This window comes from Arachis hypogaea, chromosome 6 (assembly GCF_003086295.3).
Source record: "Arachis hypogaea cultivar Tifrunner chromosome 6, arahy.Tifrunner.gnm2.J5K5, whole genome shotgun sequence".
NCBI lineage: Eukaryota > Viridiplantae > Streptophyta > Magnoliopsida > Fabales > Fabaceae > Arachis > Arachis hypogaea.
The window spans coordinates 116,971,339-117,099,893 of NC_092041.1; the positions used below are offsets into that span (position 1 = coordinate 116,971,339).

Below are 128,555 nucleotides of genomic sequence, written 5' to 3' on the forward strand. Positions count from 1 at the left end.
GCCTCTATCACTGAAGTTTACCAACAGATAGCAGAAAAGGGGATACTGTCGAAGCCCCGACCACTGAAGGACAGGACAGGAGGAAACAAGAACCTCTACTGCGAGTACCACAAGGGTTACGGGCACAAGACCCAAGACTGCTTTGACCTAAAGGACGCCCTCGAGCAAGCTATCAGGGAAGGCAAACTCGCCGACTTCTCCCACCTTATAAGGGAACCAAGGAGACGCAACCGGGACAACGACAACGAGGACAGATCCCGACCAATAAGACGATGACAGGAGCCAGAGGGTGACGACCACGGTCTCACGGTGGTAACCGTGGTGACGGCCAGGAATACCGCCCCGAGGTCGAAATCGGCGCAGAAGAAAGATGCCAAGGTCTTAGCGATCTCCGCGCCACCTAGTAGAGGTCTTAAGGGTCTCCCACCTATCTCTTTCGGCCCGGAGGACCAATGGTTCGACGAAGCGCCGGAAAGTCCGCCCATGGTCATTACGGCTAGGGTCGGAACCGGCCTCGTCAAACGAATCCTGGTAGACACGGGGGCAGACTCAAACATCATGTTCCGAAACGTTTTCGATGCCCTGGGATTGAGAGATTCCGACCTGACGACCCACCAGCACGGTGTGGTAGGGTTAGGAGACCACTTCATAAAGCCAGATGGGATCATCACACTCCCGACCTCTGTGGGACAAGGGCAAAGACGAAGGACAATCATGGCTGACTTTGTAATATTACGAGATTCAACGGCCTATAACATCATCCTGGGGAGAAAGACCATTAACGACCTGGGGGCAGCCATCAGTACGAAACTACTGGTGATGAAGTTCATCACCGATGACGGATCCGTGGGATCCCTCCGGGGCGACTTGGAAACGGCAGTCGCTTGCGACCATGCCAGCCTTTCTCTCAGGAAAAAATCAAAGGAAGCGTCAGGAGTTTTCCTGGCCGACCTGGACGCCAGGGTAGACGACAAACCCAGACCAGAGCCAGAAGGAGACTTGGAGAAGATCAGAGTCGGCGAGGAGCACGATAAGTTCACATTCATAAACAAGAATCTCCCGCACGAAATAAAGGAGCCTTTGATGGAAATGATCAGGGCTAACGCCGACTTCTTTGCCTGGACGCCTGCCGACATGCCAGGAATAGACCCCCAGCTCATGTCACACCACCTGGCCGTAAAGGCAGGAGCCAAACCAGTGGCCCAGCGAAGAAGGAAAATGTCGCAGGAAAGGGCAGACGAGGTAGCCAAGCAAACGGCCAGCCTCTTAGAAGCGGGATTCATCCGGGAACTGGATTACTCGACTTGGTTGTCGAATGTGGTTCTGGTTAAAAAACACAACGGGAGGTGGAGAATGTGCGTAGACTACTCTGACCTCAACAAGGCTTGTCCCAAGGACTGCTACCCCCTACCTAATATTGATACGCTCGTTGACGCAGCGGCAGGGTACAGATATCTGAGTTTCATGGACGCCTATTCAGGGTATAATCAGATACCGATGCACCGACCTGATGAGGAAAAAACGGCGTTCATAACGCCAGGAGGCATCTATTGTTACAAGGTCATGCCATTTGGCCTAAAAAACGCAGGAGCCACATACCAAAGGTTGATGAATAAGATATTCAGCGAACTCCTGGGCAAAACAGTGGAAGTTTACGTAGATGACATACTCGCAAAAACCGCCCGACCTGACGATCTCCTGAGTGACCTTAACGATGTCTTCTCGTCCCTACGACAGCACGGCATGAGGCTTAATCCACTCAAATGCGCGTTCGCCATGGAGGCCGGAAAGTTCCTAGGCTTCATGATCACTCAAAGAGGAGTGGAAGCCAATCCCGAAAAATGCCAGGCTATCCTTCAGATGAAGAGTCCGGGTTGCATCAAAGACGTCCAAAGACTCGCTGGGAGATTGACAGCTTTGTCCCGTTTCCTCGGCGCATCGGCGACAAAGGCCATACCTTTCTTCAACTTAATGAGAAAGGGAATGACGTTCGAATGGACACCAGCGTGCGAAGAAGCATTCAACCATTTCAAGCAAATCTTGGCGGCACCACCAGTCCTCGGGAAACCCAGAGCCGGAGAACCACTCTACCTCTATCTATCAGTAACCGAGGAAGCGCTTGCCGCGGTCCTCGTCACAGAAGAAGCGAGGACACAACAGCCCGTCTACTTCGTGAGCAGGGCACTCCAGGGACCAGAGCTGAGGTACAACAAACTGGAAAGACTGGCGCTGGCGCTCCTAGTATCCTCCCGAAGGTTAAGACAATACTTCCAGAGTCACCGAATAGTTGTGAGGACAGATCAGGCGATTCGGCAAATACTGCAAAAACCTGACTTGGCTGGAAGGATGATGACCTGGGCCATCGAGCTCTCACAATATGACCTACAGTATGAACCTCGACATGCAATCAAGGCACAGGCAATGGCCGACTTCTTGGTGGAAGTAACGGGCGATCCTCCCGAGGAAACGGGCACACGGTGGAGGCTTCATGTGGACGGAGCCTCCAACCAAACGTCCGGAGGAGCAGGGGTCATCTTGGAAAGCCCAGCAGGGGTCATCTATGAGCAATCGACCAAGTTCGAGTTCCCAGTGTCAAACAACCAAGCTGAATATGAGGCTCTCCTAGGCGGTCTAGTTCTGGCTCAGGAAGTCGGTGCGACGAGGGTCGAAGTATGCAGCGACTCCCAAGTCGTCACCTCGCAGGTAAACGGAAGCTACCAAGCCCGGGACCCCCTCCTCCAAAAGTACTTGGAAAAGGTTAAGCAAATGATGAGCCAGTTCCAGGAGGTCATTATCCAGCACGTTCCAAGAGAAAAGAACACACGAGCAGACCTTTTGTCGAAGCTAGCGAGCACAAAGCCAGGATCGGGTAACCGGTCGCTCATCCAGGGCATGGTGAAGGAACCAACGGTCGCCCTCCACCTGACGGGGGCGAGCCCCTCATGGCTAGATCCCATTACCACCTTCTTGGAACTCGGCAAGTTACCCGAAGATGAGAAGGCGGCCAAAGCTTTAAGAAGGGAGGCGGCCAGATACGCAATCATACAAGGACAACTATTCAAAAAGGGACTCAGCCAGCCCCTATTGAAGTGTTTGCACCCCGACCAAACGGACTATGTGCTTAGAGAAGTCCACGAAGGGTGCTGCGGACATCACATCGGGGGCAAAGCCCTAGCAAGGAAGCTCGTCCGAGCAGGATACTACTGGCCAACAATGATGAAGGACTCGAAGGAATTTGTCACAAAATGCACAAAGTGTCAACAAAACGCCAACTTTCACAAAGCACCAGTCTCCGAGCTAAGCTCGCTAACGACCACACGTCCTTTTTCACAATGGGGAGTCGACCTCCTGGGACCCTTCCCGGTCGGCCCAGGACAAGTCAAATACCTCATTGTAGCTATTGACTACTACACCAAATGGGTAGAGGCTGAACCACTAGCCACCATATCGTCCTCCAACTGCCGGAAGTTCATGTGGAGGCAGGTGATAACCCGTTTCGGCATCCCAGAGGTCGTTATCTCGGACAATGGAACCCAGTTCACCGACAAAAAGTTCATGGAATTCCTCTCTGGCCTGGGGATAAAGCAAAAGTTCTCCTCAGTAGAACACCCCCAAACAAACGGGCAGGTAGAGGCCGCTAACAAAGTCATCCTTCTTGGGCTAAAGAAGCGCCTAGACAGTAAGAAGGGAAACTGGGCCGACGAACTCCCCTCAGTCTTATGGTCTTACCGGACAACCGAGCAAAGCGCCACGGGGGAAACCCCCTTTCGCCTAACCTATGGGGTCGACGCGGTAATACCGGTCGAAATCGGCGAACCAAGCCCCCGACTACTCCTCGCGGGCATGAGCGAAGCGGTTGAGAAAGACCTGATCGAAGAAACAAGGGAGATGGCTCACCTAACAGAAACGGCACTGAAACAAAGAATAGCCCTGCGTTACAACGCACGAGTCCTCAAACAAGACTTCGAAGAAGGGGACCTCGTCCTACGACGCAACGACATCGGCGTCCCGACCCCAGGAGAAGGCAAGCTGGCGGTAAATTGGGAAGGCCCCTACAGGGTAAGGGAGGTACTCGGCAAGGGCGCTTACAAACTCGAAAAACTAGACGGCAAGGAAATACCCAGAACATGGAACGCGAGCAACCTAAAGAGGTTCTACTCCTGACCCACCGGCTCAACGACCAGAGAGCCTAGCCAGAGAGTTAGTATTCGCCCCGTCCACATGTTATTTCAACTTGTTTACTTACCTTGTCAAATACTTACCCAACTGTCGAGTAATTTTTACTTGTTCAAATTTTTTTTGTTTAAACTCTCTTACTTGATATCTGTCCCTCGTGACCAAAATCTAAAACGCACCACGGGACTGATCACCCCGGGAGCCAGACGGCTCATAGGCCTCAACCAATTCAACGACTACGCGACCGAACCGGTCCGAACTGCTACCAAATACGAAAACGGCAAGACGGGCACAAGACATAAGCCCGCCCAGAATAAACGGTAACACGAAAATGACAACACGACAAAATAATGAAACAAGCAAGAAATCATAGCAATGAAACGATGATAACTTACAAAGCGTCAAAATGCGCAACGAACACGTAAAATTGTTCAAGGCAAACAAAACGACAAAGCATCAACAAGTTGTTCGACAAATACATTACAAAATATCCTAAGTTACAAGACTTCACTTCCTCGGCATATCGACAATCTTCTCGTCCTGGATAGTCTTGAAAACACCAATTGACGAGATCTCGAAATCAGGAGCAGCAATCTTCAGCTGGGCCTTCAGGGCATCTTCGGTCATCAAGATGGCATTCTTCCCTTGCTCCTTGGCCACCTTAAGCTTCTTCTTAAGATCAACGGCCTCTGCCTTAGCGGCCTTCGCCTCCGAGATGGCCTGCTCCCGCTCCTCTTCCAAAGCGACAACTCGACCCTGAGCGGCGTTCAGTTGATTTTCTAAGGTCATCTCACGCTCAAGAAGCCGAGCCACGGTCTCATCAGACGCCTTCAGCCTCTCCGCAATAAACGACGACTTCTCCTCGGCAGCATTAAGCTTTCCCCCCATCTCGGACAGCTGACCATGGAGGAGCTCAACTTGAGCCTTAAAGTCATTATTCGCCTTAACAGAAGACTCAAGCTTCCTCCGAAGCGCCTCCATCCCAGATAGCTCAAACTCAGCCTTCCGAGCTATCACGGCCCCACGAAGCAAGGTGCGATACATCCACCTCGCCTGCCCGGACAGCTCGGTTGCATGAAAATGCTCTTCCGTCCCGGGTATCAACTGGGAGTCAATGAACTTGGAGGCATCAAAATTCCTTTCCATTACGGTTAGGACCCCCTCCGGGCTGGAAGACATCTTTCGCTTTTTGGGAGTGTGGATAAGCTCCACGTCGCTATCTGGATGGGGGGAGAGGGTCGCCTTCCCGTCGGCAGGTCCCTCCTCACGGGCAGGGGAAACTTGACCCCCTAGGCCCTGCTTTCCCGACGTCTCGGCATCCTGGGCAGGGGAAGCATGGCCCTCCTTTTCCCCTGACGGACCCTCCGACCTGCCGGCCCCCTTTTCTTCGGCATTCTCATCATCACTAGCCTCAAAAAAGGTCTTCATCAGGTTCTCGAGACCGGTCACGGTGGCAGACATTTCCACTGCGAATAAAGAACAAGAACGTTAGTCGTCAAACTGGAAAGAAGAATAACAACGACAAAGAAACATAGACAAACAAAAAAGGTAACTCACGAATATAGCTCCGGCCGGCCTCCCGTTCACCCATAAGAAGATGGGGATTCACAGGATTCTTTTCAAAGATAGCGAGAAGAACGTTCGCTATATTCTTATCTACAGCCGACAACCTCTTGTACGATACTTTCACAAAAGGATTCGACCCCGCGCCAAAGCTCCAGTAAGTCTGGATAAGGCGCTCCCCCTCTAACGACAACCAGAAGGGATGGCGACCCTTGACGGGACGAACCTTAAAATACTTATCCTTAAAACCATGGTAGGAATCCTCAAAAAGGATAAAAATCTTCCTACCCTGGGCAGCACGGAAAGAAAGAAACCCTTTTCTCGCCTTCCCCTGTTTGGAGGGGTTGGTAAGGTTGAAATAAAAAAGAAAGACGTCCACCGACGCCGGCAGCTCTAAATACTCGCAGACCATCTCGAAGCAGCGGATAGAAGCCCAGCTGCTCGGATGAAGTTGAGACGGACAGACGGATATCCGATTCAGCAGCGCCATTTGAAAATCGGAAAACGGGATCCGAACACCGACTTGTGTGAACATGGATTTGTAAAACCAGATCCAATCGGGGACGCGAGGAGAATGAAAATTGAGCTCATAAATACGCTCGCGAGGAAGCGGGACAATGGACTCATAGTTGGCCTCCTCGTCAGTACCCCCACACAAGTAACCGGCTTGCCGGAACTCCGTCAACTCCTCCAAGTCCATCTGGTTGGGCGAACTCCTTATATCGTCAGTCACCCAAGCATACGGGTCATAAGCCGCAGCGGATCCGGAAGCCCGGGAGACAACGTGAGGCATACCTACAGCGGGGTACCACTCCGTTAGTCTAAGAGGTCGGGAGCCCGAAAAAACTCAGAAACCACACCTTTTCAACTCAATCATGACCAGACACGGCCAAAAACCTACGCCTACCTCACAAACCACCCAAAAAAGACTATCCTGGAATGGTACCCCTTCCCTAACCCACCTATCCCAACACTGAAAAAACCTCTCAACAAAATAAAATCAGTCATGCAATAGATGCAAATAATAAATCACACAAACAACAGAGCATAGCGCGGATATCAAAAGAAAGAAACCAGAAAATTACCTGGAACGATGAAGGAAATCTGGGCTGGGAGTTGAAGCAGGAAGGGGTTCACGCAGGAAGCTTTGGATGTTAGGGAGAGAAGAAGTTAGAAATGATAAAAGTGGGAGGTGGATAGGGAGAAAACTGTTTAAAAACCACCCCCAAAGAAGCGCGAAAAGAAGCAGGGGCAAGATAGTCTTTGCACACAGGATTTTTCGAGTCATTATGAGCATTAAATGCCCAGCGCGGAGACCGAAACGGCAAACAGATGCCACAGCAGATCAAGGGACACGCGCACAAGAGACGCGTCCCTCCCACGATCTGCCGACCCAGCGACAACGCACGAGTATAGACATCACGCGCCACCCATGGCCCCCACGGCCATCGCTGACGCGTCGGGGGCACTGTTACGGCCTGGCCCAAAGCTCATGCGGGTCAGCCCGACCCGAGCTCTCGCCGGCCCAATGGCGCGTCCTCCACCCGACCCGGACACGCGTCCCGTACGGTTCGCACACAGCCATAAGACAACATCTCTGAGGGTGTGGGCCAGCTCACTGCAAGGGCCCACTACTGACATATATATAAGGGGAGACTGGCTCTCCCCCCAAGGTACGTGACACACCTTTCCCTCACCGCCTGCACATATTCTGACAAGAGCGTCGGAGTGTCTTTGCAGGTGGCACCCCCCTTCTCCATTCGAAGTACTCGGGACCTCGCTCACTCGGGACCAGGGAACCACAACCAGACGAGCCCCTCCATTATTCGAAACGTTGTCCGCAGGGTTTTAACCCGAACCGTCCGGTACCCGACCTACCGAACATATTTAAATAATAGTAAATAAATAATTAATATTAGAAATTATAATTTTGGATATTATAAAAAATTTTTGAACCGAAAATAAATAAACAACTAATCTAAATGTTGTAATATTGTTGAGAATTTTGATTAGGAATATATGTATTAGTTATTAGTATTAATAGATAGTTATAAATAATTTTAAGGATTAATAATTAATTTTAGAACTTAGAATTATTTGTTTTAGTTGAATTTAGTAAAATAATTTATGATAGTTGTGTGGTTTCAAGTAATATGTGTGTTGTTGTCATAGTTGTGCAAATTTTGTAACAATGAGAGTTAATTAATTGGTAGGTTAGTACATGGTAATTACAAAATTTTGTAATTAACAAAAAGTTTAGCATGACTTTAATATTTTAGCATTTGCCACGTCTATCACATCTGGAGCCATAATTCCGTCACCTTGATCTTCATCTCCATCCGGATCAACAATTTTGTAGTTATTTTCGAACTCTTTTTCACTGTCACTATTGTAATCTTCCTGTTCAATATTTCAGTCGGTCTCAGATTGTTCGAACTCAACGTACAACTCGATGAACGAGAATTGAGCCCGATTTTCAATATACATTGAAAACATCTCCTACATGCTCGCTTCATCCGTTACATATTTGACTTGAAATTGGACGAATTCATCAAACACCGGTATGGGATATCTGTATAGAATACATGATATTTTTTTTGACCTCTCAGAATCAATCTTCTCACATATCACACCTTTGAGCTCATCAAATGATATTGTGAAAGGAATAACATCTAATGGATTTTTACAAACAAATTTTACTCCTTCAGATGTTTGTAACAAAATCTGACCAAAATAATACACTTTTAAAAGAACTCTGTCACTCATTTATCTCAATCATTTAAACAAGAACATAAACTTGACTATCAGATCTTTTGGTTTCATACCAAGCAAAAGAGAAACCCAAAAAGAAGAAACCAGAAGAAGAAGCCGTTGAAGAAGGAGAAGAAGACGCGCATTGATCTCTTCTACCAGTTACACACTTTTATATATGCCTCTACAAGCAAATCGGACTCCTCGATTAGCTTAACTTTATTCAAAAAAAATATAAAATAATCAAATTGTACCCTTCAATTTGATGTTCCCATTCATATAAAAATTACCACCTACAAAGAACACAGAGGGTCCGATTTCCACCTTCCGAAATTCAAATTTTTCCAGCTCCAAATCGGACCATCCGATTTGTTCAGCAAAATTTTTAAATCAAACAACTTGCATGGTCTGAGTTCTTCTACTTGGCACTCACAAAAAACTGTCTCATAGATTTGTCTTATACCCCATAAATCCATATCCGAGTAGATCACACACAAGACTTCTATAACCATAAAATTGAGCCTATTTATTCCTATGCTTAAAATTTTTTATTTATGTACGATAAAATTTATATTATTAAATATTAATACAATGAAAAAAAGTTATATATAAATTTATATTATAATAATAATAATTCAATTATTTAATTATCTAAAATTTAATTTAAATTTTTAAATATAAACAAAATTATTAATAGTTAGTAATTTTTCTTAAGATTCAATTGAGATAATATTATATATTATTTATTTTTATTATTAAAATTTAATTTAATTTAATTTAGTTTTGGATTTATTTTTTTTTTCGTCAAACAAATATCTACTATAAATATAATAAAGTTTTAACTTTACAATTAAATAGCAAAAGAAGTTAAATAATTAGAAATATAGAAAAACATTATCTACATATATATAAAGAGAATTATTCGTAACTGTAAATTTAAATTTATCTTTTTTACAATTTTTTTTCTCTCTCACACATCTATAGAAACTTAAAAAAAATATCAAAGTTGATCCATTCAAATTATATTTCTAATAAATATTTTAATTATTTAGTGTAATATTATTTTAAATGGCTAGAATACTGTTTAAATTGACTTAATTAAAAAAATATTTTAAAGTGACAATATTAGTAAAATAATAAAATAATATTTTAATATTTATAAATTTATAATATTTATTATTTATGAATTTTATTATCTTTATTTAAGAGTAATTAATGATGTAAATTAATTTATTTTTTTAAATGACTAAATAATTTTAGAAGAGTCAAATCTCATTTAATTGATCCAAACAAATTTCATAACCTAATTTAGTTGGCATTTTCACTGTGTTTATGTAATGGGTCAAGTGAGTAAAGTTGGCAAGTTGCTTTGGAGTTTTTTTGGAGATATTGACAGTTTGCTAAATAGTCCAATCGGTCACAAAAGATGTTTCCACAACATTATTAAGGGCCGTTTGAGTAGTTTCGAAAGTAATTTTTTTGAGTTTTTAACTTATAAAAAGTAGTAGTATTAATATTTGGTGTAATTTTAAAAATTAAATTGTAACTTTTTAAGAAGTTATTTAGGAGCTTATAGAGAAGTTAAAAAAAAATGATTTTTCTCATAATACTACTACTTTTTATCACATTTTTATAAAATAAATACTTTTAGAACTAAAAATTCAAACACAAAATAACTTATTTATAAACTACTTTTAATATAATCATTTATTATTTAAGCTATTTTTTCAAAAATAACTTAATTAAGCTGTTTACTCAAATTAGACCTAAACCGATTACAAAAAAAAATTTTTTGGGGTAAGAAAGGGATGATTTATGGTTGTTAACAGTAAACAGTAAACAAAACAATGCATTAAGGTAGCGTTTGGTGGAGAGACAGAGACAAAAAGACTGAGACTGAGAGACAGAGACTAAGAGACAGAGATTGAAATAAATCTCAATATTCTGTTTGCTGCAAAATAGGAGACAAGAATTAAAATAAGAATGAAACTTTAATTTAATTTGCACAAAGGGTAAAATTGGAATTAATTAATTGAAATGAAAGTATTTTAGGTATAAAATGTTATTAAAGTTTTAGTCTCTATCTCTAAAAATTTCAGTCCCCTGTGTCTCTACTTTTTAGAGGTACTGAAATACAGAAATTTTGGAGACAGAAACAGAAATTTTAGTACCAGTCTCTGAACCAACAAACACAATACTGAGTCTCAGTCTCAATACCTCAAAACAAACGCTACCTAAGAGATATTTGCATTTTTTTTTGTCATATTTGCATTTGTCGCTTTAATTTCTTGCCATTTTGTGGGCATTGGGCTTCAATGACTACCTCTATCTACGTTTTCTTTGGGCCTCTTCAAAACAAACTGCAGCTACAGAATCCAAATTTCAAATGATTGACCCACTTTTCCATAGGCCCATAGTAGTATTATTATGTTGTTTGTAGGTTCAAATTAATTAAACCTTTTGTTCTTGTTTTAATATTTGATAATATTGCACAATATATTTATTATTAATACTAGTACTTTATTTTTAAAGAGGTTTTTGAAACATTTTGTAAAATATTGACCAACTTTCCAATAAAAAAGGAAAAAGACGACTTTGTTAATAAAATAGTTGAAGACAATATATTACATATTTTTTGAAAAAAAAAATAATTTGTTTATTTAACTACTTATGCTATTTTACCAAACATGCATGATCCAAATTCTAACTTTCTAGGTGTTAGATCAAAATAACCTCCGAGTGTAATCCACAATTTTATCAATCATTTCATGCTTTTTCTAATGCGTTGTTATCTTCCTTGCTTTCATTATTCAATTAATTAATTCCATTATTAATAGAGACTCGAATCTTCGACGAAAATGACTAGTGATAAAAAATAATTGAAAACAATACATAATTACATTGGTTGACTACTTCAATGGAGGACCTTTTTTTTGTTTAATTCAGTTGGATAACTATTAGCACAGTGGATGCGAGTAGGGATGACAATATTATCCGAACTCGCGGGTACCCACTCCGCCCCTATCGCTCGGAGCGGGTTCTTAGGAGCGGCGGGGCGAGGTCGGGTTTAGGTAATATCCGCCCCGCTATATATATAATATATATAATTTTAATATATAATATGTATAATATATGTAAAATAATTAGTAAATTAGTTTGGCCGACTTGGTTGCTCCACTTCTATTGTGTTGAGCTGTTTGTTTTCAAAAAAAAAATTAGTAAATGATTAATAATATTGTAACATATTTAAATTTTTAATTTAATTTATGTCATGTATGTGATGATAGTTATATAAATTTTGAAATTTAATTTTATTTATTGGATTTTAATAATTATAGGGGCGGGACGGGTACCCGCAAGGACAGGTTAGGATTCAACGTTTTACTACCGACAGGTAGAAGCGGTGCGAGCTCTATACAAGTTGTTGTACGGCGGGACGGGATCGGGTAGAACAAAAATCCGCCTCTATCCGCCCCGTTGCTACCCCTAGATGCAAGTATTCTTAGCATATATAATAATCTTCTAGGTATTCAAAATTTTTAAACTTTAGTTTCGTTTTTGACTGAATTTTTTATTTTCTAAAGAAATTAAAGATGAATATCCTTTTCCCTATCTCAAATCTATTTAGTTCTTAAGAAACTTTGTATTTGATATTATTGGGGAGTATTAACAAATTTAAATTATTAAATGAGTTTTAAAAATTTTTATTTAACAAGTGAAAGCTATAAAATTTATTAAAAACTAAAACGTTTTATTAAAAATTTCTTGAAGAACTAATTGACATATTATTTTAGAATATATGATAATGAGTTACTTATTAATTAATTTATATTTTTCATTATTAGACACGCTTTTGTAAGTTAGACGTGTGACATGGTCCCAGGTTGAAGTTTGAATCTTTATATATATATATATATATATATATATATATATATATATATATAATATATATATATATATATATATATATATATATATAAAAACACACACACACAATTTATTAAAATAACAACAATTATTTTTTTCAAAAATAATTCCCTAAACTAAGGCCCGGTCAGAGTGTATGACTGGCGTTCAAGTTATTTACTCTAAAAATAATAATATTAAATAATCAATATATAGTTATATATATCATCATACATATCTTAGTTGCCTCTTTCGAAAAAGATCAAACTTTTAGCTTGGTTTTATTTTTGAGTGGCACTGTCCACTCGTATTTTTCGTTTTAAGAGAGGCATGTCGCCCTCAAATAGTTGCTCTAATTGTTTGAGAAAAAAAAATTATCTGTAAGCTCAATTAGTTTGGCCGTTTTTAGAAATTTTATATTATTCTTTGGATTTTAAGAATTAGTTATTGTTCTATAATAAAGAATATTTTTTTAGATTTTTTTTAGTCTACTCTTATTTTTCGGAATGTTTTTAAATAGCAACGAGTGTCTATTCTTTATATAATTAGCGGTTCATGAACTTCTCTATTAATAAGTACTTTTAAGATTAATTTGGTGATCATATTGGTTTTGCATGTGTTAGTAGAGATTGGAATAAAAATCCGCAAAGAGATTGCTTGAGAACAATTAAGAGCAATAATATTTTACATGGAGAATTGTTTGCTATTTGGAGAGAATATCTTTTAGCATGAAGTTTCGGACAAAGAGATGTGATTTGTAAAACGGACTGTGTGGAGACTTTCAATCTTGCTAACAATTTCCAAGATAATTCGAAATTTGCATACCTTTTGGTGCTTAAAATCAGAGGTATCATAACTTGAAAATGACGTGCTGATCTTTACTTGATTTTGAGAAAGACAAACACAGTGGTGGACATCATGATAAAGATTGTGTTGAGGTCTTATTCTCAACAAGTGAAACTTCTGATGCTTTCAAAGGAGTTTAAGAATAATATTCGACAGTATTATCTTAACAATCTCTTAGAATTTTATTTTCTTTTTTTATTAGTTGTGTTTTATCCTCAATCACTAAAAAAAAATATCTTAGTTGCCAATAAAAAATGATAAAAAAAATCAAAATTAAAGAAATGTAACTTATTAAATATAATAAGTTAATTGAGTAAAGAATATTCATTTCTCCATTTTAGAATAAGACAAGGTAACCAACTCTTATACAAGATGAAAATAATATTACATCACTTTGGCAAAAAAAAATAATATATATATATATATATATATATATATATATATATATAAAATGTTGTTTCTCAAGAAAAATATAACTCAATCTTAAAAATCACGTAAGAACAATAAAAAAGCTTAAAGTAAGAAAAAAGCTAAAATGTATATTAATAAATAAAAATTCTATAGCTAATTTGGGTTGGTTGAGTAATTATCTCATTTGTTTGTTTAAATAAGTATTGAAGATTCGAATATCGTCTTATACATATAGCAATATATTAATTAACGACAAATTCGATCTGCCTAGATTAAAAAATATTAAAAAAATAAAAAATAAAAACCCTACTCTTCTCTTAACTTGGCAGCAGAAAGAATGAATTGTGGATTAAATTAATGAATTCCTTAGTAACAAGTTAGCATCTAGATTAGGAATATTGTATAATAATTAGAAAGCTACTGCCCCAAATTTTTGATCTCCAAGAAGCTTTGATTTTTGAAAAGGTAAAATTATGTAATGACATTGCAAGATTGCGTATGGATGCACATTACTAAAATGTGCAAATTGACCAATGACTAGCAAAGAGACAACTAGCCCCTTGTGTCATTTTCGTCATTTGGTTTCTTTTAAGGCTTCTTTGGTCTCCAACAACCAATTATTATCAAAACCTTATAATATGGAAATGAAATATTGTTAATAAGAGTAAAATACATTATTAGATTAAGCATTAATTATCTAATACAAACACAACATGATCCCTTCGCAAGCTAGATCATCAAGCATTATCTATATATTATTTTATTCAAGGTCACACATGACCCTAGCAATAATTAATGCATGATAAACAACATTATCTTAATTTATTTTTTTTAAAAAAACAATAAACTATATAATTAAGTATTTGATAGCATTAATTTTTTTGTCTGAAAATTAATAATTTGAAACTATTTTAAAAGATAGTGAATGATGAACTTATTTTTTAAATCTTGAGAAATAATTATTGCTTATTTCCTTTCTATTTCATCTCTAGTCAAAGGAATATTAAGATTAAAACTTGTTTTTTGGCTCACTTAAAATATTTAAATTTAATTATTACTCACGTAAATATGTCTTTATAAAAAAATAATAATTAAGATATAAATACGTATTATACTAAATAATTTTGTTATTAATAAAAATGCATCTAAATTTTGTTATTGACTAAAATATCCTCAAATAATTTAAAATGCAACAAAAATATTCAATATTAAATATATATTTCTTAAAAAATATTTTAGAGGTTGAATTTTGATGTATTTTTTTTCAAACATGATTAAAAAATTGAGATATTTTTATTTTTAAAATTTTGTGATTTTTTGTTAACTATATATTTTTTTTGTACTTTTTTTTAAAGTATTATTAGTTGTTGACAAAAAAATCACGAAAAAATATATATTTAGCAAAAAATTACTAAATTTTAAGGATAAAACATCTAATTTTTTTAATCATGCTTGCAAAAAATCACATCAAAATTCAATCTCTAAGCATTTTTTGAGAATATACATTTAATGTTGGATATTTTTGTCGCATTTTTAAATTATTTGAGAGTATTTTTGTTGATAACAAAATTTAAGTACATTTTTGTCAACGACAAAATTATTCGAGTGCAATTTTTTTTAGTTTATCCTAATTTTTAACGATATCTTAGTCACATAAAAATATTATATTAAATTTAATTACTATGACCAAGTAACCAACATGGATTTAATCTTTTAAATGTTATATATATGGAGAGAGGATATATATATATATATATATATATTTGATGAGTTAGTTGCATTATTTTCCATATACTTGTGATAGAAGGTTTTGCTTGACGCATACACATATCCTTAAAGCTATCACGAGCTTCTTGTTATTGTTGTTGAAGCTATGTCTTGCAAGGAACTATTTGGTGGCACTTACCTCTTACTGAACCCTCAAGAGGCAACTCTTCTTGATCTTCTGAGACTCCTTTTTTCTTCTAAACTCCAAAACCGGAGTTTCATCGAATGTCCGGTGGACATTAAAGCAGAGGAATTCCGGCAAAGATGGCTCCTCTTCACCTCCATTGTCGCGCAAAAGCTTCTATTCACTTCAGGGAACACCATGAAAATGGTAGGAGGCAACTTGGAGTTGTGGCTCAATACACTTTCAAGCAATGGAGGATTTTTAGGGCTCTTCAAAAACAAACTAAAAGGTTCGTTCACTGTTACTTCTTCACAACCATTTTTGCCGGTTTTGTGTTTATGTTCATCATAACCAACTTGGATGGATCTCTCACTAGTCGACTTAAGTAGGTGTGGGTATTCAAATTTCATGTGTATGTGATAATTGATTGATCAATAACAAACTTTTAAATAGAGCTTAAATTTATGATAAATTAGTTTTTATTTTGCTGGACTAAAGAATTTCATAGAAAACAAAAAATAAAAATAAAAATTAATTAACATCATCATATTATTATCATGATATCACTTCTTTTAAGTTAATAAGAAAAAGTAATATAAATTATTATATCTCTTATATTCTTTCTTAAATAAGAACTTCTTTTAAATTTGTTTGATTTTTGCATATATATATATATATATATATATATATATATATATATATATATATATATAAAAGGTTAATAGAAAAAGACAACATGAATAATTATATTTCTAACCGCTATTGTATACCAAATTTATTACTAGCTATGTTATATTTTTTACTAATTTATGTATGAACTATGAACAATAATTAATTTGTTTGATTATTTCATAGGAAGCTAAAACTTTATTTGTATAATTAATTTTCTTCCAATGAATTGGTAAGAAAAAGAAAGAGTTTGAGTAGGTTTGATTTTTGGTAAAAATTAGGTAACATTGAGTATATATATATATATATATATATATATATATATATATATATTTTTATTATATATATATATATATATATATATATATATATATATATGGGAAGTTCTATGGTGGCATAGAAAGTAGTGGCTAAGAATGGCCAAGAGTTGACTAGCCTATCAAAAGAGGATAAGTGATGATACAATGGATTGAAGGTGAATCTAAAACAATCTAGCTTTCTGCAAGTCTACCATGCTCTATATGCTTCCAAATTTACCACTAGACTAAGATGCTTCTTATTAGTATATATACAAATTATAATATATATATATATATATATATAACAATATTGTATTTTATTATATTCAATTTATTTTAATTTTAAAGTCACCCATTTTAAAATTAATTATATTTATTTAACTATAAATTTTTTTTAAATATATACAAATTAAAAAGATAAACAAAAAATTTTATTAATCACAATTTATTTTTTTCTTTTATAATTATATGATATCTATTAATATTATTTTTTTAATAAATACTTGTAGTATATAATAATAGGTAAAGACTCACATACAATTGTTTTCATATGAAATTAATAGTTGAAAAATTTTAGATGATATGTAATCAAATTTGTCAAATCATCTAACGGTTCTTAAATATCAACTTCACATGAAAACAACTGTACGTGAGTTTTCACCTATAATAATATAATAATACAATAAATATAAACTAATTAATAAAGTATTAAAATTTGAAAATGATAATTATTTTTATAAAATTAAAATAAAAGTACTTATAATAAAAAAATAATTAAATTTTATATAATTGTTTCGGTTCGACCAGTGACTCACTGATTGAACCAATGACCCAATAACCTTACACCGGTTCAGTTCTGACGTCCATTAAGCTGATGTGGATTTCTTTTGATTTTCGAAAAAAAAATTTGGTTTTCTAAAAATTTTAAGTTTGGTCATTTTCATGTTCTTGAGTTCTTTGAGTCTTTAAATTTTGTTCTTTGTGTTCTTGTAATGCAAGGTAGACTTGTAATTACGTTGCCCAAAAAATATTTTTTATGTTTGGACCTTACAAGTAAGTGGACAAACTTTAATAAATTATTATAGTTTCTATTTTTTCTTTTCCTAATACTGGTCCAATATAAATGATTATAAATTTGTGAAACAAAACTTCTTCTCCATTTACTAAAATTAGCTATCTTTTGTGGAAAAAAAAAATCTATTTAAAAAAAATTTATAATTTAATTCTAATAAATAAAAAATCATTTTTAAATTATGACTCTTCCACGAAACACAATATAATATTGGAAGGGCTCTTGGATGATCATCCTTCTCGATACAAAGTTAGTCATTCTTTTTTTTGTGTGTGTTAAAATACACAACCAATCAGGAGATTATATAGTAGAAAAATATGTTTTAGAAGATGCACTTTCAAAAGCATAAAAATTTTATTGAAATAAAAAATTCGAATTCTAATTTATAAAAAGAAAAATTAAAATTATATTATTTTAAACAATTATATTAAGTATATACTAAAATTATTTATTAATATAAAATATATATTAAAATATAAAATATAGATATCATATAATTATAAAAGAAAAAAAATGAATTGTGGTTAATAAATTTTTTTGTTTATCTTTTTAATTTGTATATATTTAATAAAATTTATAGTTAAATAAAATATAATTAATTTTAAAATGGGTGACTTTAAAATTAAAATAAGTTGAATATAAGTAAAATAAAATATTGTTTTATATATATATATATATATATATATATATATATATACACACACACTAATAAGAAGCATCTTAGTCTAGTGGTAAACTATCTTTCTTGTAACCTTAGGGTAAGGGTTCGAACCACTTAGGAGGCATTTTGGAAAATTTGGAAGCATATGGAGCATGGTAGACTTGCATAAAGCTAGACTGTTGTAGATTCACCTTCAATTCATTGTATCATCACTTGTCCTCTTTTGATAGGCTAGTCAACTCTTGGCCATTCTTAGCCACTACTTTCTATGCCACCATAGAATTTCCCTATATATATATGATAGATAGATAGATAGATAGTCGTCACATGAAAATTCTCAATTCATTTTTATGCAAAACAACGATACACTTTTTTGTATTGGTAATACTATATCGACCACAAAGGGTAAAAGCTCCAAGCATGATGTGCCTAACATACATAAGCAAATTCTGGCAACCTAATAATAACAACATAAACACAAAAAGTTAAAAACTAGAATAATAGTAGACAAATTAATAACAATACTCTTTTTAATTTCTTCCTCCCATTCTACATTGCCATCAAGAGATTGATCATTATATATGCTGAATTATTTACACCTAAAAACTCCTTATTCCTCGTAGAATCAGTATTACTCTCCTATGGAATTCATATACTCTTTCGTTGTTAAAACTTAAAACAAGATGCGATCTTTCTCTATTTCTTTTAAAAAAAACTTATGTTAAAAAAATGACATATATATTAAAAGATGAATTAAAAGTTTAAAACTCTGTAATATCGTTGTTCTCTGAATTGGGTCGCCGTTAGGTACCTAAAAAGCAAAAGTTAAAATTGATTAAATTTGCTGGAGTACAATACAATGGATTCTATATATGCTAATTAATAATTCACAAAGTTAATAAGATACTAAAATTGTGATTATCTGATTATTAGGCGAGAGGAAACAAAAAAAATGGTCAAATCTTCATATATAGGATTTCAAAAATTTTATACACGTAAAAAATTACTAGATTAACCTCTATATATATATAATTTTACATATTTTAATATTAATTTAATGTTTTTTCAGATACATCTAATACATGGTTTATATACAAATGTGATAGTTTTTGCATTTATAATATAAGACAAGACACAAAGAATAGAGATACAAAAATTAGTATTTTTATATTTTATTTATTGATAAATTAAAACAAATTATAAAATCTAATTTATTCTTATTTTTTTATTTAAAATTTTGATAAAAAAATATAATTATAAAAAATTAACAAAAATAATAAAAAAATAAAAAATAAATTATGTCTCTTATTAATATTTATATATCTTTTATGTTAGAATATATTTTGTGTCTCTAAATATAATATCTTTTATTTGTCAAATTCGTATTTGCTATGAATTTTTGTTTCTAGTATTAAAGAGAGGCTGTGGTGCAGGAAAGGTGATAACACCAGATGCATCATCAGCAACGTTCATGTCCGTGGCAGGGTTCCTTGACTACCGAGTTGACTTAGACAAAAGCATTCAAGATAAGAACGATGATGCAAAGTACAAAGCTTTGTTATCTATGATGGCTTCAAAGTTCTCCTACGAGAATGAAGAATACGTTGGAAACGCAATTAGAAATCATTGGCATGTAAGTTTCTTTAATTATTTATTGTCTTATTGTATTACAAAAGACAAATATTTTATTTTTTATTTTTTTACTTTTTATTAATCACTTTTAATATTAAAAAGCAAAAAATATACACAGATATAATGCATATAACATTTTCATTTACATTGTTACAATTTTTTTAAGTTCTTAAACAACATATCCTCTTTTTCTTATTTCTCACTCTCAACTAATGACAGAAGAGTCACTTTAGGATTAAAAGATGACAATAACTTCAAATTTATTAAGAAACTATGTAATATCAACTATTTTTTGTTGTCTATAATATATATTGGTACGAACATTTATAACAATTTTTATCAATTACTCTTTTGAAGGATAAATTTGATGTCTAATCTTCTATTTGACCTTTGTTTTTGTCTCCCTCTTATAAAATAATTGCAGATGAAGTTTTGGGGGTTATACAGTTTCTGGAACGGTAAGTGAGAATCATCTCTTGGGAATACTTTTTGCTTAGAAGATACGAGTTTTTTTTTTCTTCTTCTTATTATTATTATTTAAATAACAAACGAAAGATACGAAGTTTTGCTTCCAAGATACGAATTTTATAGCTATCATATCTAACTAATCTAATCTAGTAAGTGGCATCAATCATGTGAAAAAATGACAGCACTCAGCACGTGTATTGATGCACCTATTTTGGATATGGTTTCTTTGTAGGTGGAAACTCAGGTGCAGTTGACTTTACATGAAGTTGATATATGAGAATCGTTAAATGATTTGGCTGATTTGACTAAATCTTCATCTAACGACTCTTAGGTATCAACTTTACGTGAAGTCGACTTCACCTGAATTTTTACCTTCTTTTTAATATATATTTTTTTATTGGTTAATTACTTTAGAAGTAAGTGGGTAAGAGAATAATAAGAGACGTAAATATGATATACTAAGTTAAGAATTTATTTTATGATAGGTCTAACCTTTAGATGAAGACACTACTGAAAAAAAGGTTAACGTACTTACAAGAACAAAACTTCATAGTTTTTCAAAGAGCAATGCTAGGGGGCCAGCAACTTTTGTGATTGGTAGCCATCAAATAACCATCAATTATGATCTAATGGTGTGAGATTGGTGTGAAATTTCATCCAATGACTCACCTTTCTCTACTGGTTACATGCTGGCCAAAATTCAACAAAACTGCTGACCCCCTAGAGTTTTCCTTTTTCAAAACATTGTTTCGTGGAATCTACTCCCTCCTTGTTTTTATATTATTTTTGTTTATTTATTTGATACATGAATCTACCCGGCCTCCTTTGATTTGTCACATTATGATTAGGTCTAGCTAGCACGTTTTTGTGTTAAAGATAAAAGTTGAAATTTCTATGACCCTTTCAAGTCATATGAAAATTAAAAATATTTTTTTTCACAAAAATTAATTTCAAGTTGGATGAGCAAGGGGTTACCAAAACTGCAATGATGTCTCCCTCAAGTCAACTACCTCTGATGGTATCTTATTTTTATAGTGCCAACTAGATTATGCATAATTATGATACTTACAACCTATTTGAAAACTAGTTAAACAAATTAAGTAATAAGAATAGTAACATTATTAATCGATTCCAGATGTATAGTTCTAAGTTCTAACTTCTACACACTAACGAGCTATAGTTTACATAGTATAATTTTTTTGTACTTACTTAAAGATCGCAGATTCGAGTCTTAATCCTATCTTTGATAAAAAAAAAAAAAATCTAACTTCTACATAAGTCTGACTTTTTTTCTTTTAAAAAAAAATTATTGCAAGTACAAATGTGATGGCATGTGACAAAAGGATAAAAAATAAAATACTTTTTATTAGATATTTAATTTTATATATTCCTTTTATTGGGAGTTGGCAAACATCATTATCATTGACACTATTTCAAATACTTATGTGCTAGATTTCCAAGAACTTTGGTCAACAAAAGCCATCATATTACAAGACACTAAGACCAAACCCAACTTGATTGTGGTTGCATTTAGAGGCACCCAACCATTTAATTCTGCCCAATGGATAACAGATGTAGATCTCTCATGGTATGAGCTTCCCAATGTTGGAAAGATCCATAGTGGGTTCATGAAAGCATTGGGCCTACAAAAAAATGGTGGGTGGCCCAAAGAGATAGATCAAACAAGCAAAAGTAATCATATTTATGCTTACTATACGCTTAGGGAGGAATTGAAAACAATGTTGCATGCAAATGAGGATGCAAAGTTCATAGTGACAGGGCATAGTTTGGGAGGGGCATTGGCAATTTTGTTTGCTGCAATTCTTACTTTGCATGAGGAGGCATGGCTTTTGGACAAGTTAGAAGGGGTTTACACATTTGGGCAGCCAAGGGTAGGGGACCAAGCATTTGGGGACTTCATGAAAGAGAGTATGAGAAAATATGATGTGAAATATAGGAGGTATGTTTATTGCAATGACTTGGTGCCTAGGATCCCTTATGAAGACAAAACCCTATTCTTTAAGCACTTTGGTCCTTCCTTATACTTCAACAGCTTGTACCAAGGGCAGGTATGAAATTTGAATGGTGAATTGATTATCATTTTCAAATTAAAAGTGCTTGCATTATGTGAACTGTGAAGATGTATCATATTTCCGCATATTAAGCTCCTCTAGAGTGAAAATTTTGATAAAATATGAAAGTGAGAATATAATCACCCTTAAATCAATATAGTGAGACTAACACATAATAGAAATTACAAATTCAATGATAATGAACTCTTTACTTTTGTCACTTTATAATTTTCTTCACTTTAAAGGATCTTTTTCCCTGCAAAAGATGTTTGTGAAAATAAGTTATGTTTTTATGATTGGAATCCAGGTTCTAGAGGAGGAGCCAAACAAGAATTACTTCTCTGTATTATGGGTCATACCCAAGATCTTAAACGCAGTTTGGGAGCTTGTGAGAGGATTCTTTCTCCCATTGGTTAAAGGCAAAGAATACAAAGACACTTGGTTGATGACACTGGCTAGGTTTGTTGGATTGATAATTCCAGGAGTATCAGCACATCTTCCCCCAGATTATGTCAATGTTACTCGACTGGGATCATTGCGAGAAATTCAGGATCTTTCCGTTTCAGAAACCTCAAAAACTGATTAAAGCCATGACTTTCTTGAGCATCAAGAAATCATAGATATACATAAAGATATAGATATAAATATAGATATACATATGAATATACATAATTGTGGTGCATTACTGATTTTGACAGAAATACAAGAAATCAACTGACAGATAAAAAAGGAAGAGAATTAAGATCAGGTTTAAGATAGCAAACCACGTTGATTAGAATAATCACATCCAGCTAGCAGTATCTTTCATGTGTTCTTATTATTTGGTCAAATTGTTGTAAAAGAATTCCTTATTATCCTCTTGTAATCATCTCTGTGATACTATGTATTTAAACCAATAAACATCATTAATAAATGCAGCACTTAACTCATTACTTTGAAAACTTCTTCTACAGTAGCAGCATTTGTATATATCAAATGAAAATTTGTGATAGCAAACAAGTAACAAATTAAGGAATTAGTGATTTTGGGAAGTGATGACTAAATTGCAGAGCATTGTGGTTAATATATTGTTCTACTATAGATGGATAATAGATTACATTGGTGATTATATTGTTCTCACAAACTGTCCTGTGAGGAGAAGAAATGACCAAAAAAAACATACAAAAAGAAGCTTATTCTAAAGGATTGGACTAAGTACATACTTATAGTATTAATAACTGATTCCAAACTGACAGAGGGTAAGAGTACAAGGGGCTGAGAAATTTTCGGAACCCTTGAGAGAGGGTGATGGTATTCATGCATTACAAAACCGCCATGACACACATTTAGTGTCAGCTTCGTACGTGGCTATCTTTGTACATTTTTCACTCATTATCAAGGAGCACATTCAAATCCATTCGTAATAAACCTGTTCATGGATGTAATCAATATCCTTTTGTCAAAAGGCAAAGTAATGAACAAAGAAGAATGCTAGGAGGCAGCAATTTTGGTGTTTTGTAACCATCAATTAGCTATCAATAGTGTTTTTAATGGTGTGAGATTACATCTAATAGTGGGAGATCACTCACTTTTGTTTTGATGGTTAAGTGCTGGCCAGAAAACACAAAAGTTGTTGGCCCCCTAGACTTTTTCATGAAGAAATGTGTAACTAGAAACACATTTCCATGGCAAGTAGATAAGGGAACAATAAAAGTGAGCCTATGAAGAGCAGAAATGCATTTACTACATAAATAGCCAATGGAATCTCGTCATTCGTCCGAAAAATGAGGTACATTGACAAGTAGTCAAACTTTTTAAAATTCAAGAACATTTGTAATTTGTTTTAAAGATTCTCAACTTAATTAATCAGAGACTTTTAGAAGGATGTTATTTATGAAGCAGGGCAAGGTTTAAAGAGAAAATTACCCAGATTTACTAGAACAGATAAGAATGGCCGAGATGCTTTAGAAGGCATGGCATGTGAAACAACCACTAAGAGAACTCATCTGGCCAGTTCTACGAAATAACAGTGCCCTGTGCGAAGTTCTGACAACCTGATGGGGCTGGTTGGTTGAAACTGAACTTCTCATTTCCTGAGCTTTTTTCTGAGCTACCCTCAGTTTGTTCATGATCTTATCCATAGAGGATGCTCGCTTCTTTTCCAACTTCATCTGAAATGTCAAACAATAACGAAACAATTATATGTATTAGCTTTGATCATTTTTCCCCTCCAGGTTTCTCATCATTTATCATGCAGTAATAACTTTTGGCCCCAAATATAAAGAATCCTTAAGTTTTCCAAGGTATGAATTAGTTTCACAAAATTATGATCCTTATAATGCTCGTGTATATATTCATCTGCTTGCATTAAGACTAATCTACTATCACAATGGTACAAGCAAACACAGATAACCAAAAGAAGGTTATATTTCAGCACTATGAATTAAGACTAGGATGAAGACTTCCAAAATGAAACTTCTAATGCAAATATTTATGACGAATATTAGACTACTATTTACAGTTTTAGACCAATAAATTACTATGCGCATAATCGCTTTTTTATGATGTTATTTTCTTCTATATAGTAAATATTTTCAAGAGAAATTTGTTATTCGAATTTCTCCCAGATAGAATATACTTAACCTCTAGTTTCCGTATTGCTGCCTCAGCTTTTGCCTTTTGCAAGTTCTCCCATGCAATGATTTTGGCTTCCTCCCTTTTAGCCCTGAAACAACAAAAAAGGGGCTTCCATTTTAGAAACAATCTACACTTTGGTACCACCAGTTACTACAATTTCATTACATATGGTTAAGAGATGAGTAAAAGAAAGGGGTCAAGTTCAGTGAGAAAACAACACTAAATAGCACTCTCTCTATGTGATCCATTAATTTCAGTTAAAATTTGTCCAGAATAATCCTGTCTTATTATTTACCAATTAAATTTAACGAAAGTTGTACAACACAAAAAATCATACTTTGAAGCAGTCTTTGATCTTTCGGAACTGTCCAAAGATGAAGATTGAGAACTTGTTTCTTTCATTTTCCAGCGGTCCACATTTTCTGATCCTCTGCCAGAAAATAAAGCCCTGTGTTTCTTGGACCACCTTGTCATTGTAACGCGTTCATCTACCTGCACATCCCTGATATCCATTTTTGAGAATGAGACACTCTGCAATTCTGTTATGGGCAGGACAGGTGGAGTGGAGGCCGAGAAAGAAGTCCTCATATTAGGAGAGGAGCATGAGCTACCCTCTGGGCTCATCTGTGTTGCCATGTCTCGCCTTGAAACTTCCGGAGATACATTGGTGGCAGCATCTTTGAAACAATCGAAATTCTCTGTAAGTCAGAGCCAAAACAAGTAAACTACATGATTAGAGAAGAACATCATCTATACTTCAAAGAGATCATCATTCATCAAGAATAAAATTATCAACTACTACATAAACATGTCAATAGTGTCTCTAACAAATAAACCAACCTTCCACCCACACCTCCTTTTACAGTCAATATATAATTCATAAAATATGAGTTTTCACTGAAGATAAAGGATTTATTGACTATGCAATTCATAGGTGAAATTATTTTCAAACATAAGTTTATTTATGTATTTGTTAAAAGAAATTATTTTTCACGTGTCTCGGTCTAAAAAGATTTTCATCATTCATGGCTTCATGCAATCATGATTGCTACATAACTGTTAAATTCTTATAATTACTATCTCAAAAGTCAATCGTATAGCAGAGCATAATTGCAATACAGTATTATATTACTGATAGCATACAAAATTATGTCATGTCAAAATCATATTTATAAATAATTTCATCAAAATAGAAAAGGAGATGACGATTGAATAAAGGATATAAACCTTGGGGAGGCATTGAAGACTGACTCTGCATCTCAGAGCATCCATGGACACTAACTGAGCGAGCCATACAAGGATCCGTTCTCCCCGGAAGCACTCCAGCATGGCCACCAGAAGTGACAGCTAATCCATCAGCTGAGATGACACCAGCAGAAAACGGCGAACCTGCAATAAAATTCCCTCCATTCCTGCCTTCAAACATTGGCACAGAAGGTGAATACATCGAGTAAAATGCAATACCAGGTGGCCCAAGTGGACCACTTTTTGACTTGGGCCTCCTCTGCTGCTGTGGGAGCACTCTCCCCATGCCATCTCCTGAAACAGGACTCAGAATCCATCTCTCAGCATCTTCCCACTTGGATGGCAAAGTCCTGCCGTTGCTGAGAGGCAACAATGCCGCACCAACCTGCTTGCGCGCAGCACTAGAATGCAAAGGAACTCTCTCTGAGCACCAACCCTTTTGCATTGCAACACCACCTTGCCGATAATTCGGTGTACCGGGACTAGGGAAAGTGCCAGAACCAGACCTTCTAGACGAAACTGAACTCTTTTTCACAGCTCCAAGGCGAGGCGAAGATCCCGTGGCAATGCCATTGTTCAGATCCAATGAAGCAGGCCTTCTCCTATCATGCTTGTTGTACAATGCATCAGATCTTGATCTCCTATCCTGGCATTCTTTAATGAGAACATAAAATTCCAAAAATTACATCATATAAGAGAAAGAAAGAGAGAAAGAAATGGAATTTCAAATTTTGGGACCTGAGAATAGGTACCTCTCAGAGCTAGGGAAAAGGAGTTTCTAGCAGAATCAAATTCCAATAATTCATTTCCATCATCACTGTCAGCATCACTGTCTCCCTTTTGAACTGCGATAACAACAATACAGTACTAATTTTGAAAAAAAGTGGAAAAAAAAAAAAGAATAGAACTTTTTTTCAACTCTCCGATCTTTTCGACAAAGTACAAAATAAAAATCCAAGAGTTCACATTACGTAATAAGTGATAACATTTTTTTCACCTTTCGCTTTTTCTCCCTTTCCACAGAACACAGCTTGTAGCTTCCTGCTATGCGCCAAATCTGCAAGTTCTTTGTTCGGATCCGGATCCGGATCTGGACCGCTCCAGGTCTCGCTCTGTGGAAACTCACTCTCGTGGTTCCCTGCCAAATGCTGCAAAAACAGATCCAGCAACAAATTTGAAAACAGAACATTCTCAGATTCATCACTCTCAAAAACTCCTCTTCCACTCTCGAATACTCAGTTAAAAAAAAAATAGTTATAAATTGCAGCCACAGCTTGTGAATGTAGAAAATCTCTGCAAATGCATTGCTTTTTTGCTCAAATTCTTTTTGAAAACAGATTTCTTCCTCTCTTCCTTTTTCTACTGTGAAATGCATAGTTGCATATGCAGATTTTCTCAACTGCATTTTCTATGCATCGCCGCCACAGATTTTAATTAACTGCACCTTATCCGCTACAATTTTTCATTGTATTTTAATTTTCACTACGATCTCTCGCAGCGCTAACTTCAATAACAACTAGCTGCATTAACCGTATTGTTGTGCAATGCAGATTTTCACAATTGCAATTCAAACTAAAGATTTCTTATGTGACCACATCAGCCTCTATTCTTTCACGAATCTTCTGCTTTTAGTAAAATTGCAAATAACGGCAACCACAACCGCAACTGCAACTGCGACGGAATAAATGCAAAGCAGTAGCATGACGAATTAACGGCGATGATGATGGATTTACCAGCGAGAGCTCGGAGGCGAGGGAATCACGGTCGTGAGCATCGGAAGCGAAGGAGCAGCGTTCGACGCTGGCGGAGGCGGAGGAGAAGAAGCTGAGATTGGATTCGAGCGTGAATATAACGGAGTCAGGACTGGTACTGTCACCAGCAGCGGCGGCGGCGGCACCGCGAAGTGCAGCTGTGGATCTGGTAGAAGCAGGAGTGTGGCTGCTGCTGCTACTCCTTCTGCTTCTGCTTCTTCCTCTTGTTCTCATCCATGAGGCTGCTGATTCGTGGTGGTGATGGTGAAACCCTAGCTCCGGCATTGGTAACCGTGAAGAAGAAGAAGAAGAAGGATGAGGTTAGTTCTTAATTTCTTTTTGTTCGTTTTTGTTTGTTAGTTAGTTATTAAGCTTAGAAGAGAGCATTGAATGTATCGTATTGGCATTTGGCAGAGAGTAGAAGAATCAGAGACACACAACACGCAATGAAGTTAAGTAAATATGGCGGGTATGTATGTATATTACTGTTACTTACTACTACTCTCTTTCATGGAAGCAACTTCTCAACCTCCATTTTATCATCTTCCTTCTCATTCTTCTTCTCCTTAATATAATATAGGAAAAATTTTAAGTGTATTAGACACGGTTGTTTTAGTTATTTTAACCGTTAATTTTTTATAATTCAAAATCAACAATTAAAATATCTGGAACATTGGTGTTTCTGATACATTTAAAACTTTTTTTATAATATCAAAAAAGTCTTAAATTCAATACTTTTATTAAAATTTAGTTAGTATTTTATTATTAAAAATATTAATAATAATTAATTAATAACTATAAATCATAAAATATATTAATTTCTTAATACTACTGATAATATAATATTAATCATGCTAGGCTGTACATTTAATTTGTTATTAAAATAAAATATATATTAAAATATAAAATATATCTTAAAAATAAATCAAATAATATATATAATGACTGATTTTATTGTTAATTTTAATATACAAATAACAATTTTAATATAATAATTATGTGCTTAGTTTGTGTATTTAATTATCTACTTAAACTTTGCAAGCTGTTTCGTTTTAGTTCCTGAGATTTTAAGTCATTTTAATTGTTAGTATTTTGTACTGGTTGTTGTTCATAATTTGGCATGATATTTGACGTTGACTCGTGTAATATATCATGTTTTCAAATGGCGTAACTAAAATTAAGTTAATTTATCAATAATTTGTTAGATGTCTAATATTTTAAATAAATTTATTGTATTAATTTTTCATGGCAGACAATTGTAATTTATTCTCTAGTAACAATGTGGCATATCACTTATTAAAAGTGTGCAACCTGAGTGACATCTATACTTATGTACAAAGAGCATCTACATAGTTTGATTTGAAATTTTAGTATATATATATATATATATATATATATATATATATATATATATATATATATATATATATGCTTCAATTATTCCATACGGCTATGACTAGGCTAAGCAACCATTTTTCAACGACGATAATGACCTGCAACGAAATAGCTTCTATTTCCATAATAACTTGAGAGAGACATAGCCGTAGTACTAGACAAGGACTCATAATCATGTCTCACACCAATTCTAGGTGGCAATTTATTTAATTTGAATGTGACCTTATGTTTGTTCTTTTGGAGTGAATTATCATTCTTGATCGTTGTTAATCAAATGTGGCCTAATCACTAATGGCCTAATAGCGTGTTTGTGTTTTATTTTTTTTTTCTTTTGATGCTAATTGATGTTAATTACCCTTTGACTGGAACATTGGGTGGTGTGCCTTCTTTGAAGATATTGAATTGATTAATACTTTGGGTATTATTGTCTTTTCATATTGAAACTTTTATAAGTTAATACTTAATAGTAACACTAATTGCATCATTAGAGGAGAAATAGCATGACAAATTGACAATAATGCTGATTATTACTAAGCATGCAGTTTGCAGTTATAGGTCTTGTGGTCCTACTTGATTGCCACTATAAACATTCTTTCCAATATTTAGTCTTAAAGTATTATTGTTTTCTGGGATAGAAAATAGTAGAAAATTAATATCTGTAATAAAAAATAAGTAAATGATTAATGTTGACTTAAATAATATAAAAAGTTTAGTTCCTAACATTTATATTGATAAAATTAATTGAATTATGTTTATATGGCTTTCTTGGACATGAAATATTTTATATTACAGTATATTTTTATGGCTATATATTAATGAAATTGTTAGTAATAATGAAAGAGAATTCATAAATTATTTCCTTCAACACAAGGTAAAATTTCAACAAAATGATAACTTATGATTTCAACTTTAATTGTTAACAAACTGAACCTTTCACATTATTTTAAATCTAGATCATTAAACTCCAACAACACCATTTTTTTTTTAAAAAAGGTGAATAATATTAATATTAAACATATTATGCTTGTTTCCAAAAGAAGAGGCAGATTAAAAAATTTGATCATGAACAAAATAATATTGCTAGAATATGATGATACTGAAAATATAAGGTTGGTGGGAAGCATAATTTCGTGATCCCTAAATAGTATTTTTGTCATCTTAGTAAGAAAAAGACAAAAGAAAAATAAAAATAAAAAATAAAAACTAAAAGGAAAAAAAAAAAACTGAGATGGGGTTTCTTTCTGAGTTTCTGTCTCAGTTGAAAACAGCAGTGAACAAGTGTGCGACCCATATCTTTTGGTTCCGACAAATTTGCAACACTTGAATTCGTTTTCTTCCTATGAAATCTTAAAAATATGAAATAAAATTATGTGCTTCCAATTTGTTATGCAAGAAAGCTTGCATGTGATGCACTGAAGAGATGATGCCTGACTCTGACATTTTTTTTTCAGCAGAAATTAATGCAGCTTATAATATTTTATCATTTATATAAGATATGGATAATTTTTTATTTAAAATTGTAAGTGAATCCAAAGCCTATTATTGTTCCATCAAGGTCAAAGGACAACAATTAGGTTCCAAGAATAGTATATGTAACTTAAACACACATAATTATATGTTAAGTTTTATTGTCTTTTTTATATATATTTTTTGGTTGTGTATCATCATTTAATTTGAGGGAAAAAATCGATGTAATTTTTTTTTATTATATATTATATTGTAGTAACAACATCTAATTAGGTGAGAATATAAAACTCTATAAAGACACTCAATAAAAGAGAAAAATGAGGTAAGACCATAATTATAAAATGTTATTCTTAATTAATTAATTAATTAATTACCCATATAAAGAAATGGAGTTCACACTCTGTTGAATCCAATATACACAACTATGCATAACGTGGACCCCCTGATTTTGTCATATGCATTCTGATTCTATCGAAAAAGACTTGACCTGAAAAATGGTAATGCTCTTCTGGCAAATCTTCATTTGCAAACTTCTTCCAATCTTATTTGTATTAGGAACCCTATGTTATTACAATTCACAATTAATTAACTAATTAAGTAGCTTCATGAGTACTACATGTTAGCAATGGTCAACAGATTTGAGCGAAAACTGTGATATTGTATATACGAATTGGTGAAAATAATACTTAGGATAACTTATGTTTTAATTTAGAGAGAGTTGGATAGTATTTACTTTAATTAGTTTTACTTTTTGATCAAAGAATTATCATTATTATATTTAATTAATTTGTTATCATATTTAGTATATATATATATTATTAATGAATAATTTAAATATACATAAAAATATTATATTAATAATATTTTTATAATTTAAATATAAATACAGCATTCTAAGAATATTTTTATGTATATCTTTATTAGGATAGAAAATTATGAATAGAAAATTATGCATAATTTTCTATCTTAATAAAAATATATATAAAAATACTCTTAAAATATCGTATTTATATTTAAATTATAAAAATATTATATTAATAATATTTTTATATATATCTAAATTATTCATTAATATATATATATATATATATATATATATATATATATATATATATATATATAATGACGGACCTAAATGACAATAATCAATATCAAGTAAAATAAAAAAAAAAAATGAGATCAGAGGTACTATAAGTATAAGCAACAATACCACCGAAACCATGCCCCCACTAGTCACTATTATCACTAAAATAAGAATTGTACCTTGCAAAGTGGGCAAAACTATCTGGTAACCCAAAGATCAGAAACAAGACAATACTAATAATTGATAGAAATTAATGTGAAGAAAATTGTACCAAAAGAAATCAAAATTTGGGAAGTGATCCTAATACTATGTAGACTATAGAATATATAGACCCCAACATTTGTACTATATAACGTAAGGCATGAGATCTCAATGTTCATGGATGGGACTTTGCTTCATCAAAGAGTTCATTTAACCAAGCCAGAAAAATATTCACCAAAATATTTCTCAAAAAAGAAAGAAAGAAAGAAAATGGTGTCAAATTTTATAAAATATTAAAATATTGAGTATTTTTCATTTATAAATTATACAAGTTTGACAGTGTACTAAAAAGTATTTGTTGTCTAGCTACATGCCTTTGCCTTTTTTTTTTCATATTTATTTTTTCATTAGTTTGTTTGAGAATAGATCTTTGTATATGGAAATTCCAAGAATAGCCTTACATAGGTGGAACCAAAATATGTTTCATCCTTTTTCCTTTCCAAATTCAAACACCTCCAAGCCTATATTGGTGTGGTCCAAAATATAATGATAATAAAGATCATGAAAAGAAGCTGCATAGACTATAAGATTGTGAAAGATAGCTGCTAGCCATCTTGATTCAATGGATTATTCCTCTGTTACCTTCAATATGCAAGGTCTTATTGGGTGCAAAACAAGGCACAATTTAAACGGTTCAAATTCAGTCATTTGAAGAAAGATTCATGTCACTAAGGTAGCGTTTGTTGTGAGATATTGTGATAGAGATTGAGAGATTGAAATTTAGTATCATGTTTGGTGATTTAAAGATCAGTATTAAAATTTTATTCTTTGTCTTCAAAATTTTAGTATTTCAATACCTCAAAGAAACGGAGACACAGGAACTGAAATTTTTGGGAACCGAAATTAAAAACTTTAATAACATTTTATACCTAAAATACTTCAATTTCAATTAATTAATTTCAACTTTATCTTATGTAGAAATTAAATCAGAACTTCATTCTTATTTCAGTATCTGTCTCTTATTATCAATCTTTCGTCTCTATCTCTCTTCTAAACGCTAAAACGTTTTGTTTGTATAAGTTATATGCAACTTAATTATTGTGATCTTACAATTGTATGTGATGAACAATAATGGAGGTGGGCTTCAATGCTATGTGAAAAGATTTACACCATATCCGTTTGAAAAGTGCTTCAAATGACAAAAAAAACGCAAATTCACCAAGCTAAAGGTTCTTGGAATAACTTCAGCTATTTTCTTTTGTTGATTGACCAAGAGGATGTTATTGCATAAAAGGAAGAAAATCTAAATTGGTTTGTAGGGTGTGTGTGATTTCTTTTACCAGTATTATTACCATTTCATGACCTATGATTTATTATCAATTTATCATCGTATTATTCCCACAATATTAGAACGGTGATATTATAGGTATAAGTGTTTTTATAATTAATTAAGTTGGTATAAATTTAACCAAAAAACACATGTGCATGCATTATTGTTTCTCTTTTTCTACGCTTTTTCAGCACAAACATTTTTATTCATAACATAGAAACACATAGCACATAAATGAAAAATAATAAAAAGAATAATTCTAAACTTATATTAACCGAAAAATAATTGATTCACTTAGTTTGGATAGATAAAAATAAACTTCTTAAATGAACAAAGAGTAGTAAAGGTTTCTTTTATATTATTAATATTATTAAATAATAATAATAATAATAATAATAGATAGATAGATAGTAGTATTTTAAAAAGACCTCTAGAAGCCAATTTTAAGATTGAACAAAATTTAATCAACAGTGTTACATATGATTATAAACTTGTAATAATAATTGAAAAAGACTTACACTGACCTCTAACTTTAAGTAAATATCAAATTTGACCAGTAGAGGTTACAAAGCTTTGGTTGATATTTTGACAAAATGAAATATATTTTTAAAATGAATTTCTGTTCTAAACTTCTGATATAAAATTATCCTGATGTATTTTTTACATGTTAATATTCTTTTTTGTTTCTTATATTTCTTCTAATTGACTATCGAGTCATGTGGTTTTTTATATTTTCTTGGTAATTTATGAATTGCACATGTGCTGCTATGAATTATTGCTTGGTAATCAACCATTTATAAACTATTGAAACCATTTTTACAAAAAAAAAAAGGTTCTCCAATATGAACAGCTATACAATGTAGCAATGCCACACAAGATGTAACACAAAAGGCATTGTTACATTTTGCAGATAATGCTAAAATGGTTCACATAAATACCACAAACCAAGAACATGACCTTATATTCACCTATGACTATGAATATTTCCTTTCATTGCAGGGATCCTGATTCTTCATCACTTGAGCTTGAGCAGAAGCGAATGTGTTTATTCATCGAGCAACCTCCAACTCTTGTGTCGCTGAAATATGCAGTGATCGCCTTCAGTTTTCCATTTAAGTGAACTTTCTCCACCTAGAATCATTGATATAACTTAAGTCTTAAGTCAACTTAAACATCATATAACCTGCATAAACTCTAGTTGATGATAGACACAGACTTACCACATCATACAACATAATAATGATTCATGAGAATACATGTGCTACTTTTGATATTATGTTACAACCCCTTAAGCATCATGTTAATCCTTTTTTGTTTTTTCAATAGGCAAAAAGTTGAAATTTACCTCTAGTGACCATGGTGGACTGGTAGATAGAGATAACTCTGCCAATTGATTGAAATCTACATTTCTTGGAAGGAACATTACAACTTTGGAAGCAATCTCCTTTGCAAGATTGAACAGAGTAAATCTGCACAGAAGCGCATCGAGTCAAATAGGAAAGCAAAAAAAGTTACACAACAAACTAGAAGATGAGTTTAAGAGGTATATAAAGAAACATGACAAGCATCTACACACCCATCATGCGGTTTAAGCATTGTCTTCATGTCATAAGTCGCAACCTTTAAATAATCAGGTCCTCCCCAAGGTGGAGACAAGAAAACCGTATCGGCCTGCAAGATAATATTGTCGTCAGCTACCAAACCTTTTGCAGAAATTTTTTAATTCAGCTACAAGTAAAAGCTAGTAAGGGTAAAGAGGGAGAAAGCGATAAAAACTAATCCATTATGTGGTGAAAAACAAGAAAATGAAAGCATATAACATGGAAAGTTTAGCACCTTTAACTTAGGTGCCAAGACAAAGAAGTCACCGATTATGAAGTTAATTTGATCATCCACCCCATAAATGGCAGCATTATGCCTAGCATAATCAATCTTCAGCGGATCAATATCAATCGCTATCACATGATTGCAACTGAAATATCAAATAATTCAATGGTAAGTACAGATTTGAATAACCACTTTCAAAAAACTGTCCGAGGAAGACCTAAGTATTGGAACAAATTATGATTTTTCTTCCTTAAAAAACTACAAGTCTTATATGAGATGGGTGATACAAATAATATGTTTAGGAAATATTATTAATGGACATCACAAAATTAGAAGTCTTTTTATTTGGTGGTGGGTGTGTGTGCCTATCAAGTATCAACTAGGGATTATTTAGTACTAACCTCTTCACAAATTGGATAGCATTCCCACCAACACCAACAAAACAGTCAATTATAATGCCACTAGCACAACGCTCTGCTTGATGTCGAGCAATAGGCTCTGGAGTGACAGAAAACCATCCTTCCTCATCCATTTTTACACCATCATCAAATCTAGAGAACAAAATATATCTCTGCCACCAATATTTGCCAATTGCAGCAGGATACTCTTCAGGCATTTCTTGAAATTGAACTGCAAAATACAAAAATGGTTTATTACAAAGTACCGGCTGTCAGCTATCGGCAGCACAATGCAGCTGCTTAAGAAAATCTATGTTAATGACTGTCTCACAAGTCATAAGACAATGAAAAATCAATTTATACCAATGTAAGCACCTATATAGTACTCTAGAATTTTATACTACAATAAAGCAAAAAAAAAAAATCTAGGCATCTATTGATTTTATTATTGTATTTGACTCCTAGTAGAACCGAACCATACTGTCATTAAATTGGAGCCAATTAGTCAAGACGTTCAGTAGAACAGCAAGCAGATTGCAGAACCCAGATAAATGGCAGAAGCAGTTAGCAATAACTGAAGTTTTTTGTAACAAACCTTCAGTTTCACTATAGGATTTTCTTCTCTGCCTATGTCTCCTTTTCACTTTATTGCCCTCTTTTGACGTGGATGGATCAAACTCGATATATTCAGGTGTATCAATAACCATGTTTTCTAAGTGTTTATAATTAACCTCTGATGCTGCCTGTATGTTTCCTTCATTGGAACTGTGAAGAATTTCAATTGTCAGGAAAGCAAATAAATACAAAGAAAGGTCATTGAGACAAGAATTTTCACAATATGCCTTTGCTAATTGTTCACAAACAAGAATTACTTCATTTACACTAACTTAAAATTGAAGAACAGTTACCTAATTGTGTGCTCCATAGCATTTGATACTGAGGAGCATGAAACTCCACCGTTGGAACTACTTCTCTCAAGATACTCATCAGAATGATCCACCAATTGCTCCTCGCTATGTGTAGTGAGATCGGAAACCAACTTGCCACCAACTTCGATACTAGTTGAATACTCATCATGTTGCTTTCCTTCTGACTCCTCTTCAATCAAGGTTTCATGGGGTGCTTTAGTGTTATTTTGTGTTTTGCACTCCTCTGCTTCCTTTAAAGCCCTGCCATCGTCTAATTCAATGGACTCAACAATTGCTAGATGCTCCATCCCTGGGGGTGGGTCCCATGTAGAAGTCTGTGTTGTGGTATTATAGAAGTATTTTCTCATGTAGAAAGTATCCCAAAACACCATCCAATCTCCGAGTTCGCCAAGATAATTTGACATGTTGATTTGGCCACATCCAGTCCCTTCTATACTCATGGTAACCAATTCTGATTCATTAGTTGGTGGATGCCAAGTGCCAGCATCATCATCATTGCAAATGGTCTCACTCTCGGTCGTCTCTTTGCTAACAATTGGTGAAATTTCTAAACATTCAACGCCAATTAAGCTTTCATCGTGTTTTATCCCACAATAACTGGCGCTGGGACTTGTCAAGTGGCTTCCAGCAGAGACTCCGGTGGCCAAAGCTGGTGGAATTTTTAAATCAACACATGCATTGTTGATTAGAGAGTCACTATCCGGGGTTTCATTAGTTGCTGCCTCAATTATATCTTCATCATGTTTCTCTGCAGTGCAGCATGCTGAATTATCTCCTTCAACAGAGGCACATCGAGTCATATCAATCTCCATTACACTGCAGTAAGATGATTCACTTTGGCCCAGCATTGATACACAAGATACAGAACTGCTTGCCTTATCATGAAATTCAGCAGCAGATACAACCTCCTCTGCAGTATGACAAGTACGCCGAAGCTTTGAACGTGAGCCCTTTTTTTTACCTTTCCCTGGTCCACTTTTCTATGACAAAACAAAAAACAAAATTAGTACCACATTTTGGAATTGATAATCTAAGAATATGAATAGAGCAGAAAATGAATGATAGCAGAGAATAAGTGATGATGCTCAAGTTGAAAACAAAAAGAAAAGATTTGCCACAAGAAAAAACAAAACAAGGTTATGTCCTTTATAGGAATCATGCAGAGTGGTACTGCATCAAAACACAATTCACTATGAAGACAAATCATTCAGCTATGTAACTTTAAGAATGCAGCTTAATCATCAGTTATAGTTACACTAAGCCTGAGCCAGGGCATTCCCATCATCTAAATACCAATTAACTATATGTGACATTGCATAAGACACGAACCATTTAGGAAAAAAATTTAATCGGATAATATAACTAGTTGCAATCATACCTCTTTGGTTGTGTGAAAGGAAAGAGGGAGACCCAATTCACTCATCTGTTTGTTAAGTTCCAAATCCTCAGGTTCGAGAAGATCGCTCCAATCTGCAAAATACAAAGGGCAAAACAAAAGATATATAATGATTAAATAAACTCTCCTAGCACTAGAATGCAAATTAATCTACCATGATCAAGGTGTAATCATTTGTTATCTAATAACTCTCATTTTCATTAAAACAAACACGTAGTCTTCAAACTAAAAGACACTGTTTTATTTTCAAAAGAAAGATAAAAGAAAAAAAAGAATCACTTGCCAGGAACAAGGTTCGAGCTGTCATTTTCATTGTCATTGTCATTGCCATTGCCATGAACTTCAGCCGATTTCTAATATCACAATGAAAAAATATATATATAAATATCAAGATATCAAATATCAACCATGCTAGTTACAGATAAATATTCAGATGACAGTGACAATCATAATAAAAACATAAACTTGATGTTCTTTTTTTCGTGTCAGACCAAAAAAAAAAAAAAACTACTTACAGAGCCTTCTAGTGGGAGAGAACCCGGAGAACCATCATCCCTGCAGGTAAATAAAAAAAATGATACATATCATGACCAAATTTCAAAAAAGGAGTAAACTTTACTTATTCATTTTCATAATAACAATTTCAAATCAGCAAAAGGAAAAAAATGATACTTTTCATTGAAGTTTTTAACTTTTACGAAGTAGCTAACAATAAGAGTGAAAAGGAATAGAAGAGGAAAAGAGAGAGTAGAGAGTAACCATAGAAAGACTTGTGTGATTTTGAAGAGAGAACCGAGAGCTTCGATGGCGGGTCCTTCCGTAACCATATTAATGGAAAACCAACAGAGAGTGTCGGAATTGAAACTAGAACAAAGGAAGACGATGACTTCGTTCTAACTTCAGTTTGTTCTCTCTCTCTCTCTCTCTCTGATTGAGTTTTTTATTCTTCTTTTCTTTCTCCTCTCAGACTCTGAGTTATGGGTTTCGGTTTTGGCTCTAAGAATATATAAAAAAAAATGGTTTTAATGTTCTACAAATACGAAGTGAGACAAGGATATAAAATAGAGAGTATAAGAAAATAATAATAATTGTGAACAATATGAATAATTGATTAAAAAAAGATAAAATTAAAATAAAAATTAAATTATTAATTAATTATTTAATTTTAGATTTTAAAATTTAAAAAATTAGGATTACTATTTAAATGTATTTACATTAAGTCATGAAAGAAACGCATTTATATTATGTACAGTTATTTTTAGTGTTACTATAATTTTTAATATACACACAAAATCTGCTGTCATTATTTTCCAGTCCTTATTTCGTGCCGTTGTACCTCCGTTGGCTGTACTGACGCCGCCACAGCATTCTATCAAAGTCTCATTTGGTGTTGCTGTAATAAGAAAAAGAAGAATAGGGTGTTCATTTTTTGGTTTGAACACACTTTACGACGGAGATGTTTAGATCAACGAAAACCGATTCCATATCGTCAAGCAGCTCGGTGAAGGTGGCAACGCCTATGTCTTCCTTGTCAAGGACGTTCTCGCCGACATCTCTGGCGGTTTTTTTGCCAAGCTCAAACAGTCCTTTTATATTTTTGGTTGGCTCTTTTTTTCTTTCTTCACCTGTCATTGCTTTGAATTGTGTTGTTTCGTTACTATTATTTTTTTTTAAAATCGGCATTGTTTAATAGTATCGATGATAGATCAGATCTGCATGAAGGGTATCGCCTACCATCATCCTCACCAGTGGCTGCTGCTCTGGTAGTTGTCGAACCGTTGAAGGAACAACACCAGTGTTAATCGTTGCATCGTTTTTACCACGGTCTTTCAATGAAGTTACTTCAATGGCAAATTCAGGATGATCATTTTAGTAGGCATGCAGATGGTTATTTAAATTCTTACGTGGATGGTTATTTGATAGGATTGAGTTTAGTTATATATAATTAAAATATGTTAGATGTTTAATTCACTAGGTATGTGGATGATTATTTTTATCCTTAAGTAGATGTTATTTTCACTAGAAGTGAGCGACGTCGGTGACGGTGTGTGACAAGTCAAGCAGCGACGGCGAAGAGGAGCCCGACGGCACCGTTCGTTTCTGGTCTAGAGAAGAGCGACGCTGATGAGAGTCCTTGTTGACGAACCAACGACGGTGAGGAGGATTCCAACAGCGACGATGGGCTGATTGGCAACCAAGCGACGGTGACGATGGTAGAAGATTTGGGAGAGAAACCGGTGCTTTGGTAAATTAGAAAATAATAGATGGTTAAAATTTTTTAATTACTCAATAAAATTTTTTTGTTAGATAATTTAGGTGAAGTGTTTTTTTTTTCTTTTATTTCATTAGGCCAAATTTCAACCCCGTTGTTCAGATTTTTCGTTGTCTACTTAGCGAAGTGGTAAAATAAAAATTAAAAACTCACGTGTAATTATTTTGTGAAGTTGATACTTAATAATTGAAAGTCAAAAGTTGTTAGATTGACAATTTGATCAAATTTATTAAATTATCTTACGACTATTAACTTTATATTAACACAATTGCAAATGGATTTTCACCATCCAAAACTTATTAACCATTATATATTTATATATCTATAAAAAATTAATTAAATAAAATATATTTACATAAATTATATGTTAGATTAATTTTTTTGTGTATATATATTTTTAAATTTGTTTGACAAAATTTACAATATTTATATCAAATTAAATGTATTTTTTTAAAAAATGATTTAAGTAGTTAGTTAATATGTATAATTAATTTTGTAAATATAATTAACCTATAATTCAATATTTTGTGTAAAATATTTTTGAACAAATTCAATCTTTATCAATTTTTGGTATTATTGGTACATGTTATATTAAAGAGAAAAAATAACAAAGATATTTTGTGACTATAAATAGTTAAATACTTATTTAAGGGAATGTACTACTTTATTTTTAATAATTTTTACATTTTCTTCTCACATGAAAATCTATTTTCTATAGAATTATCCATAGATTTGTATGCTGACTTTTTTTGTGGATAGGCTATTATGAATTATTTACCATTTATTTTTGCACACTCTAGGAATTGAAGTTAATATTAACCTTAATTATAAAACAAGAATAATCTTTTATAAAGGTAAAATATCGGCTAAAAACTTTTATAAATAATTTTCATTTTTCCCTTTGGATAAAGGGGACTAATGTACAGATGAAACAACAAATCTAAATAAAAACATTTCTCCTTCCAAATTACCTCTTTAAGGAAGTTACTTAATGCTGATATTTATTTATATTTTTATAATTTTAAAAAATTATTGTGAATGTATGCGAAATCACAATAATGATGACATTTTTTTATAAATAATTGATTGATAGTCTATTTTCTCTTACACTAATCATATTAAAATTAAATCACTGTTTAAAAAAATATAAATTAGCTCTTACAATAATATTGAAGATACAATTATTTCTTTCTTTTATAAAAATCACCTGTTTATCTTAATTTCTAATAATAAAATTATTTAAAATTACCTCGTATTAACTTTCAAGTAAAACCAATAAAAATTTAGATTATGTTACGTGTAAACTAAAATTAGTCTCTAAAGTCAACCACTAGCATAAAATATATATTAAAATATAAATATACATTAAAAATAAATTAAATTACACATGTATTTATATATAAATACATTGGTGGCTAATTTTAATATATAAATCATAGTTATAAGAACCGAACTGATAATTAAACTGATTAGACTACTGATTTACTGATTTACTAGTTCAATCGATAAATTACTGGTTAAACCAATAAAACTGGTCCTATATAAATAAAAAATATAAAATAATAAAAAATTTGAAAAAAATTTAAAATACATATCATCAATAATATGTTAATTTGACACAATAAAAATAATAATCTTTAAAATTAGTTGTACTACTACAATTAAATTAATGTTCTCGGACAATATTCAATCACTCCTGAATTCACCATCAATGATGGCATGTTCATCCAACTTATAGCAGGTAATAATAATAATAATCCTATCCTTGTCATATAGTTTTAGTTCATATATATGATCACATTATTCAAATTAAAGTCTTAGCCTTTCAAAATCACATTATACTATTGATTCTTTTTTCTAATTTCAAAACTAACAATAAATTTTCCAATACTATGCAGCAACATTATTATTAAAGGCATCACCATCAACAAAAAAATCAACAATCTGCCATTAACTAGTTCAACAATATAACAAATATAACTCAACAATATATACATAATCAACAATCTGCCACTAACCTATCAGTTATTCACTCCCTTCATCAAATTAAAATCCAACTAAATAACTAAAAAAAACAGAGAACATACCTCACAGTTTGGAGACCAACCTGGATGAGGCAGATTCCGGCGACGGAGAGACAGCACCGCAGCAGCGACGGAGGAGACGCGACGGAAAGGTAGCACCGCAGCAGCGACGCAGGAGACGCGACGACGATGACGAGAGACGCGGAGCCACGAACCCGACGTACTCGGACACACTGTGAAGCCGGCGAGACGAAGCAGAGGAAGAGAGTCTTCGAGACTGAGAGAGACTGCGAGGAAGAGAGTGTTGGTGTGATGAGGGGAGGAAGAGACTCGAGAAGTTGAGACTCGAGATTGTTGGTGTGATGAGGTGAGGAAGAGAGGCTTCCAGGGGTCAGGGGAGGGGTACTGGGGATTGGGGTAGCCGTTTAGGCAGGGTTAGGGCTTTTTCTCTTTAAAGAAACAAAACGACAGCGTTTTCGGTAAGAAAAAAAATGATTTCCGAACCGGCCGGGTTTCACAAAATCACCGGTTTTCCGGTTTTAATCCAAAACCGGGCGGTTCAAACGGTTCTCTCCGATTTTGTTCCTATGCGGTCGATTTACTCAATCGGACCGGCAAAATAACCGGATTACCGGTTTTCTGGTCGAACCGGCAGATCCGGTCCGGTTCTTATAACTATTGACTGCTTAAAAAAACACATTTCATATAATTTTCTTTAGCTTAAAAAAAAAAGAGCTTTTTTATGAACCCGCGCTCTTAGACAGAGACGCTGATGAGAACAGTTGAAGACGGTGGCGGCATAGAGGACGAGGAGATGGTGGTTCCGACGGCGGAAAGCGGAAGCAGAGACTCCAATGCTTCTTCATCGGAGGAATGTCCGTTCCGGTTGCTGCGAGACGCGAAGGCTTCTGCAGAGAGCATCGTGTCGGAGATGCTGTCTTTTAAAAGAGATGGAAAACCTAAATCGCTCCTCAGAGAACTCATTTCTCAGATGCTCCTCCAATTCCTCAATCTCCGTCAGGTTCATTACGCCGTCGCACTCTTTTCCCTCTTAGGGTTTCGCAATTTCATATTTAACAACGCATCAGCATATTAAGTTACAAGAACAAAAAGAATATATATGTAGTTTGCATAGTTAGATTGTTTTTTAGAGCAATGATAATATCCTCAGGCTGTTAGAAGTTTCCGAAGTAGTTAGTTAGTTAATAGCTAGGGTGTTGAATTCAGTTATGGATTCACAAACTCTACTTTTTGAGCTATTAACAAATCGAGCTGTGAATGAGAGTATTCAGCTTATGACTGTTGGAATACAAATTAGTAGCCGTGACTGTTAAGCGAGCTGAGCTGAGCTTGGCAAACTTGTGTTCAGCTCGATGATAATATCATCTGCTCATTTGCCGCTTCTGAATTAGTTAGTTAGTTAGTTAGTTAGCTAGCTATTGAACAAGGTTCGATTTTCCCAGACGAATTCGCGAACATAGCTTGTTGAGCTACAGTTTCTGTGAGATTTTGTATTGACTAGGAATTGAAAACCGTTTAGATCTTGTAGTGAGTCAACTACATGGATCAAATAATGTCATTATGCGCTATCATGACTAATATCCATGTTTATATCACAGATAAATCGTTCTATACTGGTTGAGGAAGAACGTGTTAGAAGCGAAACTGAGAGTGCAAAGGTGCCTTTGGAGTCTACAACCCTGCAGCTTCACAATCTGATGTATGAGAAGAGTTATTATGTCAAAGCAATAAAGGCTTGCAAAGAATTAACAACAAAATATCCTGATATTGAATTGGTGTCCGAGGAAGAGTTTTTTCGTGATGCGCCTGAAGAAGTCAAGGGCTGTGTTCTGTCAAATCACAGTGCTCATGATCTGATGCTTAAAAGGCTCAATTTTGAGCTATCCCAGGTGACAATGGGATACCCTTAAAAAGTTACTAGCCCACTTTGATGCTGTTTTTGTTTTTAAAATTTTGTTATGATGCTAATAAGGAAAATCATGATAGAATATTTAACTTTCATGCTTCAATATATTACTGATTTACTTAACTGCTTTAGATTTTGGCTTCTTTGCCATTTGCTTTGTTTATCAAAATGAAGAATTTGATCAGAGTTTCTTGATTAGGAGGTATCATTGATGCATTTCGAATTTATGTTGAACATGACAAAGAGTAACTTATATATGGCATTTAAGCTGCAGATATTTAAGGCTACTCATGTAATAAGCATCTATCTGTAATATCTCAAACTTGAAATTTTCTTCTCTCATTTGCTTTCTTAGCATTTTCACTGGAGAGCAATATATGTGATTATAATTTCTTATTTCACAATTTTTTTTATCAGCGCAAAAAGCTCTGTAAACTTCATGAAAAACTAGAACAAAAGAAGAAAACCCTTTCGGAGACAATTGCAAAGCGAAAGAAGTTTTTGTCAACTCTCCCTTCAAATTTCAAGCCTCTTAAGAAAGCTTCCTTACCAGTACAAAATCAACTAGGCTTGGAGCATACTAAGAAAATAAAGCGGCATCATTCTGCGGAATTGCTTCCACAACCTCTTTATGTAATTTTCTCACAGTTGTCAGCTCAAAAGGAAGCATTTGGAGAAGCTATTGATCTGGAGATTATAGGAAACGTGAAAGATGCTCAAGCTTTAGCACATCATCAAGCTCTTAAGGACAATGGTAAGTAAAAGTTGTATCATTTCTATTAATTATCGACTAGCATCTATGTTATCTAGTTCCCTTGCTCGCTCAATGTCGTTGCACTGTTGATCCACAGGATTATAAACTTGAAACTCTTTAGTATCATATAGATTAATCAACTTCAGACCAGAATATCGCTCCTATTAAATATTTTAGGACAGTAATTGTTGAAAATCAAATGTATATACTATATAGTTTCTGTTATATAGGTATCGAGCTTCACCAAGAACTGGTGGTCATCGTGGGTAATGATAGGGTCATAAGCATTTGAAATTTGAATATTATAATCCTGACCATTCCTTAGATGTCCTCTTTATTATATGACATTGTTTTGTGCTTTAGGTATTTCCACATGTTCCGAATTGGAAGATGATGAACATGATGAAGATGCTCAGAGACCGGGCAAAAGGCCGAGGAGGGTTCAAGACAGAGAGAGTCTTGACCAGGCAGGAATATTTGAAGTTCATCCACTTCAAATTGTTCTCCATGTTTATGACAATGAGGTTTCTGAACTGAAGTCTGCAAAACTCATTACTCTGAAATTCGAATACATATTGCAGTTGAATATTATATGTGTTGGAACGGAAGAATCCAACAATGGTCCAGAGAATGACATTTTATGCAATTTATTCCCTGACGACACTGGTTGCGAGCTTCCTCACCAGGTTTGCGTGGTTTCGTATTATTTATTGATTATCTTGTTTATATCTACATGTAACCTTTCTTTCATTTTTTTAATCTTTTGTATATATATTCTTTATTGAATGATGATGATGCAGTCAGCCAAACTCGTTGTTGGGGATTCCATAATGTTCATTCGTGATAGAACTTCCCGCCCTTACAAATGGGCTCAACACCTTGCCGGAATCAATTTCTTGCCAGAGGTGTCTCCTCTGCTGCTGATGAGCCGTGAAACTCAAGAGAACAGTGATGCAGCCAAGGATGAAGATGTTATATCTGGCTTTTTGCCAAACCGCCAACACATCCGAGTACATACAATTCTGCAGAGAATTCGTTCAAAGAGAAAAACTCAGTTGGCTCTCTCCTGAGTCACTACTATACTGTGCTTATAGCTTTAGAATATGAAGGACTCTTCTGGGTATTCAATGAAGAAATGCTTTCTAATACTTATTTATTTTTAGTCCCACCTTTACTTTGGTTCCCACTTGTCCTTGGTGTAAATTTTTGTAGTGTATCTTGTATGTGAATCGTCTAACCCAGAGGAATAAGTTTAAAAGGGTATGTTGCAGGTCCACCCATATTCTTGATGATATGCTAGTGTTGTTTTTGGTAGAACTATTCTTAATTCTTGCTATTATTTTGTCTTAGAATCTACTTAAGTTGTAAAATAATGGTGTCCAGGCTTATAGGTGATAGCGAAAGAAATATTTAATATCAACAAGGAGCAAGGGAAAGGAAAGTTCATGACCAATTCTTAGTCTCAGATATCAGAAGTCAGAAGTCATATCCTGAAGCAGATAATCGAAGTGATTAAATATTTTCTTTCTTTTTTTTCTCTCTCGTTGACTATGATCATCCAAAATTTTTACTCTTATTAATGGATGTTGTGTTTGTTTCAGCTATTTTATCAGATAATCATTTTTCTTTTAATTAAAAGAAATCAATATTTTTATACACGTGGAAGCCTTCGCAAATTAGATTTTTAAAAGTATGATCTCGGCTCTTTTCCAGGAAAGTGTTAAAAAGCACTATAACTACATTGCTGATTCATAGCTTTGTCTTTTTGTTTTACTTTGCTGAATTTGTACACTATAACAATGACATCTCCAATAATCATGGTTATTTTATTAAAGAATATTTTAGGAGAGAAAAGGATTATACACCAAATTCTTCGCAAATCTCTTAATAAAATTCTTTATACTTAGTAGATACACATAAGACCTGACTAACAATATGTTAATAATTATTCTTAGTCAGAATTCAGATGTCAACTCCTCCAGAATAATTTTTCTTCGATTATTAACTAATCATACATATAACCAAAATATGGTTCATCTTTTCTCCTTCCAAATTCAAAGAGTTGCATAATGTCTCGTTGGTTATCAATGTTGTCTTTGGCACTGCTGTTGCCTCTGATTGTGTGGTCCAAAGCTAATGATAGTAAAGATCATGAAAGAGAAGGAAGAAGAAGCTGCATAGACTACAAGATTTTGAACATTGGAGCAATCATAGACTTCCATTCACTAATTGGAATGGAGCAGAAGATAGCTATGGAAGTTGCTATCAAAGATGTTAATAGCATATTGAGTTGTTCCAAGCTTGTTTTGAACTTCAATGATTCTCATCGGAATCCATCTAGTATGGTGGCAGCTGGTAATTAACGTTCAACCTTATATATATATATATATATATATATATATATATATATATATATATATATTACTCATTTTGTTTTGTACGTTAAGTTCATACATATTTTTCAACTATATATATAGGATGCGTGACTCGTCTAATGTAGATATTACTTCTCATTCAATATTACTAAATGTATCTTAATTTAGTATTTAGTATATGAGACAAAAATAAACATAGTTAAACAAGTCATTCATATTTCATATTCTTCCTAATAATAATAATAATAATAATAATAATAATTTTAGAAGCTGCGTGATGTTTTACCTACCTAAGTATAATTAATTTTTTTGTTGTTGATATTTGTTAATGTATATTGATGTAAGCATGTAGAAACACATAATTATGTTTTTGCAAATATTAATTTTGAAGTTGTGGTCCTACTTGCCATTTGACCGCTACAACTTGATTCTATTTAAATTATAATATTCTTAGGATCAAACTTGTTAATCTCACCCTTACAATTAATCGTTCATCCTGTCAATGAATTATAGCTCAAATGGCATAGTTTTACCCTACTCGTCTAAGAGATCGTGGGTTTGAGTCTCCCTATCTTTGGTAAAAATTAATCGCTCATCCTAATTAATTCACTTCTTAACAAGTCAGTATAGCATAGTAATTCACATAATCATATCATAATTGAAACTTAGAGTCATATCAGAATATAAGAGATAAAGTTGATATCTCATCATTTTTGCACCCCATGTATTTGCATTAATTCTTGAATGAATGTGTTTATTTGACATTTAAAATTCTTGGTTTACTAAACTTTTAAGCCTTTGATTAATTCATCTACTATTTTCCTCTTTTCTTCATGTAAGTGTAGATCTTGCAAACAGCAAAAAGGTGCAAGCTATCATAGGAACAAAACTTGATGGAGCAACATTGGTCAATGAGATTCTTCAAAGCTCAAAGGAAATTCCCATCATATCCCTAACATCAAGTTCAGAAATAAGACAAATTCCATTGCCAAACTTCATACAAATAGGTAATGACATTACCTTAAACTTACAATGCATTGCAGCCATCATATGTGAATTCAATTGGAGAAAAGTGACAGCAATTTATGAACATGACAATGGATTCACCTCTTATGATTCAGATATATTAACAAAACTCTCATATTCTCTTAGCCATGTTAATTCTGAGATTGAAAACTATGTAGCTTTTCCTTCAGTGGACACCCTTTTAGACCCAAAAACAGCTATAGAACATGAACTTAAGAAGCTAAAGAACAAGAGCTATAACAGGGTTTTCTTGATTCTACAATCATCATTAGAGTTTGCAACTATTCTGTTCGAGAAAGCGAATCAGATGGGGTTGATGGAAAAAGGGTCAGTGTGGATCATCACAGATGACATAGCTAGCCATCTTGATTCACTGGATTATTCATCTGTTACCTTCAATATGCAAGGTGTTATTGGGTGCAAAACAAGCTTCGTCGAGTTGAGCCAGACATTCAAACGTTTCAAATTCGCGTTCCGCCGCGAATTTGGGTTGGAATATCCTGAAGAAGAAATAGAAAACCCCATCCAAGTCTCTCTGCTCTTAGAGCTTATGATGCCATTTGGATCATTGCTCATGCTCTAAGAAAATCACAATCACAAGGAAACTTTTCCATGGAAGAGTTATCAAAGAATGTTGTAGCTACAAATCATGAGGGTCTAAGTGGTAAAATAATTTTCAAAGATGGAAAATTGTTGGAACCAGCAACATTTAAGATTGTCAATGTTATTGGAAGAAGTTACAATGAGTTAGCATATTGGTCACCAGAATCCGGTTTCTCAGAGAACCTTGTCAACCAAATTAGTCCTTCTTCTGCTTCTGCTTCGACCTCTGGTAGAGTACTTTTAAGTAATGCGAATTGGCCGGGTGGATCGAAATCAGTGCCAAAAGGTTGGGTTTATAATAATGAAGGAAGGAGGAGTGTGAAGATTGGTGTCCCTGCTGGGGATCCATGTCCTCAGTTTGTGAATGTGAGTTATGATCAGAGGCTGAATCAAACACATATCACTGGTTTCTCAATACATGTCTTTGAAGCAGTTGTGAAGCATTTACCTTATCAGCTTCCTTATGATTTGGTGCCATTTTATGGATCCTATGATGACATAGTTGTGCAAGTGAACAATAAGGTAAAATCTTCACTAGTTCACTCCATAGTAATATAGGAAGAAAATTTTTCAGAATGACAAATTTTGTCTGATTTGTTTATCCAATTGTTGAGTTGTTTCTGGGTTCAAGACATGAAATTAGCCACCAATGTAATTATCAAGTTAGACTAGCTAGATTGCGTCCTTTAGTGCAGCTCTTTCCCGGATCTTTCGTTAACACGAAGTGTTTGTATGCCGGGTTGTCCTTTTTTGTTTGTTGTAGAATGCTTATTAGTTATTAAATCTTGAATGAACTCACGGTGGACGATAATTTTGTAAATAAAACTAGAGAAAAATCTAAGAAGATTTACAAGTAACCGTTAAAAGAAATCTAAATATAAATAGTTTTAACACATATATGGCTTATGATACAACACTATGGCATTGTTTATGTATGTTGGTGATGTAGGTTTTTGATGCTGCTGTTGGTGATATTCAAGTAATTGACCAAAGATATGCATATGCTGAATTCTCTAATCCATATATTCCATCCGGTATTGCCATGGTATCAAAAGTAAAGCCAGATAGATCAAAAGAAACATGGATGTTCATGGAAGCTTTCACAAAAGACATGTGGTTGTTAATGGCAGCAATGCACATGTTTATATCATTTGTTATATGGTTGATTGAACGTGAACATAATTCAGAGCTTAAAGGGTTTGGAACCATGCTATGGTTTTCTGTCACCACATTATTCTTTGTACATAGTAAGTACTTCATTTCATGCCATTATTAGATTATAATTAAAATCTTATCATATGTTTGCTTAAAACTTGTCAATTTCCCATGTTCCTCTATGAAACTCATATCAAATCAAATAATTATTGTATTTTCAGGAGAACCTGTGAAAAGCAACTTGGCCAGAGCAGTGCTAGCACCATGGTTGTTTGCAATTCTGATAGTGACAACATGTTTCACAGCAAGCCTCTCATCAATGATGACAGTGTCTCAACTTGAACCATCTGTGCCTGATATACAAACACTGCTAAGGACCAATGCAATAGTGGGTTGCAATAAGAACACATTCTTGGTTCATTACTTGGTTAATGAACTGAAATTCAAGCCTGAGAATGTTAAGGGCTTTGAATCAATTAGTGATTTTCCAAGGGCTTTTGAGAAAAAAGAAATTGTAGCAGCTTTTACTATTGCACCTCATGCTGAAGTCTTTCTTGCTACACATTGTAAGGGATATATCAAAGCAGGACCTACCTTAAAGCTTGGTGGATTAGGCTTTGTGAGTTTTTTTCTCTCATCTTCCTATCTCTTTTTAGTTGAAACTTGAAAAGGATAATTGTGCAAATTTTTCCTTTTTAATAGAAGATATATATGTTTAATAATTTATGACAAATGCTTTGGATATCAGAATCTTTTATTTTTTACCATGCATAATCATAAACTCAATTCTTTTAATCTAATTCCTTTAGTCTAGTAATCCAATAATATACTTTATCTTATACTTTTGAACCTTAATGACTAAGTAATGATAAAAAATAATAAATTATGATGGCTCACTAGCATTCTTCATAACTTATTTTTTAAAATTTTTCTTATTAGAAAAAGGTTTTAATTATTATGTGTTTTAAAAGCACGTATTAAAATTATTACCAATAGAAGATTTCAAATTTTTATTTTGAAAATGCACAGCAAATATATTGGAAACTCAACTTTACATCTTTTTCTATAAAAACTTTTTTAATTGAAAATTTTTTTTTAGTTGCTTACCATATTTTTTAACACGATAGACAAAGAACTAATTTATTGTAGATCAGGGTTTAGGCTGCGTACATTACAACCTTGGTTGCGGCCCTTTCCCGGACCCTGCGTTAAACGCGGGACGCTTGTGCACCGGGTTGCCCCTTTATCAGGGTTTCAGGTCAGATTTTTTCAGTTGATAATTTTAACTTGTGTTCTTGTGTTCTTATGATACGTGTTAGTTAAATTTAAAAAAAAATAATAATTAAATCCTGACTTTATATCACAAAAATAGTTAGGTCTTTTATTAAATTTAATTTAAATAAGTCTCTCATCTATATAAATGAGAAGTCATTTGTAATTATTTGTATTTAAGTTTGATGAATTACTTAATTGTCTTTGTAATAAAAAAAAAGTCAAAGCTCAAGATTTATCTTTTTCTCTTATTAATAACTATGATTAGTTGAACTCTCTAAAATATATTTTTTTTTCTCTTAAAAACAGCCAAACTGTAATAAATAAAGAATCGGATATATATAATTGAGTTATAATTAAGTTGTGTTATATATACTATATAGTTCCCAAGTGTTGTTTAATTTATACTAACAGAAAAATTTCAAATGTTTTTAAAATACTGGTCTTCCAATTATGAAATATATATATATATATATATATATATATATATATATATATATATATATATATATATATTAATTAAAATCAACTGTTAAAAACTTAAAATCACTAAAATATTATTATTTCAAAAACATTTGAGTTTTTCTTTTTTCTATATATATTATACAGTTATAACCTTATCAAATGTATGCAGGCATTTCCCAAGGGTTCAGCCCTATCAATTGACATATCAAGAGCAACATTGAAAGCAATAGAAAGTGGAGAAGTACAAAAACTAGAAGAAGAAATGTTATCTAAAACCACTTGTGGATCTCCAAATAGCAACATTATTCAAAATGTTGAACTTGGTCCCCAACCATTCTTTGGCCTATTTGGAATTTGTGGAGGCATTGCTGTCTTTGGTTTGTTAGTCTCAATGGCTCCTCTAATTGGAAAGAAGGGAAAAGGATTTATCAACTATTTAGAAGGGACATCATCATTGTTACAAATAGGATTAGGCAAAATAAAATCTTGTGTTTCAAAGAATCTAAGCAAGTACATAGCTAGTGCTCCAATCCAAGATGAAAATAAGAACTTAGAGGATGTCTCAAATAAAATGGAGCAAAATGTAGTGAATATTGAGTTGCCAATAACAACACACCACCACTTATGATTCACAAAATGTATTAGCTCTAGGATCTTCAATGATTTAGATTTAGTTAATTACATTCATGCTAATATTGTGTATAGTATAACGTTTAACAAATTCAAAATAACCAATGTTTTTATCCGATTTCTCATTATTTCTTTTTGTGTTTTTTTTTATTAATTTTATCTATCTTATATTCTAAGAACATAAGATTATAAATTAATTTTTTTATTAAAAATATAAAAAATTTAAGTTTTTAATATATTTATTTTTTATTTATTAAAAAATTTAAAATTTTTTTATTAATAATAAATTTATCATGTGTGTTAAAGATACATATTAGTTAAATCCTTGTTTTTTCATATTTTGTTTTATCTTTGGATGTCTTTATTATTATTTTATGTGGGTCAACTTTTGATTATGCTTTGCAATGGCCACTGCCTAAACTATTTATCTTATTTTTCAAATAATTAAGTACACACTAATAAAAATAATGCCATGATCATTATTTATTTCATTTATTTATCATTTTAAAATGTTGGTATAATTATAATTAATTCAATGTATTTGAATATGAATCATGCATATATAAACATATTGACTCACCCCATCCAATAATACAGCTAGTTTTCGACAAATTAATATATTAAGAAATTAAAATTTTAAAATGATGGATAAAATATTGAAGATATAAATAAATACATTAAAATAAAAGTTCTAAAGTACTACTAGTATTAAATTTTCAAGTGTTATAGTGTAATATAAAAGCATGTGTTGAAGACTTCAAGTGCCAACTGCCAACTGTGAATTAACATAAGTTGGTGAACCTGAACCACCGCTGGCCCATTAAATGAGTAATTAACATTTGGACATTTGGTATCATTTTGTGCATTTTGGGTTCATTTCCCAATGTCATGTCGTAATTAATACTAACAGGTTCTTTGAGCTCATTTATGTTTGTATTCATGCAATCGTCCATCTACAAAAGATAACAACCATAAGCAAACAGTCAAATCATAAAGTTTTATACATGAAATTGAAATTAAGTTAACAATTGATTGGCTTAAAAATATAGGTTTCTGACGTTTCGTCTCGTAGATATTTAAATTCTTAAAAATTAAAAAAATATATACGTTTTCGATTTTTTTTTTAAATTAAGATATTTAGATCTTTCTATTACATTAAATTTTTGAGATCTAATAAAAATGTTTGATATAAATTCTGTTCTGCTGACGTGACTGTTATAGTATGCTATGTGAAAGTCTAAAGTGATTAACCATTTTAGACTTTTACGTGGCACATCGTAACGTCCACATCATTAGAATAAAATTTATGTCTTTGTTTAGTCTCAAAATAAAGTTCAATGTAATGGAGAATCTAAATGTCCTAATTTTAAAAAGTTTAAAAACGTATATGTATTTTTTAATTTTCAATAACTTAAATATTTACGAGACAAAAAGTTAAATATTTATCTATTTTTTTTGCTAAAAATTTATTTTTTTGTGTTATTAGGAATGATATGATGCTGGCCTTTTTAGTTGTTGATTATAATGTTGAAAATAACTATTAGTTGTTTGTAAGCTAATTTTACTATTTTCATAGATTTTATATATTTTTTTTGTATTTGTGTTTATTTTTGTTGTTCCATGCTGATTTTTTTAAAAAAATACAAAATCATTAAAAGTTTATTCGGAAACAATATTATTAAAAACTGGTAAATTACCTTGATCTTACCTGAAGTTTAATTTATGGTGGGTTTGGCTTTTGGAATATGACCAAATACACTTTTTTTAGGCGGATTTTAAATTATATTTTTTGTTGACCTGCCTTGAATCAAAGTCAAACAGTTTTCTAAAAATTATATTATTATAAAATAGTTGGTGATACATTACAAGCTTTCATAGTTTGATTACTATATGTTAGTTACATACTTTTAGTGTTATTTTTTCAAATGTATATTCAACTTTGTTTTTTTCCCCTACTTATAAAATATGTTAATTTTATCGAAAGAGTTTTAAGTATATCGAAAATATTGGTATTCTAGTTATTTTAACTGTTGATCTAAATTATAAAAAATATATATAATATATATTAATTAAAATCAACGATTAAAACAATTAGAACATCAGTATTTTTAATACACTTGAAATTTTTTTAATTTTGTTATATATAATGTCTAATTTACTATCTGTTAGTTAAAAAATCAAACTAACTACTATATGTTAGTTAAAAAATCAAACTAACTCAATTTATTGATCACTGATTAAACTAATTAGTTTCAAGTCAATCTAAGGCTCTAATTAACAGAGAAAAGTTCATTTTTCTTAATTAAGTATTGGTGGCTTGATTCTTAGATTGGAGATTAAATAAACGTTAAAATTATTGGTTAATATCACATAATCAAAGTATTAATTTATATATATATATATATATATATATATATATATATATATATATATATATTAAATTGCATAATTAGTCACAAGAATCGTTAAATATACTCTAATAGATTATTGAACTTATAATAAATAAATAATATTTTTTTAGATTTAGCTAACATATATTCTAAAGACATATGATAAGTTTATTATTAATAAAAAATTTAAATATTTTTATAAATGTAAAATAAATATATCGAAAACTTAATTTCTTTATATTTTTTAAAAAAAAATTCTTAATTTATAAATTTAATATATTTTTTAAAGTATAAAATAAATAATTTTTTTTACTTATGTAATATTACGTAATTAGATACATATACATATATAATTATAAAAAAAAGATAAATAAATCTTTGATTTTATAATTTAAAGATATATAAATTTTTGACTAATTAAAAATACAAAAATATTATTTATTTTTTAAGATGTGAAATATTAAAATTTTTTAATTTAAAATATATAAAAACAAATAAATTTTTCAGAAAAACTTAAATATCTTACATTTAAAAAATTAAAAGATATTTTTGTATTTTTAGTTAGTGGAAACTCAAAAACTTAATTATTTATTTTTAAAATAAAAAGATAAAAATCTATTTATTATTTTTTAAAAAAAATTATTTTATGAAAAATATTAAATGATCAACAGATTTTATATTATTATCAATATTTTTAATGATATAAAATTATATTTAACAATACGAAATTATTTATTTTTTTATTAATTAAATATTAGTCAAAATTTAATAAAAATGATGATAATAAACTTTCTCTTATTTTATACTAATACTCGATCAAAATGAAATGTTTATTTTTAGGATAATATTAGATAATTAATAATTTTTTTAAATAATTTAAATAATTATGAATAAAATAAAAATATATTATATTTTTAAATTATTTATTTAAATTTTAATATTAAAATAATTATTTGTATACTTAATAAAATAAATATCCAATAAATCTATTGAAGGATGAGTGATAAGAATTGAGATCCCTGATATGGCATCCGGTCCCCCAGTTCCCAGAGAGACAGGGAGGTGACAGGTCTCGTGCGTATGTTTGAAAGCGTGATATTCACGCACATCAACGTGGCATCTCGTACCCATTCAGTACTACAGCTATACACTCACTTCCATCCTCTCTTCTCTTCTTTTCTTTTCTTTTTCTCTCTTCAATCTCCGCCGACAATGCCGTCACTCTCTTCTTCTTTCTTAATTATTTTGGATTAGTCTGACTCACATATCATACATGCTTAAATACCTCCAAAGATTCCATCCATGTGACCAATCCCATCTCATTTCCCATCCCACTCATCCCTCCTTCACCTCCTCCAAAAATTATTGTTCCCAATATATCATTTAAAAATTATTGGCTAATTTTTTTTATATGAAAAAATATTAGTATTTTAGTTGAAAATATAAATATTTAGTATAATTATAGGTGAGTGAATTTTTTAGGTAGAAAGTCAATACATGAACAGTGTGTTACAATACGTAAAGGGCGTATTAGACACGTGGCAGCATTTTAGTCAATACATGGAGTATGTTGGATACGTGACAGTATTTTAGTCAACACGTGGAAGGCGTATTGTACCACGTGGAGATGTATTGCACAATATCTACAATACTATAAAACACTTCAAATGTCAATATTCAATTAAAATACTATCTCTCTTTTCATATTAAAAATAATTTTTGACATATTAAATTCAATTTAAAAATATTATTGGTTTATAAACTAAGATGTATAAGGTAATATTCAAATTTAATTGAATTAATGAATTAATAATAAGAGCAACTCAAATTAACTTTTAACAATATTATATTGTAAAATTAAAATATATTATATACATAAAAATTAATTATTAAATTAATTATTATATATTTATATATAATTAATTTGATTATTATTATATATATATATATAGAAGATAATTATATAAGATTAATTAATTTTAATACACTCATTGTAGAAGATTTTTTACATAATTATCTAACTATATTTATTTGTTTATATTACTGTTCGTTACTTAGGAGATTTTGTGTGCTCGACGAGTCGGGTGGTGGTGAGAGGATGAGCGGATAAGACCTTGGACTAACTTGGAGCGGATGTAGAGAAGCGGGTTGAAAGCTAGCGATGTTGGAGGGGGTGTGGATGGAGGGGTGATCACCTGTAAGGACACTCCAACGATTAAATCAGTGTCAGTACAAGGTGATAATCAAATTAGGTAAGATATTGGTACTTTGGGGAGAGAGCTGACCTTTTTCCTTATATACTGTGCTGGATGGGCCCGTAGGTGACCTAGCCTAATGGCCAGGAAGTATCTATGAGCTATCTTGATCCATGCGGAGAAGAGCAGGTCGTTTCGGTTTTCAGGTCGGAGATTCGAGTGCTGTCCCAAAGATACCGACCCGACCGATTGCTGGGCGTGGTGACTTGGGCCGCTTAATGGCAAGTCAGGCGCGCGCACGGGTGTTGGGAACCGGCCTGTTGGGTTCTTCCTGGTGTGGAACGGTTCAGAGCTTGGATCCGAGGCGGTGTTTCAATCCGCCGACCAATCGAATTGGACTTGTGGCAGTCTATAACAATTACTTTGTCTTAGTTAAGGTAAAAATAATTATTGTTATTGATATGATAATATAATTAAATATAAAAAATATTAAAATGAAATTTTTATATTTATACGATATATAATGAGAATATGAAAAAATTTAGTGTATAATTTCTTTCAAAATAGCATTAGTTATATATAATTGAAAATATATTTTATAATATCTAAAATTTAAATCCATAATTTTTTTCATTTGAATATGAAATATTTACCATTTTACCTAACATTACATTTATTATTACTGTACACATTTAGTTAATAAAAAATGGATTAGTAGAGACACACTAGTTATATATAAAAAGATTGTAAAGTTTTCTACTTACATCAAAGCACGATTTGAATTCTAATCTAATTTAGAAAATTATTTATGTTTAATAGTCAAAAATATTTTAAATTCTTTGCATACATAAGATAAGATATGATTATGAGAGATTAAAAATTTTAAAAATATATTAAAATTTATAAAAAAAACAACTTAAATATACAATACACTAATATTTTAATAATTTTTAATAGTTAATCTTAATTATAAAACTTTTTAATATATTTACATCAATATAAGTTTCAGCTAAGAATTATATTAATTAAGAAGAAAGTAAAGGAGGAAATCAGGAAAGTACTATTGAGCCATTGACCCTACTATAAATCTAGAAGATCAAAAAGACAAAACTGGAATTTTCTCATGACTGAAACTCAAAGCATGTGTGTTCTCTCTCTTATTATGTACAACTCATATATACAGATAAGACAGCCTTGCTACAGCTTTCACAAACATAGCATTGTGTGTGTGCACAATTTCCCACTCACATCATTCACCAACACACACTTTAGGAAATTTTGTACACATGTCAAGAAATGGGTAAAAACAATTTGTTTTTTTTTTTTAATAAATCTTTTGTTTAATATTTATTTTTTTAAATATCATATTGTTCTAATAAATCATTAGGTAAAGTATTTTTTTGTCTTTGAAATTTAACAGAAATTTTAAAAATATTTTTAAATTTTATTTGTTTTAATTTTGTCTTAAAAGTTTTCGATTTGCATCAATTTGAGATCGATTCAACAACAATTTCATAAGAATGGCCCTTCAACACAAGCAAATCAAGTATTATTTTCATGCATTATTGTTAGATTGATCTTAAATTTTTTAAAAATTTAACCGTCGAGGATATATTTGATACAAATAGAAAATTTTTGGAACGAAATAAAACTTAAGAATATTTTTAAAATTTTTGTCAAATTTTAAGGACAAAAATTTATTAAATTCAACTAAATTCTAAAAATTTATTGATTTTTTAAATAAAAAATATATAAATTTTGTTAAATACAGAAGTTTTATATAATGAGCACATAAATTTTTGAAAACATAATTTTTTTTAAAACGCATAACTTTTGTAAAATTAATATAATATTAATTAGAAGAAAAAGAAAAAGAAAGGTGTTAAGAGAAAAAAAACAACACAAAAAAATTAAGAGAACAAAAAAATAAACACAAAAAAACTACAAGGGCATAGCATAAGAAGAAAAAGAAGTAAAGGAAAAAAAAAGAAACGAAAAAAACAAACACATAGAAGAATGCAGATTAGGGGAAAAATAATAAAAATACTAAAATTTCAAGTCATTTCAAATGGATTTAATGTTATTTTATAATTAAATTTGACATAAATAATTAATATATTAAAAAATTAATAATATTTAATTTTATTATTAAGTAAAATTAATCTATCAATCATTATCATTTTTTTTAATTATAAAATATTGATGATTGATTACTAGGTTTTTAGTTTTTTTTTTATAAAAAAATGTAAAAAAAAACGTTGGTTATAATTTTTTAACACATGTATAATAATATTATTAATATTTACATTACTTGATTATTTTTGTCAAATTTAATGATAAAATAGTATTAAATTTATTTAAAATTTTTAAAATATAAAAAATTTAATTAAAATTTAATTTAAATATTAAAAACTAAAATAGTACTTTATTTATTATTTTTTTCTTTTAAAATATTTGATTGAAAACTTACTTGGATAAAAACTTATACGTCCGGTGAATAAGTTTTTTGTTTTAATTATGTCCCAACCAAGTGCCTAAAATGTTATTGGTTTATTTTTTAACAATAAAACATATAACTGGTATGAAAAAAAAAAGACATAAGTTTTAGATACCAGAATCTTAAGAAAAAAAAAAGGAAAAAAACGTGTTGAGAGGAAGAAGAGATTGGAATAAAAAAAAAAAGTTTTTTTTTTGTAGGTGTATTTGGGCTCATCCTTAAACGCTCCTTGCTAAGTATGGAGTGCTGCACACCTTGTGAATTCATTAAATCTGAACTCTTTATTTATTATATTTTATTTGAATGGTCTAGATTTAAAAAGGCAACCTGTTAATCAGGTTAATCATTTTTTTACAAGTTTTAGATTTTTTTTGTAAATCTCAGATATTGGGCTGAAGTTCAAAATAAAAAATAGTACATAAATATTAAAAACAACATGTCTGTACAAAAAAAAGTTATTAGACTTTAGAATTAAAATAAATAATACATAAAAAATAAGTTAAAAAATTCATGTACTAAATCCAGAAAAAAAAGATATATTAGAATCTTAAAAAAATATTAAATATATATTATGTATATAATATTAAAATTTAAATAAATTTTGTTTTGTGTGAAATAAAACTATAATATTAAATATAAACACAATGATAAAAATTTTTGTGTTATATATATATAATATTAAAATTTAAGTAAATTTTGTTTTATGTGAAATAAAATTATAATATTAAATATAAAGACAATTATAAAAAATTTTGTGATATATATATATATATATATATATATAATTTTATTTTGTGTGAAACAAAATTAAAACATTAAATATGAATAAAAAGATAAAAAATTTTGTATTATATAAATTTAATTAAAAAGAACATATATACAACATAAAAATCAAACAAACATATAATAATTTTATTTTGTACGAAACAAAAATTTATATAAAAAATATTTATATAATTAAAATTATTAACAATTTTTTTATTGAAATATGTTATTTTATTATATTTATAATATATTATTTTGGATAATTATATTATTTTAGTTAATATATATTATTTAAAATAATATTTAAAATTTATTATTTTGTATTAAGAATATTACTAAAAATATATTATTAGTTTTTCTTAAAATAATATTTTCTTTTATTTGGTTCAAACACTATGACGATAAAAATTTTTATGTAATTGCGTTTATTTAATAAATATTATATTCATTTATTTCTATATTGCATGTAAAATAAATAATTAATGTTTAAAAAGTTAATGAAAATTATGTCATTTGAACTATAACTCGTTGATAAAGAAAGAAATATTCTTAATTATATATTAAATAGAATAATTATTTATTAGGCTCGTTCTTATACAAATAAAATTTTTTCTTAATTTTATATCTGTAATATTTTATACCAATTAACTTTAAAATTTAATTATTTTTTGAATAAATTAATAAAAAAATAATACAAATAATTGTTTAAATATAATTATATTTTTATTTTTTATTTTATTATGTACAATTTGAGGATAATTTGAAATAAAAGATAATGAACTTTATTGTAACTGCCATCTATTTTGTGCTTTGACTATGTCGTCATCTGATGGAGCCTTCATAGAAACCGTGATTCTTCTACATAATCGATTTTGCGTTTGGAGTTAGCCAACCAGCAGCAGCGACAGACATGCGTCTTTAAAGGTCATTTATGATAGATGTGGAATGTGGTGGATTCAAAAGCGTTAAAATCTGTGATTAGTCAGAACGATAATGGAAGCATCTGCCAACAAATAAAACAGTGAAAATGCTTGAAGACATCATCACATCGACAATAATAGAGTAATGGAGGAATTCAATCAAATTTTCTTGAGTATTTTTTGGTGCAAAGGTCGTCCGTGTGTTAAATGAGGGAATTAGTATTTTTGTTAGTGCCGGTTTGTTTGTTCAGCCTATGACAAAAAAAAATAATAACAATAATAAATAAATTAAATTTACCTGATAACTTTTGATAGTAGGTTAATTTTTAAAGAGTGTTGCACTCCCTACTTTACCTGGAGTGCACTAGCTTTCGCCGTGTATTTGATTTGATTTAATGGTGTTTAAGAACTTGACGGAATAATGATTTATTTATCTATCATCACTCAATTTTTTAAGCATCTAAATTCGAAACTTTAAGCAGCTCATTTTAATATACATTTGTATTTATATATTAATCTAAAAATAACAAAATAACAAAAACAAAAACAAATCCAATAAAAAATTAATACTTTTAATTGTAAAGGAAAAAACCACATAACCAAATATAACCAATACAAGTTTTTATCTGAATTTATAATTTTCTAGTTAGATAATAATAGTTGAATCTATTTTATTTTAAAATTTATAAGCTAAGGACAACATACATGTCAATATTGTTATCTAGTCTCATCTCATTTTACTAATAATAAAAAGTTCTCGCCAGTAAAAAAAATCAACTCTATATATTCAGTAAATATTATTATTTTTATTAATATTAATTTATATTTATATTTATAAAAATTTTATTTTCTCATAAAAAATATAATTTATATTTTTTTAATTTATATATATAAATAAATAAAATTTATTTATTAAAAATAGTTTAATATTTCTACATATCAAATGATAACTAAAATTACTAAAAATAGTTAATGTCTAAATATTTTTCAAAAGAAAAATCTTGGTTTTCTACCATTCTGCTAGCTGTCCTTAAGATTTAAGTAGTTATATAAATTGATGAATTCAACTCTCCACAGTGACAGGCTCACAGCACAGAATATATTAGAAAGAAATTATAAATAAATAGAAGTAATTGCTTAACGTCTTGCTTTCAGAAATAACAAACACCAAGTGTACGCTAGCAACCTTACTCTCTCTCAGATCTCCTCGTCGTCGTCATCGTCGTCATCACCACCGTCCGTTGGTTTCTCATCGATCCGTTCCACAGGAATGGACGGCTACGATGGAACCGTTAGGCTCGGAGCCATCAACCTCAAGCAGCATGATCTTCGAGCCGGCGCCGCCGGCGAATTTGACTCCGGACCGGACGTTTCAGTTTCGTCGCCGGTCACCAGGCAGAAAGCCGCCGCCGCTAAACAGTTCATCGAGAATCACTACAAGAATTATCTCCAAGGATTGCAGGATCGCAAAGACAGGTGTGTATATATCTATACATACATAATTGTCGTTCCTTTCTACTATTTCTAATTCTCGTTTTCAATATATGGTTTCGAATTGCGGTTTGGAACTGAATTCTAGCTGAATCAGATGTAGTTTCTTTTTTTTTTTTTTTTTTATCTGCGTCGGATGTAACTGTTGGTTTTGCAATTGTCGTAGCGCGAGTGCAGCAATGATCGCAATTGTTTTGCATTTGATTTGGTGCTTAGCTTAATGTAATCTCAATTCTCAAATGTGCTTAGCTTAGCTTAATGTAACTGTTATTTTGATTATCATATGCAATGTTTTAGACAGAAATAAATAAATAAATAAAAAGTGCTGTTTCGCTTTAATTAGCATTTTGTGATGATGACGCCTGTAAACTCAAACTGTATTTATTCTATTAATTAATCAATTTATTGAGTTTAGTCTTACGAGAAAAGAAAAGCTGTTAGAAATTTAGAATAGAATAAATTTGATGCTGCACTAGTTTTTTCCTTTTTTTTCTTAAACATATTTATTTGTGAATTAAAAATCTTGATGTCATCTATTTAATCGCTCCTTTCAAAAACATCTGCTTCATTTGTATATAGAAAGAGTTACTTGGAAGTGGTTGATTGGTGCAGTGACTTTAGTGAATTTTACTTCATAGGACAGAATTCTCGTCACTAATTGCCTAAACTGAAGAAGGAGGGAAAAAAGAAGTATTGATCTTAATTGCTTATTATTGGTGTGTTTTCAGACGTAGAGAGCTACAGAGGAAAGTGCAGGAAGCTCAAATATCGGTTGAAGAGCGGGAGGAGATGATGAGGAATTTGGAGAGGAGAGAAACAGAATATATGAGGCTTCAGAGACGTAAAGTTGGAATTGATGATTTTGAGCAATTAACCGTAATTGGTAAAGGTGCTTTTGGTGAGGTACATAATAAATATTTTAGATTATGTTATATTATAAACTTTAGATTCCTTCATATATAGTATCTAATAATTTGTTAGGATGACTTAATTTTGTTTCGTTTCCAGTTAAAGATTTTTGCAGTCATCCAATCATGCTTTACCATTTAATAGAAGTGTTTGACTCTAATAATAATTGTCTCAAAAGGAGATTGAATAATGAATATGATTTGTCGACAGTACAAATGCATCAAATTTAATCTCTTGTTATAAATCTAGCTCCTTTATATTATGTTCTTAACTTTCTTTGAAAAATGTAGGTGAGGCTATGTCGTGCTAAAGGTACAGGAGAGGTTTTTGCCATGAAGAAGTTAAAGAAGTCAGAAATGCTTAGCCGCGGACAGGTATTGCAGTAACGAAGTAAAATTCATAAATCATCAATCCTTTTTTCATGATTTCCTCCGGCAGAGTTTTAGAGGCCTTACCAATAATGCTACATAAATCCAAACCAAATTTATATAAGATATCAGTGTTGGTACTTGGAATATATTATTCATTTGAGGTTGTGCTTTGTGTGTCGGATGTCCTTTCTTTTTAGAAAAAGAAAAATCAGTGCAAGTAGATAAAATATTGTCATTACTTGTTAAAGTTCATTGGACCTTTGGAATCAATTTATACGCCTTGTTTCTCACCATTTCCGTTCAAATTTAGGTTGAACATGTTCGATCAGAGAGGAACTTGCTGGCAGAGGTTGACAGTAGATGCATAGTAAAACTCCATTATTCATTCCAAGATGCAGATTTCTTATATCTCATCATGGAATATTTACCTGGTGGTGACATTATGACATTGTTGATGAGAGAAGATATTCTTTCTGAGGATGTTGCTCGTTTCTACATTGCTGAAAGCATTCTTGCTATTCACTCAATACATCAGTACAACTATGTCCACAGGTATGGCTATTGTCAAACTGTCCAAGTTTAGGATAATATGTTTTGGAAACAAAATTTGTGCTTAGTCTAATGTATTCTTCTTGTAGGGATATAAAACCAGATAACCTGATACTGGATAAAAATGGCCATTTGAAGCTTTCGGACTTTGGATTATGTAAGCCTCTTGATGATAAGTATTCAAGTATATTGGAAAATGAAGATTTTACCAGTCAAGAATCAACTAGTGAAACTGATGGATACTCTGCGTCCCCTTGGTTGATGCCTAAGGAACAATTACAGCAGTGGAAACGTAATCGGCGAACATTGGTACACCTTCCCCACCCAAAACACACACACATTTTAAGTTCTCTAGTTTGTATTGTTGGTTTAACAAGCAAATAATCCAAGTATAAGAACTATGAAGCAATGACTAAATTGTTTTTTTAATTTTTATATATAAATATATAGCCTGTCAACCATTAGCAACTTTTACACTTTCTTAGGCATATTCAACGGTTGGAACTCTTGATTATATGGCACCTGAAGTTTTGCTCAAGAAGGGATATGGAATGGAATGTGACTGGTGGTCTCTTGGGGCAATCATGTATGAGATGCTTATTGGGTATCCTCCCTTCTGTTCTGATGATCCAAGGATGGCCTGCCGAAAGGTATTATGGTTCATTTAATTTGTTACACTATTCATATCTTGTATCTGTTCATAACAACCTGGAGATTTTGTATTGTGGCAGATTGTTAACTGGAGAACATGCCTGAAATTCCCTGAAGAACCCAAGATATCAGCTGAAGCTAAGGATCTCATATGTCGCTTACTATGTGATGTTGACACTAGACTAGGAACCAGAGGAATAGAAGAAATAAAGGTAAATATTCTTTTAACTATATCCCTATCAGTATAATATTTTGGTAGTACGCTTCTTAAACTATATTCCTTATTTTGATTACTTAGTTTCTAACCACTTATTTGGGGCATGATGATTACTCAGTGAAACATTTAGAAAGTTGCTTGTTATGCACCCAGAAATTTCTAGATATTATTAATTTGCTCACGCCCCCTGCTTACATAATGATGAATATTTTAGGCTCATCCATGGTTCAAGAGTGTTCAGTGGGATCTGCTTTATGAATCAGAGGCTGCATTTAGACCTACAGTTACTGGAGACTTGGATACGCAAAATTTTGAGAAGTTTCCTGATGTAAGTGATAAAAATTTATGCATAGGAAATTATTTAAATTGTTGTATAATATAATTCGTTGCTGGCTCTAAAATCATTTTCTTTTTACCGAACATTTCAACAAAGTATATGAAATGTTGATAGGCAGTGTTAAGATAATATTCTAATGGTAGAGACCATGTAAAGGATTAGCTTTCCTCACAATTTAAGTGATTTGGTAGAAGTTCATATTCATAAATGGTTTTATATTTAACAATCACATTTGCCTAATTTTCTGTTTCATCTATAATGATTTAGATTCTTTAGATATTGATATAAATGGGTAGGGACAAATTATAAACAAATTATTTGAAGTTGTGCTGTGAGCATTTTGCAAATGTTCAAAGAGACAAGTTAAATGCTAGCTAAAATGATTATTCATTTATTTTCTTAGGGTAACACTTTTTCCTCACTCTTTTAGGTGTGGATTTTTTATCTTTCCAGATGTATTACCCTTTCAAATTTGTTATTATTTGCAGACATGGAATCAGTGACAATATTTCTAAAACTGTCATTTATTAATAGTTTCAAGTACAGAATTTGATTTGCTCCTTCAGTTTTCTTACTTCAGAAGAACATCTAAACTATGTTTATTTTTTTCCATTGGCAGATAGAAGGTCCACCATCTGTAACTGCAACTGTAGGACCTTGGCGAAAGGTAACCACTTCTGCTGTGGCTTATACTTTATTGAAATCCTCAGTAAGATCCTTTTGGTTTTATCATTTCTTATAGATATTTTACTTATGTTTTTGACATACTTGCAGATGTTGACATCCAAAGACACCAATTTCATAGGATATACTTTTAAGAAATCAGACATTCTTAAATCACTTGAAAATTCAGGTATACAAATTATTATGCTTGATACCTTTGCATTGTAAGATTATAATATGGACTTATGCTGTTCTATTTGGTGGTTTCCTAGGCTTAAGTTTACATGAATTAAGAAAGTTGGTGTAGTTCATGCAGATACCTTCTGATGATACTATATTATTTTACTACCAAAACTTGAGAGATAACAGTGGCACATAAAGTTATGATAAAGTTACTTTGATAAGTACACATAAGTTAGTTTGGTCTAAATATTTTAACATTCCACCTCTAATTTTTAGCCATAAATGAAGATATTTTCATTGAACTAGTGTCATTTTAAACTAACAAAAATTAAATTAATGGTTTCAGGTGCAGACGTTAAAGTAAATGGATCATCAAATGCCCCATCATTGATATCCTTGTTAGGTATGCTCAGTTATATCTACTGCCTAGCTAGATGCACTCTAAAGACATATGCACAGTCTTTCTTCTGGTTCTCATATGGATGGAGCAAATTAACTTACACGTTTACGACCTTTTTGAGAAGAAATACTTCGAGAAAATAAATATTGCACAAGAGCACTTATTTGCATAGCTTGATCTGCGCCTTAACCATATTGTATCGAATATAAAACTATCGATGTGTTCCTAACTAATAGCATAGGCTTACGGGAGACATATAGTACATAACATGGTCTTGATATTATAACTTTTATGGCTAAAATGTCTACATTTGATTCTTGCCACCTCTAATTCTCCAAAAGAAAAATTAAATTTCAACGCAAGATTAGGTACACTTGTATTGTCTGTTTCAAGCTCAAAAAGGATTTTTAAAAAATGCATGAGGGTTAGAAACCATGCATGTGCCTACCTGATAATTAAAGTTTTGGGGAACATGGTTCATGAAAATTGTTTGATTCTCATAATTGGGTTAGAGATGTTATTTAATATGTACAAAATTGATACTCTATATTTAGGAACACTCGTTAAATTGTACACATATATGCAAAGAATATTTAATCTGGTGAAGAAGGTTCAACCAGGCTCTATAACACACTATGGTTATGCAGGTAGGATTGATTTGCAAGATACCGTCATCCCAGAAACTGAGCAGAAGCCATAAACTTGAATGAAAACCCTTGCATGTTTAATGTACTGGATTTGATCCTGTATGCTATTCTTTATGCTTGTCAATTTGAAGATTATAGAGTGATTGAATGTTAGCAAGCATGCATGTTCTTAACTCATTACAGCCAAATACTGCAGTCAGTAAATACGGTAAGATCATGGATTGGATTCATCACTCATTCATGGTGGACTTTAGTACCTTGCGGCTCACTTCTACTACTACTGCTTTCTGCACTGTCAAAAACCCAAAAAGATGATTCCATATATTGTGACACCAAGTCAAAGCTGTGCTGTTCGTATATATAATCCTATATACATATTCAGTTTCACTTATGCTCTTCAGTGTTCAGTGATGAAAAAATTTTGGCTCCCATTATTTTTGTTGTACACAAATTTCCTGACCCAATTTCTCAAAGCAATTTTTATTTTTTTAACTAGTATCTTAAATCACAGGCTACTACTGTTATGATCATGGTTTTTGGGGAATTCTAGTATTACTTTTTTTGAAAGAAATAAAGCAAATCTGTTCTTTTTCCTTGGGTTATATATAGGTACAAACATAATTAATAGTCACATGGAATGGAATGAATGAATGGCATGGGAGTTTAAATGAGTATCTTCGTAGTTGTGTGTACAATGTCAGATTAAATCATATATTATCACATGTCTGTGGGGTCGAGGTTTTAATTAACTTATGATGATGATGCTGATATTACTAAATAAGATGAAAGTATGACAATATATTTTTTACTTAATTCGAATGATAAAAATAGTTTTTATGTAAAGATAATAATTGATACGTGGATACATGTTATAGTCAAATTGATAATCTAATGGTGTTTGACTGCTCGAAATAATATTTCTACATAAAGATTATTTTGATTATTTTTATGTGAGTTATCGTTTTCAGGGCTTAATAATTATTAAAAATAGTGTTAAGAGATTATGAAAAGGAAATTTTTTTTGAAAAATAACATTATCTTTAAATTTTCTGTTTTGGCCTTGAATTTATTTATATGTAAACCATTTAACTATTGGATTATCCTCCACATTATTGGAGGAGTACTTTCGGCTAGTTCTTTGCACACACATCCAAATCATGAAAGATGAAATATCACCATCTTTGCCATCACGAATGTATTCACACACGCAATAATTTCTCAAATGAATTCAAAGGACCTTGGTCGGTCGGTTGCATGCCTTGAGTGCAGTGCTGCATCAAAGAGCACCGAATGCGTTGCACTTGATCATATATCATCACCTTTCTATTTCATACTGTACTTTCTGATAATTATTATAACCTAAAAAAAAACAAAAATGTTAAAGTAAACCAAAATAGATGAAGCAGCATCAGGGTCCACAGATGGTAGAAGAATGGATAAAGAGCATGATATGTCGTGTATTTTATCATGATTTTTTTTTCTTTTTTAGTTTTGATTTGTTATTCAATTTAATCTCGCGTTTGATCAAATTAGTCTGTTAGTATATTTTTCTATTTCCGCCATCTCACCAGTGCCGACAATTATCAATTTATCATGCAAATCTAGACTCAAAGAAATGACACCTTTATCTGTTTTAGCAGTCAATGAAGTCAGAAATTACATTATTTGACAGAATTCGATGTGTTTTTTATACTTTATTCTTTGTCAAACAATGAACTTTTTATTTTTAATATTGGAATAGTATTGTTATTTTTTTAAAATGTGAATTGTTGGGGTGTTATATTCAAATGTGAAATCGTTTAATTAGAGAAGAAAAAATTGAACCGTTCGATTTATTAGAGGTATAGAAATCGGATCGTCTGATTTGTAGAGGTACAGAAATTAGACCGTCCAATTTGTGAGAGGTACACAAATCGGACTATCCGTTTTGTGTTAAAAGAAAATTAAAAAATTTTAAATACAAAAAATCAGACCTTTCAATTTGTGTACTTTTCACAGTTTTAAAAAATTAAAAACATTATAATGTTAAGGTATATCACTACTTCTATTTTCATAATAAAAAAAAATTAACCTCAAACAATGTCATTTAATTTTTAATTTCATACACATAAATTATTATGTATTCATATATAAATAGATATTGTTTAATATATATATATATTGTGTATTTTAATATATATATATATATATATATATATATATATATATATATATATATATATATATATATATATACACGCTAATAATTGATTTATAAATTGGTTTTGTATGTACACATAATATAGTTAAAAAACATTTACCTATAAGTCTAATAATAAAATAATTTCACATTAGCAATTGGACTAGTCAGTTCTTATCTACCATAGCTACTATCTCTGTCACATTCTCTTTTTATTTTCTGGCCATGTATCAATTAACAAATTAATGGGTTGACTTAAGTGGAAAATTAATCAGACTGTTGTGCTCCACTCTCAATGCCGTTAAAAACGTTATCATCACATTCATGAACCAATAGCCATGATATTTAGCTACTTATTTTATTACTTGCTGTACATATCATTCACATGATCTGAATTCGTATCTGAAAATATATTAAATAAAATAAAACAGAATCACTTTTTGCAACGTGAATATATTCTTCAACTTTTGCAAAATAATGGAAAGAAATTGGAAAAAAAAGGAAGCCCTCAAAAAATGAAAAAAAAAAGTTTCCAGGTGTATTTAAGGTGTATTTAAAATTGAGTTATGCTATATATACACTAAAATCAGTCACTAATATATAATATATATTAAAATATATAATATATATTAAAATATAAATATATATTAAAAATAAATTAAACTATACATATATTTATACAATATAAATATATTAATGATTGATTTTAGTAATTAATTTTGGTATATAAATAATAATTTTGTTTAAAATTAAAAGAGAATCACTTGCCATTCCCAAAGAATGAAGTTTCTAGAAATAAACTGTAAAAGGTGAACCAATAAAATATCTAGAGCATGTTATGAAGACAGGAATACGGCTGACAGATTTTAAAAGTGCAGTTCTTCAGATATTTTGTAGGAGGTTTTACTTTTGATTAAAACTTTACAATAAAATTTTTGACCAACATAAATTAAGAATATATACTGCTATTTTTTTAATGTAAATTTTTTTAAAATGAACTCTCTCTCAAATACTACTAAAAATTAAATCTTAGAGGATAATTTATAAAAAAAATTATAACAATTCCTAATAATCTAGGATAGAATAAAGACCTAACTTATGACCAGTTGAATTTTGACGAATTTTTTATATATATAAAAAGTGTATAGAGAACCACTTGTAGCATTGCAATTTGCAAAAGTTGATAAATATCTAGCATGATATTAAATTAAAATATTATTAACGTGAATTAAATTATAAGATAAGGTGTATATAATAAGGGGATGAGGATAACATAGAGAAAGAGAGAGAGATATTTTGGATGGTGGGAATGAAAAATATCTGTCCTATGAGTCTTGGCAACGAAGCAAGGACGGTGACGTGGCCATGACATGGTCCCATGACACGTGTAAAAGTGCTGACAACTGTGCTTTCTTTTCTCTTTTCCTTTTCTTTTCTATTCTCTCACCAACACCGCCTCTTTTCTTCTCCTTCTTCTTACTTTCTTTCTCCTCCCTTTCTTCTTCATATTCGTATTCATGTTATTATTCATTCTCTTCTTTTCTTCACACCGCATGATTTCAGTTTCCATCGTCAGATGAACAATAATAATCATTTCAACGCAAGAGGAGAAGATCTTCTAACTCGGGCGAGTTCACCCACCGAGTCGTCATCACGCCGCCACCACCCTATGCATATGCAGGTATACTCATATTTAAATTTCTCTCTTCTCCGTTCTTTCTATTCCTAACGCTTATTAATTTAGTTTGCTTAAATAGCATCATATTATTTTAGTTCATATAATTAACTATTGCCATATAATTATAAAAAGGAAAAGTTTAGGGCAAGTAATTTTTATGTTTTATGAGCAGTACTTAATTATCAAAATAAAAATGAGTAATCTCTTATTATTAGATATAATCTCATATTATTAAAAATATTATTAATGGTTAATTGATAATTACAAAATATCAAAATTACTGTCTTCTTAACATTCCTTTTATAAAAATTTGCATATAATTATTTTCATAATTAAATAATAATTTAGTTAAATAATTTTTAGCTATTAATTTTATATTAAAATAACTGTATACAAATTTTTAACAAATAATATATTTTTATTTGCTATGGATCGAGAAAAGGTGAAAATTCAGATAAAGTAAAATCGAGTTCGCTTAAATTTTCACCTTAAAAAAATATTTTACGCTGTAAATATATTATTATTATTATTATTATATAAAAAAGATTTTATGGTAGTGACGGTAACGGTTGGTTGCTGATATTAACTGTTGGTAGATATTTTAATTGAACTGAAGTGAATCATCTATGTTTCGTTTGATCTAAGCTAGCTAGGATAAAGAATATTCTATTTATGCCATTACTTTTTTTTTTCCCCGGTCAGAGAATATAATAAACATTGAAATCTCTGAGAAGATTGTGGTGGTGGCTAGCCATGTTCTTAAATATTTTATTAATAATGTATGGTTTTTTTGGGGGGAGAGATTTTTAATATATTAATTCTGTTATTTAAGTTTTGTTCCTAAAGTTTAAAATCTATCTCTCTTGGCATTGGGCTAAATAACGTTTTTTTTTTTAATTTTTGTTCTACATATCCTATGAATCTGATTTTATGTCGTTTGTTTTTGGATTTTGATTATGTAGGAAGGTGTTAGGGCAACAGAAACAATGAAGACAACAGAGTGGACAGATGAGAAACACAGCATGTATCTGAAATCAATAGAAGCATCTTTTGTTAATCAGTTATATGATTCTAAGCACATTCCAAGAAAACCACCTTCTAACCATAATCCTCCTTCCACTTCTGGCCAGGTTATCCCTTTTTCTTCAATTTCTCTCTAAAGAAAATAGATATTAATTTTCCACTTCATTGTAAATATATACGAACAATGTTTTTAAACACGTGGTTAACCATAATTTGCACCTATATTTACCAAAATTTTTCATATATGAATCAATACAGTTTATAACCATATTTTTTAAAATTTGCACGCATGAATTAATAACATTTATTTGTTAAAAACAATTTAGTATTTGTATTGGTCAAAAATACTAAAAGTTGATGATCCCCAAGAGTTTTTCTATATATATTTTCTTATATTGTATACATACTCATAAACGTTATATGCATCACTTTTGTATACAGCTCTCACTTTTGATATTAAAGGATTAATAAGAAGTGAGAGAATTTAATTTTTATTCATAAAAAGAAGGTGTATATTTTGTACATATGTAAGGATCATTTTTGATACAATATGTCATTTTTAACCAAGTTTTAGAGTTATAGAGAGAATAATTATCAACACAAAATTTATCCATGATTGAATTTGTTAAAGAAAGGATAAAAAAATTTTCATAGGTAAATATAATTAATTAATTAATTAAGTTCTAAGTATACCATTGATTTTTCTTAAATAATGTGTAACAAATTTCTGTTTGAATATAACCACAGTTCAAGGTTCTTCAACGTGGATGCTGGCAAAAGATAAATTTTGAGAGGGAGAATCCACATTTGATTAGGAATAACAACAATAATAATCATCATCAATGCCATGATTTAACATCAAATCCATGGATTCAGCACTACAGATGTCAAAGCAAACAGAGAGGTGCAGTTCCATCCCTTCAAGAAAGTGTTACTTCAACAAACAAAGTTGTTGATTTAATCCATCAAAGGAAGAATCATGGAGATTCCTCTGTTATACCAAGGCAGCAGCATCTTCATTTGTCTCATCATATCTGCCATGAAGACATGCTTTCTAGTGATACAGGTAACACTAAATTCTTTTACTATTATCCACTAATCTAGCTCGAGGAACTGCGACGGCCTCGATTTTTAAATCACTCGGAAGGAGATGAGTTCTCCCATTACTCGACCAATCCAATGTTGGTTTCGAATGTGATCTTTTAGTGTTGGCTTTAGAAGGAGACGAATTTGGTTACACATTCACTTGTTTTTTAAGGCTACAAGTTTTATCTAGTGTACTAAATATTAGATATTAGATTTGTATAGATGGAAAAGAATTAATAAAAACATTGACTTTGTTAGAAAGGTAAGAGAAAAGAATAGAGAAAATATTTGTGTATACTCTAATTGTACGGAATGATACAATATAGTAGGGTATTTATAGGTGTTAAAAGAATCAAAATAATAAAGACATAATATTTTATAATGAATATTCAGATATAGTAAAAAATGCTAATTGATCTAATTGATCATAATTATACTGTAACAGATTTAATATACTGAAGATTTTATGTGCATGTAGCATAACTATGTATTATAATTTGGATTCTTGCAGAGGTGTCAGATCAGAACTTTGTTGATGAACAAGTGGAAGAGGAAAAGGAAAGCAAAAGAAACAAAGTCAAGAGGCAGAGAGCTTCAACAATTGATGAAAAAGGCAATGATCAGGTAAATATTTTTATTTATTTTATTTTATTTTACAATCAATGCTAAACAATGAAAAACAAGGATAGTCATTAGAGATAATGAAATTCTATTGCTAGTTTTCTCATCTGAAGTTCAATAATTTTGTTACAAGTTAATAGATTCTAGTCAAAATTCTAGTTATATAATCTTTTTCTAGTTAAATTGACTATGATTACGTGAAATTACATTGGATACCCTTCTCAAATATTTGATCTTTTATAAAAATATATTGACTTATTTTTTGCGTAAACGTAGCACGGTTAATAATACCAGATAACTAACTAATTACCAATAAGTTATAGTTCAAATAGTATAGTCTCTCCGTACTCACCTAAGAGGTCGTGGGTTCGAGTCTCCCTATTTTGATAAAAAATAAATACCGAATAACTAATTTCAGAAGAAATCGGTGTAATTTCCTTTATAAATTTTGGATTGTCAGGAAATTTTGTGGATATTTATTGACGGAGACATTATACATTGTTGTTTCAGATGGTTCCAAACAAATCTTCTTCTACAGGTGGTGGTGCCAAGAATTGGTTTCATGCTACTTAGAACATGAAGAATTTTTTATCTCATAAACTATGAGAGTATTTATTTTGTAAGAGGCTGTAACAAAATTTCTAATGGCAATGCATGATCTTATTCTTAGGAAGCAGAGAAAATTTGAGGTCTTTGTAACCATAATTTCGAAGATAAAATGTTTCATATGTATGTATATGTGTATGCATGCTTTAGTTTTGGAGGAGATGGTTTGTTAGCTTTTGTAAATAGAGCCTTTAATTATTTCTGTATTTTTTTTGTGTTTATTAATATTTATGATTGCGGTTAGGGTTGAGTCATTTTACATTATATGTAGTTTCTTATTCTTGTATTTGTTTAGAGGATATATAGTTTAGTAAGAATTTATTTATTTATTTTTTGTTTCTTCCCAAGAAAATAAGAGTGTGATAATGGATGATTTAATGATGGATTAGTATTATTTTCAGTTCAGGAAATATATGTATGCTTTACACACTAACTTTATTTCGAAATAAATGGTCTTTTTTGTTTTTTGTTTTTTGTTTTTTGTTTTTTTTTTTGCATTACATTTTTTTTCTAAATTGGTTAATTTTACTCTCTTTTAAAGGAAGTTGTAAAACGACCAATAAGTGTAAAGTCAGAGAATATAAAGTTGTGCGAGTTATATATATATATATATATATATATATATATATATATATATATATATATATATATTTGGACTTGGGAGAGATTTTGGTTCAAAAAGAAAGAAAGAAAGAAAGAAAATAGCCGAGTAGGATATTCTATTATTCTTTTCCCTTTTTTTTTTCAATTGATTGGTGAGATTCGGCCAGAGACAATGTAATAATATAAAGCTCAAATTTGTTATGGCCTTATGGGTGAAACAAGGCCCAACTTTAAAGGCCTGCATTCTAATTTCTAAATGATTAACTATTTTAAGTCCATAATACCAAAAATAATATCTTTCAAGTTCAAAAAAGAAAATAATTAAATATTTAGAATTAGATCCTTCCCACAACCCAAAAATAGTGATCACCAGGACCAAGACAGCTTCAAATGTAAAGGAATTAGAGTTCTGGATATCAAGGGGTAGGGTGTTCAAGACCCGTCCCGATCTGGAACTCGGTCCAGATCCAAGACATATTTTATTGGGTCCAGATTTTTATTTTTTTATTCGGTGTTAATTTTGGGTTGGCCTTGGATTTTGTTTTAGGACAACTGACCTGACCGGAAATTATTTTTTATAACAAAAATATATATTTGAGTTATTTATTAATATTATATTATATTTTTATAATTTAATTAATATTTTTTATATTATATGATATTATTTTTATTTTAAAATAATTTATTTTAATAAAAATATGATATGACATTTGTTAAATTTATTTTCTAAAAATAAAATTTTATTATTTAATATATAAATTTGTATATATTAATGTTTTATCGGGTCGGAAGTAAATTCATTGTCTTTTTAGGGTGGGGTCTAGGTCTATTTAAATCTGATCTGGCTCATGAACATTTTTATTAGATATGTTGGATATTTTTATTTCAATAAAAAAATTGGAAAAACGTAAGAGTTGAAACTAAAACGGATTGAGATTGGAATTTTGAGAGTTTTGGAGATTTTTAAGATAATAAAACATGGAAATATGGAATTAATTCAAATTGATAATAAAATAGTAATATTAATTGAATTAATAATTTTGTTATTAATTATATTTAGATAATATCAGTTTGATGTTTGGCTGATAAATGTAGTAACTATATTAGTATATTAACTTGGTCAAATTTGGCACTCTGCTTTAATTTTATGGAAGCAAGGAAAGTATTAGTTTATAGTATAAAATTTAAATTAGAAAAAGTACAGGAAAATAACACTTTTTTTAATAATATAAATAATAGGTAAAAAAAATTAATTTTAATTTTAAAATTTAAATTTTAAATTAATTAGAAGAATATTTTAAAGCAGAAACATGCATGCCTCTTATTTTGTTGTTATTGGGGGAATTAAAGAGTAGCCGCTAAAACCCTTGAAAGAAGATAAGATAGTGTATGAGAGTGGGATCAAACTAATTAAAAAGATTAACATGCTACTGTATATGAGAATGAAAACCTATCATCTTCAATTCTTCTTTCACTTTCATATCATAATTACTCAAACATGAACCGTCCAAAGTTCAATTTCTTTTCTACAACATTTCGTCATCCATGACACATTCCATTTCTAGTTATATCCTCTATCTACATGTCTAGATTATTAATGGGACCTGGGAAGGGAATTTAATGAAGTGAAGTGAAGTGAAGTGATATTTTCATTTAGGTACCTTAAATGATAATTACATACAGATTTTTTTTTGTATTTCAAATCATATGAAATCATATTTTCTCTTATCTAAATTTTTTAAAATAAAAAATACTATTATACATCACGCTCTATATTATTTATCGATTGTTACTAATTATAAATCACACTCTATATTTTATACATCACAATCTAAAAGAAGTAGATATATCATAGTCTCGTGTCCTGGTACTATAAATTTATGTTCTATGACTACAAAAAATAATTCTAAATTTACTTTCCGAATATAAAGTAAAATGGAAAGAGTGATATATATCATGTTTGTTAGAATATTTTATGTTAAGTACATAACAAGTAAAAAAAAAATATAAAGAATAAGTCTCACATCTAAAAGAAATAAGAAATGAAAAAATTATAAGAATTAAATTAATATCTTAAAATTTTGGAATGGATGTGACATTCTTTAATTTTATATTTATCTAACAACTTATGTTATTAAATAAAAATATATGGATAATTGTATATTTAACATTATTTATGAATTTTATTAAAGAAGGACAATAATATCCAACTAGATGCAAAATTGATAATAAAGAAAATGAAAATCGTATTTTTTTTTTTTTATCGGTAAATTGGACAACTCCCCATCTTAGATACACAACACATCTACACACTCCTCACATATTTATCACATTTTTCCTCAATTGTATTTTCTAGGGTTTGAACCCTAGACCTTGAAGTGGGGAGGAGGAAGAAATGCCACTAGAGTCAAGGCTCATTGGCGAAAACCGTGTTGATTGGATTGAAATTGCACTAAGCTATGTGCAACCTCATGACCGACACGATAGTATAGATAATAATAATTAAAAAAAAAAGTGATAAAGAGGCCCATTTAATTTGGACTAGTACCACAACCATGCAATATTATCTCATACCTCATATAGCATGATCATCATTTAAAACACCATTACAAAATGTCTCTCTATCTATCAATTTAACTCAACTATTGGTGGCAGCCATTGTTTGTGTTGTTACTTTTTATTATTTCATTGAAATGTTATTATGGGATACGCCAATAATTCATGAACTTTATCACTAGAACCCTCCCTCCAGCTGGAAAATTAAAAATGTTGATGTTTGATAAATGATATGCACAAATTTTATAAGCATTTGGGTCCCTTTAATTATCTTTCTTTTTGGATTTGGATAAAACTATAGGGTCTATTCTTAATTTCTTAGCCACATTTTTTGTTTACAATCATCAAGTGTATCTTTATGATTCTACTAATTGGTAGAAACAATACGATGATACTCTTTTTTTAAAAAAAAAATAATTCCAAGGTCATCATCATAGAAATGGTAGCTTCAATAACATTTTCTTTTTATTTTTGCAAACCAATCAAGTAGGGCATCACATTTCAATCAGATATTGCTTTTTATTATTTCGCTTTTTTGGAATATTGTGTTTAGATATGTTTGTAAAATGTAGGTGACGGAATGACCCATTTTATTAATCATGATATTATTTTTTTAGACAAGTTATAATATAATTCATTAGGGAAGCAATAAGTGTGAAAGGGTGATAATTAATAAACTAGCTTTGATGTGTGATATTTTTTCGAAAAAATGATAAATACGTCCTTAACCTTTTGATTCGCAGATATTTAAGTCTTTAAAAATTCAAAAATACATTTAAATTTCTGATTTTTTTTAAAACTTAGACATATTGATTCCTCATATTCACTTCGGTCTGTCAAATTCAACGAAAAAATCAAATGTGACTTCGTTGTACTGACCTGATTAATACGAATTCACACGTAAAATAATTTTTAAAATTAAACAAATTAGATTCATGGATCAATATATTCAAATTTTAAAAAAGTAAAAAATTTAAATATATTTTTAAATTCTCAAAGACTTATATATACACAAATAAAAAAAATCAGAAATCGATTTATCATTTTTTTTTCTTTTGGATTTTGGGATTCGAGGTTTTATCCACTACTTTGACTATAAACTTTGCCAGCTTGATGGACAAGAAACCAAAAATGTTGTTGATAGGATAGAATATGAGGAAGTAGATTTTTCTTTTCAATTCAAAAATTCAAAAATTCAAAGTAAATTGTGGACTAAATTAGGTGATTTTTTTTTCAAGATGTTTAATAAAACTATATGTTCCTAAGAATAATCACTTCAAAATAATATATTTCTGTATTTGTTTTAAATGGTTTAAAAATTTATTCTATTCATTAAACATTAGTTATTCCCAATAATTAATTTTCATAATTTAGTAGGTGTTTTTTTAAGACGGTTTAATGTTAAGAACTGTCTCATACCTAGTGGCTATTAGTTAAAATCATCATAATTTAGCAGGTGACTATTAATTTTACTTTAAAAAATTATTTTAAACATTACTTATTCTCAAACTATATGTGCCTATATATTTTGATACTCTATTAAATAGATTTCTTGTTTTTTTAAAATTTTTTATTTTTATACTACTGATAATCTATAGAAATTACTTTTAATATAAAAATGACACATATTCAACGCGTATTTTCCATATTACCAGGATAATAACACGTGTTTAATATACAGAATATGTGTTGACTTTTCATCTACAAAATTCACCCACATAAAATTACATAAAATAATTTTATTTTTAACAAAAATACCAATATTTTTTTTTCATATATAACAAATTAGCCGCTAATCTATCTTTATGGTTCCTCTTATTTTTTTTTAAATAACTAAAAGCATTATGTTTTTTAGAAAAAAATTATGTGTATCTATTGGTTTATCCTTTTATTAATTAAATATGCATAATTTTAACACTTTTAAAATTTGTCAAAATGATAAGTAACTTATTTTCTTACTTAATAATTTTGAATTCAAATTTTACAATACATAAATAAATAAGGATATTTAAGAAAAAAATTTGTGCATCCAAACTCTTTTTCATTTCTATTATATATTTGTAGCCATAATTATTTTCTAGCTTAATTATTATTCCATCATGTAAAATTCAAACTCTGCAATTATTTTCATCAATTAGTATATGTGTTTGTTTAGGTGTCATTAAATAATAGAATTTTTTTGATAAAAAATATATATTTTTTATTTTTTAGCTTATTTAATAAATTTTTAATAATAAAAATAAAAATACTAAAAAAAATTAAAAAAATATTTTTTTGAAAAATTATAATTTATGTCTTTTATTTTATTTATTTAATAAATAAATAAAAAAATACTTTCATACTATTATATCTAAATATAATTAAAAATTAAAAAATTTAAATAAAATATCTAAATATAAAATTATTTTTAATTTTTTATAAAATTAAAAAATAATTAAAAAAATCTTTTTTTAATAACTCACACAAAGAAACATGTATCAATAACTGGAAAACTCCCAGAACTTACATCTGGAAAACTCCCAATCCCACACATGTAGGTGCAAATTTCAGCACATGAATAATGAAACAATATACTCTACTTTTTATTTTATTCACTATGAGAAAAAGGAACAAGAAAATCAAACATGTGATTGCTGAAACTCTTATGATTAATTTTTTGTACAGACATGTGTACTAAATATATAGTGGATCGTCCTTCTATTCATGTGATATTATATATATAAGACATAACCATATTACAAGTGGCAATGCTCTCTTCTGCCAACAATCAACACTAAATCTTATGTCTTCAAACTTTCAAAGATTGCAATCCATTCAGAGTAACTATTTATAGAGGCCAAATCTACATTAGATCATTAGATTTTAGATTCCCTACCCTATATATATAAGATGAGTTATTCTCTCTAAATTTGTATGTATCAAAAAAATTTTATCAATTAAATTAATTTTTTAAATATTATAAATTAATTATTTTTATTTTTTCGTTACTTAATTAATAGTTTTCTAGTTGATTAATGTTATAAAATCTTAATTGACAGCATATATGATACCTATCATATCTAATTGAACACTAAATAAATATATTTATAAAAATTTATTAATTTCGTATATTTTTTTCCATCATATAAACTATATATAATCTTAATATAATCTAACAACACTAAATTGATAAATTTTCATAAATATATTTGTTTAATATCTAATTAGATATTCTAAGAATCATATATAATGTGAATTAATATTTTATGTTAAAATTATTAGTTAAGTAATAGAAGGATGAAATGATTAATTTATAATTTTTAAAAAATTAATTTAATTAATAAATTTTTTTAAAAATAAATTTAAAAAATAAATTATCTTTTAAAAACTAATTTAACTATTAACTCATGTATATTGGCTGCATATTGTAATTATTGAACATAAAATTATAGATAAGTCATCGAAACAATAAATCAAGGATGTGAATTTTAGCTTGATTTATAAAAGAAAATTATACATAAGTTGTATTATTATATATTGTACTTTAAGTAGAAATTATATATATTAAACCAAAACACCTTATGCATCCTATTTTTTCTTTTTCCTTTTTTATTTGAGAAAAATGCCACATCGATTTGTATCAGCCAAGTCTCCTGTGAATCTGTCATATACTTGTTACATAAACATGAAACCTTTTTCAGAATTATGAATGTGTATATATTTAATTTTATTTTTAAAAAATCTTAAATTTAAAGAAACATAAATTATAAAAATTTAAATAAATTATTAAAATCCTCTTGTTTTTTTATTTCAATTTAGATAAAGTAATTGCATTGCTTTATTTTGTTGGAAAAAAAAAAGAATTCGTTATTGTTTTGGTGACAAGCATTATTATTATTATTGGAGGAAGATGGATCTGTTTGGCAAACACGTTAGAAAAGAATAAGTACGTTTAGACTTCTTGAAAATTATAATTTTTGGTTTGTCAATTTTTTTATTCATAAATGCAGAAGTGATTTTGCATTCCAAATCACGTTTACAAGAAGCAACAATTTTAAGTTTTTGCGTTTTATCAATGAGCTTTTAGCCATTAACATTCTATCTTTATTTACCTCTCACCAACTTTATTTTTTATGTAAGTTATTATATTATTTATGAAATTCTTATTATTTCTATTTATATGAACTCTCTTTTTCTATTATTTATTATGTTTATTCTTTGTTAATATAGTTAGAAAAATATATCATAAAAATCTTTAAATCTCAAAAGTCATTTTATACTAGTATCTCAAATAATAATAATAATAATAATAATAATAATAATAATAATAATAATAATAATAATAATAATAATAATAATAATAAAAAAAAAGAAGTTCTCTTTAGAAAAATATTGCTATTTTTTAAATAATTCAGACTGACTTGAATACCAGAAAGAATCAAAATGATACATTATGTCATTATTAATATCCCAAAACACTAATTTTAGACAAATTAGTCTTTAAGATAAATCTAAAAAACAAACATTAGAAAAACGTTCAAATTTCCCAAAATAAAAATACAATTAGAAAACCTTTCAAAACTTAAGAAAACATTCACTCCACATCCAACAGTCTCACTTTAAGAGCTATTTAGTTGAGCTTCATCAAAATATCTTTTTTCAAGATATGCACTTTTTATATGACTTAATATTATTTGTTGCACTCTCCACCAACAATTCATCTCATAGTGACTAAAATTTAAAATTAAATTATTTAATTTTTAGAATGTTAACTAAATATTGACTAAAAGTAATAAATTTTATTAGTCATGTAACATTATTTTTTTAATAATAAATATTTATATCAATACATTAAGAGCCAAGTTATGCACGTAAAAAGTTAGATTTTTTAAAAAGAAAGTAAAAAAATTAATTTTTAGTTAATTAATATTAGTTCATTTTTAATTTTAAATTCTTTTTAAAAAATTTAGAATTTAAAATTTATATAGTTTAAAATTTATGATTTAGAGTTTATAATTTAAAATCTAAAAGTTAAGATAAATAAAATAATTTTAAAAATTAACTAATATTAACTGAAAAAAATTAACTCTCTAACCTTACTTCTTTCTAAAATGTAACTACTCTTTTTTGTGGCAGAGCCAAATTAAAGGACATGAATTATTTTTTTCCCTTTGTATTCATAATAATGATCAAAGTCTTCACTCTTTAGCCAATGATATACAAAAAAATATTATGCATATTATAGTTGTATCCTACTACATATTTTTTACTTGGGCAACACTATATAGTTAACACTACTATTCAAAATTAAAGATTGCCAAAAGTATAAAAATATATATTACTAAAAATTATAAAAAGAAAGTGTTGTTAAAACCTCTATCTTATGTGTTAGTAATGACTATAAAGACAATATATATTTTTTAGATGTTAGTTATTATTACTAAATTTTTTAATTTGGGTATAAAGGACATGCACCCACATGTATGTAAGGAAATCCAAAAATCTAATGAGTTGTCAACTCCGATAATGCTGGCAAGGGCTCCATTTTTAGTTGAACTCTAAGCAAGGGCTTCCATTTTTAGTGGAACCCTAGTCAAGTTTCAATCAAATGAGAAATGCTATACATTAAATCAGAAATACCATACATTAAAAAGAATTGTCAAAAACTTTTTTACAACACGTTTCCTTGGTCTCAGTGCACAAACTGAAGTTGTATGTTTTATAACAATGTAAGAATCATTCAACAAAAATCAACTTGCCTGCGTCAAGTGGTTACCACTCGCTTAACCACTTAAGTAAATATTAGAAATTCGAAGAGTTAAATTCTAAAGTAGTTCTTGAAATTCACAAAATATACTGATTTGATCTTTAATTTTTCAATTGTATTATTTATGTTCTCGAAATTAAAAAAAATATATCTATTTAGTCCCTTTTCATTTTTCTATTTAAACTACTTTTCGGTGAGAGTGATATGGTAATGGATTGCCACGCTGGAGTATCTAATGTTACATGACGTGGCAATTGAAAGTATTTAATCCAATGTGGTCTCTGAACCCCTTTTCAACTCTAACTGCAGAAATAACATACCACTTCTTCTTCCCTATTCATTTTCTTTCCTGTTCGTTTTCACTCACTACATGGGTACAAAAACCATTTGATTCGACCTTGTTTCTCTTCTGGTTCATCACCAATCTTCGATTACCTACCAAAAACAAACTTCAATGTTCAAGTTCTTGTAAATTATGAACCATTTGGATATTCTTACTTCCCTGGAAAAGATAACCTTTTTTCTTCTTTTCTATTGTTTCAATCCCAAATTTTTCAATAACACAAGTTGTTGAGGAAAGAGAGACCAGCAGAACTCGCATGAGGGATCTCCCTAGAGATATACTAAAAAGGTTCATGTCCGTGAACCATCATCACCATCATGAGCTACAACAACAACAACATCACCATGGTGATGGAGATACAGAATAAGAGATTGAGCTCAGCCTTCGTCTTTCAATGAATGGTCATTTTGGTGTGGACCCAACAGCAAAAAAGATCAAGAGAACAACATAAATACTCGAATTCTCATTCTCAAAGCCCCTCATCAGAGATGAAGATAATAACAACAACAATAATAATAATCAAGATATTGGGGGTTACTCTAATAACATGCCAATGCCTTGCACAACGAATATGATAAGAACATATTCCCTTCCAATGGAGACCGAAGAGGAGTGGAGAAAGAGGAAGGAGTTGCAGATGCTGAGGGGGTTGGAAGCAAGAAAAAAGTGCTCTAAAAAGCAGCAGAGGAACATGAAGGCCATGAGAAAAAAGAGTAACCGTTCTTCTTCTTTTTTTTTCTGAAGATATTACTGCTTTTCTTGATAGAAACAATAATAATCTGGTGGAGGCTGATTTGAATGAATTTAGTAGTTTGGGGAGAATGATGTCGTTGAGTACGAGCGTGGCAATCCATTGCCACATCATTGCCGCCGGGAAGCAGTTTGGACGGAAAAACAGGAAAGGACCAAATAGGTGCATTTTTTTCAATCTCGAGGACATAAATAGTGTAATTAAAAAGTCAGAGACCAAATCGGTACATTTCTTGAATCTCAGGAACTATTTTAGGTTTTAACTCGAAATTCAAATTCTGTCTTATATATTTAATAACTTATTAGTTAGCGAAAAATTCTTAAATAAAACTCAGATTCGTACTTAGTCTTTGATCTGTTAAGTTAAAAAATATCTAAAAAAAAATCATTCAACAAACAAATTTATTATTTGGCAACAAGTATTTTGTCTCTATCAATATATATTTTTTTATTCGAATATTCTCCAAATGTTGATGAATTTGGTTTTTCATCATCGGTAGTAGGCTTTTGTGTGTATGGTCTATCAGAGTACTAAGAGGCCCATGGACAGCAAATTATTACAAGAAAAAAAAAAAAGAAAATTGTACTAATTCTGTGAGTGAGACTTCACAATAATAGAAGAAAATTGTTATCTTCCAATCATAAACTCTTGAGAAAACTTATGACCAATAAAAAAACAGAAACACTAAAACTGTTGTGGTAACTTTATTTTCCCCCAACATGCACATGCACATGCACATGTCTCTGTCACAGACGTAAAATCACTTATCTCAATAAACTAATAAGTTATAGTATATAAATAATTATATATCTAATTTTTTTTATCTATTTTTATTAATAACTTAACTTTTTTAAAATAAATTATTTTAAGATATAATATAATAATTTTTATAACAAAAAATTTAAAATTTAATTTTTATTACTTAAAAAATATAATTTCATATGATTCCACTGTAATTGTATGTTCCCTACGAAGAAATCTCTAGTGGCCATAATTGTATAATTATTTAAGGCATATATGTCCTATTAACCCTAAATAAATGAGTAAAGTGGTGGAATGATATGAGTGTGGAGCAACATAGCTGAGAAATGATGAGAGGGCCTATCTATGAAAATTTTCCAAATGACGTGAATAATAAGTATAAAATAGCTTTTTACCAATTTTGGACATGTCATATTTGATGAAACCATATATAAGAAAAAGCACTTAGTAGCCCCATAGCCACTTTGTTATCATAAAAAAAATGTACGTACCATGAGCCAAATAGTGCTGCACAATAATTCGTTATAGATACAATTTCAAGGGTATATATATATATTTTACAATAATGTTATACTAAAAATTCATTATTTATATAAAATACATGTTAAAATATAAATATAATTATTTTAAATAATTAATTATGATACCAGTCAACTAAAATTAATTATTATTTTAAAATGAGTTAATAATCAAAATCGTCCTTAAAAGATATTTCGATTTCTATTTTCATCCCCGAAAGATAAATTTAATCAAAATCGTTCTCAAAAGATTTAAAATTAATCACGTTAGTCTTTCTGTCTATTATGTCACTAACGACGTTAAGTTTGCTGACGTGACATTTAGTTTGACAACCCAACCCAAAGCAGATCCAGATCATACCCACTTCCAATCCAACCCAAACCCAAACCCAGCGAGAAACAACGTTCCTTCTTTCCACATTCAACAGCTTCTTCATCTTCTACCTGAAACTCCACCATGCCGCCACCCTGCAAGGTGTTCCACGTCGCCGTCAGTCCCTGTACGTTCCTCTATCACGATGCTATCGTTCCTTTCACGCAGTTCTTTTCTTTGTTCCAATCCCAGAATTCATTTTTTCATCCTCTTCCCTCCCTTTCTATTATTCTTTTCGCCACCAACATTGAAACCCTTCTTCTCTATAGATTCCTGATTTAGATGAACATACACACTTGCTACTCTATACCCATTTCTTATTTTTCGGGATTTCAATCCCAGAACCCCAGTTGCTCAAAGATTGAAACTTTGATATAATATATGGGGTCTTTGTTTCAAGTCTTCCAAGGGTGGTGACAGGATGGTTGCCACCACAGATGGAACCAAAGAAAGCCATAAGAGCTATAAGATCACCGTGCCTTCTGATTTGGCACCTGCGCCTCACACAAAGGAGGATATTAACAAGCAGAAACGTGGTGCTGAGAATGCTGCATGGGCTGGTGTTGTTGGTAATCAAAATATTGGTTAGTTTTATGTTAAGCATTTGATTTCAATTGAGAGGTTGGCATTTTAGGATCAGGTAGCTGCTGCTTTGCGGAACACCCTCCACCCAATGATGCAGAGATCGTCGTCGCTGCACCCTCTAACTCCTCTCTGTTTTCTTCCTCAATCATCACTGCTGGCTTCTGGTGGAATGTGGTCTCTTCCTCTACTACAAGTTGCACTGATCTGCTTTGCTTGTGTCGGTCTTCCTCTGTGCTCTTCCATGGACATCACCAAGTTGGAATAAAGACCATTACTTAAAGAACGGCATCGATGAAGAGACAGCAGCTGTTGGAACTAGCAGGGAGGCTGAGACGCGTAGAGAAGAAGGAAAGTTATTGGATCGTTGGGTTGGGGCTTTAATTTAACGCCGTTAGTAATAGAATGGACGGAGGGATTAACGTGATTAATTTTGAATGTTTCGAGAACGATTTTGATTAAATTTATCTTTTGGGAATGAAAATGGAGATCGTGATATCTTTCAAGTACGATTTTGACTAGTAACTCTTTTAAAATTTACTTTCAATCTCTTTTCCACAATTTAAAAATAATAAACAACTAAAATTCTTATCTTCTTCTTTCCTCTTTTATGGTTTCTTTTCTAGCAGCAATATTTTTTGCACGACTATTTTTGCTAATGGACTACAATCAGTCTTCCGCCATTATCGTTTGTTGTCTTGACGAAAGTCTGCACTATTCACCACGACTCATCTGCGTCAAATGCTACATCGCGTCGAGAGAATATTGTTGCAATGACCTCTGTCAAAGCATTACGGTAGTAATGGTTTTCTTATTGATATATTTGTGGATGATCTTTTTGTTATGTCTTTGATATTTTTTTGTTAGACTTTAGATTTTTCTCTTTAGATTTTGAATGTTTTTTTTATATTTTTATGTTCTATTTAAAATGAGTTTGAATATTCTTTTTTGTTAGGTTTTGATGTTTTTTTTGCAATAATTTTAGATATTTTTTTTGTTAAATTTTAGATATTTTTTTATTAGGTTTTAGATGTTTCTTTTTTGTTAAATTTTGGATTTTTCTTCTTTTCCTCGTCCAGTGTCATCGTTCATTTCCAGAACAACGCGCTGCGACAATGCAAGAAACACCCCTCACCGTCGAATATGTTGTTCTCGCCTCCAACAGTACTTCTCGCAAATCTAGATGTTCTTTCTCAATAGTTTTGAATATTTATTTTTGTTAGATTTTAGATGCTCTTTTTTAATTATTTTAGATGTTTTTTTTAAGATTTTGAATATTTTTTTGTTATAAAGTTGTCTGACTTGCTAAAAAGTTAACCAGAAATAGTGTTAGTTACCTAGATTTTTCATATAAATAATATTAAAAATGCATTAAATAACATACGTATTATACACAAATACATATGATGAATTTTGTAATTAATTTTTAGCATGTTTATATATATTTTTTATATTCTTAGGCACAACTACAATAAAAGGTGTCATATTTGTTAATATATATATATATATATATTTTTTTTTTTTTTTTATATATATATATATATATATATATATATATATATATATATAGACTCGTTATATGTTGATTTAATTGTATGACACTTGTGTTTATGTAAAAATATCTGGAATTATATATAGTAGAGTTGGCGTAAATTATAGGAGGTTGTGAGGAGGAGACAACTGCCCCCTTGTAATTGATAACACAAATCATGGTCTTGATTGCATTGTCACATTGAAAACCTTGTTTTGCCACTCAAATGTCAACACGTTTTGTTGAGTACTCTCATATAAATGTATATTATAAAGTATGTTTGTACATAATGCATGCATGATTGCTCACGTTGAAGCTTCGAAGGGATAAGCTTACAATAATGTACCATTTTGTGAAAAAGACTAAACTATAAGTACGAATATTTTATGATTATGACTTCGAAATAGGGTTTAGTTTTAATACATACATTTTTCACAAACTATAGTTTAAAAACTATATATATATATATAAGGATTTAATATACATATATATTTGGTGAGTAAATAGAATTAATGATCTCACACATATTTATACATAACGTGAAATTTAAAATCTTAACATAAACGAATAAATCGACTATTCGAACAATTTAAGTTGATTATTGCTATCACTTGTTCGTGATATTGTTATGCTTGAAATTTGAAAATAATAATACTCATCTATTCGTTTTACATCTGATAACAATGACACATATTAAGAATAATTAAATCACATAAATTATGTAATTAGTTTAGTCATGATCTATGATTTTATTGGTCATATTAAATAAATTTTTTGTATTTTATGGTCAATTGAATCATGTTTTGTTCTTACATTATTTTCGAATGTGTATTTTACTACTGATATTTTGTTTCTAAAATATCATCTTGATTTATTATTTACTTTACTCGTAATATTTTAGTCATTTTTAGGTTATTTTTATTTATGCATTTGTCTAAACAATCACCAAATTAACTGTCACAAAATATTGAATCAGCGGCGGTTATACCAGCGATTATTAAAAATCGCCGCGAAATCAAATGCCCATCCCAATTATCAGGGTGGTTTTTCGAATCGCCAGTATTATATTTTGTGATGGTTTAAAATCATCGCTAATAACAAAAAAATCGTCGCTATTCTCCGTTTATGTTGTAGTGTTAAGAGAAGTATTAGTCTCATCATGATTTTCTTTTTTTATTTTAATTTATTGCAGGATACATTTTTTATTCTTTTGTCTTATTATCACTACAATAAGGGATGCCCATACATAATAGGGTATAAGCTAAGATATTTCTTTTATACATGTGCATATAGTCATAAGTGGTTTTGTTTGGATTGAGCTTATGAATGACTAGTAGAGTTATTGACTGGTTTTTAAATTTTTCTTTTTCCTTGGCAAGATTTGAAACCCTTATAATCCTCCATATATAAATTTAGAAGATGATTTTTTACCCTTAATAAAAATAATACTTCTTTTCAATATCTAAAGTTTTCATAGTATATCATATTATATGTACATATATTAATACTACCTATCTAGGTTATAATAATAAGTTTAGCTTTCTCTAGGTTAAAAATTCTTGAATTTCTCTTGAGATCATATTTTACAAGTCATAACTCTATCATACATTATTAGAAAAATTAATTTAATCATTTATTTATTTTATTTGTAGTGACAATAAAAATAACTCTTAATATTTATTGATAATTAGATATTAGTGGTCTTAATTATATTTTATCACTAAAAAATTTTAATACGATAATTATATAATTATTAATAAAAATATTTTTAATAATTACAAAAAATATATAATTATCATTATAACATATAATAATAACAAATATATAATTCTCGTAAAATATAAATTAAATAAAATTTATAATTATTATTATATTATTATCACAAAATTTGTCATTAAGTGATTTTTATTATAGTGATATGGAATATCCTCACTTGTATATTGGAGATGTCAATGTAGGATTTTGTGATATATTGAAGTGGGTCATGATTAGTAGTTTCACCAAAATTTAGGAGAAATTGGAACAATTTTCTCATTTAAAGATTAAAAATACCAATAATATATAACTTAATGGTCATCACATGCATTTATATGGTAATTATTGAGATATCACATAAATATACAAATAAAAATATATAGTACTTTATCTTCATTTTTTAGTTTACAAGGAAATAAGAATATAAGAAATTTGAACATTTTATATTTCTATTTTGTATATTTGTTATCTCTAAATGTAAGGATATTTTTGTATCTCTTAATATTTATATTTTTTTTTATCATCAATGATATCTCTTAGATATAAAATAATATAATTTCTATATTGTTATCTAATAGTGTAAATTTTTAGGAAAAAGAGTTTATGACATGATATTAAAATTATTATAATCAAAATGTTTAGAATGTGATATTTATTATTTTTATTTCTTTAAATAAATATAGAGCTTGAATATTATTAGGATATTAATTATATGTTATAAAATTATTTTTTTACGAATGATTATATCTCTAATACATTCTTTTATGTAAGAATCTTTTTTAAATTTACGTAAATCTTGCATAGATCTTTTTTTATTTGTCTTATATTAATCATTTTTTTTTGTAAGAAATAATAAGGATTAAACTTTAGACTTTTTGACCATAAAGATTCTAATACTTTGTCATGAAATTATTTCGTTTAAAAAACTAAGTTAATAGTAAAAAATACATAAATAATTATATCTCTATTGTTATATATAAAACTATTTATATAACTAAAAAAAAAAGTTTCTATTCATCATGTCAAACTCAAAACTGCTATGATCATAATATCCAGGGTTTGCTTGGAGGGATATTCAGAGAATCCAAGTGAGTATAGTGGAAACACATCTTTCAATCCAAAGAGCAAATGGTTCTATAGGGACCCTTCTTTGATGATCTTAAAAATCAACACGTTGCCAATGGTAGGGTTTGGTTTATGCAACATGATTGCCAAAGTACACACATCCTTCCAATATTGCTTTCTCATTTGACACAACCCGATATCATTCTTTCCAAAAGCTTTGTCTACTAAATCAAGAAATGCTACCTGATATTCTAATCAAATTGGTTTAATTGTTTTAGGTAAGTTAACATTAGGTTTAAAATTGGCAAAATTAATTGATAACCTTTTGGTAACGGAAAAATATGAAAAGCCAATGAAATATTTATACAATGTGTACAATAGAGGTTTATGGAATATTAGAGATATAATTATTAGTGTTACATTTCCCCATCAGCTGAAGCTTTTGGGATGAGTGGTATCATGATATGGTATTAAAGTGCTAGATCTGAAAGGTCAAGAGTTCGATTTTTGGTGAACCCAAAAATTAAACTAATTTTTCGAGAAGATGTTTATTATCCCTTGTACTTGAATAATTATTCTAAATAGTATAGGGGATGTTCATTTCATAACTCAATAGTCATTGTACACATAACATTATGTTAATTGTTTCATAGAATCTAAGAGTAATCCTTTTTGTATTCCATTCACTAATTGCTATATGATCATTAATAGTTTTTCAAAAGCTTAAGGTTTAATTTATTGTGATGATTTCTTGAGACTCTTTGCTAATTGACTTATCTTTCTCTCTAACAAGGTTGCTATTAATTCTAATGAGGAGTAGCTTTATAGTTAGGGAAAATAAATTATTTTCAAGGGCTATTAAGAATATTTAATTATTAAAAAGACTCTTTTATAATAAAATTAGAAAAAAATATTTTAAAAGACATGTTTTAAAAGACTCTTACTTTTTCTGTATATACCTATGTTATAGATGAACATATATTAATAAAGATGTGAATTTAATAAGCAATTAGAAAGATAATATGTTTATAATAAAAAAGATAAATAAAAAAGAATTTAAGAATATATTTGTTTATTTAAAAATTAATTTTTAAATATTATAAAAATTACATTTTTTTATAATTTTAATATTAAAGGTTATTTTTAGTAAATAAATCTCCTTAACAGTCTTTAGAATAATTTTTTTTATAACTATGTATTATATATAAATTATCTCTCCTAATTATTTAAACTTTTAAGTGGAAACAGTAATACATAGTTATATATGTGCTAGTAGCCTAGTACACACTACACTCTCATGCTTAAAGTTTTTTTTAGGCTTGAAATGTACGTGGATTATAAATAGGTATATCTTTATTTTGTACGGATGTTCTATTTTTTATTTAGAAGAACGAGAGTAACAATATATATATATATATATATATATATATATATATATATATATATATATATATATATATATGTCATGATGAACTATTTTTTCTTAAAATATTCAATATAAATGAATTTAAGTAATTTTATTGAATATATATTCACTTGTTTAGGAGTTTCACACATTTTTACAGTTAAATTGTGTTTTACTCTCTCTTGAGATCAGAGAAGCTAAGCAACCATAACACCCTTGAAAGCTAAATAATACAACACTCATAAGTCATCCATAGGGTTTGTTTAATTTGTATTTCTATTTGAGACATAATTATTTATATATTTTTATCTATTTATTTATTTTAGAATAAATAATTTTATATTATGATATCATAATTTTTATAACAAAAATATTAGAATTCGATGTTTATTAATCTCTAAAAAAAATAACATAAGATTAAAAATATATATATACAAAATTTATGGGGAAAAAAAAACTCTACTTGTCTAAATCTGAATAGCTAGTTTGTTAAATATATAATCATTTCTAGACTTTGACTTAATAAACACCTACTTGCATTGACACCAAACTTCTGACAATAAATCCTATCAAGTCCCTCAATATATAAGAATAAAGAAAGAGATAACTTGAACTAAGGGGTATATATATATTGACACATCAAAGCTAAATATATAGGTCAAGTTAAAATAATGGAAACAACAATTCACATGATTAATTAGAAGATATAAAAAACATGTTTGATAATAAATTATTTTAAGAAAATAATCTATCTTCATAATGAAAAAGAATTTATACTGTTAATAATGATCATCAACTATAGTGATTTTTATTATACACCTCTAGAACAGAAATAAAAAAAAGTTAAAACCAACTTAATTAGTTAGTTTCAAAAAGAAAAAGAAAAAGTTTCAAATTTTGAAAAACATAAAATAAAATAAAACAAGATACACCAAATATCATGATGTTGTGTCTAGAAAAATTTTAAAAACACCACTTTTTTTAATTGTGTGAGACAATACTTGAAAAATAACTGTATGTTAAAACTTAATTAAAATTTATTAGTCTTTTGATAATGGATGGTTACTGTATATAAGAATATAAACACTTTGAAGACACATACTGTTAGTGAAGTGTACCTCTTAGAACTTTTTTTTTTAAATTAAAAAATAGTTACGAACTGAAAAATAGTTATGCCAGTTTACTCTCAGTTAGTTAAACTCTCAACCAATTTGTTTCATCACACTTTTCATACATCACTTAACTTCCATTTATATATATCAGCATTATAATCTTTTACTTTATTTTTTTCAATCACGGTAATTTTGCACATTTCATCAATAATGCAGAGTTAATTTTCTTTTTTTCTTCTTCATTTTTTTCTCTGTTCTTTCTGCTCACTTGCTTGCTTTCACTGTAATTTGATCTTTTTTTTTATTGAGTTGTTGATATCTCACATGGTATCAGAAAATAGAGCTCCACAGCTACAATCAGTAGATAGCAAATTTTTTAATAACAATTAAATTGGATGAAGACAACTTTAAGGCTTGGAAGTGACAAGCGCTTGCATGTGTCAAGGCCAACAAACTTTAGAGTAAGATCATTGCTCTATCAATTTCAACAAGGTTCAACTCAGATCAAGACAAAATTGCTAAAAAAGTGTCACCTGAGTTTGAAGAGTGGGAACAACGCGATAAATGTTTGGTAGCCTGGATGCTTTCTTCCATGAACGAAACTTTTGTCAACAAGGTTGTAGAGTATGAATATGCACATAAAATATGAGAAGCATTGAATGAGTACTTTGCAGCTAGATTCAAATCAAAGATACAAATGCTAAAGACTCAACTAAAAATGATCCAGAAACAAAGTGCCTCTGCAATTGAATACATTTTCAAGATCAATAAAGTAGTAAATTCCTTATCTACTCTTGGAGCTCCACTAAAAAATAGATCGAAACTGCTTTACAAGGTTTGGATGAAGGCTTCAGTGCCTTTATCACCATGGTGAACTAAAAAATAGATCACATGACTATCAGTGAGTTTGAGTCCCAACTCCTTTCGTAAGAAGAAGTAAATGAGAGGTTCAGAAAGACTAATCTAACATTAGTCCATGCAAATATAGCTCACAAGGAACCAGATGCAAGTAAAACTGGAAGTGCAATTTTACCAGAGGAGTCCTATCAAAACTCCAACAATTATGACAGAGGGACCCCTGACAGAAGAAGTAGAGGAAGAGGCTTCCGAGGAGATAGGTCATGGTGGCAAGGGAATAGACCTCAGTGCCAATTATGTGGCAGAATTGGTCATACCGTTTGTGAGTGCTTTCATAGGTTCAACCAGAACTACCAAAATTTCCAGCTGTAAAACTTCAACAATGGTCCTCCTCCACCCAATTTTGGCTTCCACCAGCAAGCTCATCACTGTCAACCTTCAGTCCAATCAGCTCAGCACTCAAGCAACAGCAACCAGGGCCCTCCTTAAGCTTTACTTGCTACCAATACCTGTGCTAACTAGGGGTGGTAATCCAGACTCGGGAGCATCCCACCACATTATCTTCGATAAAATAAACTTGATGAACAATCCAGAATATGCAGGTTCTGAGCAAGTGTTTGGAGGTAATGGCAAAGCTATAAGTATTGCTAATATTGGGAGGTCTATCATGCATGCATCTATGTCTAAAATCTTTTTTAAACTTCAGAATTTGCTTCATGTACCCACTATCTCCAAGAATTTAGTTAGTGTCTTAAAGTTTACATTAGACAACAAAGTGTTCTTTAAATTCTGGCCTCATTTATATGCTGTAAAATGTAAGGAATTCAAGAAGATTATGCTCCAAGGCAGGCTTAGCAATGGTCTATATAGGTTTGATGATATACAAATATTAAGACCACTGTGAAACTCTAATAAAACTAAAGTATTTGATACTGAACAGAAAAAGAAAGCATATGCAAACATTGCAAGAAAAGAAAATAAAGCACAAAATAGAAGAGTTATAGGTAATCAAAATAAAGAAAAGAAAAATAGCAATAGGAGCAATAGTATATGCAGTTCTATTGATGAAACTGCAACTGCTGACTCTACAGTTAGTGTAGTGATAGTGATATTGATTCTGCAATTAGTAATTATTGTGTAATTTTGCATGCCAAAACTGATTGCAATAAGTGCAATGTAATTGATGATTCTTGTGCAATTGATAATTCCTATGTAAGGTTGCAGCCTAAAGTTGCTACCAATAAGTGTTGTACAATTGGTGATTCATGTATAAATTTGCAAGCCAAAAATGACAACAACAAGTGCAGTACAGTTGGTGACTCTTATGTAAATCTGCATTCTAATTTTGTGCATCCTAACCCCTCTCCTACTAATTTGGTTGCACCTTTTGATATTGTCACTCAAAATAGATTTCTTGCTCTTCTTACAAGTGCCACAGTTGATACTACCACCAATATTGGCATCAGCTCCAACATAAACTACTTCTACACTAGTCCACCAGCTATACCAAGAACTCCCAAAACCAGCAGCATTTTACCAAATGTCTCAGTTCCTAAAACCAACCTCACAGTGCCCCTTGACATTTGGCACAAGAGACTTGGCCACTCTTCTCATCACATCACCAAAACCATACTCAAAAGCAAAAAATATTCCATTCACTCAAACCACCAACATCAACAGTCCCTGTGATCCTTGCCTCACCAGTAAACTTCACCAACTGTCTTTTTCTCTCTCTCAAACTAAATACACATAACCTTTAGAATTGGTATTCTCAGATCTTTGGAGTCCTTCTTCCCAACCTACTAAATCAGGCTTTAGATATTATGCATACTTCATTGATGTATACAGCAGGTACACCTGCACTTACCTACTAAAGACCAAAAATCAGACTTTTTTTTAGCCTTTCTTCAATACAAAGCCATGATAGAAAATAGAACTGGCCTCAAAATGAAATCTCTTCAAACAGACAATAGGGGAGAATATCTCTCTAACACATTCAAACAGTACCTCAAAGACCAAAAAATCACTCATAGACTCATTGGTCCACACACACATAAGCAAAACAGATGTATTGAAAGAAAACACAGGCACCTAATAAAAAAAACTTCTCTCACCCTTCTCTCCCAAGCCTCTTTACCTTTCTTCTTTTGGGATGAAGCAATTTTAATCTTAACTTACCTTATTAACTGACTCCTTACACTAGTCCTGAATCTCAAAATCTCACTAAAGGTCCTCTTCCACATCACACCCAACTATGCTACATTAAAACCTTTTGGCTGCTTGTGCTATCCTTGACTCAGACCTTACAATAGGCACAAATTTAACCACCATTCCACAAAATGCATCTTCTTAAGCTATTTCTTTAAACACAAGGGCTACAAATGCATGTCTCCTTCAGACAAAGTATACATCACAAAAATTATTGTCTTTTGTGAATAAGAGTTTTCCTATCTAACACTCTTTAATAACCAAACCCAACCCAACCAATCCCAACAACCAACCACTGTCCCTCAAGCTACCTACATCTTTCACCTTTATTCCATAGACATTCATGATGCACCTACTACTACTAATATCAATACTGTATCTAACTCATTACCTTCTACACCTATTGTTGCTAAAACAGAAACTGATACTATTGAACATGCAGATTCTCTTGAAACTGTTCCTTTGCAGGTTGTAATTAGGCCAAATATCCAACCTTCTAGTGCTGCTACACCTGTTGTTGCACACCAGCTCTTACCCTCTCAACCTGGCAGAACTACTCCTACTCCTCAAAATAGGCATCCCATACAGACTAGAAGAAAAAGCGGCATATTCAAGCCAAAAGCCTTCACTGTTGAAGTGAACCTTGGATTTAGTTTTATCTGCAGTACACCAAAATCTATTGCTGAGGCTCTTGCAACTCCTCATTGGAAAGAGGCTATGGAGGAGGAATATTCAACCTTAATAAAAAATTACACTTGGCAACTGGTTGACCCCCTCTGCACTTTAATCCTATAGGCTATAGATGGATTTTGAGGGTAAAGAAGAACTCTGATGACACAGTTCAGAAGTACAAGGCATGCCTTGTAGCCAAGGACTTTCACCAAAAATAAGGGATTGAATATGATAAGATTTTCAGTCCTGTGGTCAGGGTAGCATCAGTTCAAGTTATGCCCAGTGTGGCTTTCACAAAAAGTTGGAAGATCCATCAATTCGACTTCAATAATGCATTCTTTAATGGGGATCTTCATGAAACTGTATACATGCAACAGTCGGAAGGTTTCACATCTTCAAACCCTCATCAGGTCTACAAACTTTAAAGGTCCCTCTATGGTCTCAAGCAAGCTCCTCAAGCCTGATTCATAAAGCTCAACTTTGTCCTTCAAAAGTTTGGTTTCACAAGCACTCAATCTGATATTTTCTTATTCATAAGATTCACCTTCTCTTCATCTATTTACATTCTGGTGTACGTAGACGATATCCTTGTCATTGGTGATTCAGAAAATGAAATCAAGGAACTCATGACTCAACTTCACAGCACCTTCTCCTTGAAAGAGCTGGGTGAGATGCACTACTTTATTAGTATTGAAGTAGTTAAAATCCCAAATAGATCAATCACTCTCAAGCAGACAAAGTACATCAAAGATCTTCTGAAAATAGTTAAAATGAGCAACGCAAAGCTTGTGCCCACCCAATGACTTTCTCACTGAAATGGTCTACCTTTGGAGATGGTTCATTTAGCAATCCATCCCTGTACAAGTCCATCATAGGTGGTATGTAATATGCTATAATCATAAGGCCTGAATTCTTCTTTTCTGTGAATAAGGTGACACAATTTCTTCACAACCCTCTTGAGTCCCATTGAAAGGCAGTCAAAAGAATTCTTCGATACTTAGCAGAAATTGTATAATATGGTATGAGGTTCAACAACTTTACAAGCTTCAGAATCTATGCTTTTTGTAACTCTGATTGGGTCAATGACATTGATGATCGAAAATCAACCAATGGTTATGGTATTTATCTTGGATCAAATTTAGTTTCCTGGGCTAGTAGGAAGCAAACAACAGTATCCAAGAGCAGTATTGAGGCCAAATTTAAAGGAATAGCATATGCTATTACAGAAATTTATCTGACTGCAAAATCTACTCATTGAAATCAGAATTTCTTGCTCCACTAAGCCTGTGGTGTACTGTGACAACCAGAGTGTAGTTCTCCTCTCTACCAACCCAATCCTTCACAACAAGTCAAAGCATTTTGTCCTCAAATAGTCATTTGTTTGAGACTATGTCACAAGAAAAAAAATTGTTCAGCACATCCTAGCTCATAATTAGTTAGCTGATACTTTAACTAAACCCCTTTCAATTGCAATCTTTCTTAAGTTTAGTAGCTTGCTAAGAGTCTTTGATACAAAATCCTAGAAGTCCTTTGTCTTAAGGGGGCATGTTAGTAAAGTATACTTCCTAGAAGTCTCTTGTCTTGAGGGAATGTACCTCCTAGAACCTTCTCCAAACTGAAAAGTGGTTATGCAAACTAAAAAATAGTTATGCCAGCTCATCCTCAGTTAGTTAAACTCTCAACCAACTTGTATCATCACACCCTTCACACATCACTTAGCTTCCGTTTATATATATCAATATTGTAATCTTCCACTTTACTTTTTCAATCACTATAATTTTGCACATTTCATCAATAATGCAAAGTTGTTTTCCTTTCTTCTTCTCCACTTTTCTCTCTATTCTCTCTATTCACTTGCTTGCTTTCACTTCAATTTGATCTTCTTTCTTCATTGAGATGTTGATATCTCACACACACATAAAAAAAAAAGAGAAAAAGTATAGGGAGAAAACAACATAAATAGTCCACCCTTGTCGTATCTCCATTTTGCCCGTCGCTTCAGGCAGCCTAGTCTCATTGCGTCTCCATCTTGTCCGTCACTGCAGGCAGCCCAGTCTCGTCGCGCCTTCATTACGCTGCTGCAAGCAGCCCAACTTTGTCTTCCATCGTGCCGTGAGGAACTGCCTCTGCCCCCTCACGTCGTCATCTTCCATCGCGTCCCTCCCCCTCCGTCGGTCTTCTTCTTTTCCTCCTTCCGCAACGCGGGACGCTCTCCACCATCCATCAATCATGTCGCACAACTTCACGGATGTTTCTTTTTATTATACATGGATGTTTTGTTTTTATTGTACATGAATGTTTCTTTTAAATTCAATAAATATTACTTTTTATTGTACATGAATATTTTTTTTATTGCGACGCTGAGATCCAGTGTTGCCGGCGATGTAGATAGCGTGACAGGGGAGGGGGGTCGGATTAGAGTAGCTACAGTGAAAATAGGATAACGAAAACAGGTATAATTGGGAATAAGTATGGATAATTATATTAGAATTTTTTTATGTTCAGTGAATCTTAAATGTATTTCGTTATTTATGTTGTTCGTATTTCTCGTTGTTTATTTAACGGAAAAAAAAGAAAGAAAGAAAGAAAAAGATTGCTTTATTGTTTAGAAGAGAAGCTTTCTTATTGATGTTGCTACCGCGTTTGGTTAATTCACATAACAATTAAGGAATTGGCAAAATGGCAGCACTAGAATATTATTACAAGCAGAAAATATAATCAACTCTAATTCTAATATATTTTCCTCAACGTAGCACACACATATGCCCCCGCATGAATTTGTTAACTACCTGAGAATAGATTATGAATTTATGAGAACTTTCTGGCAATATTGTGATGGGTATTAGTGTTTTAGGTTTGCCTCCAACTTTTTTTTTGAATAACCTTTTTTTTGGTTTATTAGTTGTTAACTTTTAAATTATAAGTTAAGTTAATGATAAATTAGTTTTTAAATTTGCAAAAAGGTACATTTTACTTTCCACTTGTCATCAAAACCACCAAAACATAAATTTATCTCTTTTAAGAAATATACGAAACTAGTTTATTTTTTATTTTACTGAAAAATATATTCCCAATAAAAATTATTAGAGATTAATTTAAAATATCATATCAATAAAAAGATTAATAAACTCAGCCCCAGGTACTCATTTTAGCATGTTGAAATTATTTCACTTAATTAATTTTTTTTGTCTTTAAACATTTCTTATAAAATAAAGAGTATTGTATTTTTTATTAAATAAATAAATTTAATATTTATAATTTAAATTTTTTATTTTTAATAATAAATTTTAAAAAATATTGCATTCTTTTTTTTAACGCATTAGAATTTGTCATAATTTTTGCTCTGATTGATTGATGTATTTGATGAACATATCGATAACATAATACTTGCACTACAAGAAACAAGGGGTTTAGCCACAGAAAAAATTATGGCTAAACTTCAAGATAACGGTAGCAACTATACATTGGCCACGAAAAAATATTTGTGCCTAATTAGGGGGTTGCATTTTCAATTTGCCACAATTTTGGAGTTACTAGCCACAGTTTTAAACACCGTGGAGACCTTCAAAGAGCCACGATTCGTATATCATTACCCACACTTAATATCGTGGCAAAATAAAAATTATCAAATTAAAAAGTATAATTCTACCACACTTCATCTGTAGCTAATTTGTGCAGGCCGGATTTTTCAGCTACAATATTTTGCGTGGCTAACACCGGGTTATTTAAACACGCTATTTTTGTAGCTATTGTGCACTGGTTTTTATATTCCATTCGTGGCTAATTTATACTAATTTGCTACGTTTTTTCTGTAATTAACTTCTTTTTTATTGTGTCATAATATGTAGCTTTCGTTTTAATTTGACTGTGGCTAATTGAACAATTTTATTAAATTAAAATTATATTTACATATATATCATTAATAACGTAAGTCAAACTTTATAAATATATAATATTTAATATTTTTTAATAAAAAATATAATAAAGATTCAGAATAATAATAATAATAATAATAATAATAATAATAATAATAATAATAATAATAATAATAATAATAATAATATTATGACAAGTCTAAATTTGTATACAATAAAAAATAAGAAAAATTCTAACATAAATAATTAAAATTCTAACATGTTCTAGAGTAAATATATTTAAAATTTTAACTATTATTTATTAACTATACTAACTAAATGTCTGACATATCACCAGACATACTAGGTACTTCATCGCCATATTTTGATGATAAAAATTTGTGCAGAGCTGCCAATTGAATTTTGGTTTCTTCATATCCGTCTAACTTTTTTTCTAATGTTTCAACCTGCTTCTCTAAATTTAACACATGCTGCTGAGATACGTTGCTGGAGACTCCTCCGGTTGTAAATCCAAAAATACGCTTAGACTTGCCAAAACCTACTGGACATACAGCACTACTAAAACCTCGCACACGCCCTACATTTTCAGCACCAAAGACCTTTCCAATTGCATCATTAGGATGAGCTAACACTTTCGAAGGTACTCCTTCAGCAGCAGCACGTTCTTGATCTTCAGGCAAATGCTCTAATATTTGCTCCTACACAAGAAAGAAAATTAGATTAGTGTATACCAAGTTTTAATTTATAAAATTAAATTATACATTAAACTAAAACAAATAACATAATAACTTACCGCTAAATTGTGCCCACCATTTACATAATTTCCATTCTTCTTCACCAGAGTCGACAGAATAACTTCACTTCGACATACAGGTCTTCCTAACTTTTTTTCCTATCATAAGACAGTTACATTATCAACGCTTTTTTTAGAACAACTACAAATACAATAGGAATAAACGTTAAAATACCATTTCATTTGCTCTTCTAGCATTGCTTTTACTACCACCAGCATGTGATACTTGAAGTTTCTCTCGATTTTTTCTATTTTGGAAGCACTGTTTCTAAAATTTATAATCACAAAAAATAAAGATAATATTGTTATAAAAATAACAAGAAAAAAGATAGCTGTAATAAAAAAATAATAATAATATAACAGTACTACTAAAAGAAACATTATTCTATTACCTTTGTCTTAGGATTTGTGTAGTGATGCACAAAAGCCGCCCATTCAATAGGAGGTATATCTGAATCAATCTTAGTTGCTAGAATTTCTTCTTTTGTTTTATTAGGATAAAAATAAATATTCCGTAGCGAATATTTGTAGGCTTTCCATCGATCACCCAATGTCCTTAGTGCCCATTTAATACCAGCAGCATAATCAAATTCAAAGTTTTCCTTCAAAATATTTATACATAATGTTAAAATTTATATTGTTCATCCCTTTAATAAAAAAACAGACCTAACGAGTGAAAAAATAAACCAATTCTACACAATGAATTTTTTAAAGTAGACCTAATAAAAATATAGCCAGATACATGCACTTTCCCAATAACATTAATATCCTCCTCTCATTTTATCTCTTTTTTAAAACGTACAAATACTATTAATCAAGCTAGCCAGCATGCATTTTTCAAAACACTCATAGTTTATCAACATTGTTTGTATTTCCAATAATACAACCAAATTTAAATAAGGTATCATCACTCTTATTTAATACCAGATCCAATCCTCTTATCTTGTCTATTTGAAGTAGTACTCTCTCGAAAATTCTCTCTTTATTAACTATTCTTAAGCTGTTTTTTTTTTAATGTTTGCATAACTCACATCTTTTGAAAACATGATATCTAAATAGTTTATGAGTACAAGACATATCAAAATTTAGCTAATATAATATTATCATATTCCAAAATCACAGAAGAGAAATCAAAATAATATACAGGAAATTAAATGGGGAAATATAAGAATTGAACAAAACTAAACATTAAAAATGAAAAGGCGCATAAATTAAAAAGATAAAGGTAAATTTTAAAAGGCAGAAAAAATTTTGGTTTTTTTCTAAAGTATGCATACTTACTTCAATATAGTTCCACTGCTTTTTTGTGTTGTCTTCAGGCATCTGATCCCATCTTTGAATTGAAATTGGACACAGCGTTGCTCTACGGGCCATTAAACCCAGAAATCGTACCAATAAATTTGCGCCATTATCTCGACCTTGTCCATGGCCATCAAGTTCCATCATGACTTTTTCTTCCTTTTTCAAATACCAAACTTGAATGGCACTCATTTTGCGAGCTGTAATTTCTCCGGTAGAAGTGTCTATAAACGAATGCAACATTGAATAAAAGAAATAAATCAAAGATTAGAACATAAAAAAATCACGTAAAAATTTGAAATTACATCTACCTTTGACATTCACAACTAAAGGGTCGTTATGATCTTTTTTAGTGAGTGCAGTCACCGTATCACGCTCATTCGTCATGTCTATACCCAAAGATCCAGCATCCCCTTGGTCGAGATTTATTTCATCCAAACCCTCTGCAAATTCTTCATTGCTGTTGATATTTTGTGGTTGTCGAAGTTCTGCTAAAAGGGTCTCTCCTGAACTATTACGTTTTTGCTTCATGAGAAAATCTGCCAAAACAAACTAACAAATAACACTAAAATGAAAAAAAAAATTGTTCGGTATTTTTCATTTGGAGAATGTTGTCATATGAGACGACTCATATAACGTGTTAAAGGAAGTATCTTCACGTGCTATAGAGTAACAGATTCAAAATAAGACGTGAACAGAGTGATGGGTGGTTATCTTAAGTTTCCGCCAAAGGGTATATTAAAAATTAAGCGCACTTTGAAATTTTAAATCTTGAATATTCAGAATAGTCATGGTTGTTGTTGCCGTCTTTTTACCTTTTTTTTAATTTTGAAAATCTTTTTTTAATTCTATTTTTTATTATCTATTAAATAAATCTTATATTAATTTATTTCTAATACAATAGTTATTTATTTATTTATTTTTTAACGGTCAAATACGATTAGAAATTTAATTTTTAATTTTTAATCTATATATTTTTATCTTTAATTTTTGTAATAATATATTAAATAACGTAAAAATCATTTTAATAAATATATGACCCTCACAATTTCTCACTACATGTGAATGATGATTCAAACGATGCACTATTAATTTAGTTATTTTCTTATTTTGCACGAAACAATAGTAAGAGTTATACATTAACTCGATTTTGTAAATATTTTTACCTAAAAAATTTAATGTTTGTTAAATTTTAATTACTAAGTCCATATTTAAAATTTAATTTTATAAAAAAAATTATAAAATTTATTTAATAAATTTTACACATTCGTTTATGTTACTACTTAATAAAATTAAGAACTTTTATAGAAGTGAGTACATAATCATTAATTTATTAGTATTAATTTTCTTACAAGTAAGATTGACAACTTAATTCAGATATGAATTCATGTCGATCTTGAATTTTAAATTAAACTAGTTCATTATTTTGTATTTTGTGAATCAATTTATTAGAAAGGTGATGAATCAATTTTTGCTTGATCCCTTGATATATTTTGTGCTTCTTTTCTTGTTTTTGTTTTGAGTTCAGAGTGAAAAGAGTGATTAAAAAAAAAACTAAGAAAAATTAATATTTTAGTTAAAAAAAAAATTAGACAATACTTGGAATGGAAAGTTTATTAAACCTTTAAAAAATCCCATATTAAGGGTAATTTTTAGTGTTTATTTTTTAATTTATTTTTTAATCTAAGTCGTCAATGATAAATTTTTCAAAGAATTAATAAAAAAAGATGTCTTCTATAATTTAAGTTGTTACTAACAGATTTTTCATAAGTTTAATAAAAAAAATAGCTAATTATCCTCTTATCTTTAGTTTTTGTATTGTTTTTTATTATATTTTTCATAACTTTAGTCAAAAGTAATTATTGAATATTTAATATTATCTTCTAGCATTAGACATTTTAATATAAGTGCATACTATATTACTCACTATCACTATAAATCAACCTTAAACGTATAAAACCATCAAAGCTAATAGTTGTTAAATAATAAAATTAAATTATCTCATATTATTGTTATAAAAACATCCAGATCAAAGCCAATTCTCGAGACCTCGAGAAACTCTAGAGTAACAAATTATCTAGAATACATCAAATATTGTCTAAATTATCTATTTCATCATCATCATCATCGCAGTCATTATCATCATTTTCGTCAACATGCATTTCATCCTGATCTGCTTCATCAATCTCGTCCCTCGTCAATTGAAACTCTTTAAGATTCTCTACTTGTTGCTCACAAAAGGGTATGTCTTCCACCAAAGATTCATCTAATTCCTCCTCATTCAAATCCCCCATATCATATAAATCTCTGGGTTTCATATGACAAACAGAACACCAACCTTCATCAACTGGATCATCAACATAGTAAACCATTCTTGCATCTGTTGCAAGAATAAATGGCTCATCTGTTTCATTATCACCGGTGTGTATCAAGTTAGAAAAATTTACACTTGTGATCCCAAATTGATCTATTTTGATTCCCTTGTTAAGTGTGGTATCAACCCAAATACATTTGAATAACACAACCCTTAGCTTGCCAAAGTAGTCTAACTCTATCATATCTACCACTTTACCATAGTATGTATTGTCGCTTGCTACTATAATAGGGTTCCTGCCATTTGAAACACTATTAGTAATAGCAGACATAACCACGCCACAATTTTGTGTTTTAAGGCCTTGATCTTTCTTCATTGTACGAAACTTGAACCCATGAACATTAAACTCCTCAAACCTCTTCACAATATCATTAGGCCCTTCTGCAAGCCACTTGATTTCGGGAGTGATATCTGGATCATTGTTTTTTGCAACCTACATGTGTTAATAGATTAGAAATATGTGATCCTAAATTCTATTTTGGAACAAACAAGTTTTACAAAATGTAACTAACTCACATAATCCCTAAACCACTCATGGAATTTGGCATGGATGTATTCTTCAACGAGCTTGGTTGCATTTTTTCTACCACGGTATATTCTGGCAATCTCACATCTACATTTTCTGGTAAAGTAGATTACAGTTATGTAATAGTTATAGAAAATAATTGAAATCTAAGTTAGAAATAACAACATAACTCACTCGCGAAACTTGTCCACCAGTGAACAATTTGTCAACACATAACGATGGGCCTGCAATTTCTCTGTTGGTGTTAACGAACAAATCTTATGAGCTCCACGAGATATTCCTAAGGCTGGAAAAATCTTAGATAAGACAGTAGAGCAACTACTAGAAGTGTTTTCATTTTGGTCGGTTGAACCTTGTCTCAATATTGCCATCCTCCAAATATCTAGAGCAGAAAGTTAGACATTCCTCTATTATGTAACCTTCAGCTATGCACCCTTCCGGTGCAGCCTTGTTACGGACATAAGATTTTAAATGTCCCAGGGCCCTAATAACAAAAAGAGAAAATTAGTTATCCATAAAAATATATCGTAACAAATAGATTCAATTAAAATTTGTTAGAGTGCCAAAATTTACCTTTCAACAGGATACATCCATCTATACTGCACTGGACCTGCAATCATTGCTTCCTCTACCAGATGAATAACTAGATGAACCATAATAGTGAAAAATGCTGGAGGAAATATCATTTCCATGTGACAAAGCGTCAAAACAATTCGCTGTTGTAGTCTTTCTAAATTCTCTAGTGATAATGATTTGCCTGAGACTTCTCTAAAATAGTTGCACAGCTCGATAAGCACAGATATAACCTCCTTTGGCAAGGATCTTCTAAGTGCAATTGGCAAGATATGTTCTAGAAGAATGTGTGAATCATGGCTCTTTAGACCGCTTACCTTTCGTTTTTTAATATCGACACATCTAGAAATATTTGAAGATTAACCATCTGGAAAAGAGACACTCTTTAGAACACCTAGAAAAATATCCTTGTCAACATTTTTCATTCTAAAGCACGAGGCATGGTACTTGGAAGAATTAGGATATGGATGGAGTTGTTCTCTGATTCCCATCAACTGCAAGTCCTTACGAGCTTGCAAGTTGTCTTTAGTCCTTTGTTTGTCATCAAGTATAGTAAAAAGCACATTATCACACACATTTTTCTCTATGTGCATCATGTCAAGACAATGACGAACAAGATTATCCTTCCAATATGGTAAATCCCAGAAAATACTCCTCTTTTTCCATTGTAGTGGGATGTTGCCATCGTTGAGTGCATCTTGAGGTCTTTTTCGACTACTCTCAATTTGGGACAAAATCCTTCTGCCTGATAATGTCGGAGGTGGGCCTCTTAGTTCTGTATGGCCATCAAAAGAGTGTTTATTGTGCCTATACTCGTGATCATCGGGTAACCATCGACGATGTCCCATAAAGCAATACTTCATGACAAACTTCAACCTTCTGGAGATTGTATCGAAGTTACATGATGGACAAGCGAGGCTCGTATGTGTATTCCACCCAGACAGATTATCAAGACCTGGAAAATCACTAATAGTCCAAAATAATGCAGCATGCATACGAAAATTGTTACCATCAACAGAATCGTAGACATCAACACCTTTCCATAATTCGTTCAACTCACAAATAAGTGGTTGCAAAAAAATATCAATATTATTTCCAGGCATCTTTGGACCAGGAATTATCATAGACATTATAAGGGAAGTTTGCTTCATACAATACCATGGAGGATAGTTGTATATATATAGCATCACTGGCCAAATGCTAATGTTTGAACTGAGAGTCCCGAATGGATTGAAGCCATCGGTTGCTAAAGCGAGCCTTATGTTACGAGGATCTTTAGCAAATTCTGGATGTAATAAATCAAAATATTTCCATGCCTTGCTATCTCTAGGATGCTTTAACTTTCCATCTGAATTAGGAAACTCCGAATGCCAGCGCATTAGTCTTGCAGTCTTAGAGGACATGTATAACCTTCTTAACCTAGGAGTAAGAGGAAAGTACCTCAACACCTTTGCTGGTATCTTTTTCTTTTGATCTTGACTTGTTTCCACAACTTCCGTATTGCTGCTGGTGTTCTCTTCAACTTTATATCGAGATGCGTTACAGACCACACATTTATTTTTTTCTCATTGTCTTTTCCCCAAAAGAGCATACAGTTATTTGGACATGCATGAATTCTCTCGTATCCCAAACCTAACAATTTAATCATTTTTTTGCCTTCATAAAATGAAGTGGGCAAGTTAGCATGGGAAAAAGCATTGTTGAGAAGATCGACTATCATGGAGAATGTCTTGTCAGTAGCACCGCACAACACCTTGATATGATACAACTCAACAATAAATGATAACTTGGTATATTTTGCGCACCCAGGATATAATTTACGATTTCCATCTTTTAGCAACTCTGTAATTCTTCTTGAATCCTCGTTAGTGTCATTTTCCGACGGCATTGGAACGGAATCAGTTCTCGAAGCAAAGGGCTCATCATCATCACCTTCATAGTTGATATCATCTATACCGAAAACATCAGTCAACATATCATGCAGTGGTGATTTTTCAACAGGCTCTGTATGATTATGACCCAATAGTTCTTCTTCCGGCTGGACTATAGTTTCTCCATGCATATACCAAGAAGTATACTTTTCTGGAAATCCTTTTTGAAGTAAATGAGTTAATACTTCAATTCTCGTCCCCATATTGTTGAACCCACATTTGATGCATGGACATATAATTTTTCCATTTATAGCAGCTCTAGCAAAGGCAAACTCTAAAAATTCTTCAACCCCGCATTTATACTCTGTTGATGTAATTGATTTATGAATCCAACTCTTATCAATCATAATTGAATGACTCTGTTTAAATAATAATGTACCAAAATATAAGTATATGAAAGGCATAACAATGAATTATACAAAAAAATCACCATATCATGTATTAGTTCTTAATTAATATACACAACAAATTACAGAAATGTATTGACATAAAGTGTAAAAGGAGGTGTTACTGAACTAACCTAAACAGATCGTCAAACTAATATTAATATTACTCACTAATTAGCTATAGAGTAAGTAAAATTATATTATATAATCTCACAATTTGCATCGCAACAAAAAAATGAACCTTGTCCTCAATAATCAATTATGCATAATAAGTTTAAAAATTATTACGGTAGAAAATCATAAAACAAATAAGTTTATATAATATTTGAGTAAAAATATACAAAAAAAATTTCTATATAAAAAGGAATAAGTAATGGATAAGGATATGGTCTTGTTAACACGGTGCATAACTTACTCTAAAAAAATTGTAAATAGATATTTTTTAATATATTTTAAACATTTTAAAAGTTGTTATATATAATATGTTATATAGTTTTTTTTTTAAATATGTTATACATGTTATATATGAAAGAAAAAGTTAGGCAATATAAACACCATAAAATTTATCTGAAGTGATAGCATGATTTATTTAAAAGTATATCAAATTATGTTTAATGCACAATGGTATTGTGTAAGGGCATTTGAGGTTGCGGGTTCAAGTCTCCTATCTTTGGTAAAAAAAAAAAGGGTATTTGAGGTTGTAAAAAAGTCTAACAAATATTTATAATGAGTATGCAAAAATACACTTTAGTTTGACCATGGAGGGGTATGGCCCCAAAATTTTTTATAAAATTATTTATTAGTAGTTATGGAAACTAAAATTTTATTAAAATTCTCAACACTGAGTACCATTACATAATATTTTATAATTTTTATTTGTAAATATTTATTTTTTATGATATTAGTAATAAAAAATAATTTTTATTTATAAATTTTATTTTTATATAAAACTTTTATCATGATTTTTATCTTAAAATTTTTGGTCTCCTCAAACTTTTTCAGTCAATCTCGGGTTACTGTGAGTACGGTCATATATTTCCGAAAATCAAATATAATAAAGAGAGTAGTGGTGCACAAGGAATAAAAAATCAAATATAAGGAAATATAACCTTCAAGGTAATTGAAATTTCAAAAAGTTGATTAAGATTGGCTCCACACTTTATTTGTCTTCTTTAATTTGATCTTCAGTGTCCTACAAGAGAGAACAGGCTATCTATGAATCCAAAAATATATAAAGTATACTTAAATCATATGAAGTAAGGTATAATGTTGTGAAATAATTTACCTTTATCTCTAGTCTCGATAAGAACATACAAATGAATGAGAATGAGTATTAGTTCTTATATAATGTTTGATATGAAGCATATTTATAGGAATTAGTTAAACAAAGGGTTAGGAATTAGTTAAGCATATTCGAACTATCTTATCAATTGGTCGTTGTTTTTATCCTTTTCTGTTACTTTTATCCTTTTTTATAACAAATTTTAAATTCAAAATCTTAAAAGATTCAATTTAAATATTCTTCAATATTGATACTTGATTTAATTAAATACATATTATTAATTGGAATAAAACTTATTTTATTTTTAAGCCTCTGAATTTCACTTTTTTTTGAAATAAATGTTAATTTGATTTAATGTTCATTCCTTCTGTATTGTGTGTCTGTTTATCTAATATTATTGTAGTAATTTTATTTCAATTAGCTTGTTTAAATAGCAATAATCATGTTAATTGGACACATTAGTATATAAAAATTTTAGAGGACGACTATTTTTGAAAGAATATTAACTCTTACAATGAAAAATTTACTTTTCAGATGAGTCATAATAATCAATTAAGTAGACAGATATGTTCAATTGAAACCGAAAAAAAACATTAAACAAAGATACTAAGCCTAGATAGAACTGGAATTTAACAGAATAGTTATGTTCAACAAAAGTAAAACAAACAAAAATACATCAAACATAGTATTCTCCTGGATACCATATTTCACAAAATTGCCTAGCTTTGTCACGCGCAATAGGATCCAAATCATCTATAGGATACGGCTTTTTGTTCAGATCAAAGTCTTTTACAGCAGTTTGGATTATTGGCGATTCAGTTGTAGAGCGAACATATCCTCTCTTTTGAAAAAACTTTGCAATATGTCGTTCTATGATATTGAATTGCTTTCGACATGCCCAATGGAACTCACATGCCGGCTTGTTTTTAACACTCATCTGCAAAGAAAATGTAATGATTCAAATTCAGCTATTTATGTTTGCCAAATAAATTATTTTTTAAAATTACCTTCAAATCCATTAGTATAACATCAGTATCCCAATCAGAATCTTTCTTAAAGTATGGAAAACCGAACCTCACCAGATACTGCATGCTTAATGCATATATCTCCTACAAGTTTCAAATGAATCATAATCCAGTAAACATTTAAAGGATTATTTTTAATTAAATAACAAAACGCAAAAAAGAATGGCAAACGTGGCAAACCTTAAGAGTAGAATCCATACTAGTGAATGAAGCACTATCGTAGGATTCTCGATAGAAGGGTGCTTTTTCAGAGATATTCGTGTGAGCATTGAGAGCCACCAACCAGGAATGGATATTGATCTTATTAAACCAAACCTCAGAGGCAACATCGAGTGCGTGTTGCAACGAAGAGAAAGGAGAGGCAGAAGCCATTTCCTTAGCGAATTTGATGCTTCCACAGCATTCAAGAAACTCACTTTCTTTCGTAGCAATCCAATTTGAAGATTTGCTGCAAGATTGTGGGATTTGGGGCAATGATGTATGAACATGCTCAGATAGAATTGCCATCTTTGATCACCTGAATATTACGAAATACACTATGAATAAAAAAACAAAAGTAGATATAGCATTTTCAATGTGTTTGAACATTAAAAATTGAATATGCAAATTAAAGATTGTCGTTTATTTTTTTATATGTAATTATTCAAGTTTTAAATACTATATGTAGTTTTTATCACTTTAATTAAAATTTGACGTTATTTTCAAATAAAACTAGCCTCAACCAGCAAGCATGCACTATAATCTTCAACAAATATAAAATGACCATCATAACGGTAGGAAAAAAACATAAGTAATAGATAAATTAATACTATATATTTTCACAAAAAACATGAAGGAAAAGATATCGTAGTAACATATCATATCTTTCTTTTCATTAATGTAAAAGAACTAAATAACAAAAACCTAACAAGAGCAAACACCCAATAACCTAATAACAACAAATAACTCAGAAACAACAATTACAAAAATAACGAGAAGTATAAGAAAAAAATTTAGTATAATTCTTGCAGAAATTGTATCTACACAATATAAATAAACATGATATTCACAAAAATATAAATAAACATGATACTCACAGAAATTAAAAGAGGATAAGAAAGGATAATAGTTAAGTGTTACCTGATAAAAGATTTTCCCAATTCTCTGGCAGTGTGATTTTGTGCTGCACCAAATTAATTAGAGGGAACAGTTAAAAATTTTTAACCAAAATAGAGAGAAGATATTTAAGTAAAAAATGGAAGAAAATGGTGGGAACGATACCAAAAATATTCATCGCACCCAACTTTGCTACGGTGGGTGTTGTTGGTGGGAAATCAAAATTCCGAAGATGTGAAAGCCTTATACAATTCTTGCCACGAAAATATGAGTTTGTCACAAATCTCCGTCCAATTTGTGCAATAATTTTGTATCAGTAATATTATTACGTGGCTAAAGACCGTACCTTTTAGAAGCCCAACCACTAAGAAAGTCACACACATTTTTCTGAAGCAATGCATGTCCTGAGTGTCGTTGAAGGAAGATAACCAAACTCAAAGAATCATCGAAATCTGACAAATATGAGAAGATGGATTCAAAAAAAGGGGATTGAAGCTAAGCAGAAGGAGAAGGATTCCCAATACCTTCGATTTAGGGATTTATTAGAGTTTTTTTCTCTTTTTACGTTTTAACTTTTATCTATAATATATTTTAAAATATTTTATGTTAAAATGATATTCATTTATTTTCATTTAATGATTAAATCCAATTAAGAATTTGATTTGTTAGTTTGAGCTTGTATATTTTTTATTTTTTATTTTTGTTACAATAATATAAAGTAAAATGTAATTAATATTATAAATAAAAATTTAAAATAAAATAAAAATAATTAATTTATTTATTATTAACTAATGAAATAAAAAATTATGTGAAACAAAATGTGACCTAATAAAACGAAAGATATTATGAATAAAAAAGTGATTCATTAAAATAAAAATAATATAATAAAAAATTAGTACTAAATATTAATTACTTGCTATTGTATTTGACAAATTTAATTTATCTTTACATACTGTTACGGTAGGTAACCGGAGATTAATACGACGAATGGCGTTTGGCGGCCCAAGTGTGTGATGGAGGAGAACTCCGGGTAGGTCTGCAACTCGGGAGGCTCCGTCCGACTTGTGCTCGCGTGTGAATGGGGGGTGGTACCTGCAAAGACACTCCGATGCCTAAGTTAGCAAGAGTGTGAGCAGGTCTTAGAGAGTATTGGACTTAGAGATACCTGAGGGGTGTCAGTGTATTTATAGTGGTGAGCCAATAACCACCGTTGGTGTAGTGCCGTATCTTTAGGGTGATAACCGTCCCTATTATCTTGGGGAGGTTAAGATATGGCTTTATGAGGCGGTTAGAGAGATTTTGGGGGCGGTTACTCATTTGAATGAGTGTTTATCTGCCGGCTAATCTCACATCCGACCTCTTCAGACTAAGTCGTGGTTGACACCGACTTCTTATGTGAAGGTCGGCACTTAGCTAGGCTCTAATCCCTTAGATTAGGCCTTTTAGTTGGACCTGGGCCTTTGCATTGGGCCAGGGTATGAACAGTGCCCCTACTTGAGCCCAAATTTTCTTTAAAGTTTGGGTTCAAGTATTCAACTCGGGTGCGTAGTCGACTTGTTTGAAAGAACACGGGTCTTGGAAACCGACGTGATTTTCGCGACTTTTAGTTTCTGACAGTTACGTCAATTCAAGCGTCGTGTCCGTTGAGGGATTGTTTAGGGATTGAGGACTTTGGTAACGGTGCAGTCTCATTAATGACTGCCTCGTTTTTTACCATTATGCCCCTGGGTGTGTTTATAAATACTTTCCCTCTCTTTCTATTTTCCGTTTCTGCAATCTTTCAAACTTCTCCTTATCTTGTTCGTGCTGCATTCTTGCGTTCGAAGACTTCTGTTCTTCTCCAACCTTCATTTTCGGATAAAGGTTAGTTTTGCTTTTTCCATGGCATGCCTTATGTTCGCATGCTTTGTTTAGCGAGTAGATAGGTTGACCCATAGACTTCAGTTTCGTATTTCTTCTCTTTAGGGGCCGTGTTTTTTGATTTTTTTCTTTTCTTTTTCCCTTTTTGTAGGTTTCTGCCACTTTTCTTTATATATAAAAAATGGCCTCCGTAGACATTCTTTCTCAGTGGGTTGACGTTACGGTCCTTGGGGAGGAGCCGTTGGTCGACGCTGAGTTCATCGCTCACATTCGCACTCATCACAGGCTCTGTACTTCAGAGGAGGACGAGCCGAAATATGAACTGATACTCCCGGGTCCTGAAGACCGGGTCTGTTTTGGGAGAGTTAATGGGGCGGCCCCTCATTTTTTCTTCATGTATGAATGTATGATCACCCGTTTGGGTGTTTTTCTTCCTTTCTCCGATTTCGAGATATCCGTTTTGCACCACTGTAAAGTTGCCCCTACTCAACTTCACCCCAATTCTTGGGGTTTTTTGAAGATCTATCAGTTTATAAGCCATGCTCTGGACTTTCCGACTTCCTTGAGAATTTTCTTTTATCTTTTTCATATGACTAAGCCCTTTAGTGGGCTAAACAACAAACAACAATGGGTATCCTTCCGAGCCATTCAAGGTCGGAGGATATTCACCCTTTTTGATGAATCTTTCCACGACTTCAAAAACTTCTTCTTCAAAGTTCAAGCCGTAGAGGGTCATCACCCCTTTTTTCTGGACGAGCATTCCTCCCCCCGCTTTCCCCTTTACTGGTTGCCGGCCTCCCCTTGCGAAAAGATTGGTCTAGATGACCTAGACGAGGTGGAGGCGGCCATTGTGGGGTTTTTCCGAGAAGCATGGGGGAGGGCCCCATACTTAGATACGAGGAAAATCCTTCAGGGGACGTCGACTTTTGTTCAATCTTGCATAGGTAGCGCATGCATTTTTTATTTCCGAGTTGTTTACGCCGACTTGTATTTTACCGACTTGTAACTTGGTTGTTTCTTTTGTAGATATGGCAAAAAAGAACGCTCAGGAGGCCTACCAAAGGGTCCAGGAGGCTAAGGCGAAGTCCCGGGCTAGGGCCAAGACGGTCATCTCTCCACCTCCTCCTCCTCCTCCTAAGAATGTGGGTACTCCCTCTCAACCTCTTGTCATTTCTTCCTCGAGTTTGCCCCGACCACCCCCTTCTGCCCAAACTCTCTCTGAGCCCGAGAAGAAGAAGCGCAAGACTTCAGAGTCTGGCTCTTCTTCTTTTGATGGTGGGGTTAAGGCGGATGCTTTGGCATTCGTTCGAAAGAACATCTATCCTTTTATAAGTATGGATGATGTTTCTGTTCGAAACCACCTTACCGCCATGGCCGAGGAGAGTTTTAGGACAGCGGGTGTTTGTAGCAAACTCTTGGACATTTTTGAGAAGGCTCCCCTCAGCTCTTTGGGGGCATCCTCGAAGGTTGAGGAGCTAGAGGGGAGACTTCTTATTTATGAAAAACATGAAAAAGAGTTGAAGGAGGAGAGAGATAGACTGAGGAAGGAGAGGGATCACCTTAAGGAGGAGGAGGGTAAGCTGCGGGCTCAATGCACCTTGGAGGCAAATTTGAGGAAAACAGCGCAAGAGAGCTACCACAGTTTGTTTCAAGATATTGTTGCTGTGAGGAAGGACTTGCTGAATTCCCGGAACGCATACGCAGAGTTGGAGGATTCTATCGCCGAGGGCGCCGAGGAGTCTTGGAGAATTTTCTTGGAACAAGTCAGAGTCATCGCTCCCGACTTGGACCTTTCTCCTTTACATCCCGACAAGGTAGTTATTGATGGCGCCATCGTTGATCCTCCTGCCCCCGAGGTCGTTTCCGAGTCAGACCTAAAGACTCGGGGGCAGAGGATTATTGAGTCTCCTCCTCATTCCAAAGATGCTCCGAGTTCTTCGATCCTTGCCCCGACTTCCTCTTTGGCTCCTCCTCCCGCTCCTGGTGGCGCTTCTCCTGGTGGTGGTGATTCCTCTATTCCGATCAAAAAATGACTTTTTATTTTTATGGCCATATGGGGGCCCGGCCTGTGGGTCCCCTCTTTTTTAAACTTCTATTTATTTGTTGGTGGTTGTGAACAATTTCCTTCTGGCCTTTTAAGGCCGTAAACAAAATACTCCTATCTGTGCCCTTTTTTGGATAAGGGTTTTAAACAAAATAAATGCCCTTTTTTGGATAAGGGTTTTAAGTTACCTTATGCGTGCGCATGCTTTTCTGTTTTGGATATGTTTGATCTTTTCGGAAAAACCTTTTGTTAGCTCGTATTGTTTTCTCGAGCCCTTTAAGTTCAAAGGCTTGTATGCAACCTTCGAACTTTTTCCAGGTTTTGATATCTCTTTTATTATCCTTTGTACTCAACTTTGCTTTGGTGAGTTTTCACGACTTAGGTTATTTTTGTGATGCGTTTTTTATCTACTCGGAGCTCGGTTTTCTTTTACTCGGAGCTCTTTCGAGTTTGTCTTACTCGGATTTCCTTTTGACTTAGGAGTCGGATAGTTCCCGAGTTTAATACGATCAACTCATATAACCTCTTTACACCGACTTGTACCTCGTCGTTTCATCCTGACGACCATGTTAGGTCGGTTCATGGGATTTTCACGCTTTGTCGAGCTTAAGTCGGCGCGTTTCGTAGAAAGACTTATAAAAATAAAGGAGGATTTTAAGAGAGATATTGTAAAAAAGATCTTTATTAATTGGGAAGGTACCTTTTTGCTACTAAGGGTCTTGACAGCATGTTTTCCCTTAGCCTCTACTATGACGCCTCGTTAAAAACCCCTCTCCAGAAAAAACCCTTTTTTGGGAAAAAATCATGAAGCTGGGAAAAGAGTACATCAGGGAGTAGAGTTCGCTTCTAACTGTAATACCTTTTCATATTACAAGCATGCCACGACCTTGGTAGCTCAGTGCCATCCAGGTCGGTTACTTTATAATAACCTTTCCCTAACACTTCCTTGATTTTGTATGGCCCTTTCCAATTTGCGGCGAGCTTTCCATCTCCTGATTTGTTGACTCCAATGTCGTTTCTGATTAGGACCAAGTCATCTAAGGCAAATGTTCTTCGAATGACTTTCTTGTTGTATCTGGTAGTCATCCTTTGCTTTAATGCCGCTTCTCTTATCTGGGCATTTTCTCGGACTTCGGGGAGCAAGTCAAGCTCCTCTTTGTGCCCTTGTACATTTCCGACCTCATCATGGAGAATTACCCTTGGGCTTTGCTCACTGATTTCTATAGGAATCATGGCTTCTACGCCGTAGACTAGTCGGAAGGGTGTTTCTCCTGTAGCGGATTGGGGGGTTGTCCTATAAGCCCACAACACTTGAGGGAGCTCTTCCGTCCAAGCTCCCTTTGCTTCCTATAATTTCTTCTTCAGTCCTGCCAGTATGACTTTGTTAGCTGCCTCGGCTTGCCCATTGGCTTGGGGGTGTTCTACCGAGGTGAATTGATGCTTGATTTTCATACTGGCTACCAAACTTCTGAAGGTGGCATCGGTGAATTGGGTTCCATTATCTGTGGTGATGGAATAAGGTACTCCATACCTTGTGATGATGTTTTTGTAGAGGAACCTGCGACTTCTTTGAGCGGTGATGGTGGCTAATGGTTCTGCTTCTATCCACTTCGTGAAGTAGTCTATTCCCATGATTAAGTATTTGACTTGCCCCGGTGCTTGGGGAAAAGGACCTAACAAATCCATTCCCCATTTTGCGAAAGGCCAGGGGGAAGTTATACTAATGAGCTCTTCTGGTGGAGCCACGTGGAAATTTGCGTGCATCTGGCACGGCTGGCATTTTTTCACAAAGTCTGTTGCATCTTTCTGCAAGGTCGGCCAATAGAATCCTGCTCGGATTACTTTCCTGGCCAGCGACCTTGCTCCGAGATGGTTTCCGCAGATCCCACTATGTACTTCCTCCAACACCTCGGTGGTTCTTGAGGTCGGTACGCACTTCAGCAATGGTGTTGATATCCCTCTTCTGTAAAGGACATTTCTCACCAAAGTATAATGTTGTGCTTCCCTTCGGATCTTTTTAGCTTCTTTCTCCCCTTTGGGGAGGATGTCGAATTTCAGGTATTCGACTAAGGGATTCATCCATCCGAGGTTTAGGCCGACTACCTCAAGTATTTCTTGTTCATCTTCTGTTTTTGATACCGAGGGCTCTTGGAGGGTTTCTTGAATCAGGCTCCTGTTGTTCCCTCCGGGTTTGGTACTTGCTAACTTGGACAGGGCGTCAGCTCTGCTATTTAGATCCCGAGTTATGTGCTTAACCTCGGTTTCCGCAAAGTGCCCAAGGTGTTCCAAGGTTTTTTCCAAGTATTTCCTCATATTGGGGTCCTTCGCCTGATATTCTCCCCTTATTTGGGAAGTCACCACTTGTGAGTCGCTGTAGATCATCACCTTTGCAGCGCCAACTTCTTCTGCTAACTTTAATCCGGCAATCAAGGCCTCATATTCTGCCTGATTGTTTGAAGCCGGAAATTCAAATTTTAAGGAGACCTCTATCTGGGTTCCTTTTCCGTCTACCAATATTATGCCTGCGCCGCTCCCCGTCTTGTTGGAGGATCCGTCTACATAGAGTTCCCATGTAGTCGATTTTTCCTCTTGTTCACCTGCGTATTCTGCAATGAAGTCGGCGAGGCACTGGGCTTTAATTGCAGTCCGAGTTTCATATCTCAAATCAAACTCGGAGAGCTCTATCGCCCATTGAACCATTCTCCCTGCAACATCCGTCTTTTGAAGGATTTGCTTCATGGGCTGGTTCGTACGGACTCTTATTGTGTGAGCCTGGAAGTAAGGTCGTAGCCTTCGTGAGGCTATCACTAAGGAGTAAGCAAACTTCTCTAGTTTGTGGTACCTTAGCTCAGGACCTTGTAGAACCTTACTGGTGAAATAGACCGGGTGTTGCCCGACCTCGTCTTCTCTGATCAGGGCTGATGAGACAGCCCTGTTTGCGACGGATAGGTATAGGACGAGGTCTTTCCCCGGTATTGGTCGAGTTAATATAGGAGGTTGGCTTAAGAATTTTTTGAACTCTTGGAACGCCTCCTCACATTCCGGAGTCCATTCAAACTGGCATCCCTTCCTTAATAAGGAGAATAATGGAAGGGATTTTAGTGCCGATCCTGCCAAAAATCTGGAGAGGGCTGCGAGTCGGCCATTGAGCTGTTGAACCTCTCTCAAACAAGTCGGGCTTTTCATTTCTAGGATGGCTTGGCATTTGTCGGGATTGGCCTCAATCCCTCTTTGTGTTAGCATGAAGCCTAGAAATTTCCCTGCTTCTACTGCGAAGGCGCATTTTGCGGGATTTAATCTCATCCCATGCACCCTTATAGTGTTGAAGACTTGTGAGAGGTCGGTTAAGAGGTCGACTTCTTGCTTAGTTTTTACTAACATGTCGTCGACGTATACCTCCATTAGGCTCCCTAGATGGGGGAAAAACACTTTGTTCATCAGCCTTTGATACGTGGCTCCTGCATTCTTAAGTTCGAATGGCATGACCACGTAGCAGTAGTTGGCTTTTGGTGTGATGAACGATGTTTTCTCCTGGTCGGGTTCATGCATCGGGATTTGGTTATATCCCGAGTAGGCGTCCATGAATGATAGGTATTGGTACCCTGAACTGGAGTCCACCAGGGTATCAATACTCGGTAGAGGATAAGGGTCCTTAGGACATGCCTTATTCAAGTCGGTATAGTCGACGCACATTCTCCATTTACCATTTTGTTTTTTAACTAGCACTACATTGGCTAGCCACGTTGGGTATTTGACCTCTCTGATGAAGACGGCTTCCAGGAGCGCCTGTACTTGCTCTTCTACTATTGAGGCCCTCTCTGGGCCGAGCTTGCGTCTTCTCTGCTGTACAGGTCGGGACCCTGGGTAAACCGAGAGCCTATAGGACATGAGCTCGGGATCAATCCCGGGCATGTCGGAAGCCTTCCAGGCGAAGAGGTCGGAATTAGCTCTTAGGAGTTCACCCAACCTTTGTTTCAGGGTTTCCCCTAGGTTGGCTCCTATGTAAGTGTTTTTTCCTTCCTCCTCTCCGACTTGTATCTCCTCGGTTTTTCCTCCCGGCTGGGGTCGTAACTCTTCTCTGGTTCTTGCTCCACCTAACTCTATGGTGTGGACTTCTTTGCCCTTTCCTCTCAGATTTAGGCTTTCGTTATAGCACTTCCTCGCCAATTTTTGATCTCCCCTCACCGTTGCTATTCCTCCTGGAGTTGGGAATTTCATGCAGAGGTGAGGAGTTGATACCACTGCTCCAAGGCGATTAAGGGTAGTTTTGCCGATTAAGGCATTGTAGGCTGACCCTTCATCGATGACTATAAAGTCTATGCTCAGAGTCCTTGATTTTTCCCCTTTTCCAAAGGTGGTGTGAAGGGGTAAAAATCCTAGTGGCTTTATTGGCGTATCCCCTAATCCGTAGAGGGTGTCGGGGTAGGCTCTCAGCTCTTTTTCATCTAACCCTAGCTTGTCGAAGGCGGGCTTGAAAAGGATGTCCGCCGAGCTTCCTTGGTCTACTAGGGTTCTGTGGAGATGGGCATTTGCTAGGATCATAGTTATCACCACGGGATCATCGTGCCCAGGGATTATCCCTTGCCCATCCTCTTTTGTGAATGATATAGTGGGGAGGTCGGGTGTCTCATCCCCGACCTGATAGACTCTTTTGAGATGTCTTTTGCGAGAAGATTTGGTGATTCCACCTCCCGCAAATCCTCCTGAGATCATGTGGATGTGTCTCTCAGGGGTCTGTGGTGGAGGATCTCTCCTGTCCATATCATCTCGCTTTCTCTTTCCATGGGTGTCCGACCTCTCCATGAGATATCTGTCAAGCCGACCTTCTCTAGCCAGCTTTTCTATCACATTTTTGAGGTCGTAACAGTCGTTGGTGGAGTGACCATACATTTTATGGTACTCGCAATACTCGCCGCGACTTCCCCCTTTTTTATTTTTAATAGGTCTTGGGGGTGGCAGCCTTTCAGTGTTGCAAATCTCTCTGTATACGTCCACTATAGAAGTCTTTAGAGGAGTATAAGAGTGATACTTCCTGGGCCTCTCGAGACCGAGCTCTTCCTTCTTTTTGACTTCCCTTTCTCTTTCCCTAGAGGAGGAAGTGGGTCCAGGTCGCGAACTCAGGTCTCTTAGCTTTGCATTCTCTTCCATGTTGATGTACTTCTCGGCCCTTTCTTGTACATCACTTAGAGAAACGGGGTGTCTTTTGGATATGGACTGTGAGAATGGGCCTTCTCTAAGTCCGTTGACTAACCCCATTATTACTGCCTCCGTGGGCAGGTCTTGGATCTCTAAACATGCCTTGTTGAACCTTTCCATATAGGCTCGTAAAGACTCTCCGACCTCCTGTTTTATTCCCAGGAGGCTCGGTGCATGTTTTACCTTATCTTTTTGGATTGAGAACCTCGTCAAGAATTTCCTTGAGAGGTCTTCGAAACTAGTGATGGATCTTGGGGGAAGGCTATCGAACCACTTCATCGCTGCTTTCGATAAAGTGGTCGGGAAAGCCTTGCATCTCGTAGCGTCGGAGGCATCAGCTAGATACATCCGACTTTTGAAGTTGCTAAGATGATGCTTTGGATCCGTAGTTCCATCATAGAGGTCCATATCAGGGCTTTTGAAATTCCTTGGAACTTTTGCCCTCATTATGTCCTCGCTGAAAGGATCTTCTCCGCCCGGGAGTTGATCTTCTCCTTCATCGCGGGAGTTCTTGAGGGAGGATTCTAGCTGCAAGAGTTTTCTTTCTAACTCTTTTCGCCGTTCCATCTCCTCTTTAAGGTACCTTTCGGTTTCCTTTTGCCTCTCCCGCTCTTGTTCCAATTGCTCCAGGCGGCTATGGACCAATCCTATTAGTTCAGCTACGTGAGCTGGTCCGCCTTTTTCTGATTCACGCCCATCTGAAGAATTTACCTTCGGATTCTTTACTCCGGAGGTACCCTCTCTGTGTTGATCATTGTCCTGATGTTGGGCTGTGTCTTCATTGTCATTGCCCATGTCTAGATTCTCTTGCTCAGAATCTGTTTCGACATGGCCTTCTTCGTGGGATCTATCTACCATCGAGGGATGATCTCGCGGGTCCCCGGCAACGGCGCCAATGTTACGGTAGGTAACCGGAGATTAATACGACGAATGGCGTTTGGCGGCCCAAGTGTGTGATGGAGGAGAACTCCGGGTAGGTCTGCAACTCGGGAGGCTCCGTCCGACTTGTGCTCGCGTGTGAATGGGGGGTGGTACCTGCGAAGACACTCCGATGCCTAAGTTAGCAAGAGTGTGAGCAGGTCTTAGAGAGTATTGGACTTAGAGATACCTGAGGGGTGTCAGTGTATTTATAGTGGTGAGCCAATAACCACCGTTGGTGTAGTGCCGTATCTTTAGGGTGATAACCGTCCCTATTATCTTGGGGAGGTTAAGATATGGCTTTATGAGGCGGTTAGAGAGATTTTGGGGGCGGTTACTCATTTGAATGAGTGTTTATCTGCCGGCTAATCTCACATCCGACCTCTTCAGACTAAGTCGTGGTTGACACCGACTTCTTATGTGAAGGTCGGCACTTAGCTAGGCTCTAATCCCTTAGATTAGGCCTTTTAGTTGGATCTGGGCCTTTGCATTGGGCCAGGGTATGAACACATACTAATATAGTAAAACATACAGTAAAATTAATATTTATCTACAATAATAATTATAAAAGAAATAATTAATAGTATATTCTAATTAAATAATAGTATAAATAAAAAATTAATTTATAATTTCATAAAATAATTTTTTAAAAAATAATTATACATATAATAAGAGTACAGTACTAACAAATATATGTATATGTAGTGAGTACTAAATTATATAAATAAAAAACTAATTTTTTTACTTATCTTCAATTATTTAAATTTAACAAATAATAAAATAATTTATTTTTTGTAAAAAATTTACTGAAATTTTTTTTTACTTAAAAATTACTAATTTTTTATTACCTATCCAAATTATTTTATCTTAGTTAGATAAATTTTATCTTTATAATTAACTTAATTATTAGAATATAACTTTTATTTTTATAATTATTTGTTTTATCTAAATTTTTTTATTTTTTAAATTTAATTTCTTAAATATGTGTTGATGTTAGGATATTTAAAAAAATATTATAAATTGATCATGGAAAACAAGCAGAAAGAAGTAAGGGAAGAGGTTATAATTTGATTTTTATTTTTAGGAGAAGAGAAAAAACACTTTTACTAAAATAATGAGGAATATAAACTTTAAATTGAAAGGCTATGATAAATATTGTTTGTGGCAAAATGTTAAATTTTAGCCACTGTAATAATGTTTCGTGCTAAATATAAGACACGTTCATTTATTTATCACGTTTCAGTGTTCGTGGTTAAAATTTAGTGGCTAGACTCCGTTTTTGTGGTAGTGTTGACATCACCATTTTCATGAGTTGGTGCCAACTAATCTAAAGCTCAAAATTTTGGATTACAAGTGTTTCTCATTACAAAAATTAAATTGATCAATTACATGATAAATAAAAAATATATATATTTAAACTAAATATACTCTACAAATTTAAAACTTATATGGTAAAAGTATTTTTCTATGAAACAAAAAACTTAAACATTCCTTTAAATTAGATAGTGATTGATTTCGTAACCAGAAAAAATAAATAATAAATAGTGAATCTAATTTCTCTCCATAAGTTTTATAAGGTGCAGAGAGGAGGAACCCAATTGGAGGGATGTGGAAGAAGCGTGGCGATAAAGAAGTCTCTGGAAATTAAATCTAAAATCTTCCAACTTCTTTCATTTCTCCAATTTTTTTGTTTTATTTACGCCAAATAAAGAAACCAATCCAGCTAGCTTTTGATGGCGACTTGGGTCAGCACCAGCATATTCCATATCTCGTTCATTTTTTCAAATAAAAATAAAAGGTTAAAATAAAACTTTAAAATAAAGATAAATAGATAATCGATTTTTTGATCTGTGAATATTTAAATTTTGAAAAATTTGGAAATACATTTAAGTTTTTTACTTTTTCAAAATTTGGACATATCGATTTCTCATGTTCATTTGGACTCACATTACACTGACCTGATTAATACGGATATATATGTGAGAGAATTTGTAAAATGGGACAAATTAAATTCACGAATCGATGTGTCCAAATTTTAAATAAATAAAAAATTTAAATATATTTTTAAAATTTTAAAAATTTAAATATCTATAGAATAATAAATTAAGAATTAATTGTTATTTTTTCAAAATTCTAAGTATTCATTTAAATAGGTCTTATTAAGGGTTGATATCTATAAATTGACAATTTAGGAAAGTGTTTGTGATTTTTAAGTTAAAAAATACAGATGTCACTTTAACAAATAAAAATAATTCGACAAAAAATCTTCTCATCATTTCTTTCATAAAAGTTAAGCACTTCTCATCTAAATCAAAGATAAACATTCACACATGATTTTAAATTTCTTCTTAATATTTAATTTTATTTTTATCTCTAATATTTTTAGACATTCATTTACGTGTCAATTCTAAATTGACGTGTTTATAGTCTTACGAATATCTCTTTTTAGAATTTTTTAAATTTTTTCAAAAATTTTCATAGAAAAAAATTATATTTTTATCTTATATAATAATATAATATCTATGAATTCCATATTTACTTTATTAAGTTCAATACAAAAGTATATAGGTTAATCAAATACCGAATCAACCTAATTTGTCCCATTTTTTCGATTTTGCTCAAAATCATATTTGAATATTAAAAATATTCCATATAAAATAAGATCAGACTTGAATTTAGCTAAATCTAATCATACTCGAACTATATACACATTACGTTCAACTACATATATATTCTACCTTTAAAATTTTTTAATTTGTTTATTTATCTTTTAGGTTATTAACCGAAAAGTTTTTTTTATAAAATATAAAAAATTTAAATTTTTAATATATTTATGATGAATTTCTTAAAAACATTATTAATTAAACTATTATTTTTAATATTGGCTAAGAGAAAAAAGAAAAATTTTGAATTATATTATTCAAATTGTCCTTTTTTTTTCATATTTTTTACCGTCGAGAGTAATTTTTTTTTTAGATTGTCCATAATATTCTTTTCTATCCTAATATATTAAAGATTAATCCGTTATAGATCTAACTTTTATTTAAGAATCTATTGCTGAATAATGAATTTATCGATGTACAAAGTGAAATTTAAAACTCTTAATATTTAATTAAGTAGACGAATGAATTAATCACTTAATCAACTTAAATTAATTAAAAATTATTTTTTTATTAAATAAATTAGACAATTTCTAATTTTAAATATCAAAGAGAATTGTTTTGTTTGTGAGATTTGAGTGGAAAACGAAGTTGGGCCCAGGAAGATCAAAGGTGGGCCCATAAGAGAGGCCATAGTATGTTGCAAAGTGGCGCGTCGGAGATCTTAAGAATTCCGATTTCCGGCAGCCTTAGCCAGACAGCTAGCTGGATGTCACAACAAAAGATTCCACTCACACCAATACATCCTATTTTTTTTGGGTTATACTATGTATACACTAAAATTAAAAATTAAAATTAGCTACTGGTATAAAATATATACTAAAATATAAATACACATTAAAAATAAATTAAACTACACATATATTTATATACAAATATATTAGTGACTGATTTTAGTGGCTAATTTTGATATACAAATAATATTTCTCATTTTGTTTTCTTTCTATTATCCATTTTCCAAATTTTAATAAACCTTAATTGCATTCTAAGGATAATTATCTTTAGCTTTACACTCTATTTTGATCTCCATCTCACGTCAACTTTAACTCTTAATATAAATTTTTAATTTGGATACCAAATTTATATATAGATTTTCTTTCTCTTTTAATTTTAAAATTTTTAATTATAATAACAGTTTTAATATCATGTGATGATATCATTTTTATCAAAAACTTAAATTGATAGGCATATAAACTGTACAAAGTGGATATGTCATCTTATGTGAATTTTATTAATTCTAGCTAGTACATATACATTACTAATCAATTATCCACACTAAAAATACATATTAAAATAAAAAAATGTTGTTTAGAAATTGTGTACTTAATAATACGTTTAAATATACATAATTACACGAATATTTGATAACTTGTTTGATAATTTATTTTTAATATTTATAGAATATTTTTGTTTTCTTATATATATATATATATATATATATATATATATATATATATATATATATATATATAGTCAAAACTATAAAGGTGAACTTTGGGTTAATTTCTCAGAAAAATATTATTTTTAATTTATTTTATATATATATTAATTATTTGGCGTTAAGGAGTTTTAAAAAATTTTCAATTTAATTACTATAAGAATTGACCTAAAAAGTAATTAAGTGTTAATTTTTTATTTTTATCATTAAAAATTTAGCTAAATTATTAGATGTTGGATTTGTTATAAAAATATTTGTAAGCTTTTAACGATTTCATTCTAAAGCTAGATATTGTTGTTCAACATATCAAATCTTTTTTTTTTTTCAATCAGTACGTCAACTATTAGTTTAACTTTATCATTTGGTACAATCATTTCATACTATTAGTGTCTACTCAGTGGGGGTAGTATTAGCGAGGTTGGTAGTGTTTTCTTATAATTACAATAATTATAATTATTTTCAAAAATCTATTGCCTTTGAGCATTAATGCCTCAATTTCTTTAATAGATACATAATTAATAGATTTTTGTCAAAGTCAATAGAAATTTCCAGAAGTTCTATGTAATTATAATTATTGCATATTAGATATGTTTAAAAAAAGTGTATTATAAATTTTATATTTTTTAAAAAATATTTTTTAAAAAAAAATTATAAATATGAAAAATTCTTCACTTTATAAATTAGTTTAGAATTGAATTAAATTCAATTTCAATAATATACAGTTAAGAAGATTCATAATCAGATATAATAAGAATGTTACTTTTATGTAAATTGATATATTGATATAGATATCTCATATCTATATCTACATATACTACAAAATTCATGAAGCCTCTAGCACTTTGAAAAATCATAATCATAAATCACCTGATTTTGTTCTTCCCAAATTTTTAAGTATATCGATATACCAATATTTCAGTAAATTTTAATTGTTAATTTTAATTATATATATTATATATATTTTTTATAATTAAAATTAATGATTAAAAATTATTAAAACATTAATATACTGATACATCTAAAAAATTTTCTATTGCATATGTCACCTGGCACATATATAGGAATTTTCACAAATTATTTTACCAAAATGAATTCATAAATTATTCAACGTCATCAATACACCTTTTGCAATTTCAGATGACTAGTTGTAAAATTTAATTTTCAAATCACAATATAATATAAACTTATTTCAGGTATCAATGTTCTGATTTAACATACTCATCTTAATTAGGTACATTACATTTCTTGGTCAACTATACAGAGAAATGTTGTTTTTCCTATTTAATTTTTGGTGTGAGAATCAACTCACAATAATTTCTATATAAATATTAAAAAATCAAATGAAAATGAATTAATATATAAATATATATACATATATAATTAAAAGAATAATGCTAAGAACCAGAAAAATAATTCTCAATTTAATTAAACTAATAAAACTTTTAATAAAAATATAGTATATAATTACACACTATATAAAAAGTATCTCCCTATATATAATAG

General features: G+C 31.4%; 10 protein-coding genes across 14 annotated transcripts; 6 read left to right on the forward strand and 4 right to left on the reverse strand.

Annotated features, from left to right (window-relative positions):
- Positions 1-15,402: 15,402 nt before the first annotated feature.
- LOC112756129 (triacylglycerol lipase OBL1-like) lies at positions 15,403-23,358 on the forward strand. Its single transcript, XM_025804586.2, has 5 exons — positions 15,403-15,833; positions 19,679-19,878; positions 20,302-20,335; positions 21,798-22,414; positions 22,725-23,358. Exons 1-5 carry the CDS (start codon positions 15,527-15,529, stop codon positions 23,001-23,003), a joined length of 1,437 nt encoding a protein of 478 aa, XP_025660371.1. The 5' UTR covers positions 15,403-15,526; the 3' UTR covers positions 23,004-23,358.
- A 112-nt stretch (positions 23,359-23,470) lies between these two features.
- LOC112756128 (uncharacterized) lies at positions 23,471-28,580 on the reverse strand. Its single transcript, XM_025804585.3, has 8 exons — positions 28,012-28,580; positions 27,276-27,426; positions 27,031-27,123; positions 26,261-26,932; positions 25,371-25,731; positions 25,040-25,121; positions 24,323-24,567; positions 23,471-23,825 (listed from the first exon to the last, which is right to left on the reverse strand). The coding sequence occupies exons 1-7, from the start codon at positions 28,312-28,314 to the stop codon at positions 24,361-24,363; spliced, it is 1,869 nt and encodes a 622-aa protein (XP_025660370.1). The 5' UTR covers positions 28,315-28,580; the 3' UTR covers positions 23,471-23,825; positions 24,323-24,360.
- Positions 28,581-34,281: 5,701 nt separating this feature from the next.
- On the reverse strand, positions 34,282-42,771 carry LOC112756131 (uncharacterized). Of its 2 annotated transcripts, XM_025804587.3 has the most exons (12): positions 42,416-42,771; positions 38,816-39,052; positions 38,572-38,611; positions 38,340-38,409; positions 38,039-38,130; positions 36,640-37,640; positions 36,327-36,496; positions 35,735-35,963; positions 35,343-35,478; positions 35,083-35,177; positions 34,852-34,975; positions 34,282-34,637 (listed from the first exon to the last, which is right to left on the reverse strand). In XM_025804587.3, exons 2-12 carry the CDS (start codon positions 38,881-38,883, stop codon positions 34,497-34,499), a joined length of 2,166 nt encoding a protein of 721 aa, XP_025660372.1. In that variant the 5' UTR covers positions 38,884-39,052; positions 42,416-42,771; the 3' UTR covers positions 34,282-34,496. The 2 variants fall into 2 exon arrangements, with proteins under 2 accessions (XP_025660372.1, XP_025660373.1); XM_025804588.3 differs by lacking the exon at positions 38,816-39,052 and having other exon boundaries at positions 42,416-42,547.
- LOC112756132 (THO complex subunit 5A-like) lies at positions 42,741-46,347 on the forward strand. Its single transcript, XM_025804590.3, has 5 exons — positions 42,741-43,373; positions 43,972-44,262; positions 44,697-45,033; positions 45,397-45,719; positions 45,834-46,347. The coding sequence occupies exons 1-5, from the start codon at positions 43,125-43,127 to the stop codon at positions 46,101-46,103; spliced, it is 1,470 nt and encodes a 489-aa protein (XP_025660375.1). The 5' UTR covers positions 42,741-43,124; the 3' UTR covers positions 46,104-46,347.
- A 69-nt stretch (positions 46,348-46,416) lies between these two features.
- On the forward strand, positions 46,417-52,687 carry LOC112756133 (glutamate receptor 2.9-like). 3 transcript variants are annotated; one of them, XM_025804591.3, is made up of 6 exons: positions 46,417-47,388; positions 48,254-49,559; positions 49,987-50,284; positions 50,414-50,811; positions 51,347-51,450; positions 52,099-52,687. In XM_025804591.3, exons 2-6 carry the CDS (start codon positions 49,047-49,049, stop codon positions 52,148-52,150), a joined length of 1,365 nt encoding a protein of 454 aa, XP_025660376.1. In that variant the 5' UTR covers positions 46,417-47,388; positions 48,254-49,046; the 3' UTR covers positions 52,151-52,687. The 3 variants fall into 3 exon arrangements, with proteins under 3 accessions (XP_025660376.1, XP_072054532.1, XP_072054531.1); XM_072198431.1 differs by having other exon boundaries at positions 51,354-51,450; XM_072198430.1 differs by lacking the exon at positions 51,347-51,450.
- On the forward strand, positions 47,103-49,017 carry LOC112757912 (glutamate receptor 2.4-like). The gene is made up of 2 exons (XM_025806460.1): positions 47,103-47,388; positions 48,254-49,017. Exons 1-2 carry the CDS (start codon positions 47,103-47,105, stop codon positions 49,015-49,017), a joined length of 1,050 nt encoding a protein of 349 aa, XP_025662245.1.
- A 9,698-nt stretch (positions 52,688-62,385) lies between the features above and the next one.
- LOC112756134 (uncharacterized) lies at positions 62,386-68,175 on the forward strand. The gene is made up of 12 exons (XM_025804592.2): positions 62,386-62,802; positions 63,546-63,720; positions 64,017-64,100; positions 64,408-64,649; positions 64,736-64,955; positions 65,132-65,296; positions 65,378-65,509; positions 65,729-65,842; positions 66,471-66,518; positions 66,626-66,704; positions 67,044-67,100; positions 67,745-68,175. Exons 1-12 carry the CDS (start codon positions 62,597-62,599, stop codon positions 67,795-67,797), a joined length of 1,575 nt encoding a protein of 524 aa, XP_025660377.1. The 5' UTR covers positions 62,386-62,596; the 3' UTR covers positions 67,798-68,175.
- A 2,991-nt stretch (positions 68,176-71,166) lies between these two features.
- On the forward strand, positions 71,167-75,097 carry LOC112756135 (cold-regulated protein 27-like). Of its 2 annotated transcripts, none has more exons than XM_025804593.3 (5): positions 71,167-71,604; positions 72,564-72,731; positions 73,372-73,690; positions 74,222-74,334; positions 74,842-75,097. In XM_025804593.3, the coding sequence occupies exons 1-5, from the start codon at positions 71,302-71,304 to the stop codon at positions 74,902-74,904; spliced, it is 966 nt and encodes a 321-aa protein (XP_025660378.3). In that variant the 5' UTR covers positions 71,167-71,301; the 3' UTR covers positions 74,905-75,097. The 2 variants fall into 2 exon arrangements, with proteins under 2 accessions (XP_025660378.3, XP_072054533.1); XM_072198432.1 differs by lacking the exon at positions 71,167-71,604 and adding an exon at positions 72,214-72,380.
- Positions 75,098-105,831: 30,734 nt separating this feature from the next.
- Positions 105,832-109,495, reverse strand: LOC112757915 (uncharacterized). The gene is made up of 6 exons (XM_025806463.1): positions 108,811-109,495; positions 107,665-108,739; positions 107,218-107,559; positions 106,997-107,128; positions 106,635-106,740; positions 105,832-106,551 (listed from the first exon to the last, which is right to left on the reverse strand). Exons 1-6 carry the CDS (start codon positions 109,493-109,495, stop codon positions 105,832-105,834), a joined length of 3,060 nt encoding a protein of 1,019 aa, XP_025662248.1.
- A 1,997-nt stretch (positions 109,496-111,492) lies between these two features.
- On the reverse strand, positions 111,493-112,348 carry LOC112757916 (uric acid degradation bifunctional protein TTL-like). Its single transcript, XM_025806464.1, has 3 exons — positions 112,022-112,348; positions 111,824-111,925; positions 111,493-111,753 (listed from the first exon to the last, which is right to left on the reverse strand). The coding sequence occupies exons 1-3, from the start codon at positions 112,346-112,348 to the stop codon at positions 111,493-111,495; spliced, it is 690 nt and encodes a 229-aa protein (XP_025662249.1).
- Between the last annotated feature and the right edge of the window lie 16,207 nt (positions 112,349-128,555).

Excerpts from the sequence above, each read along its gene's own strand:
- LOC112756129 (XM_025804586.2), top strand. The coding sequence starts at position 15,527 with ATGTCTTGCAAGGAACTATTTGGTGGCACTTACCTCTTACTGAACCCT. Across the intron at positions 15,834-19,678 it reads CTTCAAAAACAAACTAAAAG|GAAAGGTGATAACACCAGAT; the intron begins GTTCGTTCACTG and ends GCTGTGGTGCAG. Across the intron at positions 22,415-22,724 it reads ACAGCTTGTACCAAGGGCAG|GTTCTAGAGGAGGAGCCAAA; the intron begins GTATGAAATTTG and ends ATTGGAATCCAG.
- LOC112756128 (XM_025804585.3), bottom strand. The coding sequence starts at position 28,314 with ATGCCGGAGCTAGGGTTTCACCATCACCACCACGAATCAGCAGCCTCA. Across the intron at positions 27,124-27,275 it reads AAAGGGAGAAAAAGCGAAAG|TTCAAAAGGGAGACAGTGAT; the intron begins GTGAAAAAAATG and ends TTGTTATCGCAG. Across the intron at positions 24,568-25,039 it reads CAGCAATACGGAAACTAGAG|ATGAAGTTGGAAAAGAAGCG; the intron begins GTTAAGTATATT and ends TTGACATTTCAG.
- LOC112756131 (XM_025804587.3), bottom strand. The coding sequence starts at position 38,883 with ATGGTTACGGAAGGACCCGCCATCGAAGCTCTCGGTTCTCTCTTCAAA. Across the intron at positions 35,964-36,326 it reads ATCCTATAGTGAAACTGAAG|TTCAATTTCAAGAAATGCCT; the intron begins GTTTGTTACAAA and ends TGTATTTTGCAG. Across the intron at positions 34,638-34,851 it reads GTCCACCATGGTCACTAGAG|GTGGAGAAAGTTCACTTAAA; the intron begins GTAAATTTCAAC and ends CAATGATTCTAG.
- LOC112756132 (XM_025804590.3), top strand. The coding sequence starts at position 43,125 with ATGAGAACAGTTGAAGACGGTGGCGGCATAGAGGACGAGGAGATGGTG. Across the intron at positions 43,374-43,971 it reads AATTCCTCAATCTCCGTCAG|ATAAATCGTTCTATACTGGT; the intron begins GTTCATTACGCC and ends TTTATATCACAG. Across the intron at positions 44,263-44,696 it reads TCAATTTTGAGCTATCCCAG|CGCAAAAAGCTCTGTAAACT; the intron begins GTGACAATGGGA and ends TTTTTTTATCAG.
- LOC112757912 (XM_025806460.1), top strand. The coding sequence starts at position 47,103 with ATGTCTCGTTGGTTATCAATGTTGTCTTTGGCACTGCTGTTGCCTCTG. Across the intron at positions 47,389-48,253 it reads ATCTAGTATGGTGGCAGCTG|ATCTTGCAAACAGCAAAAAG; the intron begins GTAATTAACGTT and ends ATGTAAGTGTAG.
- LOC112756133 (XM_072198430.1), top strand. The coding sequence starts at position 49,047 with ATGGAAGAGTTATCAAAGAATGTTGTAGCTACAAATCATGAGGGTCTA. Across the intron at positions 49,560-49,986 it reads TTGTGCAAGTGAACAATAAG|GTTTTTGATGCTGCTGTTGG; the intron begins GTAAAATCTTCA and ends TTGGTGATGTAG. Across the intron at positions 50,285-50,413 it reads CACATTATTCTTTGTACATA|GAGAACCTGTGAAAAGCAAC; the intron begins GTAAGTACTTCA and ends TTGTATTTTCAG.
- LOC112756134 (XM_025804592.2), top strand. The coding sequence starts at position 62,597 with ATGGACGGCTACGATGGAACCGTTAGGCTCGGAGCCATCAACCTCAAG. Across the intron at positions 62,803-63,545 it reads TTGCAGGATCGCAAAGACAG|ACGTAGAGAGCTACAGAGGA; the intron begins GTGTGTATATAT and ends GTGTGTTTTCAG. Across the intron at positions 63,721-64,016 it reads GTAAAGGTGCTTTTGGTGAG|GTGAGGCTATGTCGTGCTAA; the intron begins GTACATAATAAA and ends TGAAAAATGTAG.
- LOC112756135 (XM_025804593.3), top strand. The coding sequence starts at position 71,302 with ATGACACGTGTAAAAGTGCTGACAACTGTGCTTTCTTTTCTCTTTTCC. Across the intron at positions 71,605-72,563 it reads ACCACCCTATGCATATGCAG|GAAGGTGTTAGGGCAACAGA; the intron begins GTATACTCATAT and ends TTGATTATGTAG. Across the intron at positions 74,335-74,841 it reads ATGAAAAAGGCAATGATCAG|ATGGTTCCAAACAAATCTTC; the intron begins GTAAATATTTTT and ends TTGTTGTTTCAG.
- LOC112757915 (XM_025806463.1), bottom strand. The coding sequence starts at position 109,495 with ATGATTGATAAGAGTTGGATTCATAAATCAATTACATCAACAGAGTAT. Across the intron at positions 108,740-108,810 it reads TCATGCATGTCCAAATAACT|TTGAAGAGAACACCAGCAGC; the intron begins GTATGCTCTTTT and ends CTCGATATAAAG. Across the intron at positions 106,741-106,996 it reads GATGGCAATATTGAGACAAG|AAAATGTAGATGTGAGATTG; the intron begins GTTCAACCGACC and ends CTACTTTACCAG.
- LOC112757916 (XM_025806464.1), bottom strand. The coding sequence starts at position 112,348 with ATGGCAATTCTATCTGAGCATGTTCATACATCATTGCCCCAAATCCCA. Across the intron at positions 111,926-112,021 it reads GTATGGATTCTACTCTTAAG|GAGATATATGCATTAAGCAT; the intron begins GTTTGCCACGTT and ends TGAAACTTGTAG. Across the intron at positions 111,754-111,823 it reads TTATACTAATGGATTTGAAG|ATGAGTGTTAAAAACAAGCC; the intron begins GTAATTTTAAAA and ends TTTTCTTTGCAG.